The sequence below is a fragment of the Lagenorhynchus albirostris genome, chromosome 14 (assembly GCF_949774975.1).
Source record: "Lagenorhynchus albirostris chromosome 14, mLagAlb1.1, whole genome shotgun sequence".
Taxonomy (NCBI): Eukaryota; Metazoa; Chordata; class Mammalia; order Artiodactyla; family Delphinidae; genus Lagenorhynchus; species Lagenorhynchus albirostris.
Genome location: NC_083108.1, coordinates 67,428,609 through 67,534,346, shown reverse-complemented (window position 1 = coordinate 67,534,346; position 105,738 = coordinate 67,428,609). Strand labels below are relative to the sequence as shown.

The window sequence follows — 105,738 nt, the reverse complement described above, 5'->3', positions numbered from 1 at the left end:
ATCCTGGACTCACCGCGGAAAGTCGCTAAGTGTCGACTGCGCTTCAGCTGGAGCGAACCCTCGGCTCTCCACCGCTGTCTGATTACTTGTCGCACCCAAGTTAGCCGGACCTCGGATTTCCCTGGAGGTGAAAGCAGACGGGGAACCCCGAAGTTAGGGATCGCCTCCCTCACTAGGGCGCGCACAATTGTTTCCTATCCCCACTGTCTAGGGTTCCCGGTTCTCAATGGCCGGCTTCCGCCCGGAGGAACCATAACCACTGGGCCACTTTATGGGGGGCATATCGGAGCAGCCCAGCGCCAGAGCGGCCAGGCAGTTAGGAGCCCCGAGAAGACCAGCGCGCAGAGGGCCACACTGGCCGGCCGGAGCACCCTAGTTCAGGCACCCCGGTCAAGGCCCAGGCCCTCTTGGGGCGCGAGGTTGGCCTCCTTAAGAGATCAATTAAACTGAAGAGCCCAAAGAACGGAATTGGGTTGTGATACTAAAATCAATAGGAGTAATTTAATATCTGCCCTGCTCTTTATGAAATATTTATCCCAATAATCTTAGTTAAAATGTTTAGATCTTCCTGATCCCCACTGAGTCTGCAATCTATCTTGCAATTAGAAGTTGGGAGTTAGAGGTGATGGAGGGTAGAGGAAGTATTTATTCTCTGTGCCTGCCTGTGTGTATTTTCCTCCCTAAAGCGTCTGTACGGGAGGAAGGGGGAGCAGGCTTTTAATTTTCCTTGCCATAAAATAGCACGAGGCGATTTTGCTAGCAGACCAGCATTCTTAGGAGAAGGGGAGAAAAGGGAACTTTCTTTGAAGTGCCCCTGATATCGCTATTAAATCTAAATAAAATTAAGCATGGTGTATAAAAATGCCTTTTCCCCCCAACAAAAGAAAGTGTTTATCGCCCAAGACTGTCTAGCGTTTGCTAAATTGCGCATGAAATCTGAAATGAAATAAACGTTATAATAAAACCAACCCCTGAGCCCTTTTTATTTTAAAACCTCAGATTGCACTTCACCGTCGCGGGGCGGGGAGTTAAAAAGTTACCAGGACGAGCGTGCGGATTCATCGCTCCCCAGAGTTACTGCTGGGAAGGCAGACGCTAGGTGTTCCAGAACCGAAAATGCCAGGAAAATGGGCTCAATTTAGACGGAGGGGAGGAAGAAGCAGGGTCTTCAGGGACTCCGGGAGAAAATAACACCCCCCCTTCGATAAGAATAAAAATAAAAGCAAACAATAAAAACCTGCAACTTTAAAACTCAGAGAGCAGAAGCAAGCTCAGATCCAAGGCCCTTCGTGGGACCTCCCTGTTGTGGATGTCTACAGATATTTTTTTCCTTTTTGAAATTAAAAATGAAAATTACCCCCACCAAAAATTATGTCCATAAATAAGCATCCGGGAAGAAGTATTTGTACAGGGAGGTGGAGTTTTAAAAGGATTTTTCTGCAGGATCAGGTTGTTGGTCTGTGATTAAATATTGATTTTGTGTAATTAGTTTTCATGTGAACTATCCTCTTGCTGATAGCTTAGAGGTTTCAGAACTAGAAAAGAAATGGAATTGGACATGGAAATTATTACTTAGCAAAGTGACAGGGAAGTGAGAGCCGAAGAAAAGACTGAGGCTTGGCTGATTTCGGCACAAAGAAATAAAGGGCGTGGGTAAGCCTCCAGTGACCTCCCCACCCCCACCCTGGGGCCCCAGGCCAGAGCTGGGGAGACCCAGAGCCTCCTGGGCAGGAAGGAGACCAGTAGAAGGAATGGCTGCCAGAAGGAGGACCCTGCATGGGCAAAGACCTATGCAAAACCCATGACATCTGGTCACATACCTGGTCCAGAGTGGTGGGTTCTGGGTTCTGGGTGCCTCAGGAGGCACCGTTTAAGGGCTTTATGTCTCTGTGTGTCTGGAGAGAACAGGGACAGTTGGGGCCTGTCTGGAGCCCTGGGTGGGCCAGGGCGGTGGGAAAAATGACCCGCAGACCTGCAGGTCTGAGGAGACCCCGGTTGGGGTGTGCTGTTGGCTGAGGCATGACTTCACACAGGGCTGGGAGAGGGTCCCCTGAACACCTGGGCAGGTTTCCTGTGGAATAATTCTGTGCGTTCCAGGGAGGGGTGGTGTGGGAGTATTTTTCTGGGACTGTTTCCAAGAGTTAAGTCTACAAGGTGTGTGAGTGTCTGAAAGCAGAGTGTGTTTGGGCCCGGCTGTGTTTCTGTTCAGAATGTGTGTCTGGGTCACCTTTCCTTAACACTAAAGAATGTTGTGCGGGTGTGTGGCTTGTGCCTGCATTTGTGTCTTGGCCCGTGTGTGCCGGTGCAGGGCACCTGCGCATGTTTGTGTCCATGCCTGTGTGTGCCCACGCTCCTGTGTCTCTGGGTGTCTCCGTGAGCGTCCCTGTCTGCCCCCCAGACCCATGCTTCTCTCTGTGGATGCCTCTGTGTTTGTACCTCTGTGTGTGTGGCTGCCTCACACCTTGCGTGCCTGCATCTCCGCTCACGTGTGTCTGTTTTCTCTGCGCGTGTGAGAGGCCGTGCCCCTGCCTGTGCCCATCTGTGCCGGTGGACGTGCTGGCGTGTGCGCCTCCACGGTGTGGGCGCCCCTGCGTGTGCCTGTGTGTGCGTTCTGCCTGCACCGGCCCGCAGCTTCTTTGAAACAGACACATTGCCCCCTAGTGCTCAGACACATTCAAAGTTCCCGCCCGCCGGTGCAGAGCCTGGAGCAACAGGAGCAGCAAGGGTTCCAACCCCGGGGCCTTTCCCTCCTCTTCCCCTTCCTTCGGCCTTTCGCTCGAGGGGCGCTGAGTGTGCTGGCACCAGTCAGAAGGGGTCTCCCGGGCAAGGAAAGGAGGAGACACAGCTGGACTGGGGCCCCAGAGCTGAAGAGGGATGCTCCCAGCTGGTGACAGTGGGGAGCTGCCCCGAATGGCCCCAGGAGCCCCAGTCCCAAAGGGGACTGCAACTAGTGAGCCCCCCACTCCACAAAAAAGCACAAAACACCCCACACTCAACACCCTTTCCTCGGTAGGCACACAGCCTTCACCCTTGCCCATCAGGCCCCCAAAACCAATGCAGCCACACGCACTCACAGACACACTCACACATACCTCCATAGTGGACCGATCAGCACACTGGCTGCTGGCTATTGAAGCCTCCCTGCTTTGCATCCAGGGTCCCATTTCATCCTTGTAGCAACCCTTCAAGGTTGGGACTCTGAACCTGTTTTACAGATGAGGACATAGAACCTCAGACTGGGCAAATGGCTTTCCCAAAGTCAAAGAGTGGCAGAGCTGGGATTCCAAACCAATCTGCCAGACCCTGACCCCTGGCTCTTAACCACCACCTGTTCTACCTGAATGTACTAGTTCAGGTAAAGCGATTAGCACAGTACGGGGAACGTGGTAAGTGCCAAGAAATGTTGGCTACTTTTATCACTACTGCCATTACGATCATCATTAATATTATTGTGATGATGATTAGCACTATTCTCTGGGTGTCTCTCTACCACACCAATGTGAGAAATTAGTGCACGTGCACGTGTGTGCAAGCGCGCGCACACACACACTTTTGTTCTCAGCCCACTCCCCACTAACCCCCATCCCCTTTAGAGCTTGGAAACTCACAGAAATCACAGCAGACCTAGTCTCTCTTGCAGGCAAAGTCCCCAGGAGGCCTGGAGGGGAACCTGCTTCCACTGACACCTCTCTCTCCTGAGTCGGCGGTGGAAAGCATGTGAGCTTTGGCATTGCACACCCAGATTCAGATCTTGGCTTCACCACTTCTCATCTGTGTGACCTTGGACACAATACTTCCTCTTCTGAGCCTCAGTTTCCCCTGCTGGGAAGGGGACTCATAGCCAGTTCATATGGAGCATAAGGATTGGCTCATAAGGAGACAAGGTTTTAAAAGTGGCACAGAGCATGGCAGATGGCGGGCATTCATTAGATGGTAGCCTCTTATTACCATTAGTATCATTATTATTTCTTCTGTGTTTGGATCCAGGGAGGTGAAAAGCAGAACAAGGATGCCAGAGAAATTGGGTTTATTTAACAAATCAGCCTTGCCTCACCAGCCAGTCTTTGAGAGAAAGAATGACTCTCTTAGGTGGTCACCTCAAACTCTCTCACCCCCGACTGTGCTGGCGTAAGCAGGTGCAGGCTCAGCATCTGTTCAGGGAGCATCCAGGGCTGAAGCCTTTGGGGAAGGTCCAGCTATGGCCAGGATAGAGGATATGGTAGCTGGCTAGAGGTTAGAAGGCATGAGACCTTCATGTAGCCACGGGCTGCCAGTTGCTAAGCAACAGTATCCCCTCCCTCTCTCTATGCATGATGCCTGATATCTTTTGGGGTCTCTTCTCCATTGAATAAATACATATTGAATGCCTACTGAATGTCAGGGTTCAGCCTAGGAACTTGGGGAAAAAGTAGAAGATCCAGTCCCAGCCAGATCAAAGGAAACCTCGTATTCTATGCAAAAGAGACTACATTACACACTATAAGGGATAAAATAACTGTCTTAGGAGAGATGGATAATTGAGAAGTGTTCCCAGAGGTGGGTTTTGAAGGTAGAATAGGAGTTTAACAACCCAACCAGGGTCAAAAGACTTCCCAAGCAAGGGAATCAGATTAGAAGGAGTGTGGGAAGTTTTAGGCAGCACTTCGTTTAGAGTAGGACAAGGGAGGGGCAGGGTCTGAAGCCCAAGAGGTCAACAGGAACCAAGATCAGGAGGACCACAAAGGCAGATGGGACATTTTGGACATGGTTCTGGGGAGCCAGCCATGAAAGGGTTTTAAGCAAAGCCAAGTGACATAATCAGAGGCGAGTTTCAAAAGGACCTCAGGATCTCCCTTTTCTTTGCCTTCAGGGTAACCCCAGAAGCCATCTTCACTGGTTTCCCAGAAAACAAGGCCTGGGAGAGGGAAAGTCCCAAGTTTGTCCCCAAGCAGCCAGCACAGATCAAGGCAATACCTGCTGGCTCTCCCACCCCAGGGCTGCTTGCACAGACAAGGGTCCCCTCCTGCCTCAGGGATGACAGATGCTGCTTCCTGCTGAGTAGGACTTCCCACCCTCAGCTGGGGGAGGCCAAGGGGCATTTCCAAGAGAGACATTCTAGGTTCAAAGCCCAGTTCTGCCACACACACAGTTCTGACCACATGACCCTGGGCAAGCCCTGGACTGGAGCTCCATTTTCTGGATCTATAGTAATACCTGTGTCCCAGGGTGTCCGGAAGGCTAAAAGTGTGGGAAAGCACCCAGCCTACACTCTGTAACATGTACCATATACAATAGATATTCTCACAGTGTATTATATATTCTATTATTATATTATATAGCTACCCTGTGAGGTGGGGTTTGTTAGTTTTCCCATTTTACAAAGGAGGAAGCTGAAGCACAGAGAGGTGAAGGGATTTGGCCCAGGTCATCCAGCAAGTGAAAGGCAGAGTGGGACTCACACCAGCCCCAGTGTGACCCCACCATCAGCCTGCAAACCAGTCCACAGTCTAAACAACTTGGGCCCAGGTCTGAGTCCCAGAGTTTGGGGCTAGGGAGGGGCATGGGAAGGGCCTAAGAAACGCCCCCTCCTCTGCCCCAGGAGTGCCCAGCCTGGGGAGGGATACCCCTCCTCTGCTTCTTCCTGTACCTCCCTGCTTCCCAGAGGCCCCCGGGGCCTGACACAGTGTTTCAATACAAGGGAGCCACTGACCTTCCCCTTGAACAAATAGCTGGACAAGAAGTGGCTGTTTCCCAGCTCACCTGGCCGAGTAGGGTCACCTGCACAGGACGAGAGCTCTGGCCACCATAAGGCATTTCGACTTCCCAGGGAACCAGACACACAGGGGCCTGCTTCCAGCATCAAACCCTCCCTGACAACCTAGCCTTCCCTCAGACACACTCCCTTTCCAGGATCTAGCTCAGAGCCAGCATGGACATCCAAACTGCAGGGCAACATGCCTAGCTGTGACCTGGAGGATCAGAAACAGGGCCACTGCCTGGAAGTATGAATAGCAACCTTGATAAGAGCTGCCCCTTATCTGAGCACAGAAGCTCTCCCAGACCTCGTTTAATCTTGAAAGCACTTCCAGGAGGACAGAATCTCCGTTATCCTTGGGAACTTTCTGGAGGCCACGAGGCTTGTCCATGGCAGGGCCCAGTCTCAAGCCCGGCCCATAGGATCCTGAGGCGATTCAGCGGACCTCCCCATCTATGAGGATTTCTCTTCCCCAGATGGCATCCAGCTATGAGCTTCTATTTTCCATTCTCTAAGCGGAGTGCACTGAACCCAGGCCCTGGTCCCAAAATAACTCAAACCAGCCCCACGAGCTGGAACTGAGGCCCCTGGCGACTCCAGAGCCCAGTCCAGCCTCCCCTTGAAAAAGTTCCCATTCAGCAAAAAAAAAAAAAAAAACAAACAGGCATCGTACATAAAGTATCACGCACCACACAATTAGTCAGAAAATGGGAAGTTCGGGAGGGTTCATAATTATCCAACAAACCTATTTAGCTTGATCCCCCCACCCCTACGTTTTCTCTCCCTGCAGCAATCAGCAATGTGGGCTCATTACTACCGAGAATCTAGCTGGCAAACCAGCTTCATAAACGGAACCAAACAAGCATACACGATGGGAAAACTTTGGACCAGCCAGTCATTAGCCAAAGCTTTTCAAGTCACGTCTCTGTTGCTCCCCCATCCCCACCCCTCCCCTGCTGGGGAAGGCTGCTGCACGCGGTGTCTTCATGGGGCTGGGACGGGGGCTGGGAGAATCACCCCCAAGGCAAGGGGAAGGTCACCCAGACTTGGTCCCGCAGTGCCCAGGGCCAAGGACTTGTCTCCCAGAAGGGACCCGCTCTGTGTAGCAGCAGCCGCAGCTGCCAGGGTGGCCCGGTAGGTCCCTATTTGCTCAGCACTGTCCCATCCCTCTTTGCTTTCCGTCACCGAGGGGCAGGCTGGTGTGGCTCACGGCATCACACAGATCTGAGATCTGTGACCTGAAACAGGTCATTCCCTTCCCTGTGCCTCAGTTTCCTCATCTGGAAAAGCAGTTGTCAAAGGGCACTTGTGAGGATAGATTAAGTGTCACAGTCTCGCATTCCCCCTAGGAGGTAAGTGGAGGGGTTATAAGGACACGGAGGTGTCCTCTATAGGGCTTCCTGGAAGTGTGAACCCCCGTGTAGGAAATGCACCCCCTCCTCCAATGACTCACAGTAAGAGGGAAGTGGTCTCCAGTCTTGACGGTGTGCTGCGTTCCATGCTGAGTCCTTGCCATAAGGTTATTTCTAATTCCCACAGCAACCTTACAACAGGGTCCTTTGTGTGTGCCCATTTTGCAGAAGGGAATGTAGAGGAATGCACACCGCTTTGGGAAGGAGCGTGGGGAGAGTTCCTCCGAAAACAAAGCCCACACCTGTCACCCAAAGGGCCCCAGCAGGAATCAAACAGAACTCCCCAGGGAAGCCTCAGATTTCCCCCCCACCCAACCCCCAACCTGGCACTGAGGCTGTGAAGCGGACCCGGGACCAGCGGGCTTTGAATGCCCTTCCCACTCTGACGAGGAAATAGAGTCCAGAGAGAGTAAGTAATGTGCTTATTTGAGTCAGATCCTTGGAAAAGTTCACAAATTCTCACTGTTTGGTCCGTGACAGTACGAACAGATCTTCTTCTGAACGTTGTTTTGCGTGTAACCAGGAGGACAGTGCCGCCTAGGAGTGAATGGGGTCAACCTCAAGCTCGGCCGCTTATAGTGGCTTATAGTGGCTTTCCCTCTCAGAGCCTCAGTTTCCCCATTTGTCCAATGGGGAGAACGATAGCTCCTAGGGTTGTCAGGGAGAGGGGATCCAGCAGAGAGAGCACTTAGCACACAGTTAACACTCAATAAACAGCAGTGCTACTGCACGGAGCGAGGCCCCTGCCGGGCGGGCCGGCTCCCACAGGGCGGCCCTGCGATGGATTGATGAGGTGCCGGTGTCACACTTTTGCTCCCTCTCAGACCCTGGCTGTGCGGTCCCAAGGCTCCCAGCTTGCATCCAGAGGCCTCGCAATGCCAACACGCTGCCAGCTCTGAGGAGGGGCGGCGTTCCGGTGACTCCACCCTGGGTTCTCCAGACTAGGCCGCAGCTGTGCGAGGCCCACCCTCCCCTGGCTGCCGCCTCCCCAGCTGAGGCCCAGCAGCCTCTGACTTTGCCACCGGGCCACCTGGTAAGCTCCGGGTGGGTTCCAGGCGCCAGCTGCCCCCCCACCCCGATCTCTGGCTCGGATGAGCTCATCTGGGTTTGGTAACTTCCAAAGCAGCCAGGAATGTTTGCTCAAATGTTCCAGGCCCAGCGAGCAAAAGAGCAAAACTCTGCCCTCCACCCCCCTCGAACGCGCAGAAAGCAATCTGCTATAACTCAGACAGGCTGGCTTCACCAGGCCCGGGAGATGAATGCGGCATTATGGAATCTATATCACCCCAAAGGAAAATGCCTCTTAAATCACAGGGAGCCGGGAGAGTACAGGGGCAGGAGGAGCAGTGATTCTCCAAATGTGGGTCCGTGAGGGAGAGACTGTTACCGGGCACCAGACCTCCTCCCACCATTGGTCACGGCCGCCCCTCCTTCGGAGGAGTCTCAGGTGGAGGGACGAGGGCCTGGAGGTGCTTGTCCAACGTGGACGCTCACCGGGGGTGTGTGGACCTGCACATACACACACAAACACACACACACATGCACGTGCATGGGCACACTAATCCTATCCCTCCCCCACCTGGACAAGAGCCAGGATCTAAATCTGATCAAATCCAGTCACACCTGTCCCTCCTCCGGCTCCACCTACATCGTTAAAACAGCCAATGGATCCCATCGTTTGGGAATAAAGATCAAATTCCTTGCCACAGTCTGCCCAGCCCTGGAGACCTCACTGTGCCCACCCCAGTCTCCCCAGTGGAGTCACACTGGCTCTTACTCTGTCCTTCTTTCTTTCCCCCTTCACAGGACTTTGCAGGTGCTGTGCCCAAGGCTGGAGAGCTCCTTCCTGCCCACCCCCTTTGCCCAGGTAAGAAGGCACAGCCATCCCTCTGCTTAGCTGCCACATCCTTCGGGAAATCTTCCCAGCCACTTCTGCCAATCAGCCGACTTCGGGATGCTCTCCCAGCCTGAGGAGCAGGGGGTGTGACATCCAGTAAGTAGCATTACCGCTTGGGATCCTTTAATGAATCTCTGTCCACCCCACTCAGTAGCCGGCGCCCGGTGGGCAGGGACTCTGCCTGTTTCTGGGTCCCTGCTGTTTGCTGGTACCATATAGGTACTCCATAGGCATTTGCTGAATGAATGAATGAATGAAATGAGACACTTTCTCTGGGCCAGACAGAGAAAGTGACAAGGTTAGGTCCAGAGCAGCATATCTAAGACTTATTAGGTCAAACCCAACAGATTTGCCGGCCAAGAAGGGCCCTTACATTCCGGTTTTCCCTGTTCAGCCCCATCCCCTCTGTGGCCTTTTTCTCTGGTCTCACTGTTACTTTCCCTTCCAGGCCCAATAAACTCCTATTCACCCTGCAAGGGTCCACTCAGTGCTTGTCAAACTGCAGGTTGTGAACTGTCCATAGATTAAAAATCATTTAGGGATTGTGGTATATACATACAATGGAATATTAACCATAGAAAGAAGTGAAATTCTGGGGGCTTCCCTGGTGGCACAGTGGTTGAGAGTCCGCCTGCTGATGCAGGGGACACGGGTTCGTGCCCCGGTCTGGGAAGATCCCACATGCCGCGGAGCGGCTGGGCCCGTGAGCCATAGCCGCTGAGCCTGCGCAACCGGAGCCTGTGCTCCGCAATGGGAGAGGCCTCAGCGGTGAGAGGCCCACGTACCGCAAAAAAAAAAAAAAAAAAAAATAGAAGTGAAATTCTGGTACATGCTACAACATGGAAATACCTTGAAAACATTATGCTAAGTGAAATAAGCCAGACACAAAAGGACAAATATTGTGTGATTCTGCTTACATGAGGTAATTAGAATCAGCAAACTTGTAGACAGAAAGCAGAACAGAGATTACCAGGGGCTGGAGGAAGGGGGCAATGGAGAGTTATTGTTTAATGGGGACAGAGTTTCTGTTTGGAATAATGAAAAAGTTCTAGAAATGGACAGTGGTGATAGCTGCACAACATCGTGAATGTACTTAATGCCACTGAACTGCACGCTTGAAAATGGTTAAAGTAGTAAATTTTATGTTATATATATTTTACCACAATAAAAAAAAAACCCATTAAGCTAGCCAAGTAAGTACACAAGTAAGAATTATCTGGTGAAACTTTTGTTTCATGTGTGTGTTTGTGTAAAATATATTTACAACGTAGGGTCAAGGTCAAATAATTTTGAAAAACATTGCACTCAGGGGTCACGGATCCTCAGAAGCCTGCCCTGACCTCGGGCAGAGTGACGTTCTGCCCCGTCTGTTCCCAGTCCCCTTTGTGCTGGCTCTCAGCTCTCAGCAAGCTTCCCCTTGTGGTCTAATCTCACGTTTATCTGTTGGTCACAAGAACTGGACCACAAGCTCATCAGGGCCAAGGACTATGTCTTATTCCTCTCTGTGCCCTCGAGATACCAAGTTCAGTGCCTGGCACGTAGTAGGTACTCAGCATTTTTTAGAAATGATCAGGGTGTAGGTGAGTACAGCAGTCCCAGCTTCGGATTCACTGTGATGCCAAGTCCCAGCTCTGCCACTGATATGCTGTGTGAGCTCAGATGAGTCGCTTCACCTCTCTGGGCCTCCATTTCCCATTAATAATAATAATATTACCTACTATATTTTATTGAGCACTTACTATATGCAAGGCTAAGTGTTTTATAAACATTGACTCATTCATTCAACAGATGCTCGAGCATCTACTACAGGCAGCCCTGGAGATTAAAAGGTGAGCAAGACAAGCAGGTCTTGGATCTTTATCTTTATGGAACTTTATCTTAGCAAATCCTCCCAGCATCCATTATACAGACAAGAAAACTGAGGCCAGGAATTTTTGTCTGACTCTGAGCCTGGCCTCTTTGCTGCCTCCATCTCCCTACGAGGGTCATGTGGTCACAGCCCCAGGACTAGAGAAGAATCAATTTCTTCCTCGTCCCACAAAGGCTTCATGAGCCCTACTGTGTGTCAGACCAGCCCTGCACTGGCTGGAGAGATAAACACATGAATGATCACTGATGCCTTTATGGGGGAAGCTCTGGGCCTGCAGGAGCACGGAGGAGACCCTGGAGGGGAAAGGGGGTCAGGGCAAGCCCCCTGGAGGAGGTGACACCCAAGCAGAGTGCTGTAGAAGCAGGAAGGGCATTCCAGGCAGTGGAACAGCAAGCCAACTGGGAGGAGCCCCAGATAGCTCCCTGTTTCCTGCTTGGAGGGCTGGATGGCAAAGCTGTTCCTCGCTCTAGTTTGCGTGTGTGTGTGTGTGTGTGTGTGTATGTGTGAGTGTGTATATGTGTGTGTGTGTGTGTGTGTGTGTGTGTGTGTGTCCTGGATGCACTGGCTGGTGGGGAGGCAGGAAGAAGCAGAGAAGAGGTAAGGGGAGGGATGGCGGCAGAGTGGAGGAGTGGAGGGAACTCAGCTAGAGGGGAGGCAGGAAGGCACCAGCCCTGCCTGGCCCCAGGGAACCCAGAATCTTCATTCAAGACACCCCCTGGCTGAATGAAAGAGCAGGAGAGATCCCTTCCATAGCCACGGCTTCTTTCCCTTGGGAGACAAGGTTAGGACTCCTACAAGAGGCAGTTCACTTCAGCGGACTTTAATTGAATACCTACTATGTGCCGGGCACAAGGAATATGATGGATTCAAACAGGCATGGTTCCAGCCTTCAAGGGGCCCACGGTCCAGACGGAAACAGGTATTAATGTGACAATGAGAAGAACAGCAGAGCATTACAGAGAGGTCAGAGCCCTGAAGGCTCTGGAGGGAAACTGGACAATAAGAGCCCACAGCAAAAGACACTGACTAAACCTAGGGCACAGGGTGAACAAATAAGAGTTAACCAGGTTAGAGAGAGACAGAGACAGAAAGAGAAAGGGAAACAGTGCTCCTGGCAGAGAAAATGGCATACACAAAGGTCCTGAGGCAGGAAGCAGCATGCAAAGTTCAAGAAATGATCAGAGGGGCCAGAGACGATGACAGGGTCCAGGCCTGCAGGACTCGTTGACCAAAGGCAGCCTTTGAAGATTAAGGGGCAGTGATACCTATTCATTTATTCATTCATTCATTCAACAAATCAATATGCATTCAGCATCTTCTGTGGACCCCTCTTTGCTCAGCTCAGTTCTAGGCTCTGGAGATACAATGCTGAATAAAATTGACGAGGACCCAACACTCACAGAGCTGACCCTCTCGAGACCAGATCTGTGATATCACATAAGCCTTTCTTTCCCTCCTTCCTTCCCTTCCTTGCTTTTCTCTCCCTCCTTCCTCCCTCCCTCCCTTCCTTCCTTCCTTCCTTCCCTCCTTCCTTCCTTCCCTTTTCTTAACTTAAGCCATCCTTTCCCACCAATCTCAATGTTCTTATGTCATATCACCAGCTGGAGAAAAATCATCTTTAAGCAGCTGAACAAGATGGGTGGTTACCCCATGTGTTAGTGTCCTAGACCTGCCATAACAGAGTACCACAAACCAAGTGGCTTCAAACAGCAGAAAGTTATTCTCTCACAGTTCTAGAGGAAAGCAGTCCAAAATCAAGGTGTTGGCAGGGCCATGCTCTCTCCGAATGTTCTAGGGGAGGCCCCTTCCCTCCCTTGTCCAGCTTCTGGTGGCTCCCAGAAACCCTTGACATTCCTGGACTTGTAGACACAGCACTTCAGTCTCTGCCTCTATCTTCATGTGGCATTCTCCTTGCGTGTCTCTGTATTCAAATTTCCCTCTCCTTATTAGGATGTCACTCATATTGGCTGCAGGGCCCAGCCTATTCTAGTATGACTACATTTTAACTTGATGACATCTGCAAAGACCCTGTTTCCAAATAAGGTCACATTCACAGGCTCTGGGTGGACATGAATTTGGGGGGTACACTATTCAAATCAGTACACTCTGGTTCTTTTAAATCAACTAGAACGTTTTCCAGCGACACCAGCTTTTTTTCTGATACACACTGGAAAAAATTCATGGATAAATATTTCATGCAATTGTGTCCAGATTCAGCATGTGTTATTCAATTAGGTGTTAAAATATCTTTTGTCGAGTAGCATCACAAAGCATTTCATTTCAGTCACAGTTGATCTGCATTTCACCTCATACAACATTTAATAGGTTTCACCCCCAATTAACAATTTTTTTTTTTTAAATCTAACTGCAGACTGGTTAGTTTTGAGCAGCCTACACATTTATCATTCACTCAAGGCAGAGGAAAAGTCTGATCGTGATTCACCTCGTTATGGGATACAGTTCGCAAAATATATAGTTACAAACTATTTCATAAATAATTGTTTTATACTTATAATCTTATAGTATTATAGGAAATGTTTTATAATATTTACTATAATATGTATAATCCATTTGTTATTTTGATCAATTGTATGCTAATAATTACTAAAATAACTACAATGATAACTCAAGACAGAAAAAAGTACTGTAACTCTTAGAGCTTTACAGTCACAGAAAACGAGACAAATATTAAAACTTAAAAAAAAATCTGTGTGCAATACTTTGACCTGGAGAGGACGAGGGCTGGGTCTGAGTGGTGACAATAATATTTCTATAGCACGTGGCATGGGCTAAAAGAGCCGGCTGAGACCCCACTCACCTTTCTGGATCCTTCTCATGCTTGGGCCAAGACATGGCACAGTGAGAAAGATGCAGGACTTCCAGGGATCACCAGCAACTCAGAAACCACTCCCCACCTGGGCAAGAACCAGCTCTCCTGACCCCTGATTGTGAAATTCTTTAGACCCAGAAAATCAGAACCCCCTTCCTGCAACCCCCAGAAGGAGAAATGTCAACACAACTCCTCCAACCAAAGACAACTGCCCAAGAAGTACTTGAAGTCCTGCAGAATCTAATTTTGACCTGGAGGTGACCAGAGCTCGGGGATTAGTTCTGCACACACGTGGAGAAGCCAGGGTTGGAAGAGTCAGAAGGGGCTGCTCTCTCTTGCACATCTCACTGCAGACGTGTCTCCACTGCACCCTGGACATCTGGAGAAACATGAATTCCCCAGGCACAGACGTTTGGGTATCTCCTGGCGGCCTGAGGCATAGTGAAGGCAGCTGATGAGTATGGTTCACCTTGCCCCATGGACATATATTTCAGTAACAGCAGACCCTTCACCTTGGTTTGATGGGCTCCCTCCAGACCTCTCTGGGGTCCTCGTTGTTAAGACAGGTTCCTGACAGGACCCCACGCTCACCCTGACCTTGCACCATCGGGGGAACCATGTAGAGGGCTTGACACAAGCCCGGGGGGTGGGGAGGGGACACAATGCAAACCCCTTTCCAAGGCCACTGTAGGGAGCATGTGGAAGACAGGCCAGGACTGCCAGAAAACCACAGGCCAGCCCCTGTACATGCAGCAAGCCTGGAATCCTCCCAGGACCTCTACTTTCTCACCTGTAAAATGGAGCTGCAGAAATCCTATCCTTCCAGAGTCACTGTGAGAGTCACATTTTTAAAAATGGGGGTGAAATTCCCATAACATGAAATTAACCATTTTAAAGAAAACAATTCAGTAGCAATTAGTACATTCACAATGTTGTGCAGCCATCACCTCTATCAAGTTCCAAATGTTTCTATCACCTCAAAAGGAAATCCTGTATCCATATTACTCCTCATTCCTTCTCCCCCCACCCTTCCCCAGCCTCTGGCAACCACTAGTCTTCATTCTATCTCTCTGAATTTGCCTATTCTGGGCGTTTCTTGTAAATGGAATCATTCAATATATGACCTTTGTGCCAGGCTTCTTTCCCTTCGTATAATGTTTTTGAGGGTCATCCATGTTGTAGCCTGGGTCAGTACTTCTTTCCTTTTCATGGCTGAATAGTAGTCCATTGCACAGATAGACCACTTTTGTATAGCCATTCCTCCACTGACGGACACTTGGATTATTTCTGCCTTTTGGTTATTGTGAAGGGTGCTGCTATGAACACAAATGTACGTAATGTTGCTGCTTTTTGAAGCAATCTACTACGTGCCAGGCATGGTACTGGGCTCTGGAAAAGCAACAGGGAATAAGCTGGAAACATATCTGCTCCCTTGAGCTCTTTGCAACACAGCATGGGATGAAGTGTGTGAATTATAAAGTGGATTACCTGCTGGGCAGTTCCTCTTTTGGTTCTCCAGCTCCTGGCACAAAGTAGGAGCTCAATAAATATTAGTTGAATGAATGAGTGAATGAATGGATGGATGGATGAACCAATGTCTTTGTCTTGTTCATTACTGGATCGCCAGTGCCTGGAACCCGGGCTACGTGTAGTAGGTACTCAACATACAATTGCTAAATGATTGGATCTGAAACCCAATGCCTGGTCCCACAGAGGCACTCAGAGCTTTGTGTTCAGAACTAAACACAAATTCCAGCTGTGCCATTCACATGTTGGGTGACCTTGGCCAAGTCCTTCGCCAGCTCCTCATCTAGAAAGCAGGGATGAAGCTAGTGCTCCTTTCCCAGGCTACTGATGGATCACCAAGGCCGGGACACACCAGGGAAGGGGGTTGTCAAGCCTGGCAAGTTTAAGGCCTTGCTGTGTCACGTGGCTGGTTGCCCTTCTTACCCCGACAAAAGGCCCAATTTAATCCAGCCGCCATCACTGCTGTGGCAGCTGGGGCACAATGCAGCAGGTTTGTGGCCAGCATCTGCCGATCAGGTTTCGAGTAATATCCCCGCCAGCCTGCCCAGCCCAGCAGACAAAGGTCTCTTTGTTGCAAATATATATTTTTTAAATCCCTAAAGATATTAGCAGTGCTGGGGAGCTCACACTGCAAGCTGGTTCAGAAATTGTTTAAGGAACATGTTTCAAATTTGGGGGTGATTGTTTAAATGGAATCTGCCCTGTGCTTTCTTATCAGGAACAAGATTAGCTCAGGGCAGACTTGGCCCTTGGACCTGGGCTGGGAAATCTCAGTGGCGAAATAATCCTAACAGCCATCATAACAACAAAGCCAGTTGTGATTTACAGAGCCCTGGACAGGTGCCAACCCGCCTATGCTTGTTACTTCCAATCCTCAGAAGTTCCTCAGTTACTTCCAATCTTCAGATTTAGACTTATGCTACCATTCTGTGGATGGGAAAACTGAGGTTTAGGGAAGTCTTGGCCCAAGTGACAGAGCCAGGCTTGAACTGGGTCTGTTGGATCTTCTAAACTGCTGCCCGTGTTCTTTCTTCATGCTGTTGATGGTCACAGACGTAAAGTACATCCCCACCTCTGAGCTTTGTCTCACTGGTCACCCAGGAGGACATATGATGGCCACTTGACCCCATACGCACCTTATTCCTTCAAGTTCACACAGGAGTACCTCCCTCAAACCTCTCCTGCCAACTGGTCTCACCTCCTCTGAAGCAACTCCACTGGTTCCAGACCATGCCTACCATTGAGTTTTTAATAAATGACAGTGACAGTTCTTCAGGGCTGTGTGGTAGGCTAAAGCATGCAGACGTTTCCATACCCCTCAGCATCGGGAGAGCACTTGGGTGAAGTACTTGGACCTGGATCAGAAACACCAGCTCTACCTAGATTTTCACAAGCTGTGTGACTGGGGGCAAATTAAAAGTGAATTCAGTTCCTCTATAGTTAAACTTAGAATCACCTTATGACCCAGCAATTCCACTCTTAGGTAGACACCCAAGAGAATTGAAAACAAGTGTTTCAACAAAACTTGGACATGAATGTTCACAGCAGCATTATTCATAATAGCCAAAAGGTAGAAACAATGTAATGCCCATCAATAGAAGAATGGATAAGCAAAATGTGGTCCATTCATATAATGGAATATTATCCAGCAATAAAAAAGAATGAAATACTGATACAAGCTACAATATAGATGAACTTTGAAAACATAATGCTAAGTGAAAAAGCCAGACACAAAATGTCACAAATTATATGATTCCATCCATATGAAATGTTCGGAACAGGCAAATCCATAGAAACAGAAAACAGATTAATGATGGGCTCGTGCTAGGAGGAGAGGGGGATAGGGAGGGATTGCTCATGGGTACGGGGTTCCCTTTTGGGGTGATGAAGACATTTTGGAAATAAATAGAGGTGGTGTTTGTACACCATTGTGAATGTGCTACACGCCACTGAATCATTCACTTTAAAACAGTTTAAATGGTGAATTTTATATGTGAATTTTACTATTTCTTAAAAATTTACTTACTGTCTCTGTGCCTGTTTCCCTTACTTTCACACACTATCGTGAGGATCCAGGAAGATCACATATTTAAAGAACTTGACACCAAGCGAGGGGCAGCAGCTCTTTTATTTTACTTGAATTCTCAGAACTGCTCTTTGGTTCCCTTTGTAGAGCAGGGAGCTAGTACTCAGGGGTGAGGTGCGGCAGACCCCGAACGCTGCTCTGTCTGGACCTCAGCAGTGTCCGCCCTGTCATGGTTACGACTCTGGAAAAGAGGACGTTCCGATTAAAAGATGCCATCAACTCCCCACTCATCGCTGGGTACGTTACCACTGACTGATCTTTTCAGAGCAAAGTCAAACCAGGACTTGAGACCCTGTGCCCAGTCTGGCCCTTGCTTCTGACTTTTCTCATCGAATCAGGGCTCTGTGCTTCGCAAGCATGTGAGAAGATTCTCCACGTTTATGTACTGAGAGATTACTCTGTGCCTGTATCAGCTGGGGTCCAGCAGGAGCTGAGAGTGGTGGGGGGATGTGATAGGTTTGATAGGAGGTCATTTGTAGGAGCAAGGGCCAGGGAACATGCCTGCAGAGGAAGTGTGTGCACCAAGCACTTCACACACACAGGTGCATGCACACGCACGTGTGCGCACACACACACACACGCTCACCAGGAGGACCCAGGGGACAACACATGGAGGCCCCTCTCATTCTCTTAAAACTGGCCAGGATCCTCTCACTCAGACTACGATCAGTAGCTGGTGTGGACACAGGCCATAATTTAAACTTTACCCATGATAAGCTTTGGACCAGTCCCTTCCCTTCTCAGAGCTTCGGTCTCTCCCTCTTTATAAAAGGGGGTGAGTTTGGGTGACAGAAAGCTCTCTCCAGCTTACAGGTCATTGCAATGCTGTCCCCTCTGCCTGGAATTCTCCTGCCATTCCTCTTCCCCAGCTGATGCCTCTCCCTCACCCGTCCCAGCTCACCTGGATGCCACCTCCTAGTTGAAGGCCCAATATCACACAGCTTAGTGCTTCCTCAGGGTACGCATCATATTCACGTGCTTCCCAGATGGTCCATGAGGATGAAGGACCCATCTGCCTAGGGAGCTGCTGCAGCCTCAGCCCCAACCGCAGTGGCTGGAATTTAACAGACGTCTGCAAACATTTATTGACCTTCAGTGGTGCACCCAACCTCTGGTGGCTCAACTTGAACCTGTAGGTTTCTTGATAAGTTTAACATAGTTACCCATATGACCCAGCAATTCCATGCCTAGGAATATACCCAAAAGAATTGAAAACAGGTGTTCCAACAAAAATGTGTACATGAATGTTCATAGCAGCGTTATTCACAATCGCCAAAAGTGGAAACTACCAATGTCCATCAACAGATGAATGCATAAACAAAACATGGTCTGTCCATCCAGTGGCATATTATTCAGCCATGAAAGGAATGGAATACTAATACATGCATGCTACAACAAGGATGAGCTTGAAATCATGCTATTGAAAGAAGTCAGTCACAAAGACCACATATTGTATGACTCCATTTATATGAAAAGTCCAGAAGAAGCAAATCTATAGAAACAGAAATAGATTAGTGGTTGCCAGGAGCTGGGAGAAGGGGAATAGGGAGTGGCTGTTAGTGGGTATAGGATTTCCTTTTGATGTGAAAATGTTCTAGAACTAGTTAGAGGTGATGGTTGCATAACATTGTAAATGTAATTAATGCCAATGAATCATTCACTTTAAAATGATTATTTTATGTTATGTATATTTTACCATTCACACACACACACCTGTATGTCAGTCCCCTTTCAGGAAAGAGGTGACCTGAGAGAACAAGGAAAAGAGCATCAGAAGACATAGGTCCCAGCTAAGCTCTGTCCAACATGCTGGGCGTCCTTGGGCAAGTCAGTGCACCTCTCTGAGCATCTTTGTTCTCCTCTGTGCATCAGGCCTGTTGCCCTTGGCCCTGCAGATCTCACAGGCTCAGGGCAAGCTCATGCAGGAGACCATATTGTTCAAAAAATTCATATCATGACGATGAGAGCAAACAGGAATAGAACCCTTGGGCTCCACGCTAACATTGCTCAAGCTTCCCTCCTTTTTCCAAAGGGCCCTACTTCACTTTGTTCTCACAAAATCCCTGGAAAGAAGGCAGGCCAGGGCTGAGGGGTGTTCTCCAAGCACAACCTACCAGCGCATCCACCCTGGCCAGCTTTCCAGAGCACACCCCATGGGTGTACCGAGGGGGGCCTTCAGATGCCTGTCTGTGCTGGTAGCTGCCCACCCATCTCACTGGCAATATGTCTTGGCAAGTAAGGGCACGAAGTAGCAGCAGGCACACCAGCCTCAGGCCCCCTGATGGCTCTGCATGTTCGTTCCCACCCCCAGGCCTTTGCATATGCTGTTGCCTCTGCCTGGAGCTCTCTTCCACAGTATTAGTTTCCTGTTGCTGCTGTAATGAATTACTACGAACTTCATGGCTTAAACCAATACAAATTTATTATTTCAGTTCTGGTGGTTAGAAGTCTTTCCAGTTCTGGAGGTTAGGGTCTCCCTGGGCTAAAATTAAGGCGTATCCTTCTGGAGGCTCTAGGAGAGATTCCGGTTTACTGCCTCTTTGAGCTTCTAGAAGCTGCTGCATTCCTTGGCTCACGGCCTTCTTCTTCCATCTTCAAAGCCAGCAGGATTGTACCTCTCCAAGCATTCTTCCATAGTAACATCTCCCTCTGAACAGAGTCCAGAAGGATTCCCCTTTTTGAAGGGCTCATACGATTACATTGCCCCAGATAATCCAGGATAATTCCCCCCATCTACAGATCCCGAATCTTAATCCCATCTGCAAAGACCCTTTTGCCATGCAAGGAAATGTAGTCCCGGGGTATAGGGATTAGGATGTGGGCTTCTTGGGAGGCTGTTATTCTGTCTGCCACAAGCACCTCCTCTTACCTTAACTAACTCCTACTTATTCAGTGATTCAATGCATACATTTTGTGTGCCTACAATGTCCCAGGCACCGTGCTGGGGAAACAGCAGTGACTAGGACAAATGCAACCTCTGCCGTCATGGATCTCTTAGACTGGCAGGTCTCAGCATAGACAATCACCGCCTCCAAGAAGCCTTCCCTGACTGTCCCAACTTCTCCTTTGGGCTCTCCTGGCCCCCTGTGTCACCCCCATCTCAATACCATCATCTTGTAAAGTGACTGGCCCCTCTCCTCAACTAGGTTCCTTAAGGCCAGGGAGTGTGTTTCATTCACCTGCATCTCATCAGGGCCCCCATCTAGCTCATAGTGAACACTCGGGAAACATTGGTTGAATGGGTGAACTTGGGTTCCATCCCAACTCCACTGCTTCTGGCCACGTGACCATGGGCAATCCCTTTCCTTCTCTGAGCCCAGTGTCACCAGCTCTAAAGTGGGTATATTCAGCAGCACCTGGCTTCAGAGCTTCTTGCAAGAATTAAGCCAGACAAAGTCCATAATGCACATAGTAGGTGTTCAACCAAACAGCAATTCTTTCATCTCTTTGACCTATTTCATGGAGGCAGATTCTGAGTTAAGCAAGCCTTTGGGGTTGATTCCAGGCCTCAGATTTCTCCATCAAAGATGTAGGTTATAGGAGCATTCTTCATAGGCCCAGCTGTCCAAGCCGCACAGTGTGGCTACAGGTGTCACCTTCCCGAACACAGCTTCCTCCGACGGAAACACCACATGCCACCTTGGGAGGACTGGTTAGAAACCTGGAGCTGTCTTGGTTGGATATTCAGCAAGAAAGCAACATGAAAGATGAGAACGTATCTATTTGCACACAGTAGGTGCTTCCATCCAGGATCAGGCAGTGGTGAAAGTCTGGACTTTGGAGTCAGGTAGAACTGGATTCAAATCACCGCTCTCCAGTAATCAATATACTGACCTTGGATAAGTCCCTTCCACTTATCTGAACTTGATTTTTCTCCAGCAAGATGGGGATAAGAAGAGGACCTGTGTGTGTGGAAGAAATAAGATAAGGGAGCACGGGGCACACAGTAAGGACCAGATCATTGTGAGTACAATGGTCAGAGAAAAAACCCATCACCGTTGAGGAACCGGCCAGGAGACAGGGCCCCTGGAAATTACACAAGGTTGGTCTCTGATTTCCTGTAACTTGGAGACTTCTACTCAACTCCTAACTTTGGAAAATATTCTCTTAGCGTTTGCAATTCTTGATCTGGGACCAACACTGAAATTATTGCAGCCCTTTTTTTTCTTCTTCTTCTTCTTCTTCTCTTCTCCTTTTGACAGCTTGAGCAAAAGGAGTTGTTTTTGTATTTCAGAGGGGAAACACACACACACACACACACACACACACACACACACACACACACACACACACACACACACACACACACACACACACACACACACCCCAAACAGCATCATTTTGCAGGACAAAATACCCCCTGTGCTCCAGAGCGGGCAGCCCAGGCCCCTCTCCACTGGCCTCACAAACACTTACTGTCACTGGTGGTTATGTAAGCGCGGTTTGGGCCTGCGAGGTTGGACGTGGCCTTGGGTTTTAAAAGGAGGCAGAGGAGTTTGGGTGAGGAGACGTTTGGCTCAAGATAAGTCCAGGAACTCAACGCAGAAAAAAAAATCCCCAAGACTCTAATGGAGGGAATATTTAGATGTATAGAACTCAGAAAAATCAAGCCAGAGTTTGGCCAATGTGACTTTCTCAGCCCCATCACGCACGTGGGTGAGGCTCAGAGGCCAAGGGAATGAGGGGTCGGGGGGAGGTTATAATGTGACCCCCTCAGGGGGATAAAGGGCAACATGCAGACCACATCACTCCTGGAAGGAAAACACCAATTCTTAATATTTTCAAAAACTGTGCTTTTGTTCACTAGTTTCCAGCCCTTTCATTGGGGCCCCAGATTCAATGATTCCTACTGGCCAGTGGGACCAATGCAGGCAAGCAAGATATTTGATCTGGGGAGAAGAAAGCAAGAGATGCAGGGCGCCCAAATCCTCCAGATTTGCCCAAAACCTTCCCAGTTTTAAAACTAAAAGCCTCACATTCAAGGAAACCCCTCAGTCCAGGGTAGATGGGGGCAGTTGGTCAGTCTACAAAATAGAGTAATAATGACAACCATCGTAACCATTATAGAGCATCTGCTAAGTGTCCCTTGTCATACTAGGGTTTATATAAATACTGTCACATTTCATTTCCCCAGCTACATTTTCATGTCGATTATGCTCATTCTACAGACCAGGCAACTGGGACTCAGAGGGGGAAGTCAAACAGCAGGGGAGCAGAGGACCACTGGGGGCCCCAACTCGGTAGTTGGGGACCTGCACTTATAACACACACTCCCAGTGATTCTATGAGCAAGTAATTTCAATGTGCAAAACTCAACCAAGCTCTGCTGGGAATGGCCTCGGAACTGAGCATGGAAAGGCAAGTTCAGTGGGGACAGGCATTTGAGCTGGGGGAATAGCATGAGGACGGGCACAGAGCTGGTGGAGGCTGGTGAGTGTGCAGCTGAATATAATCCCCTCGAGGGACAGAGCAGAAGAGGAGGCTGCTGTTGACAAAGCCAGGTCTGGAGGGCTTGAACACCAGGCTAAGGAACTTTTAATTCATCCTGAGGGCAACTGGGGAGCTGTGGGAGGGTTTAAAGAGTAATGACAAGGTCAAATTTGTACTTTTGTAACCCACCCTCCCAAGTGGGTCCCCAACAAGGGTCTTTCTGCCCAGTGTCGTTTGAGCCAATAGAATGTGACGGAGTTCGGTTCAGAAGCAAAGGAAAGCTCTATTCTCCGATCAAAGAATGGAGAGATGTGAGCTTGAGCTCTACACTCCAGGGTCTCCCCAGCAGGCTCCCCGCCCCCGTGGGCGGGGCCGCTTTATAGGGTCAGCGGCGAGGGGGCGGAGCTCTGCACAGCTGTGCTGCTCACGGCTCCAGATCGCCGTGCTGGGTGCAGCGTCTCTGAGCACAGCCGGCCGCCGCCATCTTGAATTGAGTGTCGCGTGCAGCGCTTCGGCGCACTGTCCGCCGAGCTGACGTGTCTGCGCAGCCGTTTTGCAACAGGAATTCTGGTCTGAAGTGCCTGGTGCGAGGCCTCTGCACGCAGTCCCCTATGAGCGCGCGAAACTAGACTGACCACAGAGGAAAAGGAGAAAAAAGGTTAGACTTTATTATACCCGGATTCTATTTTTATTTCCCAGGAACTGTTAGTGGGCTTTGCCGGTGACTAACGCCTCCTCTGCCTTTTTCCTGCTACTCATTTTCCAGGGGCGCTGAGGGTGCAGTTCTGTCTTCTGTGACTGCTTCCTGCCGAGCGCGGGCCTCGTGGTGACCGGGTGGAGGAGCAGAACTGCTTCTCTGGCCGCCTTTAGATGTGTTTGGTGTTCACCCGTCCTCGGCCCTGACTGTCCGCATCCCTCAGCAACCCAAGGTGGCTAGAGTGTTACTGAAAGGCATGAGCGCCAGTTTGGGGCCTGTGGGGTGGCAAGTGCATCCCGGGAGTCTGTGTAAACATTTATGATCTTCCGTGTCCTGAGCTGGGGGGAGGGCTGTCAGCTCAGCCTTTTTGGGCAGAAGTCCCTGGGGGAGGCTTCATGCCTCTGTGACTTGGGTCTGGGCGGTCACTGCGTGTCCCACCAGCCTTTTCCCTTCTCTCCGTCTGTGCATCCTTCCCCTTCTTTCTTGAATGTAAAGGTCAAAGGGTTTAGCTAAATCTGGAAGGGTCAGGGTGGGCCTGAAGTACAGTCATTGCTTTTTTGACTCTTGAAAGGCCCCTTTGCATTCCGAATTCATTCAAAAGGGTCATCATCCTTTCCACGTTTCATTTGGAGGCCTAGGTATTAGATCATAGTTAGGGATCCAGATGTGGCAAAACCCAGCCATCCCCAGGAGCCCCCTAAGCTGCAAATTACTTCTTTCCTGGGCTAGGCTTCTCTGACCTTCTGTGAGAAGGAAACCTAGGCAGGTCACCCTAGTTTGTGACACTTGAGCCTTGCGCTTGGACACCTTATATCCTTTATCAGCCAGGTGGCTCAGGGTGGTTACCGTATTTTATCAGAGGCCTCCTTGGTGGGACTGGTGATCAGAATGTTGTCTACGTGTTGGAGGAGGGTTCCCTCCTCCAGCTGTAGATCTTTTAGGTCTTTAGCTGAAGTTTCCCCAAAGATAGTGGGGAAGTTTTTGAGCCATTGGGGAAAGGCTGTCCAGCAGTATTGTTGTTTGTGTTGTGTGTTTGGGTCCTGCCACTCAAAAGCAAAAATGTCTTGTGACTCAGGGGCTAACAGAATACAGAAGAAGGCATCTTTTAAATCTAACACAGAACATCAGGTCCTGGCGGATGGTAGAGTGACTGGCAAGGTGTAGGGATTAGAGAGCACCAGATGTATATCAGTGGTGGCTTCATTGGCTGCCCTGAGGTCCTGTGCCATCCAGTATTCCCCACTGGATTTTTTTTTTTTTTCTTTTGGTCGCACTGCACGTCATGCGGGACTTAGTTCACCGACCAGGGATCAAACCCACGCCCCCTGCAGTGGAAGCATGAGTCTTAACCACCGGACTGCCAGGGAAGTCCACCCACTGGGTTTCTTTACGGGGAGAATGGGAGTAAAGGCTGATTCTCCTGGTCTAATAAGACCCTGGTCTATTAAGGTCTAATAAGGTCAATTAAGCCCTGTATGACGGGGCAATGCCCAAGAAGGCCTCCTGACAGAGAAGGTACTGTTTTCTATTGGCTGTGTACGTTCCGGTTTTAGACGGAGTATCAACAGGACTGGCTCCTGCAACTCGTCCCACCGGTCCCTGAGCCCAGCCTTCGGGATTTACTCCAGGGAGGTCGACTTGCCCTGTCCGGGGAGGTTTGTCCTCAGCTATTAACGTTGTCATCTCTGCCCACTGTCTAGGGGACGCCAGTCTCCAGTTTGCCTCGCAATAGGTGGACGGCCACTCCCTGTTTATGTAACATATCCCTTCCTAGCAGGGGTATAGGGCATTCGGGGACGGATAGGGAGGAATGGAGTGTGTTCATCCAGTTTGCATTCTAATGGCTCTGTGAATGCTTGTTTTTGGGCCTTCCCACATATCCCCATAATTTTACAACTCTTGTGACCGAGTTTGCCTGATCTGGTGTTCAGAACCAAGAATAGACCATGAAGGGAAGGAGCGAAGTAGCCCAGCCTTGGGCTGGAACCCACCGGATTACCATTCCCCTTTGCCTGAAGTGGAAACAGAGAGGTGAAGTGACTGATGAAAGGTCACACAGCAACCCAAGGGCTCCAGACTTTGTTCAGACAACTGTTAAGGCCAGCAGTCCACCTTGTGGGCCCTGCAGGGTAAGAGTTATGCACACTCCTTGAAAACAGCCTAGAGAAGCTGCCCATGGACTCTCAGAAGTTTAAGAAGTTTCTCTAAAAGCTGCCCTCCTGCACACCCAGTCTCAATATCCAATCATTCTGCAGGCATATGTTAAAAGGGCGGGAGCCTCAAGAAATCTCTGGTCTAGAGTCAGGATTGAACGGGTCCTGGAAGCCCCCAGGACAAATCACTTCCTGTGTGAGCCATGAAGAAAGGGCTGCAGGTCATGGAGCTGGGGTCCATGAAGCATGTGATACCACAGTGAACCGTCGCCAGGGCACAATTCATTCCGACATGCAGAGCTGTGTCTGCCTGGAGCGGGGGCTTCACCGTGTGAGCAGGGGAATAAATAGCCCTGAGCAACACAGCACAGCGCACGCTGCGAGGTCTCTGTCCTTTACCTCTCTGTCTCCTTCCCAGGCTGTGAGTTCCAGGAAGGCGGGGGCCATGTTGCCTGTGTCCTCAGCACCTAACACAGGCCTAGCACACTGTGAGGCCTGACAAATAGTTGTTAGATCAATGAATGGCTGCCTCAGTTGTCTTGCACACCCCCAGGCACTGGAGGCTCACTGCCACCAAGATGGTCTGTCCCTTTGTTGAACAGCCCTGCTGGAAATGCTGTCCTTAATACCACCCCCCTCCAAATGGCAAAATGACAGAGCAGGACCCAGGGATCTCCCAATTTGAAATTCATCCTCAGGAGAGAATTTAAAAGTGGCAAAAACAAATTATCTATATGAAGATGTTCATTCTAGTGTTGTCTACCATGGTGGAAATCTAGGAGCAGTCTGAACACCTCACAGGTGGCAAAGGTTGTATGTATGTGTATATTTGTGTATACATTGTGTGGATGTGTATATGTGAGTGTTCGTGCTTTAGTTACTCCTGAGTCAACTATAATGGACAATTAAGCAACCATTAAAAATGCAAACCGTAAGAACCATGTAGAAATGTGGGGAATTGTGATCTAACAGAAGGTTAGGAAAAGCGAAATGCATGCCATGCCTGCAGCCACATAAGCCAAGTGTGTGCAGACAGGACGGAGTGGGAACTTGCAAGGAAGCAAATAGCTGTGGGGTCAGAATGGCAGCACCTTGGGTTGTTTTTAAAGTTTCTTTCCAGTTTTATTCCCTCATCCTACAGATACTATTATTCCCATTTTAGGGATGAGGAAACTGAGGCTCAGGGAGGTGAAACCATTTGCATGTGGTGGCTGCTGGGACGAACCAGGCAGTTGGCTCTGAGCCCCCTTGTGATCCTATCCGCTGTCTCCACCTGGCCTGCAACTTCCGCAGCCCTCCTGGGACCTGAAGACAAAACTCTTGCCTCCAGGGCCTTCTCTCCTCCTCCTAGACTGTTCCTGCACCCTCACTGTCCCTGCTAAGACTTGGCCTCAAGTCCCCCATCGCAGACCAAGAGGGAGCAAAGGCCGGAGAAGCCCCCACGACAGATAAGAATTGCCTGAAAAACATCCACATGGCCACAGCCTGACTTTTGTGTGAGTCTCAGAACAAAGGCCCCTGTGCCCACCGGAGCGGCACTGCCAGTCGGGCAAACAGAGCGATGTGTCACAGCCGCCCGGCGTGGCCATCTGCTCTTTAGAGCGCAATTAAATCTGACCCAGCAATTATGACTTCCCAGTAGGCGACGGCCTCAATAACCACAGCGCGTGCATCCCCAGGCTTCAGGCTCCAGGCTCTGCAGAGAATTCTAGAGCATCACACGCTGGGTGAAAAGCCCCTTCTTTTAAGGCAAGTGGAAGAAGTAACTTGTGTCTACAGACAGAGCTGGCTGTGCTAGGCCAGGCTCTCATGTTAACTTATTTACTCTTCCTGAGATCTCATTAAGGTACACGTCTTCCTCCCTGTTTCACAGACAAGAAGCATGAAGGATGCTTGTCTGGCTCTGAATATGCCCCTGTCCTCCAGCCCAGGCAAGCAAATACAACTGTCTTCCCTCCCCTACCCCAGCCGCAGATTCTTTGCTTCTGAGTCACTCCTTCAGGAGTTTTCTTTAGACACAAGCCCCGTTTTCAGACATTCACTTGACAAACATTTATTGAGCATTGACTATATGCCAGAATCTGTTCCTGGAGGAAGGGAAGGTGTCATGAGCAAAAAAGACACAGCGCCTGCCCTCATGGAGCTTATAGACGAAAGAGAGAGGCTACATTCAACAGCGCAGGCAGCTATACAGTCTGAACAATGAAAGGAGGGGTACACGATACCATGAGAATGTGGGGGCCATGAAGGGCTTCTCCAAGGAAGTGCCACACAGGCTAAGAGCTGAAGGCAGGTAACAAAGCAAAGAAGTGGGAGGGGAGGGAACAGTAGTCCATGCAGCAGAAACAGCACGTGCAAAGGCCCTGTGGTGAGACCCAAAAAGGTCAATGTGACAGGAGCACAGATGTGTCCGGGGAATAAGATAAATGTTGATAAACTCCTGACGCAAGTGATTCCAGCTAACATTTGCCCTGTGTTCAACACATGCTGACTCTGAGCTTCTTGCACAAAATCTCTAAATCCAGTGCTTCCACGGTGAGGGTATTTCCTTAAAATGGTAGTTGACTGAGGGAGTGTCACACTGTGCCTGGCTCTGTGTGAAGCACTTTGCACACATTATTTCAGTGAGTCTGTGATCTGTGAAACAGGGACCTTTATTACACCCATCGTAGAGATGACCAAAAGTGAGGCTCAGGCAGGGCGTGTGACCCCTCCAAGGTCACAGAGCTTGGAAGCTGCAGAGCTGGGGTCTGAATCCCGGTGGGCTTGGCTCCAAGTCCAGGGCGGTTTCTACAGTATGAAAGTTGCACCAGCTTCAAAATGTTTGTTGGCTGAAGCCAGCCCCGCCCCTGTGCACAGACATGGGTGAGGGATTCGTGTTTGGCTCCACGTCTCTTTGCTGCTGCGGCTTTACAGCTTCTGCAGATCCATGGGCTGAGCAACCTCCAGCTGATGAACTAGGTGCTCTCTCGGTGGCCAGTGCCATCTCGCTGTTGGTATCTCAGGGCCTGGCCCCCCCCTCACATTATCACTTGATTCCTTCGACACTACCCCCCAAACCTTAGCAGGCATCTAGGCACACTCATTCTGGGTTCCCCTAAAAGCAGGCCCCAAGGAAAGGACTTGGAGGCAAGCACTTTGATTAGAAGATGATACAGGAAGTAGAATGGAGAGCGAGGAAGTGAGACGGGGAGAGCCATTGAGGATGCATTCAGGAGTGGGTTTCCACTGTGGGCAAGTGGGGCACATTCCTGTTGGGACCTCTGGGAGAATGCGTTGCCCCCACCCACCTAAGTTGCCCCACCCACCTGAGGGGTGAGGGGATTGGGGTATTTATCCCCCAAAGCCCATCCTGCTATGGCTGAAGGCTGTTTCTGGGGTGGGTGTTTACTCTCCAGGGCTTCTAGCCAGCCTGCCCACTCATATGGCCAGAGAGCACAGAGGCTGTCTGCAGGTGACCTCCAGGGTGGGCCGGGAGACATGGCTGGGGCATCGATTACAGGAAGTTTGTCCATCCATGCAGTCTGGCAGGCAGCAAACCTTTCTTGAGGCCCCAGGTACCTGGTGGTGCTAAGCTCTGAACAGAGACAGCCTGGAAGGGTAGAACAAATGAGCACCTACTGTGCATCAGCTGAAAACTTAAATCCATAGTCTTTTTAAAAACCATGTCACCAGACTTTGCATCCTCTACTCACTGGCTGTGGAACCTAGGGCATGGGAATCACCCTTGAAACCTCGGTCTTTCCATGGGCGTGACATCAGTATTCGTTTCAGAAAGTTGTTGAGAGGATTAAACTGCAAAGTTCTTAGAAATGGTACCTGGCATGGAGTAAGCATTCTATAGACGGTAGTGATTCTTGTATTTTTCTCTTCTTATCACCATATGTCACAAATCTAAGACACCACATCCCAATTTTAGAGAGATTAAAATGCGAGAGAGAAAAACATAACTTTTTAGAATTGATGGAATACAGCATAATTCCTGTTGCCCAGATTGAGGCGTGGAGGCTTGGGGCAGGATTATAATTTGCCTGTTTTTTCCCCCTATGTTCCCTGCTTCTTGCCCCCGGACAGGGTCTTCACCAGGTCATTCTGGTGTCAGGTTCAGTCAGACTTTGCTGTTAATGCCATGTTGCAAGAGGAGATTCAGCCCTTTTTGAGCCATGGATTAATTTATTTTACTGCGTGTCAAAGAGAAGCAGAAGTCGGGAGCAATTATGCTGATGGAGGCCCCACCCACCCAACACCCTCCTCCCGGCCTCTGCCAAGATGACTCAGCCCAAATTATCCTGCTAATTGTATCAACCTGTGTGGACTCCCAGCTGAGGCCCTCCTTCCCCCAAACAAGTATTACTGGATCCTGGAGGGCTGCAGGCAGGTGGAGAGAGCCCCTCTCTCTGAAATGGACTTTGGACTTTCAGGCCCTTCCACCATTCCTCATAAACCCAGTTCCCACTGCCCGCCCTCCTCTGCACGCGTGCCCTGTTGTTGATGACATTTTTGAAAGTTCCTGCTTGGAACAGAGAATCTCTTTCTTTGGGCATCCCTGTTTCTCTCTCTACCCCTGGCCTTGCCCTGTGCTTGTTGACCTGCCTGGGGAAGGAGAGGTATTGAATTTGAAGTCCCATGAGAAAAGGAACTATCTTGCTTTGACATCTGAATCCCACCCAGCCGAGTTTATGGCACAGAGAAGCTCTTTAAGACAAGTGGGTTGAATAAAAGAGAAGAAAGGAAAAAGAACCAAAGAAGAACTTTGGTTATGGAAGAGAAAAGAAGGCCGCCAAGGAAGGGGATGCTATGGCTGAATCAAACTCCTGTAGTGAGAATAAGCAGACAGCAAAACAAAATGGATACAACAGCAAGAACAAGCAGACATACCAATGTTCCATGCAAATCAGGGGATCAATAGAATCTCACAGGGAGAGAGGAGACTGCACTAAGTGGTGGATTTTCACGTTTAGGGTTCAATAAAGGATCTTTTGTTGGCTGAGAAAATGCTCCTAGTATATCGGTTTTATGAAGGCAGGAGTCCCATGAATTGAACAGATATTTATTAAAGACCCACTGAGAAGGCAGACTGAGGCTCCAGGGACCCAGGCCCAGGCTGTGCCACCATAGGCTGGGAGATGCTGGGAGCCTGATTTACTTACTTTTAATTGGCAGATGCACAGGGATGAACTGATTCCCTCAAGGACACTCATCTGTGAGCAGCTCAATATCATCATCAGTCTAGACAGACCCTCCCCCCCCCAGTCTGTTCCCTCCTTGCTACCATAGACATGGGCATAACGTATTTAATGTAATTTCAAACTTCCAGGATGCTTGCCACCCCTTTACGGCCATTGCCTTGGGTAGGTGGTTTTAAAATGAATGTAAGTGATAACGTCCTCTGTGGTTCATTTGCAATTTTCTTTTCTTTGTCAGTATAAATTTTCAAGGTTCATCCTTGCCCACTCCTTTTAGCTACTATATAATACTCCATTTTATGAACATCCCTTATTTTATCTGTCCGTTCCCCCACAATGTAAGTTATTTCTAACCCTACCCTACCAGACACCTCATTTCCTTTTATGAAAATGAGGTGCCACAGATGACTTCCAGGTTTCCACAAGCTGGCTGCCTAAAATGCAGAACTCACCCCCAGGAAGCTCACAGTCCGGTTGGAAAAGTCACGATTTGTACAAACGAGGGATTTCACTACTTGGCTGAACTGGGCGCCAAATACATGTCTCAATTTTCGTCTCTGTTTTTGGCCCCTCTCACCCTGAGGATGCTTTGCAGAGTGCCTGGCACTCCTGAGTGAGGCCAGTGAGTGACCTGGCATGCGGGATGGGGGTGGCGGGGGAGGGGGGAGGGGGTGCAGCTCCACTGATTCCGTAAGGGGGCCCAGTCTCGTCCATCAATAGCAGCCCGAGCTGGGCAGCTTCCTGCCCCAGACCAGCAGGACGCACCTCACGTCACGCAGCAGGAATCCTCTCGCTGTTATTTATGTTGGCTGCAAAATCCAGGAAATCGCCACTGGATATATAGCCCAGTGTCTCAGGATTAAATCTTGTTAGCATGAATCTCATTCCCCAGTATTCCCCTGTGATCCAGACCATGGGGCCCACCCGATGGTGCATCCAGGTTGTTGTTACGGGGAAAAAGAAAGAAACCAGAGCCCACTTCGGGGAAGCTCAGCATCAGATCTATGGGCTGGTGGAAACACTGCCATATGCTTAATTGTACTCCAATTACACAGATTCCTCCAGAATCGCTGCTCTGGGGTGGAGAGACGCTAATGGCCATCATTACATTTGGACAGCCCTGTTCGGTTATGCTGTGATCTTTGTATCTACCATGTGGTTCACTGAGAGTCACCAGCCTCCTCTCACATGGGAGAAACGCCAGAGTTACTCATTTGCAAATGCTTACTGAGCACCTAGTACAGATCACACAGGGTTCCAGGCACGGAGGGCAGCGCGAAATTGGCTGTCATGGAACTTCTAGTCCAGTGGGAAGAGACAAGCAATATACACACACACACACAACACACACCATGCAGGTAGTGATAAGTGCTATGAAGGATAAAGAGCTATGACAGATGCAGGGAGGCCTGTTTTGTATAAGGTGGCCTGGGAAGGCCCTCCTGGACATTAGAGCATCTGAGTGAGGCAGGAGAGGGAACTGGGAGGGGCTCTGGTGGACGTGTTCCAGACAGTGGGAGCAGCCAGTGCAAAGGCCCTGGAGGGGACTCGCCTGTTGTTTTGGAGAACTGGCCCGCAGGAGGCCAGTGTGGCTGGAGTGGAGCGAGGGAGAGGAGGAGCAGGGGCCGGTAGGGACAGAGAGGCGTCTAGCGGGTCACTGTCAGCTACGCAGGGGCACTCTGAGCAGAGGGGGGCACAACTTGTTTGATACTTAAAAGAACCACTCTGGCTTCTCTATGGGAAGAGAAGGGGCCAGTTAGGAAGGTCTTGAGCAACAGTCCAGGGAGAGAAGATGGTGGCTGGGCTGGGTTACGGTCATTGTGGGTGTGGTGAGAAGGGTCGGAGTCTGGATGCGTGTTCAAGGTGGAGCCCATAGGAACCAATGCAGGGATGTGGGGTGGGAGAGGTGCACTTGACCCAGTCGGCGGGGACGTGGGGGGCTGGGAGGGGGGAGATGGGGGGGGTGTGGAGGCACATCTGCTCAGCTGTGCCCCGGGCTCCCTCCACTGCAGCCTGTCACTGGGCTTTGCTTTATCCACTTGAACAAGCATGCTGACAGCCACCAAGCCCAGTGGGTTCAAGCCAGCAGGCGTGACCCCTGTTAAGGTGATCCCTGGGCTCCCTTTTACCTTCGCAGACTCTACTCCTCTTGTGCACTCCCTCTTACCAACGGGATTATCGTGAACAGGGTTTGGGACTAGGACCCTGGGTCAACCTCAGTGTTTTCACAGACACGTAAAACCCATACAAATAATCCTTTATGTTGCACCCACTTTAAAGCCATAACCAGCGAAGAGTCTTTCCATCTTTATTGAAAAGACAAGGAAACTACATTAGGAAGCAGCAGGATCTGCTGCCTGAGGCAACTCAGTTAAGCTGGGGGTTGCACGCCGGTGATGGGGAGACCGCCATGACCTGGCTGAGCCCTGTCCAGGCTGAGGGGTGAAGGATTGTGATGCTGGGATCCTGCCAGGGCCAGACACTGGCTCCTACTCCTTCCCCTCAGCTTAGCATGTTTTCTGGGCTCCCTGATCCCCACTGCTCAGCCTGGAGACCTCACACTTGAGTCCGTCTTCGTGCACAGCTGTGATTATTTGAGGAGCTGCAGACTTTAAACATTTGAAAGCACTAAGGGATGCTAGGCTTTGATAATCAGGTACAAGGCATATGGCCTCTTGTTCTCTCTTGCCTGCAGAAGCTCCCATGACGATTAAGGAAGAAAACAATTCTGTCTTAGGACGTTCACGGTTCCAGTCCATTCCATTTTAGAATTTCTTAGATCTAATTGCTTATTTGTTCCATCTTGGAACGTTCAAGGTTTTCACTCCCTTAAAAAAATATCCTAGATCCAATTCCTGCTCTACTAGAATTTCCTTGATCTAATTTCTAATCGAGTCCACCCTAGAACTTTGGAAAAGTACGTGGGAAACAGGTCTGGGTCACTTTCCCCGGCATGGATATTTGCTTGTATCCAGTTATTTCTTCCGTCGGTCTGTTCTGAGTGTCGACTGTGGGCCAGACACAGAGCTGGGAACTGAAGGCAAAAGCGAACTGGGCTGATCCCTTCCCTTGAGGATCTCACAGTGAGGGAATCAAACACTCTACCAAAGAAAGTGATGAGGGTATCGTGTGCTACATTCATGCAAAGTGAGAGAACACGGGCCCTGAGGGTACCTGTGGTTCCAAGCTTCTCAGAATCACCCATGGGAACTGATCAAAACTAGATCCCTAGGCCTGAGCCCTCAGAGGTTCTCATTCTGGGGTCTGGGGTAGGGCCCAAGTAGGGTGACCAACCGTCCTGGTTTGCCCAGATCTGGTGGGGTTTTCCAGGACACAGGACTCTCAGTGCTAAAACTAGGATAGTACTGAGCAAACTGGGACAGTTTCTCTCCCTCAATCCAGGCGTGTGCATTTTTAACATCCTCTGGTAATTCAAATGTAGGTGGTTCCCAGGGACCTGGGCGGGTACAGAGAGGAGGCCCTGAGTCCCAGTCTTCCCCAGGGTAGATGGGGAAACATGGCTGGGCTGGGAAGTCCAGGGTGAGTTTGCAAGGGCAAGGTGGCTGGTGGGGGTGCGTAATCTCGGCAGATCAGGCAGTCAAGACTCCCGGGAGTGGAAACACAATTGAGACTTAAGCCCCCGAATCTGCTGACCTAGATCTCTTTCAGAGCATCCCATCCCCCGGCGTGGCGGGCCAGTGTGGGCAGAAATAAAAGTAAAAACGGATTGATTAACCCAACTGGGTGGAGATGTCCAAGCTTGTTGATACCACTGGGCCAAACTTCCCAGCAGCCCCCAGCTGGGCACAGCTGAGCTACGGCTTCCGTGAGCGGCAGGATATTTGGAATCAAGGCTCAACCTTGAAGAAGTATTAATGAAAATGTCACAGGCACTAAAGTCAAAGCAGATGTGAAGCCGGCTACATGGGCAGACATAGCTGATAAGAAACAGCCCAGGAGAGAACAAAATCTCTTGAGATTAGGTCACGGGCAGACCAGAAAAAAAAAAAAAATGACATCAGGGGTCCCCCATGAAAACTCAGAGGAACACTGTCGCTCCTGTGGACAAGCCAACATTTTTTGTGCTGCTGCGTTATATACTGACATCCCGACGGGGCAGCATTTGGAGGCTTCCACATCAGCAAATAAATATTACGTCTCCATCTTCAGCTAAGCAGAGCTGTGGTGCATTCCTATTACTTCATGTGGATTAACCATCTGGAAGTTGAATCAAGCCACAGAGTAAAGAATGGGATCCAATTTTGCATTCACCAAAATAAGCCGTACTAGTCTCAATTTATGGCAGATGGTTATGCAGTCTCAGCGGGCCAAAAAATCTCTCTGCAAAAGAATAAAGTTTATGCCAATTACTGTAATAGGAACCAGCACAACAACTGTGTGGGTTGACTAAGATCGCAGATATCGCTGTACAGCTCATAAACCGCAGGGGGCCGCGGGAACGATGGGGACCCAGTTAATTCATTAAGATAACGCGAGAGAAATGAGGAGCAGAGTTAGTCATAAAACAGAAATATTTCCTCGCAAATGATGGGAGGGGAGCGAGGTGGGGTGGCTGTTACTGGGATGTGGCCTCGGTTGGGCTGCAGGCAGGGTCAGGGGAATGGTTAACAGGTAATGATGGAGAGAGACTGCCTGCTGCTCGGTGGGAAAGGCGTGGGAGGAGAGGGGTTAAATTTGGGGCTTCTCGGCTCCATTCATTCAAAACAGATCTGTGGAGTGTGGATGACTCCGAGGCAGGCCCTGAGCCTACGCTGGCGAGTGCCGCTAGTGCTCCTGGTACCCGCCTTTATGGCGCTCCCGGCTTGGCTGAGATGGCAGCACCCAGTAGGGATGCTGGCCTATTCGGGAGGTCAGGGGAGGCATCTTGGAGGATGGGGCCCCTGGGCTGAGGTTGAAGGATGAACAGGGGAGGGAAGGGGGCTCCAGGCCTAGAGGGCACCGTGGGCTTTGGTCTCAGAACCTGGAATGAGGCACATGTGGCTGAAGCCTGGAGGTGAGGGTGAGGATGGAGAGGGTTCCGGGCCAACACACAGCGAGGAGGTTGGTCTCTGTCCTGGAAGCAAAGATGGAATGACCTGACCCACCTGCTTTGGGAGAGAGGCCTTGACTGCAGGAAGTACAGCCTCTTTTTAGCCGAGGACAGCTTCTTGACCTATGGGAAGTATGAGAACTTCCTGTTCCCCAGGATGGTGTCAGGGTGAACCTGTGAGCTGGAGCAGAGGAGGCCTGGGTGGAGAAGGGATTTGCTCCGTCCTTGATGAGTCACCCCACCTGAGGAAAGCACTTCCAGGCCCTCCTGGCCAGCACCTCCTCGGGCTGGAGAGAGAGAGGCAGTTAGTTAGTTTGGGGCACATCAGGCTACAAAACAAGTCTGTTTCCTATACAATCTGGGTTCAGTTTATTTATTTGTTTCTAAGTGAAAGCTGTTCGCTTCAAGAATCTTGACATTTGGGGCTAAAAATAAGGTGACCAATGGTCTTAATTTGCCCAGGACTGTCTTGGTTGTAGCACCCAAAGTTCCATCCTGGGCGAACCAGGATGGCTGGTCACCCTAGCTGATTAGTAGAGCAACCCAGGGGCGAATCCAGTGCTGGAGAGATTTTCACACACTACTTACACATTTGTGTCTCCTGGCCACGTTCCATGTTGGTATTGTTACCCCAACCTTCACTGGCAGGACAGTGAGGCTCAGAGGGGCCAAGACTTATTTGCTGGCCCATTGCTCAGTAAGTGGACGTGGCAGGCTTGGAATGCAGGCGGTGGATGGCAAAGCCCCCATGTCCAGCGGGGCCTCTCCGGGAGAGTCAGCGGCAGTGACCATTAGTAAACCCCATGGCAGTGGTCATGGTTGCCGACCTCCACATTCTCTCGTGGGTTGACAAGGAAGGGATGGAGCTCTTTGCAAGCAACAGTAATCCCACTGTTCCTCTCCTGGCTAGAGGACTCTTCCGTACTCACTCTCAGGCCTGAGCAAACGCAGGGGCTGCATCTCAGCCTGGTGGCCCAGAGCCAGAGCTGGGTCAGGCTGTCCCCAGTCTCCGATGGAGCCTCCCCACCCCATGGGTGGCAAGCAGGATGGAGAGGGCCAACTAGGGGAGTGAATTCCAGGGCAAATGAGAGAAGCCCCTGCCTAAGGCCTGGCACTAGCATATGTGGGGAGCTTGCCAGCCAGAATGCAGGCACTGACCTCAGTCACACAAGTGGAAAATCTGAGGCTGTTGGGTTGGGAGGTGCCAGGAGGAATCGTGAAATCCCCCCCGACGGCTTTCTGGCACGCACCTAGGAAGAGGAGTGAGCTCATGGGCCACCAGATGCTGAACTGAAAATTCTTATCCCCAGTGATACAAGGCACGACTGGGCATTCACATATGGGGAAGTGCTCTCAAGGTCTCGTGCGTTACAAAAATAGTTTCAAGGAAGAGTCTCTTGTAAAGTGAAATACTGAGGACAATTCTTGGAGGAAAAAACTACCCACAAGCCCGCAAAGCTAACAAAACAACCCTGGTGGCTCCCCTCCAGGTAGTCACAGGCCTCGAGATTTCCTGCAGCTGAAGAGTGATTGCAGTTCTTCTGATTTCTCACCTCAATGGAACAGACGTTGTGTTTCTACATACATCAGAATCATCACTAAACCTTTCCCCCCAAGGAGTTTGAGGGAACTTACCTAGCAGTCGTGGACACAGGAGAACCACAAACCCTCAAATTTCACAGCACCGTCACAGAATTCAAGTATGAGGGGTGGCAAGGGGGACTGGGTGGGTGGGGGTGGAGTGATGCCAGGAAGCCTGCCTAAAGAGGTTGCCTCAGTTGCACATAAAATGCAACATGGGAGTTTCCTGACGCGAAGACTGAGGGGGAAATTCAACACTGTTGAGGAAGTTTTCTTGGCTCTGAGCTCTGGGAAGAATCGGTCATGGAATTTTGCTCCTAAGTGGTGGTTAAGAACACAGAGTGTCCTCAGTAGAATTTTTATCGTGATGGCTGCTCCTTATGTTGGCCTTAGTATATGCCACAGGCATGGAAACTTGCAGCTGTCAGACACAGGGAGACGGGACGATGGGCAGTGGTTGTGCGTGACTCCGGAAAGGTCCCTGGATTATATCCCTGGCTCCCCTGCTTTCTGTAATAATACCTAGCAAAACTACACTTACCTGGGTCTCAGTTTCCTCATCTGTAAAAAGGGGTGATAACAGCATCTACTTCATAGCGTGGTAGTGAAGATTAAAGGCGGCCATTTACATGTTGTGCTTATTAGAACAATGCCTGACATACACTACTAAGTGTTGGCTGCTTTGGCCGGAAAGAATCTAAAGTAGAGCTCGGAAAACTAGGGCCCTGGGGCTAAATCCAGCCCACCACCTGTTTGTGTAAATGAAGTCTTATTGGAACACAACCCCACCCATTCACTTACACAACATCTGAGGCTGCTTTTAAGCTGCAAAGGCAGAGTTGAGTAGCTGCAACAGGAACTGTATGGCCCACAAAGCCCCAAATATTTACTATATGGCCCTTTATAGAAAAAGTTTGCCACCCTCTGATCTAAATGAACGAATGGCTGTTCTGGGCTTGGTCCTAAGCCTCCCTCCAGACTTACTTGAGAGAAGTCTCAGCCTACACAGTGTCTCTCTGGGAACATTTCTGGAGTGACGGCTACGGAACACCCTGGATGGGAAGCACTCACAGCACCTCTTGGCAAGCTGAGTCGTTTCAGGCCTTCCAGGGCCATGGGAAAGTCGAGGCGGCTCTGAGAGAACATGCCATCAGTATTCCAGGCTGCAGGGAGCCGGCGTGCAACGGGATGCCCAGAGGCGAGGCTTTTGTTTAGCACATACATTAATAAACACCGTAAGCCACTCCTCCGTTCCACTTCATGAAGCTCCCTCAGTCTGGAGTGCAAGGCAATTCTGCTATCGGCTGATTAGCAGGTGGTGTCAGAATATATAAGGGATCAACGAGGCGGAGACGTGTCACAGTGCTTTACTGCTTCTCAGAAATCCAAGGAGTAAACAGATCCGACCCAAAGTTGAGTGTCACTGACTCAGGGAAACTCCGGGCTGCTTTTCTAGGCAAAGGCCTAACCTTACCATGCCCAGTCAGGAGCCACGGAGCCAAGCTCAGGTTAACGCGTTGGCAGTGGTATCTAAGGAGGCAGATTTTAATTGTGGAAAATGTATAGGGCATCTGTGAGCTTTCCCATGAGAATAGCATTTTAGTTTAACAGCCACAGATGGTATTTTCTGGACAACAGACATACAGCGATATAAAATATGCCAATCGAGAAGAGTTTAGCTAACCAGCATTATCTTCATTGTATTTTATACATCAACAGCTTTTGTTAGCACACCACAGCTCTACCCTTCAACTTCCGGTTGGGTATTGGCTGGGAATCAGATGGCAAACAGCAGCAACTGTCTTCCTCAGCTTAGAGCTTTTCTAGGGACAGCATCCATGCCGGGGCAGCGGAAATCTGCTCAGTCCCTTTCACCCATCCAACGGCCATGAGGTGGATGAACGTCACTGGTCCACTTTACAGACAGCAGAGTGAGGCTCTCGCTGGTCACTGGCCTTGACTGCACTGGTCTCTTGGGCCTCACGGAGCCATGCAGGTGTTCAAGCAGGGGTGTAGCACCATCAGCGGCGTTCCAGAAAGTCACCTCTGGCAGAGACTGATTAAGGCTTTCCATGCTCTAGACCAGGTCTTGGCAGCTACGGCCTCACCAGCCAAATCTGGCCCACTGCCTGTTTGTGTAAATAAAGTTTTATCGGAACAGACACACTTACTTTACATATTGTCTACAGCCGTTTTTGCATTGCAAGGGCAGAGTTGAAAAGCTGTGACAGACCATGTGGTCTGTAAAGCCTAACATATTTACTGTGTTTGCAGACCCCTGCCCTAGATGAGAGGAGAACCCATCGGAGCATGGCTTGGACCAGGATATTCAAGAGGAGCAGGATTTCACAAGCGTTTGGGGGCCCTTTTAAGACTCGGTGACCAGCTAGGATTTCTAGCTTGGGCAGCACAGCCAGTGACACAGTTAACTGATGGGAGAAAGAAGTACATTTAGGGGAAAGAGGAAAGACTTAAGAGTTTGGTCTTAGACTTCTTCAGTTTGAAGAGTCTACCAAAGCTCCTGTTAATGTCTGGAAAAGTGAGGAGGGAATGTGGACCTGGAGCTCCCTCGTCTGTTCTCTCAACGTACTTAGTAGTACCCCTGAGCTACCAGAACTGCTACCTCCTGCTGCAGCTGGCTGTCAGGATTTGATTCTCTGAGGGCAGAAATCTGATCTTACTGAATTTTTCATCATACTCCCCTCCACTCTAACCCCAGGACTCAAAGGGGGCCTTGCACAGCATAGGCAGGAATCTGTTGTGGACAAAAGGATCAGTTTCAGAGTCAAACTTTCCATCGGGAGAGGTGATTCTGGGGTACAACTGTGACTCCTGCCCATGAGGAGTTCCTGAGCTCACTTGGGAAGCAAAACATACAGATGTATTAACCAAGGCGGCAGTCTGTTAAGAGCCAAGGGAGGGGTGTAGACTGCTAGAGGTCACTCCAGGTTAAGAAAGGCTGCCCTGGGCTTTGAAGAATGGGCAGGAGTCTGATTACTTGGAGAGAAGGTCTTCTCGATGATCTTCCAGGAGCAGGAATTCTCTAAGCTCTCTCCCTGGCCTTTGAAAACGGGGCACACTGAACCCAAGCCATAGAAAGGCAACTGGTGGGCAACGGTATTTTTAAAGGCTCCCCCCATGATTCTAAGTGGAGGCAATGTTGAGAACCTCTGATTGACACATGCTGAATTTTTTTTGAACCAGTAGCCCTAGCATAACAGAACACTCAAAATTTTCTACTTTCCCTAATCCAATCTGGTTTAAGAACTGGTTTTGAAGGGATCGCTGTTGTTTAATATTTCCAAGTCAGAAGACATAACCCCAAGTGATGCTGGCAGGGTTCCTAGGAAGCACACCCTGTAGATGCTCCAGGGTCAGTAGGACGACCTTTAACCTATCCCCCAGCACCTTCCCTCCCTCCCTCCAATCACGTGCAGTCCCAAACTCTAAAGCTGACAGTGAGGGCAGCATTGAAAAAAATCAAATTTTGGACTCACTGAACTCTACCTCCTAACATTCAGTGGCTCTCAGTGGTATCAGGTGTGAGGGTCTAACAACAGTCAGAACATTCTCCTTCCAAATCGTCAGGAACAGGGAATTCTATGCCGACCTCTTGTCAACTCGACTGCTGAGGGGAAATGGACAAAACAACTGTTAATAAATGTCTCTTACTTCCTCAGAGACAAGATCTGAGCGGGAGGTGGGGCTGTGAAACCTTACAGCTTAGCGAGTTGAAAAGGGGAGAGAAAAGTGAGCTATTTAAAAGCCAGGTGTTAGGTCCACAGTGATTTTTAGATCAACCAGGAGGCAGTTTGGTAAATGGATAGAACAGGAGGGGAGAAATCACACTGAAGAGGACACAACACATGCTAGAGGATACAGTGCCTCAGCCGACCCTGAACACTACAGGGTACCAGGGCCCCAGTGACAGAAAAGGAGTCCAAGACTCGGCGAGGGGCGAGGAGGGGGGCTCCAAGGGTCCCCACTGCCAAGCTGCCTTTGGCCTGGACTTTTGCTTTCTCATCTGTACGATGTGGATGACATCTTAAGATCTCTCTCCACCAATTCTCTACTGTCAAACGACTACTTAATCAGACTGAGCTGTCATCTACCTCTTAACACGCCTGTCTCCCACCCTGGACTCTGCACTGCTGCTCACTCTGGCACCTCCAGGGGACCCGAGTACTGGGCGTGGAAGAGCTCAGCTCACACTGCTGAACACACGAATGACGGTCCACGTGAATGCAAACACCCTCTGAAATAAAACACTAAGAAAATCACTTCAGAAAGCAAACACAAGAACACCCTGGAAATAAAACATTTTATTAAATCTATCCAGATACCTGGCCACCTCTCTGAAGGTTGAACCGCTCTAGAATGTAAGTTGGCACCACAAGAAAATAGTTGTTACGTGTCCAAAACTGGAAGATTTGAAGTGACCAAGTCCTAAAAGAGGAGATGTAAAACATGGCCCCAAACCAAAAAGCCACGATCTTGAAATTAGCAGAATCTAACAGCAAAATGCTTACTGAGTACTTTAAAAAATACTGTGGATTTTCCTTATTTTTCCCCTTTAAGAATAGTTTTTAAAACCCCCTGAGACTAATATATAATCCTTCTTTACTGCTCAGATTTTAAGGACAAATTAAAAAAAATTTTTTTCCCAGAGTGGTAGTGCTGCAAATTAGAGAATTCTTGAAAAAACAGCAGAGAAGTCGTCCACAGTGTTCTAAACCAGACGTGGCATCAGGGAAACAACCACTCAGGCACACAAGTGGCATTTTGTGATCAAATTTATTTTTTGTTTAAATTTCATTTACTTTGTTTTACTGTAATTTACACAAGAGACTGCCAAGTAAACTAGATATTTTACATTCACCACACATTCCCTCAAATCTCCACAGTTGTTAGAAAAACATTGAAATCCATGCGCTGGGCTCTCATTTCCGTGTGCGTCTAAGCTCCCAATGATGCTACAGACGCCAGCGAGAGTTAAGTTCATTAAAAGGAGAAGGCTAGACTCTTTATTTCACAAAATTAGCAATAATCTTCCTGGCATCACTTTGCAGACAATGATTATGCTTTGACAAAACCTATCCTACAACGGTGCCCAGAGAGTAAACATCAGTCTTGATCCTGAGTACACAGAGGACATGTGCGACGTGGGGTCTGCAGCTGAGGATAAAGGGTATCACAGCGCAGGAGTGATCCTAAACATCCTTGTCTAAGTCACTGTGATCACTTCAGTGGGGACACAGGTCGTGGGAAAACAAGGAGCAGGGAGGGCAGGACTGTCAGCAAATCAGATTACTAATGTGATATGACCACGTAGGGGCTTGTGTGCTGTAGGAGGGACGGGAGGTTAAAGAAGATGGTTTGTGACTTGAAGGCTTCAACAATACCACTCTATTCAAGCTCCCAGGACTGACAGGAGAAAAACTGGATTTGGACAGAGAAAGATAATAAAAATCTTACCTAGCTATTGTTCCTTTCTTTAAAAAACAAGGAAAAAAGAAAGAAAAAAGGGGCAGCAGCTTCTAACCGTCATTTTCATGATGCTTTTTCAGGATACGTTCTAATGACATCCTACTTGAGAGCACATCCCAACGGGTGGAACTGCGCTGGCCCCTGGCAGGGCCTCCTAACCATGTGCAGACAAGCCTCATGCTGCCTCTGAACCTCTTCTTATCTCAAAGGCAGCATCTCCCCCTTAAAGTATATTTCAACATGAAAAGAGCAAAATGTCATCACTATCTATATTCTACCGTGTAAGCTGTGAGGAATCTAGATCCTTTGCATAGTTTCCAAGCTGTAATTTCAGAAAGCAGTCATTTCAGAAACAAGACTCCATGGAAGTGCTGTACGTCCAATTTTTCTAAACAGCCTACAATCCTATTAATTTCTTTATCAATTTCTTTCTTTGCCTAACAGAAGCCTGAAAATTGTATAGTGTTTGTTATAAATCACAGACTGTCATTTCCATTTTTGCTAGACTTGATGTAGAAAAATACTTGAAATTCAACATACAAAAATCCAATAAAAAATGGAATTTTTTTAAAAGGATCTTTTCCTTGGGGCAAACAAGTAAAAATTGGTCTGTAACTCTACTACTTACTAATAGATACTATCCAGTTTGGCTGTATGATAATGAAAATCCAGAAATAAATGATTATAAATACATTCAGAGTTACATTCCAAATTCCTTGGAATACCAAAAGATTTCTAATAAATTTTTCTGTGGGAGTCTGTTGATTATGGCACTAAAATTAAAATTTATAAGAGACTGATTTAAAAGAACAGAAAATTAATAAAAGGCTACATATATATATATTGGTCCACAACTTGCCATTTATGAAACATACCAGCTAGTATTACATTGCAGTCAATTTGTCCATTAATGGTATTACTCTGATAATTATTAAAATCTGTTCCAGGTATATATATTGAAAATATTTTCTTTTGCATTCTTGCTGAAGATAGGTACAGTACTTTGGAGAAATTGTACTAATCCCTTCAGTATGTATGTACATATATACACTAGTGTGTGTATTTTGATCTGCAGCTCTACATGCATTTTATATACAGCTACAGATAGACACACATATATACACACGTGGTTGGGACCTGTGCCTGTGGGCACATAACCACAAGCACACGTCTGGGAAACGTCAACACTGCGAGACATGGTCAGATTCTTCTTCACTCATCACTGGCTGCACTTGTTCCCCTTACTTGACCTTGATTACGTAACTGTAAGGAAAGCGAGACAGTGCAATGTGTTAAAATACAGAGAGACGCAAAAAATGTTAGACCGCAGCTTGTCACAAACATTCTCTTGGAAAAAAATCCTCAGTGTAACAAAACTTCTGGCAGACAATGCACCCCAACTACTGCATTTTTAACGTTTAATCTCTCGATTCTGGTCTTACTAAGGGCATAATATTTTGTTTCATCAGAGGGAAAATAAATTAGAAGCAGAAATAAATCATAGAAACTCAGAAGACCTTAGTGAAAGTAATAATAAATTTTTAAAAAAATTGTAAATGAACACTAAATTTTAAGAAAAGGGCTTTGGAGGAATCCTGGCAGAGTTCATCCATTCTTATTTGGTATTTTTCTTCAGGACTGAACATTTCGTTTCTCCGGTGTTCAATAATTAAAGAGCAGGTAGCATACGTCAGGGGGCAGCCAAGAAACAGTGGGGTAAGAAGTGTGTTCTGTCTTGTCATTTGTCTCAATAAACATCATAGCTCAATATTAACAAATGACGACAGTGTACTGCCGATTTTTGTTTTTCATCCTGGTTTCAATATGTGGGGTAGATTTTGAGGCTCTTTTTTTCCCCTCTAGGAAAATCTCTTATCTAGGCATGTAAATCTGTGTGAAAGAAATAAGACCATAGAAATATTTTACACTGTAAACAAAAAACAGTGCATTTACACATATTAAAGCTAAATATAAAGACTGAACAGTCAACATGAAGGAAGACTTCCTGATATTCAAAAATTGTCAACTAAAATGAATGATTGAGATTGGCCCTTATGGCATGGGATGAAGGATCTTTGACTTTAAATGCTTTTACATATTTCCTTACTAACCACAAATGGTCCTAGTGAGAAATAGGTCGATTAACTGGCTATGGATGAAAACTCAGCTGGTTTCTAGGACAGTGCTGCATGATGAGTAAGCGTACTTGGCAGCTGGATTCCAACCCATAACACTAAGAACTAACTTAGATTACTAAATTCAACCTCTTCCACAGATAAAATTCTTACAGAATAACTCAGATGTTCACTGTCGATGTCTGAAATATATACCTCTTACATTCTAAAAATTAAACCATACTTAATATGTTGTCTCCACTCAGCAAGTTAACTACCCATTACCAAAAAGGTATTGGTTTTTAAACATTCTTTTTACCCAGGTCTTCACTTACACAGTTTGATATTGTCTCTGACCCTACAGGGGACTCATCTAGACATCAGCAGCCGACGTGCCTCGGACGGAACCCTTCTTACGCATCTAAACGTAAAATAAAATCATGAGCTGCTGAAATCACAGACTCTAAATTGGGTTAGTAAGCAAGGGGAGAAAAAAGATCTAGAAGAGATTGTGAAGTGACCGCTGCCTATTTACAAGCATATCCACATTAAAAATGAAGTTCCAGGGCTTCCCTGGTGGCGCAGTGATTGAGAGTCCACCTGCCGATGCAGGGGACACGGGTTCGTGCCCCGGTCCGGGAAGATCCCACATGCCGCGGAGTGGCTAGGCCCGTGCCTGCGCGTCCGGAGCCTGTGCTCCGCAACGGGAGAGGCCACAACATTGAGAGGCCTGCGTACCGCAAAAAAAAAAAAAAAAAAAGTTCCGAGGCCCTTCTGTAGTTACCTTGATCTAAAGTAAATCTTGCAAAAGGCTTTTCTTACCACAGCACAAAAAATGTATCTATTCTCTAATCTAGGAAACAAAAGCCTGCAGACTGATGATGTGAAATTATCAAAGATAGCCAGGGTAAATGAACTGTTCACTAATACAGTGTGAGAAAATGCCCCGATGGTCTGGTTCACCTTTTCATAGTCCCTGGACCAGACAGGAAGCCATGAGGTGTGGCCACCTCTGGCTTCTGAGACCAGTGTCCCTCAAAGGAGTTCTTTACAGGAAGTTTATTAAAAAGAGGGAGGACAAAAGGAAGAACAAGCGAACACAGGAACAATGTATGAGAAACAATGGACACAAGGACAGGCATCAGAAAAGACAGGCATTCACAACAACGGCCTAGAGACAATTCAATGAGAAAATTAGAAAAGAATGGACAGAAAAGGAACACATGTAATAAACACATTTCTGAAGCTCAACCCTTCCCCCCTCTCCCGATCCCTCCTGAAGGTCCAGTTGAGAACATGCATAACGTTGCCCTAAGTACTCCTTCCGTTGCTGGGCCTAACCCCAGTATTCCTCTTCAGGATTACAGGCAGGGGCATTCCTCTCATGCCTAACCTCTTGAGATGCTACGCCTTCTCTCCAGGGCCAAAACCCATTTGAAAGAAATCCAATTCTTCAGATATTTGTGAGTTAAGAAGAGAATTATAACACATCACATTCTATCATCAGGTGTCAGGGAAACAGGACCTCAAGAAAAGGGGAAATTCCTCCGTGGTGAAGAGGACTTGAAAATGTTACGCCTCTTCAGGAGGCAGGTGTTTTCTGGGTAGGCATTTTGGCCTGTGGGCATGATGCTGCCCAGACTGAGATGCTCACTAACCAACTGTTAGGACTCAGAGCAGCAGCAACGGGCTGTGGAATAAAGCACTCCCCAGTGACCTAGAACAAAATAAATGGGCTTTAACATTAAGATGATCAGCATTTAACCCTGCAATCTGACTTGAAGTATTTTTGAAATATTTAACAAAGATACTGCCATGGATTCCCAGCCTTGAACCAATGACAGATTTCTACCAACTTCATGAGGGAATTTGTCAGTTTAAGCCATGTGGATACAATAATGATGCTTTCTAATAAACTGGGCTTCTGTGTAACACTTCTTACACCTTCTTTTCGAGTGCGATTCCCAACTCACAAGTAACAGATGTGCATGGAGAAGCAGCTGAGCCTGCAGGCCCTCTGCCACAGGTGGCAGCCACAGTCACCACCTCCTGTCAGGGCTCTCCCGTTGGCGCTGTGTTCAGGCACCTTGAGACTAAAAACTTGTGAGGGAAGTAAGCACTCCCCTGGGGGAAGACAAGGCCTCGGCCAAGTTCCGTCCGAGGGGTCCAGAGCCCAAACCAGGGAGGGCTCCATTCGTTACCCCTTCAGCCATCACCACTCTTCCTCATGCTATGGACGGGCCTTCAGCATAGAAATCAAAACCAAATGAAAACCTCCTTCCTGAGAGTTCGAATCAATAAATATAAGTCCATTTTCTGTTTCTTCTTCGTGTTGGCAAATCGTTTTTTGGAGATGCCAAGGCTGTACCATAAGCTTAGTGGGAATGAATGTGTAATCCTGCTGCTTTCTTCTTGATGTTCAGCTGACACCGGAGGCAGAGGTGGCAGCTATTACTGGAGCCTGGAGCACCTGGAAGGAGCAAAACCAGGCAAGGCAGGAGGAAAGGACTAAGACTGGGTGGTGGTGAGGGGTGCTGCTCAGAGAAGGGAACCTGACTCTTGAGAAAGGGAAGACAAAAGTGGGAGAGAGGCATTGGAAGGAAGGTAGCAAGTACCCACGACTTACTCTTGTCCGTTTAAATATTTTGCCTGGGGCCAGCCTAAAAATAAGGGTGTAAGGGATGGTCTTCCATGCTTGCCATCCTATCACCTTACTCCCAAGATCTAGAACTCAGAGCCATACTATTAGTATGAGAAATTGAGGTCAGAGAGGCCTCTATTGTCTGGCCTGCAAACCAAACCCCAATTTATAATGTTGTCACTATGGGAAAACATGTTCCAAATCTCAAAAACTGAACTTAAAAACGTTTGGAACAAAATCCATTCATAAGCTGGAGGCTGCTTAACGTTTACTTTATGTATAAGATAAGGTTAAAACATTTTATTGCCTTATAAAGAAAATATGTCCTGGTCCTCTCAGAAGGTTTGTATAAAGCTAATTAGAAGCAGATCTGCTGTAATCACCAAAAGTAAGCAATTTTAAACACAGATTCTTTACAATGCTATGTGCCAGACAAATAGATTTCCTTCTGTGCCAAAGAACCTGATTTGTTGCCATTCTCCTGTGATTAAATGGAGTTCCTGCCTCACACACAGGCGTTCGTCAAACACTCCCGCCCGCCCACGGGGCTTCCCAAACTGGGACTGCTGGCAGGACTCTGGATGCCTGCATGGAAACCACAGCCTACCCTGGACATTCCTCGGGTTTACTTCCCCCGTGGGGCCTTACTTCCAACAGAAAAGAAGCGCAGCCCAGAGCAAAAGCAAAACCAGACGCATGCAAGAGTAAGTCGGGGAAGAAACCACTCTGGGAGAAAGGGGGTGCTCTTGAGCTGCAGGGCCGGCTCTCTGGTGCGGGAGGAGCTGGGGTGGGCTTAACTTTGAGAAACGGCATGCAGACCTCCAGCCCAAGGATCACCTGAATTTCTGCCTAAAGCTTGTAAGAAATAAGGAGACACTGCTAGTTGTGGGATGGGAGGAGGCACTTCTGCGATCAATGACAATACTACTAGCCTTATCTTATCTACAGAATAGCGAACTAGGACTTACTGTGCTAGCATTAATAACTTACTGCGATAACAAAATGACAAAGGCAACTTGGCCTGATAAAGTGAATGCCTAAAAGGACTGCGAACCAGGCACCAGCATGGACAACCAATGCATGAAAAAGAATACAAGACCACTGAACATTTTACACGTAACGAATTCTGGATCAACAAAGTTCTAATTTACTTTCACGAAAGATGCTCAACAAAAGAGAAATCAGAATAAAAGGATATTAGTGTCTAAGAAACTGGGTTTTGAGGATATAGAGATTAAGAAATGGCTTTCAATAACACGTTTCCTAATTTTAAGTCTATACTTACTAAGCACACAGTTTTAGAAAGGGGAAAGTGGAGAATTTCCCCAGAATGGGAAGTCTTACTGTTTCTAGTTCTTTCTGAGTTTCATCTTCCATTCTCCTAATATCTTCCATTGTCAGATCAATCCACTTGTCAATCCAACAAAAAAGCTGGCGATGAAAGTTTGTAAATATCCTTTTTTCTTGCTTTTAAAACAAAGAAGAAAATGATTATAAGACGGCAAAACTCTAACATAACATATTAACTTTATGTGCCCCAATTAACCCATGAAATCTACATATTCTTGGTTTGAAAAGACCACTATTTCAATTAGTGAAAATCTTAATTCCGTCCTATTAACATTTTGTAAAACAAAAAGAAAAATCTCCCTTTGAAATGTGAAACAATCCTCCTTGCAAAAGCAGAATGATTTACCAGAAACTGAAAACAAATGTGGTGGGCATTCTGATCCAACACGAACTCCTGCTAGACCCGACTTAGTTTTACCTTTTTCTAATGTCAGTGACTAAAGGTCAACTTGATTTCTTCTGCTATAAAATCATACACTGTCATTCTTAACTTCTCTGCAATTCAAAGAAATATTGTGATGTAGAATACAACATGTACTTAAAGAAGAGAGTTCTGGGTTCTTTAGAATAATGTTTTATTAAATTAAGAATTCTTATATACTCTCCATTAATTTTTCTGCTCTACTGTTATTAGGTACATACACACACACACACACACACACACACACACACATATATTTAGTGGCTTTAACATATATAATTAGTGGCTTTAATTGCTGGATTATTTAAGTTTTACTACACTTTCCCAAGAAGCGAGAAAAGTGCAATAAACAGTGAATACTTTAGTACGTTTGGACAATCGACTTAAATTTTTTTTTCCATGAACAGGATGGACTTTATCAATTACATGTGTACCTTCTATTTATCAGAACTGGATTGTTAATCTATTATTGTGATCCAAGAGGAAGAAAAGAAGCCAGTATTTACAGAGTGCCTACTGTGGCCAACAGCAAGCAGGCCCAAGAATAATGAAAGTTTCCAGCACTTTAAGATCCTTTTTTTTTTTAAACATCTTTATTGGAGTATAACTGCTTTACAATGTTGTGTTAGTTTCTGCTGTATAACAAAGTGAATCAGCTATATGTGTAACATCCTTTTTTAAAAAAAATGTTAGAGCAGTTACAGTTTAAAAGTAGAAAAGTTACAGTGAAACTCAGATGCACCTAGTTGTGGGAAGTTCAGAGATATAACAGGGGCCTCTATATAATGATAATGGAATGAACTATTCACCCTATAGGAAAATTAAATACCAAAGAAACTTTCCATGTTCCTCACATGTTTACAACCATGTGTTTCTATGCAACTGCAATTCTCCCCTCTTTCTACATCAAAATACTTGTGTTACTTTCAGTTGAATAAAGAAGACATAAAAAAGAGGTAATTAGAATCTGGATCCTCAGATTATGTTACCCTAGGTTCAGCGTAACTATTCTCAGTGAGGATCTCTGAAGAAGACATCCCACCAGAAGGTGGAAAGTGCACAGGGCACAGAAAGTGTGTGTCAGGAGAGACCTGTGTGCAGGGGCTATCAGCCGAGCTGGGACAGAGGAGCCTCAACATCAAGGCATGGCCTCTCCCTCCAGCCAGTGCCAGGACCCTGGGTACCCTTGGAGACATGCTGGACGTGGAAAGGGCGCTCTACAGAAGAGCTGGGCAAACCATCAGAAAAGCACTTTGCACCAAAAACCGCTATGCTTTTCTCCAAAGAAAGCCCCTTAAAACCTCTGCTGGCATCTGTTTTTGCTGTTTGTAGGCAGAAAAAGGAGGGCAGAGAGGAATTACACAGAGGGGCAATAATTTCATCTAAACGAGATGGAAAAAGTGGCAAAAGAGAAAATATACCATTAATAGCTTCTTCAACTCTTAACCTAAATTTAAGTCACCATCCTCTGAACAGACTTTACCTTCTGAATGAAGTTTTCTACTTTGCTTTGCAGTCCCCACCACTTGAATTTGATGGTCACCAGCTTATAGGCACACATCTGAGGACAGTCAGGGTTGCTTGCCAACTCCTTCTGCATGAGGAAAATTGAAAATGGGCAATCGTGACTTAAAATTGACTGTTGTGTAACAACATCACAGACGTACATGAAGAAAATTACAATCTCATATGTGTTTAATTCAGGTATTTGGAAATTTGAAATCATTTTAGCAAAAGCAGCAGTATTCCCCTGCTGCAATCCCTCCTTCCACAGACCAAGTTACTTCCTGGCTCTACAATTTAATAGGCACAGTGCTCCGCCTCAAATTACACTATTCATATTTCAGATTAAACACCAAATTCAATTCACATCATATCAATAGTGAGCCTTTACTACGTAAAGGTTCTCATAACACCATTATCGCACTCCCACCGTGGATGTGGTGAGGTCTCATCCATTTTATTGAGCCTCAATAAAAAAACCATGAGGAAGATTAGTCGTCTTCTTGTCTTCAAACACTGGCAAGTGGAGGGGCACTGTTTTTTGTGTTTTTTTAAAAATTTATTTATTTTTATTTTTGGCTGTGTTGGGTCATCATTGCTGCGGGCCTTCTCTAGTTGCAGTGAGCAGGGGCTACTCTTCATTGCGGTGCACAGGCTTCTCATTGCGGTGGCTTCTCTTGTTGCAGAGCACGGGCTCTAGGTGCGTGGGCTTCAGTAGTTGTGGCTCGCGGGCTCTAGAGCGCAGGCGCGCAGGCTCAGTAGTTGTGGTGCACAGGCTTAGTTGCTCCGCAGCATGTGGGATCTTCCCGGACCAGGGCTCGAACCCGTGTCCCCTGCATTGGCAGGCAGATTCTTAACCACTGCACCACCAGGGAAGTCTGGGGCACTGTTTATTAACTGAGGTATTTTTCAACCGAAAGCGGGGACATTTAAAGGGATGTAGCAGCAAAAGTGATCTATAATTATCAAGTATTTGAAGGCAAATCCCATACATCCGGACTTTAACTTCCATAAATCATTACAACTCATAGTTTAAATGTAGTAGGGAATCAAATCAAGAGTTAGGGTAAAAAAGGAAAAATATTAAAAAAAAAGAGCAAGGGAGAGAGAGGGGGGACTATGTGGACAGAAAAAAACAAAATAAAATGTTCGCAATTTACTTTCATAAGAAAACCTGAAAAAGCAATTAGAATTTGGATGCTTAAAACATGTCACCCTAGGCCCAGAGTATAAAAACTTACTCTGGATTTTTAGGTTCAGCATAAATAAATAAATAAGTAAATAAACAGGTAGAGAGAAGGAGAGAGAGGAGGCAGAAAAGGGAGAAGAGGAGGGAAAAAACAAATATGGCAAAGTGCTAACAACTGTCCAGTCTAGATGGAGGTGTTTACTGTTCTATTCTTTCGGTTTTTATGGCTGCTTCTGAAAATTTTCATTATAAAAACTGGGTGGGGGGGGATTGCAAGCTATAGTATTGCTGATGATTTCTGTGAAACTTAGTGCAGGCTACTGTCCTAATAAGCACAATATACTAGCATGTTTACTTGGGGGAGAGGGGTGAGTGGTGGGGGAGGGGTGAACCAGGAGCTTACCGCACACATCAGTGTCTTCACCATGGACCCACTTAGCACCACTGTTCTCCCAAGGTGGTATATGTGGGAGACCGATCCGCTCCCGAGCTGACCGAGGAGGGAGCCTGGGACGGGCCCAGAGCAAAGGCAGCCACCAACCTGCCTCTGGAGCTCCCAGTCTAGCATGGAAGGCAGGTATGGTTCAAAGAATCCCAGGTGGCAGAGGCGGACTGCAGGTATGGTCTAGGGGAAGGGCCATCCAGTAAACTCTCAGCCCCAGTTCTGGTGTAATTCCAAGAAGAAAGCTATGTCTCAGGACTGTTACAAAGACTAAATAAGGCAGAGTATGCTCCGTGCTTAGTTGGTGGGACTCGGAGCTTAAAACAGATTAGTTCTCCCTCCCTTATTCTTTCACAGAGTTGTACCTACCACCTTGAATTTGCAAAACAATTTTAAAATAAAGTTTCTCAAAAGAGTAGAAAGTTACGGGGACCCTTTTTATAAAAACTAGAGTGAAAAGATTAAGCAGCCTTTTACAAGCGTTCTTCCCTTTTTCACCACTGTTCTTAGCTTCACACAGCACTCAAATTGCAGAGCTGGCGTCAGTCACACTGTGTGCCACTATCACTTCTTGTCAGCTTGCACTCATACACACCCCCCACTTTCAGTAAGTTCGTTGTGTGTGAACAAATATTACTTCCATTCAGCCACACGTACATAAAATTTTAAAATGATGAACTTCTAGGTCTTATTCTAAAACCTCAAGATTATTCTTCATTTACACAATCATAGCAACCAGACCACATTTCCCCCCGAAACTCTCAATAATGTTCCAGTGTCAAGTGAATTCTATGATACAATATATGAAAAGATTCTATTTTGGTATTATTAATAGGACTCAAAGCCTGTAGAGTCCTGCATGACTGATCAACTTTTCTCAGAAAATGTCTTCTGTAATAACATTTCATCTTCTGAATAATGACCTGGTACATGGATTAAATCAATGAGGCAACATCACAAGCATTTAAATACAAACATTACATACAGTAGACAGTCCTTCTGTAGGTGAGTTCTATGTCAACAGAAGGACTTGGCTAGCTCAGCTCTAGTTTTCCAGTTTCCTTCCCATTAAACAGAGTACCAATGTGAAAATTCAGCATGGATGTGTATGTGTGCACATGCGTGCACACACACATACCCATACTTTATGAACAAGTTTAATTCAGCAAGTATTAAGTGGGCACCATTTACAATCCCATTTGTGCTAGGTGGTATTAGAGGACACACATGTGGCTGGTAGAGAGGAGAGTGACTATGTATAAAAATAATGATGAAACCACTATCCTTGTACGAACAATCCCTATCAGAAGGGACACACCTCTGTTGTGGACACTGTGACCCCAGACTAAAATCACATATTTGTAACTCCCCATCCCGTCCCTGACCTGCAGACCCAGCTCTTAAGCTGGGCTCTGGTGTCTCTAAGAGCAGTCCACAGCCTTCCCCAGGATGTAGCGAGCTTCTCAGTACCCAGCCTTGTTGAAATAATGACAAGGTTGGCCTTTTACAGATCATTTTTTCAATAAGCAGTGAGGCAGAGTGGAGGTACTCTCTAATCCAATAAGTGTCACTGACATGAAAATTTCACATGAAATACAATTTGGGTGTATGTAGAATAAGGCACTTAAAACTGTGAGGTACACCTGCCAAACGGTAGTGCTAGACTCGGAGTAAGGGGACTTGGGTTGCAGTTCCCATTATGCAAAGTAACTTCCCATGTAACGTGGGCAGGATCCTTTACCTCCCCAGGCCTTAACTTCTCTGTCAGTAAAAGCAAAGGCTGGGCTCCACTAGAGCTTTTCATCTTCCACTGACGTGCCACTAAAAGCAGGGGTGAAGGAGTTGAGTGTGAGGGTTGGGGTTGGCCCAGGGCTGCAGTGGGTAAGCTCATGTCCCTGACATTCAATGGCTTGTCTTACAACTTCCTATAATTTTGCATTTTATTCTGTAATATGCTTAGGCTTAACAAAATATCCTCCTGCCCACCTACTCAGGCTGAAATTTCCTCTTGACTGAGAACCTCTGATGCACTACTGATTAGTCCTAAGATACCTTCCAGATGGAACATTCCAAGGTCCTATTAATTACGGGCTACTGAGAGCTTCGTTCTCAAACTCCAAATCATTGGACACCTTGTGCTAAATGAAAACCCTGGGTGTTTCTAAAACACCAACTCTTCAGAATTTCCCCACCATTTTATAAAAACAGCAGGATGAAGCATGGCTCTAATTAAAGAGTAAGCTAAATTTAATACACACATGCCTATACCAAACTGGGGCTCCAAGAACAAAGCACACACGCGTGACTTCAATAATTACCCAAGTTTGTTTCTCACATTCTTTCTAGTGACTTTGGCAAGCTGCTCAAACTAATTAAAGTACTACTGGTAATTTACAAAGTAACACTGGTCTATAGCATTTAGTTTAAAAACTGTAAGTGATGGGACAACAAGAACCAGTTCTCTGAGCTATCTTCCATGGATCTAAAATGTACACTCAGTCTCAATTTGATTTTTCTTTTCCATCCAATTTACAATTATTAAAAAAAAAACTGCAGCGAAGAATATGTAAACCAATTAAAAAAATAAACCAGTGAACAAACAGCCTGCTGCCTTTATTTCTTGGCCTAATTCTCCACAGTATCAATACTCTAGTGTGAGGTACAGAAGGTGACTTACAGAAACACAATCTCAAAGATCCCCGGGAGAAAGATGAGAACATAGAAGCTATATATTTTCATCAGCTATCATTATTAATATGTATGTGATATTTAAGGTCTCACCCCAATTCTAAAAATGACTTATGCAATTCACCTCTTAATCTGTGCTGTGGTCTTAAAACTAGTGATTAAATTAAGAAAACAGCTTTAAAAGTCTCTTTTGGGACTTCCCTGGTGGTGCAGTGGTTGAGAGTCAGCCTGCCAAAGCAGGAGACGCCGGATCGATTCCCTGGTCCAGGAGGATCCCACATGCCGCAGAGCAACTGAGCGCATGCGCCACAACTACTAGGCCTGCGCTCTAGGGCCCACGAACCACAACTACTGAGCCCGTGCGCCTAGAGCCCATGCTCCGCAACAAGAAAAGCCATTGCACTGAGAAGCCCATGCACCGCAACAAAGAGTAGCCCCCACTCGCCACAACTGGAGAAAGCCCGGGCACATCAACGAAGACCCGACACAGCCATAAATAAATAAACAAACAGACAAATAAATAAAAGTCTCTTTAATGATGACACAGAAAATAGTAAACTTGACTACATGTGGCAAATAAAAGGTAAAAGAATCCTTTTGGCATAATCTTTCTGGGGTGGGGTCTGACACTACGTAGTTAAAAAGTTTTAAAGCTGCTCGTATCCTATATATACCATATACCCTTTAACTTGATAATTCCACTTTCAGAAATGCATCCCAATTCATCAGGTAAGAAAATAACACTAGATTTTTTCAGAACAGCGAAACCTTGGACTTACTAAACACCCACTGAAAGAGAGTTGGTGAAATACCTCATAGTTCTTCCAAGCAATCGGCTACTATGCATACAGCCATTAAAAACTATCTTTTCAAAGAATGTGAAGAAAAAAAAATCATAATACCAATATAAATAGGTATCTATGTATAATATAAACATCTACAGCAAAATAAACTATGTGAATTAAGAAATATAACAAATAGCGGTAATTAAATGCTGAGACTACAACTTTTATTTTCAAAACTTCATAAATATGTATTATTTTACAATCAGAAAAAAAAAAAATTAACACGCTTGAAAAACAGACTCTAAAAAAGTTTTTGCCTTCAGCTGAGTATTTTAGGACAAAGATTTACTTCGCCCTAAATTATCTGGGTACTATTTTAAATCTTCATTCATCTTTGACTATAAACAATCTAAATATTTTCCTGCTTCTTTTCTTTTTGATGTTTCATAAATCAAAGCTAAATAAAATCAAGCTAAAAGCTGAATTAAGATCTTTAATACGTAACTTTAGTTCAGCCCACATTTAATTTTTCCTCATCTTAAACTTCTAAAGCAAAAACAAGGTATACATGTAAAGTATTATCAGCTTCAGAGTTATCAGAAGTATTCTTGTGAAAAAATGTGTAACCTTTAAAAAAATGTGAAAAATCTCAATGGGACAAGTATTTGCGACCCCACATTCAGAGCAGTGTTTTAGAATCCAGAGAACCCAAAGGAGTTTCAGCCTTCAGGGAGCTTGCTCCTGGCGCAAAGCAAAGTTTCCTCTTTGGCCTTAAACAATACAAATGTTTTCTGATTCTTTCCTCCTCCATCATTTGAAAAAATAACCCCAAAGCAAATAAAGGCAAAATCTGAATTCAGATCATTCACACCTAATTCCAATCCAGCCCAAACCTAACACTTCCTAACCTAATGTAGCAGTAAATAAAATTATTCTGCTAATGAAAATACAAGTTTTATACAGATTATAGCATGAAAATTTAAAAAAACGATCGAAAATAAAAGGTAAAGAATGGTTGGTCACCAAAAGATAAGAAACAGAAGTTCTATAAAAAATAAAGTCATGGGCTAACATAAGAACCCAAAATGATCACCCATCTCTACACGATTTTAAATTTCATCTGTAATACTAGCTCGCTGTGAAATGTTTCCAAAATTGTATTTAAATAGTTTGTGTATTCACTGAATTCCTTACATTTCACTTTTCTAACTATAAATGAAACCCCTAAGCTCAAATCATGTTTTTAATTTAACGACACATATTAGGTTACTCTGAGGTATGTGGATGAGGCCTAAGGGAGAGTAATGTATACTGAAGCCACACAACGTAACTAAACAAAACGCAGGGTGTTTAATTGGAACGGTGAGCAATCAGCCCATGCTCTCCACAAGAACTACTTCCTCGTATCTGTGACAACCAAATACACACAAATGCAAAAGAGGGGGAAAAACACCACCCAAAGGCATTCTGCAAACTCATTTCCTAAAAATGTAGTCCTCTCACAGCTTCATCCTACATGTCAACTGCACATACACTTTTTCCTATTTAAAATGTGTTGGGATAAAGACAGAATAGGTATAAGTTACATCTAACCAGAGTTAATATTTTGCAAGGACACAGCAGTTTTTATAAGGCTCATGCTCCCTTCATATTTCAAATTTTCAATTTTAGGCAATCTGAACGCTCAATTTCAGCTGCTGATTTCGTAATGTTAAGTTTCCAACCCAGAGTTCACTAAGAAAGTTAAAAATAAATGCACTGCTGTGGCTGTTGCCAGCGCCCCCATCAGTAAATATCAACACACGATTACAGAATGTATGTGGAGTATGCGTACCGAAATTTCAAGCAAAGCCTGATGCTACAATTCACAGCCATTCCCTCAATTTAGTTTAGATTTTGGTAGCCATTTGGACAGACCAACACTGGACATTATATTCTCTGTAAGTACATGGCAAGTCCAACACTGATTTTTATTTGGTTTAAGATAGTTAACTTGAATTCAGCAAATACTAAGTATCTGTAAGTATCTACTATGAGCAAACCCCGTGCTCAGCACTGCACATACCAAGTGAGCCGGACACAGAGCCTACGGCTGAGAGTTCAGAGAGTGACGGGGGGACGAGGAGGTGGGGGAAGGAAGGGAGTATGAACCCGTGAACCGCCACCCTGACGCAGGACACACCAAGTTCCATGAGCAGGTCATCAACAAAGGACTCGGAAGGGTTCAGGGCAGGAGATTCCTAACTGGTTGGGCAAGTGCTAACTGTTAAATGGAAGAAGTAAACGTGGGATAAAGTTCAAAAGATTAAACTAATCGTAGGTTAAACTAATTTCACAAAAATTGACAGTAAAGCTTACTGCCTGTGAGAGAATGACCAGTCACATTTTCCATGCCTCCAAACTTAGTATTTTTGTAGCTCGCACCCATTTTACTAATCAGAACTTTACTAAGCATGTGCTTCATGCTTGTGTCCAATTACTCCAGGAGTGACACCAAATACAACTGAAATCACAAATTCACGCTTCAAGTGAAACTCATGAAAACTTTATGGCCCTGACTGTCAGGAAGACACTCCGCAAGAGGCCCATCCTGTCAAATCACTCCTTAAACCTGAGTGAGACATCCCATCCGTCCATGCCTAGTCCTTCGGCTCTGCCTGAGAACAGAGGCATTCGGTACCCGAGATAAAGCTAGAACTAATCATGTACCGCTCCTGGGGCACTTAGCTTCTGGAAGACACAGAACGGCTTTTTTGGTGTCCTCTTAGGAGTTGCATAATTGATACACACTAAGGGCAAAATGCCTATTTTTTATACTGAATTGAAAACCTAGTTGCCAAACCAAGTACTCAAAAACAATGAGCCATGTTCTAAGGTCTGCTTTAGTATACATAAGCCACAGTGTGGTCAACTAGAAACTAATTATTAAGCCTCTTTATACCACCCACTATGGGGTTTCAAATGTGAGATTACAGGGAGGGAGCACGTTTAAAATGCCTTCACATCCCTCCTGGACTCAGAGCCAGGTCTAGATGAAGACATAGGAGAGCGCCCTCAGCCCTCCTCCTCCTCGGGCAGCTCAGCAAGAGACAGTGCTCGTTAGCCTCTAGAGGACGAGGACGGATGATCTGGGCTGCTTTCCTGCCGGTCTCTACCTCAGAGAGATTTCCACTGAGGGGTTTCAAATTCTCCCTCATCCCCTACTTCCATTCTTCCCATCCCCAGCCAACAGAACCTTGTGGTATCTCTACTTTAGGCCACAGACAACCAAAACTGCCTTCTTTTCACAGGTGTGGGGGGAGAAGAGAAAGGAGTCTTGGCAGGACAGCAGGAAACAAATCAGCATCCCCATAACCCAGAGATGGCTGCCCTCCACCGGCTTGGAGAATCCAGAACGGCCTCCGCCATAAGTCCAAAAGGAATCTAAAGCGTGACCGCGCAGGTGAACTGTACAACAAACTGCTCTGCAAGGCCAAGCTCCAACTGCCAGAGCTTTTACATAAAATTGAATTAACTGACATAGAAGACAAACTGCACGTGTCTTTATGATTAGAAAGAGAATATTTATATAAAGATATATAAAAAGATAATACAAAAGCCACCACAATTTCTGCATCAACTTCTTTACTCGACCTGATCCCCTAATACCCCAATGTTCAGACACATGTCAAGCACTGTAAGGGCTCTGCAGATGCTTCGGCAAAGCCTCTTACAAAGACCTTTATAGGCCCAATTATTAACTATCATATGTATGTAGACATAGAGGCTGAAGTCTTCATGAGGCATCTGGATTAAATGATGAAAAAAATGAGACCTTGCCATAATCTTCAAAAGTGTTGTTTCAGTTGGTTAAAATGACAACTCCTCACCTCATCAGAGAAGGCAAACTGGAGAGCTAAAGGAATCCACATGCAAATGGGTAAACCATTGGTACCGGTAGTCATACCAACATCACAACCCCTGAAACATAAAATGAACCAAAACATGGACACGTGCGCACGCACACACACACACACACACACACACACACACACACACACACGCATGTGTGGTGCTACACAGAAGACGTTTACATCCATGAGAAATGCACAATTTTGCCTTGAAGCAAAAATCTTTATAGGTCATAAATCACTCTCCTATTACTATGCAGAGTCACTTAATCAAGTGTTGAACCCTAAATAACAAAATGTAATTCACATGCTCAGATTTTAAAAATTCTTTTTTTAGAGGGAAAATGAATACGTATACAACTAAGGTCTGCACCTCTGGGTTTGTAGTTTTAAAAAAATAATGTATCATACCATAAACTAAAAAAAAGTCTGTACTCCTAACACATACAGGTAATATGAAAATCTATTCCCTGGCAATCCCGTGATCCCCTGCTAGCAAAGGCTCTCTAAACTGTGTGGCCTCTGCTTTATGGCTGACCCGAGTCAAGCACTCATGAAGCACTCATAACCATGAGGGGTAAGGACAGGTGAACCAGGACGTGTTCGGCAATCCCCAGACACCAGAACCAAGGGAACCCTGGACACTAGACAAAGAAAAGGAATAACTGTGTCGTAAATAGGGTAGCATATTCACTGACCGCATTAACCCCAGGAGATGATAGAGGATTTTTATTTCCAAAGACAAAAGCATGACAACAATGATAAAAGCTACCATTTATTGTGCACTTCCTCTCTGCTGGGATTATAACATTCATTATTTAGTCCTCACACAAACCTTCTGAGGCAGTTACTAATATCATTCCCATTTTAGAGGTGTGGAAACCGAGGTTCAGAGTTAGGGTTAAGTTATTTAAGTCACAACTTGTGATAGATTCACGATGGGTTTTTAATGGATCTCCCTTAGTGCCACTGTCACCTAACAGATTCCCTGACCACTGGAAACGTATGACAGGTATTAAGAGAAGAATCAAATTCTGGAAAATACCATGAATAAGAGAGCCACACAACTGCCATGATGCAGGAGGGCAAAACAGTGCAGACTGGTGAGCCGGGATCTCTGGATTAAGAGCCAGAATCTGCTATGTCTCCATGCCTTACACATCTCTGTGACTAGCACTGAATCAGGTGCTACAGAAATGGCAGACGCTTCTCCTGTAACTATTATCCATATTTCTCTGGCCAAGTTTCTAATCTATAAAGTGAAGCAGCTGTATTTACCCCACAGGAAGGTTGTGAAGATTGAATACAACCTTGTCTAATGCCTGGCACCAAAAAAAAGCTTCTTTTCCCTCATCCAGTCTGGTGCAGACAAGCATTAAATACTGCAATGATTCAGAAGGAAAATACCACTGTGGGATAAGTAAGGGAAAGTTTCAAAGCGATCACGGGGTGTGCACTTAGCTGTGACTACCCTTTGGAATGTGTGCTGGTAAGGTGAGTCTCTGCTGAGGGGTATGGAGGGCCTCTGGAGCGGCAGAGGAACCACCAGGCAGCACTTGGACTGGAGCATTCTTCTATACGATCCTGGGTGAGTGGGACCAGAACAGGGTTTCTTCTTCCTTTTTGCCTTAAGTACCATGTATTTCTTCCCTATTCTCATATTTCAGAAGTATAGAAACCTTCAACTATTATCCTTCCCTGGTGCTCCCTTTGGTGCCAGGCAAATAGGGCCTGCTGAACAGCTGCAGGAGATGCTGATAAGAGCAAGTCAGTCCACAGGTTCCTGTTTTTCTGTATGTTGTATCATCAGCTAGTCAATCCTTCTTACTCTTTAGTTTCTATCTCAGCAGTAAGTGATGCTTTTAAGGCCAGTGTTAAATCTCAGAGAAAGACTTCTCCTCTGACTTACTCTTGACTCCCTGAGTTATTTCTGAGATCACAGTAACTCACTGAAATTCAGTTAAACAGTAACCCAACTTATGAGAGTAGCTGCACCTACCATCTTTTGGCTCAAGTCAACAACCGACAGGCAAATAGGTAGAATGGTATCACTACCAGCCAGCGCTCTCCCTGAGAAATAAGCTATTGTTTAACCCCCTCACCACACACACACACACACACACAAAATGGGGGCAATAATTTGCTATACTGCAACCTGAAAAAATGCAAAATTTCACAATTTCTAAAAACGAAACCTATTCTAGAATTTTAAGTAACCATTAATGGATAATAAAAGACAAAGCAATGTTAGTTAAAAAGGTAAAAATCTTAAATAAAAAAGCAGTAAAACTCATATTCCAAGTTCCTAAAGGTTGGAAATCAGGTAAAAGTCATAGTGTCAAACTACCCTTGCTGCCTGTTATAAAACTGGTTAGGAGGTGCTACAGGAAAGATGTGCACCCAGACACAATAGCCCACCACATAATATAGCATCACCTTTTCAAGTTTATACCTGAAAAATTGACAATTTGAAAAAAATTCAACATTTAATCCACCTCCAAGTCTCAATTTCATGGCCCTCTATTCCCTGAAAACTATCATCAGCTAAAGAGCTGGTACTTATTGGGGCCAGAAGACCTTTGAGAAGATACGGCAACCTTAGAAGCAGACACCTGTCTGCTCTAGCACAGCACTCTCTTTTAAGGCCCGTGTTAAATCTCAGAGAAAGGCTTCTCCTCTGACTCAGGGTGAGTTCTAAAGTTCACAGTGAGAAATCTTGAAAAGGGGTGGGGAATTTTTTTTTTTTTAAATCCATGAGAGTAAATTTAGAACATGCATACTGAACTTGTTCCTTAATTTTTTTTTTTAAGTGACATATATCACTTTCTGGGTATTAAAAGTCTCTAGTCATGGCCATTGAACTGAGAGAATCTTGAACCAAACTCTATCCAGAGAACAAATGTGAAAATAATTATGAATCATTTCTTATAGAAGAAAGTCTCATTCTTCATTTTAATTGATGTGCAAGACTGTCCAAAATAGTCCAACACCCATGGAGAACCACTCACTGGGTTCTTCCTGTGGGGCTGTTACAGTAATCCCCTATCTGCAAGCAACGACTAACAGTATTTAGTTGTCACTTGCAGATAGGGGACTACTGGAACAGTAATCCTAGACATCATTTATCGATGACCTGTGACTGGCTTCAGCATAAACAGATTGGTTACCAAGTAAAACGCTGTTGGCAGAAAATCTGCTCTGGGCATGTTTAGGTTTTTATGCTCCTCTTCTCCTGTCAAATTAGCTGTAATAACTTGCCATCAACACATTAAGCCTTCTCTAAGGGGCTGTCATTTAGTTTAGCGGATGTCTTTAAAATCCATTATATTTCTATAGCAATTTAAATTATTACCCTAACATTGCTTTTCTTACTTCCATGAATAAAGTAAGGATGTGCTTTTTATTAGAAAACAACTACTTGCCATCAAAATTGTTCTCTGGTGCCCTGCTTTCCGAAATGTAACTATTAAAAGGCCAGGAACATGAGACCGGGGAAGGGGAACTTGTTCAGTTTTTACCAAGACTAAATTTAAACTATCAACCTTCACTTAACATGGATTTTTGTACTGCTTCAAGTCTCAAAAGAGAACATTACAATCCCCAAAGACTAAATCACTTGTCTCTTTTAAGAGTTATCAGAATAGCATTATGCTGAAAGTGACAGCCTGGCTCTGTTCTGTTTGTTAATGCAGCACAGACTTGCTGGCCAACTGCAACTGGCTGTGAGTCCTTATCACAAATAAAACTATTTTTGTGCCATTTCTGTTTTTCACTTAAACGTCACCAGCTCTTCCAGACTCAGGACCTGTCAAGTGTTCTGTTGCCAAGACTCTGCCTGTCAGAAAGGTCAGCATCCAGTACCTTCCAGTTGGGTCCCAAAGGGCCTCTCTTGGTTTTGACTGACTGGAATAACGCTGGGTCTTCATCAGCTTTGTAGTCCTGCAAAGCAAAACAAAGTCAGAAGCAGAGAAGAAAACCAGAGAAAATTCTTTAACCTTGCCAGAACAGTCCTCTGCAGCTACTAAACACATGACAGAAACTGACGGGGCTTACTGTGCTTTGCATAAACGCAGGAAAATGTTTCTATACGATATTAAGTTCTCAGTTTGGTTCTCTTTGCTTTAAGCTTTTACCTTGTAGCAAAACAACTACATAATAAAAAGTAATAAAAGTCCTGACTAACAGTCCACCATGACTGGGTTGCTGGATAGCTATCTCTAAGAAATCTTCCAAAACTTTTCAACAGTTTCAGTACTTTGATATATTATATATTCAGTACTTTGATATACATATAATCACACTCAAGAAATAAAGCCGACCCATACCAGTTTTCACAACACCCCTAGATGAAGACACTGGACTCTAATGCCTGCTGGAGAGCAACCCCCATGACTGCGAACACCGATCAGAACCACGGATGCTGTGGCATCCCTTGAGCTCTGCCACGGCTGGGTCTGTGGCGGATGCCTCAGTTAGGAGGCCAGCCACTCCAAAGCCTTGTTCGTGGAGAGCCATGGGTACGCAGGCAAACCTCAGGGACTACACTCATGTCAGCCCTGCAATGCCAAGTGAGGTGAGTGAGGGCTTTACGACTCCATGTGGGACTCAGTTATATCATGCCATAGGGAACAGCCCTAAAATCTAGGTTTTATAGGAGGTTTTGGTGTGTAAATACTGTTTCCCTTAATATCCTCTTTCTGATAGAATGGAAAACATGAAAGGAGTAAACCTTTTTAATCCTATCTGCTTTACAAAAGTTCTTTGGTCATTACACACATACATACACACAATCTACAGATAGAAATTAAAAAACTACTTTTGAAGAGCTACCATCCAGATTTTAAAAAAGAAATGAGTTGTAACAGTAACAGTGAACAGAGGTCAGTTGAAAATACAAAAGGAGAGCCCCTTTCTTCTTGAGCATAATTTTTAAACCAGGGGTCCTTCACAGCATTTATGTAGGGACCACATACTTTGAGAAAAATGCCCAGACAAGTCAATATAAAAAAAATCATTGTTTTAGAGATAGGGGCAGTGCAAGCACTGAACACATGCCAAAGCATAATACAAACTTTCAAAATCAAAGAAAACATGCTGAGAAGCAGCCAATCAAGACTCAACAGTTATTCAGTAAATGCATATGACATGTTAATAATTCCTAAAGAGAAAGTTATAAATAGATTACGTGAGGAAGGAGAAGAGTGAGGTTCGGGTAGACAACAAAACTTTAAAGAAAGATAACTGGGCAAATGTGTGACCTTGAACTCCTAACCGCTGTCTTCTAAGAAGCTACAAAAAGGTCCCCCAGAGGGTTAAGACGATTACGCAGGCAAACTCGGCTGGCCATGCTGAGCCTTACTGCTAAAATACGCAACATGGCGCAGCTACAGGCACGAGGTCAGTCAGCACTGTCCAGGAATGACAAACTGGGATGAGCCAACTGCAAGGAGTCAGACAACTGGAGTTAGCTGGTGTGTCTGGGCACATCAGCAGAAAGTTCAATTACTGTCAGCTAACATGAATTCTTAAATTCCAATTTAGAACCGCACCCTAAAAATTAACAACTTCACTGCTGACTGAGAAAAGAATCAACTGTACAGGTGGTCTCAAGACCTGGATTCACAGTGAGAAATCAGCTGTCCTACTAACAAATACTTGTAACCCCATTTTCTTCTAGGTCAGAGGCTTGGAAACCCAGAGATAAGCTCAGTTTCCTCCAAAACTGAAAATATTTAACATTATATCAAATAATCACTTTTGACATCCTCTCCCTCGATTCAAGGTCTATTTATTGAACAGCCATCACAGAAAAGGTGCATTACATATGCACCATGCAGTGCACAGGATGCTAAGCTAAGAGGCAGTCTAAGGGATCTAAGGACACAAGGAGAGCCAACACCTGGTTCTGGCTCCTAGAAAATCAGTCTAGCTGGGAGCAAAGCAAGAGAGACAAAGAAACGGTAATCGAAACCCCAGGGGCTACATGTTGACTGCCAACAGAGAATGGAGAGGAGAGTTATAGAAAGAATTGAAACCAACCGACACCAGCCAAGGAAATGTATTTTTAAAATGAGTTTTAACATCATGTTTAAAAGTAGAAAAATCTTACTGCTAAAGAACACTGTGTTAAATTTTTTTATGATAAAATTTTAATTATCTGTATAATGCCCAGAGGTCTGACCAGTGTTTAACATTTAACAGTTCATCCCATTTGAACGAAAAATACTTCCTTTTTTCTTTTTTACTAACTGGGGTGTGACCTTACTGGGGGCATGATGCTCAAGTTTTTGCTTTTTACAAAATCGAAGATATTATGGAGCCTGGCATGAGTTGAATAGTAAACACCACATTTCCTGAATCTAAGAGGCTGCCAGTTACAGGATGCTCCATTATTTTATGTACCATTAAGAAGGAAAACACTAAGCCAATAAAACATGCCACAACTGGAAGACAAATCTGACGAAACAGAGACTGCAGAACTATCTCTGAGGATGCTAAACTCACCAGCTCCAAGAGAAAGAAAAAGCAAAATCCACAAAACAAAGTGTACACAAGTATCAGTAGGGCTGACAGTATACAATAAGGGTAGTACGTAAACCAAGGCAGAACTAATTTAAGAAAAGCGAGCTTGGTCTAAAAATTGTACCAGCATAAATTATTTTCATGTAGAGGTAAACTAATTAAGGGGTGACTCACCCCAGGAGCTGGGTCTAAGCATGATTACAGCACCAGTGAATGTGAAAATGTAAGCCGTTGGATTAGATGGACTTTTGGACAACACTCCTTTCTCCTTCCTAACCCCACCCAGCTCCGCTCCATACCACGGCGACACCTTAAGGGATTTTCAATGCCTATATGACATAGATTCATTAACTGAAGAACATGGAATAACACTTTAAAAGTTCTCCACTCTGGACCTAATATACTGATCCTGAAAGTTTATTTCCGAGCCTTCATTATTAGTGCTGTTCACTGGATAACTTTTCTGAACTACGGATTCACAAAATTATAGAGGTGAACTGCACCTTGAAGACCACCCAAGTCGCTTCAATTCACAAATGAGGAAACCACAGTCCAACAAGAAGGTGGCAATGGCTCACCTACCTGAGGACTTGAACACAAGCCTTCTTACCCTCTGTCCTGGGCTCATTCTAGTCCAGCACACAGGAGGACAGCAGAAGGGTGTCCACAAAAGCCAGATAAGCAAAACACATTTCAAAAACACCAAGAAGCAGCAGCACCAGAGATACCAAAGTGGATTTTCCTATAAGGCATCAGTGTGTGCATATAAAATATCACACATACACATATATACATATATCTCCAAAGCTAAGTCTTCCCTCTCCACTTTTTTCTCTTGAATACAAAGCAGCAAACATTAAGGATATACTGAAAATGCAACAAAACCCAATTATTAACAATAGCACCTTAACCTTGACAGATGAGGATAATGCATCTTGTCAAAACCTAGGAATTTTTTGGTGCTTTTTAATGTTAGTTTGAATACGTAAATGTTTAATCAGTTGAATTAAGTAGCAAGATATTAAAAAGCAGGAAGCAGGTGTGGTTTTAACAACCTCAGTTTTGTATCTCTATAACAAACATTTAATTTTTTGAACAGTATCTTTTTTGCTACAATTTTATTGTTGGGTAGCTAGTTTGGTCTTTCTGTATATGAAAACTGGCCGATTTATATCCGTATCACAATGAACAAATATATTCCTTCATGTATGACAGTTTCAGCATACAGAATGCAACCTCCGCTACCAATTATAGCTGCAAATGAGCAATAGTGTGGAATGAGACAGCCTGCTGGCTTTGTTAGTATTCTGTCTCCTTTGGGATCCCGTGGGGAAAGGGGAAGCTCTGATGAAGAGAAGCCCTTGGCTCATGGTTTATTGTGCTTGCCACCAGCTGCAGACTTCTCATCTCATTAGTTCTTTTAGAATACTGTGGGTGAAGACAGCTGTAGCCTACTTGAGTCTTCAGCTCCTGGGTATTCTGAAGGCTGAATTTGCTATGCACTTTCTGTAATCCTTGGGAAAAAAAAGAAAGCAAATTCACTAGGCCAAGGAAATGTATTTTTAAAATGAGTTTTAAAATCATGTTTAAAAGTAGAAAAATCTTATTGCTAAGGTGCACTGTGTTTAAAAATTTTTATGATCAAATTTTAATTGTCTGTATAATGCCCAGACGCCTGGCCAGGATAAGGAAGGGTTTAGTAAAACCATCATTATCAAGTTAGGTGTAATGTCCCCAGACACTGCTTGCTCCACCAATGCTAGCGCCTGAACAACAGAAAAACACAATGGTATCAGCATAAGGTAGATTCAGATAAGTGTTAATACAGCTCTATTTAATTGAAAACTCTTATTTAAGTAAAAAAGGCAAGTCAAGACACCCTTTGGAGAACAAATAAAATAAAATATGGTAAATAAATGGGTTACTGAGACTCCATGCTAGAGCCACAGAATACATTAATTAAATTCTTATAAATAACTGTTTTCTGTCACTGGAATACAAAAGTTGGGCTACCTCTTGGGTGTACATCTGTTACTCACTACAGTTCTCAATAGAAACTCTCAACAGAAACCAGATTCATTTTGAAGACAAAGAATATTAGTTTTACGGGGCTTCCCTGGTGGCTCAGTGGTTGAGAGTCCGCCTGCCGATGCAGGGGACACAGGTTTGTGCCCCGGTCCGGGAAGAGCCCACATGCCGCGGAGCGGCTGGGCCCCGTGAGCCATGGCCGCTGAGCCTGCGCGTCTGGAGCCTGTGCTCCGCGACGGGAGAGGCCACAACAGTGAGAGGCCCGCGTACCGCAAAAAAAAAAAAAAAAAAAAATTAGTTTTATGAATCTTTTAGCATAGTGGCTGTCCCCCAAAATGCAAGTAAAAAATCTGTGCTGAGCCAACCCAATGTCCTAGAGCCAGACTGAACTCATGATTATAAATGGGGGAGTGAGGAGGTGATGGGGGTAGGCTGGTAAGAGCTTCTTAACAGCTTGTGGAAAAATTGAGATGAGCTCCAGATACCAGAAACTGCTTAAAGAACCATGCCTGGTTACCACAGGTGAGGTTACAGTAAACTAAGGAAAGGAAAAGAGTGCCCAATCCACATGCACTAGCAACTCCTTGACACCTGCTCTCCCCAAAGAGAAACAATTCTACAGGGTAAACAAAAACTTGAGAAAGATATTAGGATCCTGCAGCCTGCTGTAAAATGCCTTCCTTTAGCACAAGATGATTAATTAGGTGTCTATTCAAATAGCTCAAAGATAATCATTAAGTTTAAAATGCACAGGTATTGCTGCTCAACTTAGCAAAGCTCATTTCTTCTAATCACATCCTAAAAGTAAAGACCAGGATGGGGGAAAGAGCTGAATTAAACATGTAGATAAACAAACATCATCATTTATTAGCACTGCCCTGTATTTTCCAGTACTGTGGCACTTAGAAAAATGGAGTTCCCAGATTCTATCACCATTGACCCAGTGCATAGCTAACTGGAGCTGAGAAAACTCAAGCCAGACTCTAAAAGGGAAGTCCATTTAAAAAAAAAAAAAAAAAAAAAGTTTGCATTAAATTTTGCAAGTAACAGAGGTGTAAAGAGAAAACATTTACTAACTTGTTTAAGAAACTCATTTCAACAGTTATTTTCAAATAAGCAATTTTCTTTCCTATTTTTAATCACATCTCCCCAGTGACTCCTCACCCTTTCAGGTTCCCATAGAGTACCATTAATGTAGTATAAGTAAATCTCATTAATTCAGGTCCTACCACCTTGGAATTCATAATAATTCGGACAGGGGCTAGACTGAAGTTTATCTTTGTATGATCTATGAAAAAAAGATTTGCTACACAAATTAATAGAGTAACAAGATCTCAGGAGGGCTGTTTAAACAGTTCAGAAGTGTTTTAGAGCAATTCAGAAGCATTCATTTGCATATAATTATTATGCTAATTACAAATTATTCTTATCTATTCATTAAAGCAGATTCCCAAAGGACCACTAATTGTCAATAACTTGTTGGCCTAGTTTCTGTTACTGAATGTACCTCAGAGGAACAAAACTGCATTAAAAAATATTCTCTAATTCAACACTCTCATTAATCCTTACTGGCTTTCCACCAATGAATCTTTAAAGCTGAATTTTTAAACAACTGCCCTGAGAACTGAGAAATGCAGTCAAACCTACACACCCAAACAGAACACTTTCTTGTAATCTTTTCAATCTCATAGAGACGCTGCACAGAGACCTGGGGTGGGCGAGCTTGGCGGACAGGGGAGGAGGACAGACGCTGTCAGCAGAGCTCTGTGCTGAAAGGTGGCCACAGCCTAGAGCACTGCTGGGCTAGAGCACAGCTAGAGTAATCACCTCCTCCATTCCTTCTCATCTTGTCCGAATCACAGCCAGAGCCTGCCAACACTGTCATGTTTATGAAGGCAGACCCCCAAAGCCTTTGGAAGGTTGCAAATTGATAGAGAAAGAGAAAAAAACTCAGAATTTCGGTTACGAAAAGAAGTTACAACCAAAAGCCTGATGTGACAGTCTCCATCTCCTACAACCTGGCAGGGAAACTAAATAGTTGGGCTCCAGAGGCTGGGTTCCTGGAGAGCCCAGGGCTGGAGGGTACTCCCCAGCCCTCCTCTCAGGGGTCAGTAGGCTACTGGTTTGGATAAGCCTGTGTTTCATACACAAATATACAATATATTTGTTACTGTTACATTATATTTATTATTATATGTTTATATAGTATAGCATTTAAAAATGAAGACATTTTAAACTCTTAAAACCAATGAAATAAGTTTCAACATACCAACAAGTCAGTTTTATTAAAGATGATTGTTAAATATATATTTTAAAATTAAACTGCGTATGCCTAAAACATAAACAATATGTTTAGGAAAGTTTTGCTTAACATAAATGCATTTATTTCCTTAAATGACAGTAGATCACAGAACGTATTACATCAAATTCCTTACACTAAAATGGGAATGTCCTCTTGAAAATTCGCAGGGTGAGCCCTCTCCAGTAAAATGTCCATTTTGGTTCATGATTTGGGCTTCAGGCACAGCTGCATCTAAATCCCAGGACCCCCTTAATTCCATTAGCACCAATTTAACAAACACTAAATGGGAAATAATTGCAGAAAAAATTTTAACTTTTTTTTTTTAACAGCAAGAGCAAAATCTGATCAGCAGCATCATTCTTGCTACCATTTTAGGAAAACTTACTTATGTTCCAGGCACACACTTCCTCCTAGTTAACCCTCACAACCTTGGAACAAAGTTACTAACATTGCCACTGGGGGTGAGGAAGTGAAGTTCCTTGCCCAAGTTCACGGTGGCTGAGCAGAGCCGGGACTCAGATGCTGCTCTGTGGACACCCAGGCACCACGAAACTTTACTGCAAAAATGTGATGTGATTACACTTCATCACTTGATAAGACTCAAGTACCCTAAGGGATGTTTACTCCCACTCGGTCTAGAGAACCTCTCCTTGAGGGCTTTACACTGCTGAAAAGGGCTTTTATAAGGAACAGACTTTAAAAACTTGATTTGGAGCTGTTTATGCTCATTTCTTTAAAAATATCTGCCGTTAGCTGCTCAAAAAAAACCCATTTTCTAACTCTTACCAGACAATTTCTCCCCCCTAGGAACTACTTCACACCTGACCACCTCCACCACCCTCCCTTTTTTTACTTTGAAATCATGGAAGAGATTAGAAGTAAATACCAATAACAGGTTCTAGTGGAAAAAGTATTTTCCGCAACATAAGCTTGTACACACAGAGTTTTCAGAGAAATTTTAAAATTCTTGCTAAGATTTAAGCAAGCATGAAATAAGCAATGTGCTCTTTTCCCACAAGAGGGCACTGCCATCCAACTATGCCTTCAAATACACAGGACATTCTCTAAATCCACCACTGGATGCAAATCTAAGTGTTCCAGAGTACTTGACCATGTAAGGCAGCAGAATAAAGTGGGAAACATTTTCACATTTCTTTTTAATAAGAACCATGCTTACACTTATTTATATCTTCTTTGAGAATGGAGAAAAGAAAACACCCTCTGTAACTCACTACGAAAAGGATCTTGACAATGATTTGCTTCACAGCACAGCGAAGGGAGACGAGATAAGCCTTTGACAAGTGAAGTTTCTTAAGCAAAAGCAAAACCACCACTACCTCAAAACCTGTACTTGAGTTGTTCTGTTTTAGTTTCCAGAGGTCAAGGAGGCTACTACTACAAGTCAGGAGCTGGATCACAGCTCTCACCTCTTTTTTTTTTTTTTTTTTTTCTCTCTCACCTCTTTATGATGCACACACTTTAATAAAGAGCTTTTGGAGCTCTTGCACATATACCGGGGATAAGTTACACCCTTTCAAGATAGAAATGAGTGTCTAGGTTCATTCTAGTGGCAGAAGGGAGAGGTACTCTACTGGGTTGAGTGTCTGCTCATGCCAAGGAGACCTGAAGCATCTGGCAACCACAGGCTCCTCGCACTTGCTGGAGCCCGGCCACAGACTTCCAATAAACAAAGGCTCTCTTCACGGCTGAAGAATGGGGCAGCCACAGCTCTGGGAGGCAGAAAGCCCTTCTTAGGAAGTGAGAGGCAACAGCTGGAACAAAAGTAACATCTAAGATGCAGGCGCTCTGTGAAAGCTGTGGGCAACAATGGAGTGACGGTCAGCGCTGACCATTTAGGGTTATCAGCTACCAATGGTTAATTCTGAAGTCTATTAGATTGACCCCAAAAGTGTCACTTTTGTGGCTCAAAAGCTGACAAATATTAACAATTTCATATGGTCTGATCAAATATTTAACTTTTTCCAGTCGAATTTCATGTTTCTGATTTTAAAGAGAAAAAATTTTAATCTTATAAAGATTATTTAGAAAGCATATTTTGTGATTCTTACATTTCTTTAAAATTATGAAGTTTTTTTTTAAAGGCAGTGCAATAAAGCATATGTTGCCAAGACTATCTACTCAAATGTGTAACATCTGGGTACTGTCTCACAGAATGTCTGATCAAAAGAAAAGATATGCCCGAATCCTTCCTAGAGCGCAAGAAACAAGCACTGCTTAAAAGTGTGACCAAAACTTACATGCCTAAATAAATGAAACCAAGTTTCATCAGCTTTCCATGGCTGACATTTAGGAAAAAAGTATGTTTAAAACGAGCAGTAACTTTAAAACAATACATACTCATGGTTTAAAACAATTATGAAGTGCCAGATTGTTCAATACTCAAATAATGGAATGGTGTTCAAAGTGACAACAGCTAAGTGGGTGGAAAAGGCAAGTCTTACATGTTCATTTCCAAAGGCAACCAAGATTTCAGAAAATCAGATACAGCTTAGCGTACTTCTGCTCTCAACTAAAACGGGCCCACCAAAACACATTCGCCAAACAAATGGATCATAACCGGAGAACAAATGGTCAGTGCTGGAAAGAACAAGCAAAAAGCACAAACTTTAAAAGCCAATTCATTTTCCTGGAGACCACCATCACCACGGGACTCCTACAAGTGGATTGGATGAGCCCAGCAATCCCATTACTGCCTTTGGATACGCAATTAAACGGTGGGGGCTCTTCATTTAGTAAAGTACTACACTCCAAATCTACCATCTTGTCAGCCTTTGAACCCGGACTTTGCAGGCACCCTGGAGCCCAGCACTGGTCTCTACCAGTTGTGAGAAAAAAAGCTCTTTGGTAGAGGGCACTCGACACCACCAGACTACACAATCAGAAAAAACGAACTCCAAGTCACTTAGAAACACTTTTAACATGTTCACTGATTAAGAATCTTGCAGGCTCTTCAGACAGATACAATTATTAGTTTATCTGGAAAAATATTTACCACGCCAACACAGAGCAAATAGCAAGTTCCAATAAATGTTTGCTAAATGAACATGAAAATATATGAGTGGTGCTCACTGTAAGTACGCACACCAAAAGACATCTTAGGGTCTCCAATCCTTCTATTCTGTTGTATGTACGCAAATTTCCAAATATGCCCGAGTTTAGCAGTTATGGATGGAGGTAACAAAGGCCACGACGAAAGCTGCTATTTCGGGGGGCAAGAGAAGATGGATGGAAGAGCCAGCACTTGCTTGTTTTAAATAAATTGAGAATGCTCTTAATCAACATAATGCAAAGGAAGGAACAGCATACAGTGAGATGTTCTAGAAAAATAAGTCAGCAGCCCTGCTTTTGAGTCCATTGGTAACGTGGCTTGCGGGAAAGTTATAGCACTTCCCTGAGCTGAAACTCCTGAACAGTAAAATTAGCGACTGGTGTGAATGTTTTGGGACCATGGCCTCCAGTTGAGGTTCCTTCTGCTTCCAAAATCCTAGAAGGAGAGTGCCCCCTCTACAATGTTGACCAGTAACAGCATACTAGAGCACTTCCCAAGAGTGAGCAGAAATCACCTAAAGAGCTGGACAGAGACAGCCCAGGGCCTGGAAGGCTCTGACCTGGGAGGAGGAGAATTTTCATCTCTAACAAGCTGCCCACGGGCAGACCTTGCTTAAAAGGAAAGCGTTTTGGCCAAAGTCCTAGCTTAGGACTTAGCCACAACGTTCCCCAGAGGGCCTCAGGGGCCCTAAAAAGAAGCTTGTAACCTCTAAAGAACGTTCAGAGAACTGGACCAGTGGGCAGATCCAGCCACAACTGAGATCCACACATGTACAGCCTTGTGGCCGTGGTGGGGGTATTCTCCAAAGGAGCCCAAACAAGTGGGGAAACTACATAGGCTGGAACGGAGCAGAGGGGTTCCAGGCCCCGCGAGGGAGTGAACTTTATGAGCAGCCCTGGCCTCTCACCTGGGAGTTCCCGTGTCCCTTGGGGTAGCAAGGAAAGAAGCGGGACTAGTGAGGGGAGCCACACTTTGCTCCAGGAGCTCCTGTTGAAAAAGCTGCTCAGGAGAAGTTTTCTACTGGAAGGAGATGGCACAGAGCCGTCTGGAGTCCAACAGTGGCGACCCAAGGAGCACAGCCCAGGGAGGGAGGTTTGGCTACTGGGGGCAGGCATCAGGGCTGAAGGCATAGAGCTCTGAGTCCAGAGTGTGAGATACCTCCTCTCCACCACTTCCCGGGGCGGGGACAATCGCAAATGTGGAGGAAAAAAAAAGGACTTGGGGTAAACACAACACGGCAACCAAGGCAATTATACTCATGAGCATGTAAGGATAAGGACCTGAAAGTAACAAATGGGGCAGAGGGGGGTTAAAAAGGACAGAAGAAGGAAGAGATACGTAGGAAATCTGAGATTTATCTTAAGAGCACGAGCTTTCTGGGTCACTCACAATGAAAGTGCCCCTCTGAGCTCTTTGAGGAGTCTCCACTAAGGATCTGATCAATCAGACCACACCTTGCACATCCTTTCTGTGACCCAGAAACAATATGGCATGTGAGTTTCTAGCTTGTGTGTCTCTTCCTTTTAGGAATACCATCTTCAGTGAAACAACACTAAGGTTAAAAACTGGGCAACTCTTGGCTTTGAAATGCCTCATTTGGGAAAAATCTTTCACCTTTAATTAATACACCCTAAGATGATGAAAAAGGGAAAAAAATTATTCTCTCTTTAAACCTGATGCATTTTAATTTGGCATAGATCTATATTTTTCAACTATATCTCCCAAACTTTTATGCCATTAATATTTGCTTATTACTGACATCTAAAAAGCAGATGTTCAGCTTTATCAATTTTAGACCTGTGAGCCTTAAAAATTTGAATTGAACATTTATTTCCACGAAAAAAAATTATAAATTATAAAAATAAAGTCCCATAGCATGTACTTCAGAGGAAGCATAGACTACAGAGGAAGGCTGATACAATCCTTTCCCGGTTACACATAAATACCTAAAATGTGGTTCCAATTTCTTTTTCTTTTCTTTTCTTTTTTTAAATTGTGCTCATTTTCTTTCAAATTACTTCCAAAAACGAAGGTCTCTCTGATGTTAATCATGTGTACACTTCGGCTTACACTTTAAAGACTCTTCCTCTCCTGGGAAGTGACTTTTGTATACAAATCATGGAAAGCTACTTAGACAAAGTGCTGGAGATGATTAAAAGGGGCCAGATTCAAATTCATACCTTAAAAAAAAGCAGAAGCAGATGTCAACTGACTCATTTGTGTATATTTTGGAAATGAGTTGAAGATATGCATGTGCATTTCATCAGGACATTTAAAGAATTCTCAACTTTTTATTGTGGTTATGTATCAACAGCGACTTTAGAAATTAAAAATACTTTAAAACTTGTATTCTGGTGTTTTACGCTGGACACCTTGACTCCTCCTTACAATCTGATCTAACTGAAACACTTTTTAATCTGACAGAAAGGCATCTGCTCATTCAGAAAGGACACAGTTTTTAGAACTGAAGGCACATCACATATACTTCATGATCCAGAATTAGTACAGAAGGAGCTAAAGTAGCATTTGTCCATTTAATATTTGAACAATAAAAACTTCATTTCCTCCAAACTGTCTCCCCATTGCCCTGCTTTTTTTTTCACACCACAGAGGAAAAAATCTGCAAATTCTCTTTGACTGATCAAACCTTTACTGAAGAGCTCTCTGCATGTCAGGCGTTGAGCATCTTGTTAGGTCCTAGAAACACAGACATGATCAGTACAGTCCAGGCCCCCAAGGGGCACCCAATTTACTGAGGAAGGCTTTTCAAGAGTGATAGCTGGGTTATATTTGAAATGGGGGAGGGGCAAGAAGCTGAGGGGATGGAGGAGATGTGGGGGCAGGGTGTGTGTTCTGATGGAACGTGATTGTGCTCAGTGGCTGCTGCAATTACAAGCAGAAGGAGCCTTCCCTCTAAAAGGATATAACATCTTAATACTTCACTCCAATGCCTCTTTCCACTAAAACAAGAAATCCGTTTTGCATGGTAGCCAAAAGAAATTGGGTGGGGACATTTAAGCAGAAATCTCAGACTGCTCAGCTTGTTTCATTAGGCAGTGCTGTTATCTTCTAGAAAATACCAGAGAATGGTGGCTATAGTAACAGTCCTATGCAGACTTCCCATAAGTCATCAAGGAAAAAACCAAATAACCCATAAATTTAAATGTGTATATGATTTCTGTAGCAAATTACTCTGTGACTCTGCATCACAGTGACAGTTTTTACAACTCCTTGTTCCTAGAGTTAGTTTGACAATGTCATCCTTCGATTATGTAAATATGTCAAAGCATCCACCCAAGTATTCAGTTACACTGTGGGTCTAATCACATCCCTTCTATGCATGGTGAAGTACAGTGCATAAGCATGACCAAAACCCAGCAAGTCTACAAGGAGTGCAACACAGCAGAGAGAGTTAAACGCTAAAAGCAGTCAACAGTTACTCTCAACTAGAATAACGTTCAGGGCTGTGTTTGTATTAAATCCAGCTGCAGTGACAGAAACCCGCCACCAGGTGGAGTAAAAAGATTCAAGCTTCACTTCCAACTTCCTGGTTTCTTAACTCCCAACCATTTCACATTTGTCCTGATTTGGGAGAGTTGACTACTTATCCTCTCAAAATACTGTTTTTACTTCTTTTACTGTTTTTACTTCTTCTTCGACTGTTTTTACTTCTTTTAAAGCAAGTAATATGCAGGACAGAAATTCAACCATTTCAGACGTTTTAAGAAAATTTAGCTCATTCAAGTAAAACCAGAGTTCATTAAAAACAAAATAAAAACCAAGGAATTAGACTGAGACTAAAACCTCCAGGAGTTAAGGTGCCAGGCTGAGCATGGAGAGGTGACTACACCTTCAGGTCTCCCTACTGAAAATCCACCTCGTTGGCCCATGCACAGTTAACCAAGCTCCCAATTCTAGCATCACTTTAATCCTTAAAGAGCAAACTTTAGGTACTAAAAATTGGCCGCTGGTATGGCAGACGTATCCTAAGATGACCCTTTTCCCCCAGTGAGTCACAATCTTGTGTAATCTCCCCTGAGAACAGGTGGAAGCTGTGACTTGCTTCTAACCAAGAGACTGTGGCAAAGGTGATGGGCTGTCATTTCTTTGATTAGGTTACATTACACGGCAACTCAGCTTGTGGTGATCTGTCACGTAGCAACAGAAAACTGAACACTGAGTGAGAACATCCCCCCCCCCAGTCCACTGGGCATGTCTCTGCCAGACCCTGACTCTTCTACCCCATCCCCCTGCCATCTAATCTAGCTGTTCCCGTTTGCTGAAGAATCACTGTCACCACCATCTTATACACACTTCTTGACCTCTATACGTAAGCAAGGAAATACATGCATATAGATATTATCTTTTTCCCTCCACATTTATTGGAAAGGATACCCTATCAGTACAAAAGATTCACTCCCTTCTGGTGACTACACTGAACTCCACCATACGGGTGGAACCACGTTTTTCATCAGCTCCCCATCGATGGAGAAACATTTAAGACTTCAGACTGTTTCCTTATAAAAATCTTATGCTTATACATTTGGTACTTCACATTGAGTAGGACCAATTCCTAGAAGTGGAATTTTGCTGGGGCAAAAGGCACGTGCATTTGCAATTCTGCAACAGAGGTTGTGCGACTTACACGCCCACAGGGAATGTATGTGAGTGCCTGATTCCTCACCCCCGGCCAACCCAGGTGTTACAGGTTAGTTTCTTCATTGCCCTCAAGCTCATCAGGTTCATCTGACACCTATTCACAAGTCACCACTCTGTGAAGAGGGGATGGGTTCCTGAACACAGAACAAGACACAGCAAAGAAATGAACAAGAGCTGAAACTCAGCACAGGGGAAGACTGATGCCAACGAAAGTGAAATCCCCCGGAGGCAGATCCTGCAGGACACACAGGCTTTGGACAGAGAGGAAGGTTCCCAGAAGGGAGGCCAGAACAAGAAGTGTGACGTGGCCAGTGGCAGACCAGCTTGAGGAGAGGAAGACAGTGCTCAAGCGGCAGCTTGAAAAGAGACAAAGCAGACAGGGCCTCTGCTCGGAAGGAGTCAAGTCAGTGGAAAGAATACTGGACTGAGTTAGAATTTCCACTTCAGGCATCAGCTCAACGACCTTGAGAAAAACGCAGTTTATCTGGCCTTAGTTTCCTTACTTGTACAATAGGACCTCCCTGTTTAGCGCTGAAACCAAACTATGTGTAGCTGCAGAACTGTGTTCAAAGTAAATCGTATGGTGAAGACTAGTATAAGACATGCAGAACTGTGCTGGGAGAGGGGCAGAGGGAACTTCCCAGCCCCATGCTCTAGGCACTCGTCCTAACAACCAGAGTGGTTTCCAAGAAACTTAGGGTTCTGCAAAGCACAGTTTGAAAGCACTGAGGCCTAGGTAGCTAAGGTTCCCCCTTCAACTCTATTATTCCAACCTCTCCCTCAGCGTTGGATAACGCACCTGTACCTCTGCTTATATTCTGCTTGCCTGCAATTCACTCATTCATTCAACATACATTCACTGAGTACCTATTACAGCCCAGGCACTGTTCTAGGAGCTGGGGAAGCAAGGGTTAACAGTACAAAGATTCTTCCCTCTGGGGTTCAATTTCTATTTAGAAGGGAGAGAAAAAAACAAACAAACATACATCAGAGCAACGCCTGTAAGAGGGAAAACTGCAGTGAGAGTGGGGGTGGACCGCTCCACCCATCAAAACGCTACTCGTCGTCATATTATGACTCTTCCTCAGTCTTTTCAGACCTCTGTCCTCACAGATCATTTCTTTTCTCTGAAATCCTGATGCACTCTGGACCAAGCACACACCCCCACCATTTGTTAACTATTTCACTGTACGGGGTTTGTCTCACCCAGAGTGTAAGCCTCTTGAGGGTACTGTACCATCTTGAGGAGCTACCGGGGGCTATGCCAGCAGCACAGACTGAGCCCCACGATATGAGTTGACTGCTATGACAACATGGCCATTTCAGAAATGCAAGTGCGTCCTTAAAGCTTCCTTTGACACAGTGGGCTATAATTTCCAAGGAACATGAAAGTGCAGAATCAAAGGAACAAATTAATTCAACAGAAAACCAAACTGGATCTGGCAAGAAGTAAGGAGAGCCAGGTGGTCCAGGTGTTTGCAATAGGAGCTAATCCTAATGCAAACATTAACTAGTGGAGGCCAAGCAGATGGGGGTGGAACCTGAAGGGAGAGAGTGGGGCAACCATCTGTGCCAGCAGAGGGGAAGGAGGAGGCTGTGCAGAAGGCAGAGGCAGAGCCCGAGCCCCATGACTCCCCGTGCTCCACCCACCTCAGCCTTCACATGCCCCCAGGCAGCTCAGTGCTCTGCCCCTCACTCCAAGCCCCAAACTTGCAAGGGCACCCTCACCTCCCACCACACAGAGTTCCCCTCTCTCCTTTTATAGCAGAAAATATGCATGTTAAGGTTCTTTCTTTCTTTTTTTAATGTCAAAAGGTTTTGAGAATCCCTACACGATATCATTTGTACTTGTAGTTTCCACAACTGAGAAAACACACAAACAAAAAGCTACTGTGCCACACATGTTCACAGTAGCACTATTTACAATCGCCAAAAGGTGGAAACAACCCAAATGTCCACCAACAGAATAATGCATAAACAGAACATGGTATTCATACACTGGACTATTCTTCATGCATGAAAAAGAATGACAAAATGATACATGCTACAAGGTGGATGAACCTTGAAAACATTATACCAAAGTAAAAGAAGCCACAAACAGAATGCCAGATATTGCTATGATTCCATCTATATAAAATATCCCAAACAGGTAAAACCATAGGGGCAGAAAACACTTAGTGGTAGCCAAAGGTTGGGGGGAGGGAGCAGTGATGGGTAGAGGGTGTCCTTTCGGGGAGGTGAGAATGTTCTAGAACTAGATGGTGATGATGGTTGTACAACACTGTGAATGTATTAAACGCCACTGAGCTGCACGTTTAAAATGTTTGAAGTGGTAAATCTAATGTGTATTTTATTACAATAAAAAAAGGTACTGTGAATTCAGTAAACCTTAAACTAATCTTTAAGGTGTAACTTGGAAAACAGGAGCTATGAACGGTGAAAAACAAAACCACACATACATATGTGAACACTTATTCACTCCCCAAACAATGCTTGGTGTACAGATTCTCAGAACTCCTGCTAAGAATAATGACAATAATGGCGAACATTTATTAAAGCAGGCACTGCTCTAAGTGCTCAAATTTAATCCTGTGAGATAATCAGCCCCATTTTTCACAACATAAATCAGGAAGAGAGGTTAAATAACTAAATAGCCAGTAGGTAGCAAGACCTCAGAATTTGAATCTGAAGCCCATCTAGTTTCAAAGTGTATGTTCTCAGTGACAGCGCCATGGACTCAACAATGCAGACCCCTCTCATCTGGGCCCAATCCATTCTCTCTCACTATCTATCCCCCTCACCCCACACACACATCCTTCCAAAAAGAGAGCCACCTGCTGAGCCTCTGCACTGTGGTGCCTTCCAGCCAGAGCCCCTGTGGCAATGCTGCTATCGTGCATCCCGGGCCAGCAGTGCCTTCCCTCCTCTCTGGAGGTGAGGCTGCGGTGGAAGGAAGGGAATGAGGGCCTCCAGGGCTCTTGCACAATCAGCCTGAACTGTTCTTTCCCCTTGCACTGTTGCCTGCAAACATTGTTTGGGAGCCCATTTTAGCCTGAGGACAGGAACAAAGAACTACTCTTGTGCCCCCGGCAAAATCAAAGGTGCCTTGTGCTCTGCTGGAGAACAAGGTGGAATGCAAACCTCTGAGCCACAAGACTGGACCGTTTTGCTTGGCCAGCACAACTTAGTCAAACACCCGCAATACGATCCGAGTGCCTTCACCCAATCCCGATGGGCAGCACTGCTGCTCCAGGCATCTGAGCTACCCTGACCTAGCCATCAGTGACCCACTCCCAGTGATCTTTCACCCTATCACCACACTCTTTAACACACACGAACTCATGGCTGGAAGAGATACCAAGAGAGATAAAGAGAGATAAAGGGGCCAAACACACACCTGAATGTTGTTTTTAAAACAGAACATACATTCATTTCTAAGGATAAAAAAGTCCAATATAACTTCAGAGGTGGAAATATCACTGAAACAGAATAACTTCAAATCACAGCATGACTAAAATTTAAGAATTTCTATGACAAGAGTCCCTTATCCGTGCTCACACTTCTTATCGGGGAGGGGGCCCTAAACAGAACAGGACCTGGCCTAGCAGAGGGTCACTGCTGGCAGTCCCAACCCCAGTGATTTCTGAAAAAAGGTCGAACCTTTGTTTTTGAAAGCTTACCTTTCAATTTCAATGGCAAAACCAGACATTTACTATCTGGGTTATTTCTGTTCAGCTTACAACACTGGCAAGTTCAGGGAATAAGCACAAAAATGAAATGGAAAGGGATCCTAACTGAATGTGCCATGCTTTGCCATGACAAACCAAGGGCTGCCACTCTTATTGCAAAGTTTTAGTTCTCCAGACTAGCAGGAAGAGGGCCACCGGTTATTTTAGCACGTAAAAAATCCACAACTGTATCCCACACACTACAAGAACTGAGTTCACATTTATAAACTGGGGCAAAGTAATAACAAGGGTCTTAATTGCTGGGGTTGGGGTGAGGACTAAGGGTCCTTACTTTTTGGGAAAAAAATTTTTTTTTAATTAAGTCAAAAGTCTAGAGTACAAATAATTATATCTAGTAAGACTCAAAAGAGAAAGCTACACAACTGTTAGACTGGGATATTCTACCATCAACCATTTCCCACAAATGACAACTTTAGCCCTGAATTACTGAAAATTTGTATGTAAATTAAATTTTTGCTTTCTTAATCAGACTTTAAATGTACAAGGGACCCATAGTATTTAAAGAAGCTCAAGAGAAAATTCTTTTGTAAAATAATGTTATTTTTTCCCCCCCAATGAAAACAAACTCCTATGTATATCCTGGGTATACTGGGATTTCTCAGAGGGATCACTTGTACAAAGGTGAAATCCACACGAAAAAACAAATCACCTTCTCTCTTATTCTCTGATCTCTTTTGCTGCTCTGATCTCTTTTTGGACCCAGACCTAAGTTCCAGGCTTATTTCAGTGTAGAAAGGTAGGTCATACCAGAAAAAAAAATAAAACAATTTTTAGATGTAAAAGGCAACAGGTTAAAATGTCATCAAGTTGTACATCATACTTACTGCTGGTTCAACTTGACTTCGATCTGCAATATCTATGTGGACAACTTCAACAGTTTTCCATGTGTTCGGATCTAAACCGTGTACCTATATATGACAAAGAGAAAGGAAACAAAGCAAACTGTTAGGCAAAACTACTACACTAACATACATAATCTTTTATCTTTAGACTCTCGGAGTACATTATGAGGAATAAAAAAATCCAAATTGCTATTTCATTAAATTAGTTGTCTGAAGGCTGGAGGGATCTCAAAATCTTTTACCCCTGTAACCCCAAATAATAAGTGGGGGTGGGGGAGGGGGAGAGGGAAGGGGATAATGCCAAATTAACAGAAATCTGTCACCATTATTTTCTGGTAGCCCTTAGAGATGATTTATACAAAAAATGTACCTGACCTATGTTTAACCCAAATGGTACATGACAAAGTCCTTGTAACCTCTAAGTCCTAGACAAACAGAAGGTGACATTATAATTACATTTTAAGAGGCTGCACTGTATGGTCTAAATCCTCTCCTGTATTTGATTATCCTAAAGCTATTCAGTTTCAGTAGGATGTCAATTCCTCTATACCTCATGTTGTTCAATCATTTATTTCTGAAACTCCATCTATGAACCCATAAAGAACTGTTTAAAAACTGCCAAAGATACGCCCATTTGAAAACTAAAAATGGCAAATTAAATCATACAGACTAAAGCATACCAAAATATCTCATTTTGACTAAATTTTAGAGCTACTGTAAAAAAAAAACGTGAAAAGTCAAATGATCATCTCGAAGAAAAACTCAAGTCAAATACTACAAATTATCATTAAAGTTCTACTGATTGGCACCAATAACATTAAACCACAGGGAGAAAAGAATCTACAACAATTACCATAAACTTACTTTCCCATAACAGCATATCATAAGGTTAGAACGGTAGTTCTCAAACTGGAATGCCCACCAGAAAATAGACTGCTGGACCCCATTTCCAGAGATTCTGATTCAGTGGGTATACAGTGAGGCCTGAGCCGTCTGCATTTCTAACAAGTTCCCAGATGCTGCTGCTGGTCCAGAGATCACACCTTTGAGAACCACTGGGCCAGGGCATCAACCTATACCAGATGCCCTCCAAGTTCCCTGCCAAACCTTACAAGTTAATGACTACACTGAGTCTTAACTGAGTTTTTGGTAATTTACTTTAGGGATAAATGTGCACCAATTTGTAAAAGGCAGGAGCTTGTCAACATTTCTGTAAATCAGTCAAAGTACCTTCTCCCTCCTGCCTTTTGGCCATTTCTCTGAAATCAACCCATATTCCAGCAAAATGGAATGGAGGTGAAAATTAAAGCAATCAATTTTGCTATGCAGAGCAGCTCTGGCAAATACACAGATGAAAAGATGAAAAAAATTATCTGTGAATTTTTATCTATGCTCTCCCTGTCCCAGGAAAAGAGAAGTGATGATAAAAACAGCAACCTCACCAAAGTCCACTCACACACCAGGGCAAGGGACTGACAAGGAAGGCCCGTTTGTTTCTGGCTGTGTGCTTGCCTCACCGCAATCTGACACACACCCCGGTGTGGCCAGGTGCTCATCTAAGGCAGGTGGCATCACTTTGGTGATGACAAAATGACTACAGTATTCCCATTTCCAGGGCCTTCTACACTGAAAGCCCAGAGTCAAAACTTACATTTTCTAATGTTCCCAAGTCTGGTTTGTGCCATGTTTCAATTTTAATGAAGAAATCATCTTTCATATATTCATTCTGCAGAAAACACAACAGTAAAATGATAGTGATCTTCCACTGGTTCTTGGGGCTCATGTCTGCAGGAGCTTTCCCCAGCACAAGTATCCATGCTTTGACTCTATAGGAAGACTGACATAGGAACACTGGTCCTCAAGTGACAAAGAACCATTAGCTGCCTACTTTTACAGACTTGTCAGGCCAACCAATTGCTGCATGCTTTTAAATAATGTAAACAACCCTGCTTGTCATACAGCACACAGGGCTAATAGTAAAGAAGCTGTGAGGTTTGGCGAGTGAATCTGGCATTCAAAGGAAGTAGCAGAAGCAAAATAAAGTGAATAGGGAGAGTTTTGAGGCAAGGCTGGAAAGAGCCCCTTGACAATGGAGCACGAGGTGGAGCGCGAGCTGCTGCCAGGAGCACCGAGGAGCAGCCATGCAGCAGTGGGCAGTTTTAAGAAAAGAGCAAGAAATAGTTGAAAATATTACTATGTAAAGCAAAGTTTATAGATGAAGAGTATGTGACACAAAAAGAGTTTTACTCACCGTTACAACTGAGGCATAACGAACAGGTAGGCGACAAAAGGGGAAAAATGTCAGAATATTAATTGGAGCCAAAATTGTCACAATATTTAATGTCACAAAGATTAAACTACCTGCCAACACAGAACATTTGGTTTATATCTGCAAAACACAACTTCTAAACAGTGACACTATAGGATACTTTAGATTGTGGAATCAATAATCTAATTTTAAAACAATGGTAAAAGAATAATGTCACAAAAGCAAAACATCGTTTATAAGGCTAACTTAGCAAACAACAGGAAACTGAGGAGTCTGTCCGTCATATTCTTCCTCTACTATGTGGCAATACAAGTAAAATACTGTTGAAACTACATCAAATGACACTTGTGCATGAGAATGACCTTTAAGGTTTCTGTATTCCTTTTATTTGCTCCCCGTGGAGCCTGCTTGGTCAACGGAGGACCTCAAGGTGCCTGTCATCTGGGAATGAACACGTGTCCCTCACTAGGGCCTGGGGGCGGGACCCAGCCCAGCTGCCTCTCTGCCAGTGCGTGCAGTGACTCCCCGACAACCCAAAGAAGGCCTTGCTTCGTGTTACCTTTCTCTAAGGCGCGGGCACCGCAGTCCCTTTCCTCATTAGCCGCAGGGTAGAAGGGTGAAACGGTTTCTGGGAACCAGACTTACTTGTTCTACAGTAGGGGTATGCGTTCCAGGCTTTCTCGTGAAACACCAAGGAGCCCTCGGGAGCAATCATCCTCACGAATGCAGGGACTTTGCTTTGAGGAGAGAAATACTGGATATATTTTCAACAGCACCATTAATTCTTCGTTGGCTGCTATCAGACTGCTTCAAAGAGTACTCAAATATAAAATTATTGTTTTTTAAAATAGAAGCAATTCTTTCTTATGGCTTTTGACCTACTCCCCTAATATGAGATCTAAGGGTTAACTGAAGCTATTCAACCTGCACATAATACAACACAGAAGTTCTCTCCTGCAGTTTAGACTACACCACATTGTTTCTTAATGCAGTATATAGTTGCCAAAATAAGATAACGACTCTGAATAAAAGTCCTTTAATACATTTTACAGAATAAACTTAAAGAAAAATGATAATGTGAAGGATCCATGTACAGAGTAAGATATTCAAATATGTTCAAGTATAACATTTTGTAGACTTGGAAAATGAATGTTAATTGCTGCCTCAAGTATGGTCAGAGTAGATGGGTTAAATATGTAATTAATACATGATGAGTTTCTGCAAATTCATGAGATAATCAGGAAAGATTCCAACAGATAAATGGGCAAAGGACATCCACAGACACACCACAAACAGAAAACACAACTGGTTAACAAACATGGAAAATCAGTTTTATCAGTCTTCAAAGCAGTACAAATGAAATGACCATTTTACTGATCGGTACCTACAGTACAGAAAGCAGTTTTACATGCACAGGCTTTCCACAGGTTGGATTCAAATCCCAACGTCACCGCTTAGAAGCTGTGTGACCTAGGGCATATTACTTGGCGCTCTTAACTTCCTCCTGTGTTGAACGGACTTCATACTACCTACTCCGCAGGGTTATTGAGAGGATTCCATCAGACAGAATCTGTAATGTGTTTAGCAATGGTGCAGTGCAGTGAGAGCCCACTAAACAGTGGTTACTGCTTTTTAATTATAATTTGACATGCAGCTGGGTGCTTTCACGTGCCTTTCTTCACTTTAATCCCTCAATAACACTATGAGTTAAGCACTAATTCATTATTTCATGTAACCAGCATTTAAGTGGCTGAATAACTGTATGTCAAAATGATATCCTCCAACTTGAAGCCCTGCGTATATTTTTTCCATCAGAGCTGCTTTCTGACAACTTTCAAGCACAACTTAATTTCCTAAACTAAGAGAAAGAACTAAAGATACATGAGACCCAGAGAGGACTGCTAGCCCCATAGTAAGATTGAGCAGTTGACCAAAGATATTCCTATGTTGAATATTGGAGACTAAGCAAGGTAGATGGAATGAACTCCACACCAGCCAGAGAGCTGCACAGCTACAGTAGTGTGGACAGTCCTTTCCTTGCCTCTGCAGTACCAAGAACGGTACAGTTTAGGAATTCCCTACAGTTTAACTCACCTGATTTAATATGTATTTTAAAAAATGCCGTAACTCTTAAATGCCTTGTTTACAGACAGATGAAATAAATGTATTCCAACCAAAACAAAAAACAAAAAAAGACAGAATACATGAAAATAATATCACATTAAAAGTCAAGGAATCTCTAAGCAGTCCAAATTATTTCTTCCATTGCTAAAAAACTGGAACCAAAACTCCTTTAAATGTAGGAGAGGTCTAATCAGGGTATAACATAATACATATGGGGAATGTTTTATAATACTAGCTACAAGATTACCTGTCATCTGAGAGAATGACGAACAGATTATATCAGTGGTTCACTTGGTCAACTTAGAAAAAGGCAGGAGAAAAGTAGCTGTGTACCAGCTCAGAAACATACTCTGAACTATTCTATTTATTCCTATAGTGCCCAATATTCTAAAAACCTTAATATTCATCAAGTTTTAAAATTTGCTGACACAAACAAGAAAATTGGCAGTCAGTTACTGACGGCCAGCATGAGCCAAATCTGTAAGGAAGTTTTAGTGTTTCATCGTCTTGCTTCCAAATGCCTATTGTCTTATTTCCAACATGCTTTTTCTACCATGCGAATTCCAATTCATTTTATGTTTTGACTTAGTTAAAAACGACCAAACCTTTGAGCTAGTTTTGTTTCAAATTTACTGGGTTTTTACGTTTAACATGAGAACATTAACATACATCTCTCCTCAATGAATCTGACTAAATTTAGGGAAAATGTATAAATGGAGAAAATAAAATGGAATTTCACTTCTACTTTAAAGGAGAGGAATTTTCATTAATGGCAACTTTAATATATTCCTAACAAGGCAGGTCAAGTGTGCCATTCGTACACAACTGAAAGCACGTACCTTGTTTTCCACCTCAGTATCACTTAGGAAGTCACTTTAGTTAACATGCAGGAAACTCTGTTTTGGAAGCTTAGAGTCTCAGAAAAGGGACAAATATTAACCAAATTAACAAAATAGAGCTAGACCTTCAAAAACAAACAAATTAAAAAGGACATTCCTCCTCTTATTCCCCCAAACTAGTCACAAAATGTTGTCCTCATGATAAACCAACATGCATGACAGTGCTTACCTCAAGGTAAACACATCTCGATTTCAGAGTTTAAGAGTCAGCCATAGTATAACGTCCAGATGCACAAAGGTACTTTGCCAATACACAGCCCTTCCCCTACCCCACCTCTGAATACAAAATAAGAATACTTAACTTCAGGGTAAAATTCAGCTGAAGTGTTTTATCAGTTGTGTTATCAATATTAAGATCTAACCTCAATATACCAATGGTTGTGAACCTATCTGTTGTGCAGTAAGACAACTTCGTCATAGTTGCAGAAGAAAACAAAGGGCTTATGTGATTTAAAAGATACATAATAAATGACCATTGTGTACACTGAACTTCTGATGTAGGAGCTTTTTAAAAAAATCTTGTTCCTGAGATAAATAATACCTTGGCAAATCATTTCAAACTGCACTTTTTCCAATGAAATGTTTACATCTTCTTGTAGACAAAACAAACAAAACCATTCAAAGTTCCATTTTTCCATCCTTCTCCATCCTACTGTGGATAAACATCAAAATGTAGAAAAACATGGGGAAGAATTTGAAGACTACATTAATTTGTCATAAATAATCTTTCATTTTATAATCAACTAAAATATACCTTAAAGACACTGGAGATCTCATTCATTCATCCACTAAAGTATTTACTGCCTGTCCATTTTGCCAGGCACCATGTACATAATGGTGTACAAACAGGGACAATTCTTACCCAGAGCTCACCTTCCAGGGAGGGAAACAGAAAACAGGCCAGCAAACAACAAATGACAATGAAAATTACCTTTCCTGAAGGCTATGAGTTTTAAGGAACATAGCAGTGGGCAAGTGAGTACCTGCGGCAAGGGTACTCAGAAAGGCCTCCCTGAGGAAGTGACACTACAGTGGCGACTGGAGGGTGCAGAGGGCCAGCTACATGAAGAGACAGCGAACACCAGAGCAGGCAGAGGGACCAGCATGACCAAAGGTCCTAAGATAGCAAAAGATCTGGTCTGCTTGGGCTGCTCGGGAGGCCTCCAGCATGGTGAGACTGTAGTGAACAAAGAACAGAGGAATACAAGACAAGGATGATGAGGTGGGCAGGGTGCAGACAGATCACATGGGGCTCCTCTCACAGGCCTAAGAGTTTGGATTTTATTCTTTGTATGATGGGAAGCTACTGAAGGCTCTAAGGAGGGGAATGACACAATGTGATTTAAGTTTTAATATCATTCTGGCTTTGTGTGGAAAATTAAATGGAGTGGGTAAGAATGGACGGCAGGAAAAGTTAACTAAAAATGGATTAAAGAGCTAAATGAAAGAGCTGAACGTATAAAATTCTTAGAAAAAAACATAAATTGAATGTCAAAATTAGAAGCTTTTTAAGCCTCAAAGGATATAAGAAAATGAAAAAGACAACTCACAAATGGGGGAAAAATACTGCAAATCATGTATCTGATAGGAGACTAGTATCCGGAATATATGAAGAACTCTTACAATAAAAAGCCAACCCAGTTTAAAAATGGGTAAAAGATTTGAACAGATATTTCTCCAAGGATCTACAAATGATCAACAAGCATATGAGAAGATTCTCAGCAGGGAAATGCAAATCAAAACTACAATGAGATACTACCTCACGCCCATTACTATGGCCGCCATTAAAAAAAAAATTCCAAAAATAACAAGTGTTGGCAGTGACGTGGAGAAAATGGAGCTTTCATACACTGTTGTTGGGAATGTAAGATGGTACAATCACTTCGGAAAAGTCTGGCACTTCTTCAAAAAGTGAGGAGTTACCGTATGTAATTCCAATTGTAGGTACATGTACATGTGTATGTACATACCCAAGAGAAATGAAAACATATGTTCACAGAGAAACTTGTAGACAAATGTTTATAGCAGCATTATTTATAACAGTCAAAAGAATGAACAGCAAGAGATGAATGCAGGGAGGCAACCGGAGAAGTCTGAGAGACATGGAGCTTGCATTAACGCAGTGGTGCTAGAGATGGAAGAAAGGGAGAGATATAAAGGGAAAAAAATTAAAAACTGACTTAAAATTCCCCAATTTGTGGGAAAGGAATAAAATCGCCAGACACAAACTGAATAACTTCTGGAAGGTATAACAAGACTCTAAAATTCAAGAGAATTATAAAAAACAAAAGGAGAAAGAAGTATTTTTCACAGAACAAAAGGAAAGTAGGAATGAGAAATGAAATATACCATAAAGAAGAAACTACATTGGAAAATGTCTGACATTCTTCTGAAATAGGATCACTCCTGATGTAGAAAACTTTGAACTATTCAAATCTTAAGACTCAGGCCTATATACAGAGAAAAAAATTATGTGTTGACAGCTAATTCTCGACTAAAGAACGAATTACTCTACTTGGCTGATATTTATTAATTTCTTACTTACTATATTTACTCAGTGATGCTCATATCTCTGTGAAACATCATATGTAATCAACCTTTGCATTCTCAGATGATTTAAACTTCTCATTTTTAAACACGAACATAACTTAAGTTCCTGGCAAATGACTCTTGTTGCTTACAAAAATGAGCTCTTAACTTGAACCACATGAAACTTTTAAACAATGATTTTCAATAAAACCTCTGCTTCGACCTTTGAGGAACGAGGCCATTTTGGAGCTGATAAAGCTTTATGAATTCTCCATCATCCAGGACTGAATGAAGTTGACTAGATTATAATGCTTATGGGGAATAAAAAACAGTAATGCTGATTTTCCCCAAGAAGGAAGAGAAAACAATAGCAAAAGGATTGGTCAGTGTGTCTGTATGAGGTCTCAGGACAGCTGCAAGTTTTTCTCTGAAATACCATCTTAAAAGCTGCACCACATTTCCTTGACCAGCTTCAAAATTCTTCAACCAATAAATTCTGTCTCACCTCCCCACCATCCAATATTAAGTGTATATTAAACAACCTTAGGAAACGTCCTCAAACTTTTTTGGCAAATGGGGTATACAACAAGACAAATATGTATGCATACAGAAATACCTGATTAGGTGTCAAATGGAGAAGTGACAAAAAGTGATGGTGTTTAAGGAAGAAGGATCAATATGAATGAAAGTAGTCAAGGAATGCACGGGACAGATCTGAGCTGTGCTCAGGAAACCAAGCAGGTTATGAGCAACCTGACAGGGGCGGAACAGGTCACTTCTCGAGGACAATAAAGAGATGGGCTTGCTTAGAGCCAAGGGTTTTTACTTTGGACAGAGTTATAACAATTGGAGATACATGGGTAATCTTGAGTAAGTACCTTGTTAAGTTCAACTTTATTTTGGATAAAGACTGGCGACTTTAAAGACTTAGGAGAAAATGGGATGTGGTGAAATCCATGGTCTTGGAAGAAATTTCTCTGTAAACTCTTTTGGACTTCACTTTAGGAAATGGAAAATTTCCTCCCACAGGGCTCAGCAGTAAAGAGAGCGATAAAGAGGAGCCACAACGCCTCCTGGGTTCCTGGGCTATCTCTGCTACCAAACAGCAGTGACATATCAGCCAGCTACTGAAATCTTAGTTACTGGACCTAGTTTCCTCACTAGCAAAGGTTGACATGGGGAATGAATGAGCTCCCACCTAGAGCACTTACAGTGACCAGTACACAGGAAGTACTAGATCCTCTGCTTAGAATCACAATGGGTGAACACTCACTATAAGTTATCAAAGGAAATGGAAAGAATATCATCCCATAAGAGGACTATTACCTGAGACTCAGGGAAACCAGACATTTGAAATGTCCCTTGCGATGATCACTAAATTTTGTATTTATTTTATTTTTATGTAGGAAAAATATACTACTCAACCTCTACTGTAAGGCTGGTAGCCCTGAGAACTCCTTCTTTAACGTAGCATGTTATGGATGTATTAAATTTTGAATTTTTTAATACTTCACCAACATTGTTTCTCAATCTTCTGGCTGAGATTAAGTGTGTATATCTTACCATGAAGTGTTTTTTGCTGAAATGGGAAAGCATACTAACCAGGGAATTCAGAGACCTCGATAGCACTTGGTAAAGCAGACCTCAGAATTCAAGTGTCCCAAATGTAAAGTAAGGTGCTGGCAGCCTCAGCCAACCAACTTACCCAGCAAGGTTTGCCAAGTCTGCAAGGCTGTCTATCAATGCTATACAGTGACAGTGCACAGAGCACTATAGGTTTCCCAATGGAATAAGTCCTGGAAAAGGGAACATATATTTCTGGACACAAATTTAACTTCCTCAGGGAGAGAGAGCTCTAAAACTCTCTAGGGACTGTGGGTATGTCTTCAGCATGCTGAATGGATGCCCTTGCAGGACACTGAAGTCTGATGGGGCTGTACTGCCATCCCTGGGCCATGCCTGTGGTCTTTCCTCCACAGGAAGGCCTGAGCACTTGCTGCTAAACGATTCTTTACCCTTCCATAACAGTTATCCTGGGGCTACTGTGCCTTCAGTATGACACTGATGACTTTGAGCGTGGACATCTGATTGCCCTTGCTCCATGACCTCCCCTACGGGACCACAGCGACAGTGGGTCCCTGTTTTGTCTTTATTAACAGACAGCTTTTTTATTGTTTTTCATTACCACCAGAGTGGCTATTATCTGCCACACTGCCTGAGATCCATTACTGCCACCTTCTTTCCTTCTTCCCTTTCCTGTCTCATGCCTCTCCACGCTTCCATCCAGAACTGCCATCTCAGTGTGACAAGGCCAGCCTTCTATGAGCATCAAATAGTCCTCACCATCCGATCAGACCCCATCTCGCCCTTCTCATGGGACACCTGTGCTCATCAGTGCAGGCCCTTGAGACTGTGACTTGTGACCAAAAGAGCATGGGATTAGAAATCACAGAATCCAGGCTCAGTCTCCATCCCACCACTTACTACCTGTGTGACTTCGAGTAAATATGAAACTTAGTGCCTTCTTATGTATAATGTGTATACTGCCCATGTCTCAGGACTGCAATGAGGATTAAAGGAGTGCATGAAAGGGTGAAACCAAAGGGTACTGTGGAATGATTTCAGCTCCTTCTAGGAATGAAGCAGCAGCTCCAGAAGCCAGACTGTGCTGGGAGGGTGGCCTCCACAGCCAAGGTTTTCCTTTATTTAATTGCCTGAAAGGAATTCCGAACCTCATCCCAATAATCCCTCCATAATAATAATATCTCTTGCACTAATCATATTTATACAGCCCTCTTGAACTTAACAGATCCATTATGTATGGCTGGAGTGTCACCTAAATCGGATATTTCAAAATTAATATTTATCATTCTTTACTTTCTCATTAAACAAAAATACAGAAGAGTAAAATAAATTTAAATCACCCATAACTCCACCACCAAGGGAAAAACATTCTTAACATTTTAATGAATCTCTTTCTAGGCATTTTTCTGATTAACTTTTAAAATTATATACAACATATTATTTATGTACAAATTTAGCAACTGGTCTTTTCCATGTAATAATATATCAAACATTTTCTCAATATTCCAACTCTTAGTTTTCAAACGAAGGATATTTTGAATCTATTTCAAGTGTATATGGACATCACAGACCAACAGAAAATTTTACATATCAAACTTTTTGGTTTATTTTAGATGCTCCAGAGAGTTGAATGTTTATAATAAAGGGAGTTTTTATATATTGGTAAAATTCAATTAATGAGTAAATATAAAATGCTAGAAAAGTAAGCTGAGTAAGCTGAGTAAACATAAGTAAATTCAATACTATAAATATTATAGGTTATACCATCTAGAATGCTAAAATTCTCTCAAATGGCACATTTTTAGATATGCTTAAGGTGCTAACAAATTAACAGAAACCATGAATAACACAGTCTTTATGGATAACTGATTAATCAAAGTTATTGCCTTCATTCAAACCTGCATCAGAAACAAAGAAATGCTGTGTTCTAAGCGAAAATAAAAGTAAAATTTAAGGTTCTACAAAATGATGACCCACTTTATATTCATGTGTCATTATAAATGAAGCAATAGCCTCAAACAGAGAAAATACGAAAAATACTAATAATCACAACTTATCTGCAATTTTAAAAACCTCTATAAAACCCTGGCATTAATCAACATGAAGAGAAGAAAGCCAAGAGCAGAGCAGATTCCCTCTTCCTTTGATAAACTGGGGACACTACTGACAAAAAAAGACGCTTAAAAACCATTACTGATCTTCCACCCTTGGATAAATATTGCTATGCATTTTCTATTTTAAAATATTTATGCCAAAGACAGAGATTAGACTGCCAAATTTAGGAGAATGTGCAAAAGAACCTCTGCAAACAAAAGAGATAAAAACAATGAACAAAGGATTTGAAGGGTCAAGTCACACAGGAAATTCAAAAGGCCAAATTAATATGAAAAGACATTCAACTTCACTAATAAAGAAATGCAAATTTAAACAAGGGGCTATTTTTTTGTGTATCAAATTGGCAAAAATTAAAAAGATAGAAAAATATGGGAAAACAAATGTTCTCAAACTCTTGGAAGGCAATCTGGCAATAATATCAAAATTTTAAAGGAGCATGGACTTCCAGCAATCCTACTGTAATGAATTTCTCCTAGAGAAATAGTAACCTAAGGCATAAAGACTTAAAGAAATACTACCTGTAACAGACAAAAAGAAAAATACCTAAAACACCTAAATCAACCTACCATTCAGAGAATGGTTAAGTAAACTATGCTTATGTCCACACCAAAAAATTTTACTCAGCTTTAAAAAGAATGGAAAGGGCATTAAATAATAACAACATGAAAGGATGCTCATGATATATCACTGCATGAAAATTAATGCAAAGTGCATAACCATATGTATGGTATGATCCCATTTGCTGTGGGAAACAATAAATGATACAAGTGACATATTTCTATGTTTTTTATTAATTAATTAATTTATTTTTGGCTGTGTTGGGTTTCTTCGTTTCTGTGCGAGGGCTTTCTCTAGTTGTGGCAAGCGGGGGCCACTCTTCATTGCGGTGCGCGGGCCTCTCACTATCACGGCCTCTCTTGTTGCAGAGCACAGGCTCCAGACGCACAGGCTCAGTAGTTGTGGCTCACGGGCCTAGTTGCTCCGCAGCCTGTGGGATCTTCCCAGACCAGGGCTTGAACCCGTGTCCCCTGCATTGGCAGGCAGATTCTCAACCACTGCGCCACCAGGGAAGCCCTCTATGTTTTTTAAAAACTTATTTGAATACGTATAGAAAATGATCTGTAAGGATAAACTCTAGGCTGTTTCTAGTTTCTCTCTGGAGTTATGGGTGTGTGATGATGTGAGATGGGGACTAAGTTTTTAATTTATAATCTTCTGTTTGAATTTTTTAATAAGCAGACAGATCACTGTATAATTTAAAAATAACTAATAAAGGGCTTCCCTGGTGGCACAGTGGTTGAGAGTCCGCCTGCCGATGCAGGGGACACGGGTTCGTGCCCCAGTCCAGGAAGATCCCACATGCCGTGGAGTGGCTGGGCCCGTGAGCCATGGCCGCTGAGCCTGCGCGTCCGAAGCCTGTGCTCCGCAACGAGAGAGGCCACAACAGTGAGAGGCCCGCGTACCGCAAAAAAAAAACTAATAAAGGGGGAGAAACACTCTCAAAAAATTAAAATGCAACATATTAGCACAATGAAAAAAAAATTCTTTGGGGGGGGTCACATTACAATTTTTTAAAGCACCTCAGCACATCTACTAGTGAGTTAGGTAGTTACATACTGAATAAGTAGGCTGGGTAGTCAAAGCGTGATTGTTTAATATGATGACTAAGCACCAAATGTGAACACCCTGCTTACCTCTTCAGGTGATAAATTTTGTGTGTATACTGTCCCTTTTCTCCATCCTTTTCATAAGGTTCATTCTTTAAGACTTCAATTCCTTCTCCACCACCAGTCTCATTCTTACTGGCTTCTGCAACAGAGTAAAGCTGCCCAACCTGATACTGAAATATCAAAGAGTACAGAATTTCAGTAAGTCAGCATAAATGCAGGAACTTCCTGTGCTAAAATCTTATTGTAGATATAGAAAAGCACATCCAAACCATTTAGCACATGTGTTCTATATGAAAACATGACTCAAATCAGAAATCAATATGTTTAGAGAGACAAACACCAGATGATCATACAGCTTCAAGAAACTATAATATTTTACAAGATTTCCATTATTTAAGAAAACTGTTGGTTACAAATATTCTGGTGCTTTAACATATACTATCCACTTATCAAGACATCTTGACACTTGTTTCAGTTTTTTGAATAATAAATATACATTTGTATTTTCCAAAGCATTTTCATATCTATTATACCTCATTTAGTTTCACAAACTTCTAAAGAAGGTATGGAAGGAACATAATTGTTACTTCGCCAAATAAGAAAGCAGAGCAATCAGAATACCGTTCTCAATAATGAGGAGGAATATACAGTGTAACAATAAAAGCCTGCAAGTACAAAGAACCATTACAGTCTAAATTTTAGTACACCTCTGGGGTGTTCTTTTCCATGCTTATGTATATGACATGGCTGATTTGGCCCTTGCCCACCTAAACACAAACAGTACTGGGTATCCAGGGTCAGAACAGTTAATTGTGAAGTTCTCTAGTAAACAGAAACTGTTTTTAAAGTATTTATAAATATCCAAGTATTACCATAAAAGGCAAGAAATTGCTGATAGTGGTTTCTATTTCATTTTAAAGTGAATGAGAATTCTCAGTGGACTTCACCCATACCTGTAGGTGGGCAGTATTGTTCTATGCCAATCTGGAGTTTCTAACAGTTCCAACAAATGATAAAAAGCAAAGTTCTTGTGTTCTAATTTGTTCTAGTGACTCAATCATGGCATTATCTCCAGTCTCTACAAATTTGGCTAAATTTCTTCCTTCCAATGAAGACAGCCTTGAAGAAAGGTTTTTTTCTTTTTTAAGCATATTTTCAAAGAAAAGATACCTCTCAAAAGTAATAATTCAAAACTAACATTTTATTTGAGGAATAAAAAAACAGGGGTGGTTGTAAGCTTAGTAAATATTCATATCTAAAAAGCCCATGGGAGTATGATGCTATCTTGCAGGTTAATTTACACACACACACACACACACACACACACACACACACACACACACACACACACACACTCTCTCTCTCTCTCAATTTGGAAAGATTTCTTAAACGCATCAAAAAAGTTTTTGTAGAGATTTTAGACTGCAGAAAGGGCTTTTTTCTTTTGGTTTTCATGATACAACACCAGGGTTAGTCCAGTAATACTACAATCCTTACGTCCTTCAAAATATACTTCTCAACACTGTGATATTTTGAAAACATGATTAAAATGTCTCTAAGCCAGAGGGTAAATTTGATCTTGGTCAGGAACAGAGTAACAAAAACTTACACAGGAAGGACAACAGTATCCAAAAATATGCTATTAATGGACTGATATTTTGCCACATGCTACTAGGCTCTCATTCTCATTTTTAAGGATAACTTAAAGACAAGAGGCATGTTTTATTAAGTCCAAATATAACAAAAAGCTGAGATTATTCTGGGTGACAATACTAAGACTCAGAAACTAGCTGAAACCAAAAGAAAAATTTAACAGAAACAAATGTCAATTTCCACATTCAAGTTCAAACAATTGTACAAGTAAAGAACAGGGGTGCCTGGCTTGTCTCCAGTGTTCTAATTCACTTTAATACAGAAACCTCAGGCACTACTGAGGTACATGCGGCTATGTTCAAGTCTACATGAAACAGTGACACACAGCTACTCCTTTTAAGTTCCTGCATTTTATTTTTTTTCTGTCTGCCTTCTGTCAGCTGTCACGTCTTAGGTTATCAGTTTGTTTTGTCCCACTTCCAATTCACTGCTTCTAATCGAGTGTCAGCTCTAGGAAAACCAGATAACCTAAGAGTGCAAGCTGTGCGCAAGTTACAGAAGGACCCAAAGGCCTTTATGGGTTTTCCTACACGTATCTTGATTTCTCAGAAGCTGTCTCTGCTTTTATCCTCATTCCTGGCTATACTACAGAGAGCTACAACTGCAGGACATGCAAGTTCTGAATAGGTGATGCATTTCTGTACCGTGCAGATCAAGGGAGACAATGATCTCTCACGGTTCTGTGGTCAGACTGTGTTGGGAACACTTTTTCAGTTGGGAGCAACAACTACAGCACGTGCAGTGAGCGGTGAGACGAGCTTGTGAGTAAGTCTGGAGATCACATTATATTAGGCCAAATGAATGTGCTGGGAATGTTTAACCTTGTGACCTCACGCAGAAAAGATGGAACAAAAGGGCCAGGAGGAGGAGAGAGAATTGTCCAAAAAATACCCTGAAAGGTCACCATGTGCAAGACAGAACAGGCTTACTTCTCTTTGCTCACGTGGAAGGAACTGTAAACAACAGGCAAACTTTATAGGAAAGCAGATTTTGGTTTAAAGTAATGACAAATGTTTAAAATATTTAACAGTAAAGTAGGCTGCTTCTCCAAGCAGCAAGTGACTTAACCCTAAAGTGCCTAAGTTGAGGCTGGAACCTTCTTTCTCTGGGATACTGTAGATAGAACTCCTGCACCAGACAGGAAGTTAATCTACATTCTGAGATCCTTCCAAAACAAGGCAGTGTTAACAGAAATTCATTTACAATTAATTATCTCTAACACATCATAATTCACTCTGTCACATAAACTGCAAAGTAAAGGTAAATGAATACAATGAAAATATGTCTTTAGATTAGCGTACCAAAATAAACTATGTAAGCAAGACTTACCTCCTGAACTGAACATGGCAAAACCACACGGCTAAAAAGACAAAAGAATAACAAATATGTTAAACATGAAATAGTTGGCTTTAAAACACAGATCTCCACGATTAAAGAGGTTTCGTTTTAAATCCAATGATAGCTTAGTACAAGATGTTGTTTATGGAAGAGGGTCTTTGCAATGACTACAGCTCTAAATAAGAGTTTTTAAATGGGGGAAATAAAACTACCCATTCCTGGCTCTCAACAATCACTTGCATTTAGCATCCTCATTATACCAGGACCCCAAAAACGCAGTTGTAGAAATTCTTGTGAGGAGTAAAGGAACAAGAGAAAACTCATCACTGAACATTGCAGGGTACAGGATATATTATTTGTAGACTGCCTGGTCAGGTTGTCCTTGTGAAACTTTAAGTATGGTTTCATTCTCCATCTATGTATTATGCATTTTGTTTTTATGATACTTTCTCCCAGAATACATGTCTTGAATCTCACGAATGAATGCCTCCAAAAATTGTTCCCCACTACCCAATTATTCCTCAATTTTATTAGAAAAACAAGTAAAAGGTCCTTTAGACTTAGTAAGAAAAAACTTTACCATGGAAAATACATTGAACTTTATAAATATAACCCCTTTTCAATATAAGGTTTCTGTGTTTGATCTTGTCCAAGAGTTTGTTACTGTACATACAAAAGGACCAGTATAGAGGCATAATGCTCCTAAAGATGAATTCGAAAAAAGAATTCTATGATGTATTATTTTATATATCAGGATATTGCATTTTATCTCCAGATTTTTATAGGGAAGTACCCTCACACTTATTTCCACAATAAGCTCTGAAAACCAAGGCCATCCCTGAATATCAAATGTCTCATGATAATAGCTGGTGTCCAAGATAGCAACTTTTTCTTTTTTGGCCTGGTCATTCTTAGACTTTTCCCTCCTAACCATCAAGCTACCATAGCAGTGCCATTTAAAATCTTATTTAACTCTTTCTACTATGAGGAGAGAAAAAAAATATCATGGCATTCACCTCAATTTTCATTTTACAGAAAATTCCCAGTAGTTTTCCTCATTCCAACTTCTCTTCAGCTCACTTTTCACCTGTTTCTCTCTCCTTAGTCTCCTCAAACGATGCTTGAAAGCCCACATCACCTTAATCTCCAACACGTGTAAAACACGTCTCCTGTTACTCCCTCCTCCTTGACTACTGGGGGGTCACTCATCACTCTGTCTTTCTGATAATGGTCATCTAAAGACAACGAACATTCTCAAAGTCACAATGGTTACTAATTTTTATTCTCATCAAGAATAAACTTGTTATACAAAATCCTTCCAAACCTAATCATTTTAGCTGTCTCCTCAGGGTACACACTAACTTGCTCACTGTCTCAGTAACAGAAAATGAACTAGGGCGGAGGCAGGGGGAAGACTATGATACAGGCTGGGAGCATATTTTGGGAGATACAGACAAAGATACAGTTTGGGAGCATATTATCAGGGTCTGGAATACAATGGTAAGAAAGCTATTAAATTTATTAGACAACAAGGAATCCTGGAAGGTTGTTCCAAAAGGTAAGTGACATAACTACAGCTAACCTGAAGGCGTCATCTGTAGGTAGGTAAAAACATTGAGAAGCAGGAAGGTGAGAAAAAGCCATCTTTTGGGAGGCAGGGCAAGGATGTACAAAGGTCCAAATGAGGATGCTGGGATGCAGAGGAAATGGAAGGAAAGAACAGAAAGGAAACAGTTAAAGACTTCCCTAAAGTTTCACAAAACCAAATAATCACTGCTGAGTAATTTTAACAACTACTCACTAGTAGGAAGATCCCTATTTTTATATACTAACACTTTCAGGGAAACTTACTTCACAAAATGAAAATGACTGATAAAGACATTATGAATGAATGATGAGTCAAGTAACTTCTTCAAGATTTGCTTAAGAAAAAGTAAAAGAGAAAAGAAACAGGCTTTTATTTTGTATTATTATTCTAAAAGCAGTATTCAACTTTTAGAGCAATTTGAAATTTTTCAAACTTCTCTGAAAATCCTTCTAAAATAATTTTCCAGATCGAACTACAAATAGTTCTTTAAAACCAGGACTTTTACACTAATGGCAATTTCATCTATTGCTTAAGCAACAACCTGAAGGGAACTCCCCAACCTGAGAAAGTTATTTCTAACCTTTTAATTCATGTCAAAAATAGATGGCATTTTTTAAGACAGCAAACATTTGCCAAAGTATATTACAGTTTACCAACATCTGCACATAGGAATGACCTATTCATTGCTCCTGACCAAAAACAATTTTAGAAAGTTGACGTGTGAGTAGGAAGAATCATTTTTTTTGTTAAAAAACACTGAGTTCTTACAGTGTGCTAGACTAGATGCTGTGCGGTACCGGGAATACTTAAATAAAATAAGAAACAGCCTCTGACCTCAAAAAGTCTAGGAGGAAAATGGGAATTCCCTAGCGGCCCAGTGGTTAGGACTCCATGCTTTTACTGCCAAGGGACCAGGTTCAATTCCTGGTTGGGGAACTAAGATCCCACAAGCCACGCCTCAGCCAAAAAAAAAAAAAAAAACTCTAGGAGGAAAAAAAAAGTCTAGGGGAGACATACATGAGGAGTGAACATTAAGAAATGTAATTGTATAACTCCTCCAGAAAAAGTATTACACCTTGAACACATTTCAACACTTGTTACCTCGGCACATTAAAATTTTTATAAAGAAAGTAATGATTCACAAAAAGCACAGCATGCAAATTCCCAATGAGAATTTCTTTCCATGATTTAGCCTGATACTATTCACATAACTGTCAAAGGGATCTACTGAACACTTAATTCACATTTTAGGAGGGAGGAAATAACTAAGAAAAATGACTAGATCTATGACCTAAAATCAGTTCTGCAATGCACTTGCTATGTGACTTGGGCCAAGTCAATTTCCTCCTGTCTTATTTCCTCCAGAAGTCTTAATATCTGCCACTTATCAGTTACAAAAACTTCAGAGTAATAAATGAGATAACACTTGCATGATACATTGTACAAACGACTTGGAAGAAAAATTTTTATAAATCCAAAGTTCAATACTATAAATAAGCTTTAACTGAAAATGTGTCTTTTCTCAGGATCCCTGTCACTGAATAAAGTTATAATTTTTCATTAATTTATTTAACAAATATTTATTGAACACTTACTATGTGCTGGAGACTATTCTATGAGCTGAGGATGTGAGAGTGAGCAAAACAGACAGATTCGTGGAGTTTACATGCAATGAGAACACATCTAGTAAAATAAAAAAAATAATCATTGTGCTGCATGTTAGTGGTGATAACTGCTATGGAGAACAATAAAGCAGGGAAGGCAAACACCAAATGGGGGGGGTGCAATTAGATCTTCAGAGAGGGATTCCCTAAGGTGATATTTAAGCAAAGACCCGAAAGGAGGTGAGTTAGTGAGATGAGGGAAGAGCTCTTCATGCAGAGGGAACAGCAAGCAGAAAGGCCCCGAACTGAACTTTTCCTGGAGTAGTGGAGGAACAGCAAGAAAACTTGTGAGCTTGGAAGGAACAAGGGAAGGGACGTAACTGAAATCACAGCACAAAAGTGTTAAGACCTCCTAGGCTATAGTAAAGGCATTGGCTTTTATTCTCAGTGAGATAAGGAGTCTGAAGGATTTTAAGCAAAGAAGCGACAGGAGTGACTTTTTAAAAGAAGTTTGAGAACTAACACTAAAAATAAGCTGTCCGGAGTTAGCTAAATTAAGCCAAGAATTTTAAGAGTTTAAAATCAAAAGAGCATTTGAAAAACCCAAGAACGGGCCACACTCGAAATCCCTAGTTGCCCAAGGGATGCTGACAACACGAACCAGCTGTGACAGCTGAACATTCCCTACCAACCAGATTTCCTGTGATATTCACAATCCCTGCCGGTAGGAAATGCCATAATTTTTCAACAAAACCACTTCGCCGGTCTGATGCACCTGGAAACCCTTTTATCTGACCAACCACATGTTAACGCCTCATCTAAACCCCGGGAAGTACACGGAGCCCAGAGTGTCACCCCATCTTAAAGATGTAGAAACTGAGACTCAGAGCAGAAAGATGGCTCTCCCGTGAAGGGAGAGCTTCACTGCCCAGTGAAGAGCATGTTTTCCGGACTCCCGACTCCAGCATGAACTTCAGGGCACCTACGTCCCACCTCCAGCCCCGACACCAGGGCTACCTTTACCTGGCAAGCCCACCTCCCGCGGGTTACAGACAGGCTCCACCCCGGACGAAAACCCACAGACCCATCGCGTCTCCCCCACCCTTGGGCTTCGGCTGGGTCCCACCCGAGAGCCTGGGGATGGGCCCAGGTTCAGACTAGGGTGAGGGGATTAGGGAGAGAAGGCGGGTCCCAGCGGAAACTCCCGGCCGCGCCTTCCTGAGCCACGCGCTGCAACTGAGACCCTGCCGCCTCCGCCCCTGGGTGGGGAGAGGGCAGCACTGTTACCACGACAACGCCAGGGGGGCCTGGGGGCGCGCCGCGGAGGGGCCTAGAGCGGGCCGGGGGCGCGGGCCGGGGGAGGGGGTGCGCGCAGGGAGCGGCCGGCCCGAGGCTCGCTCCTTCTTAGGAATATTCCGCCACTTCTCAATCAATGATTCTCCCACCACAGCCGTCCCGGAACCTCGCTCACGCCCACCGATTCTACTCACAATTCTTTAATCAGCACCATCTTCCCGGAACCCCTTCACAGCTGCCGCCACTACCTCTACCACCGCCGCCACCGCCGCTACCGCCTCTCACGGCGCCTGCGCGGCCCCGCCCCCTGCCTCCCGGGCCGCTGCGGCGCCTGCGCGTCCACACCCTTCCGCCACAACCCGTCACGTCAGCGCGCGAGAGGAGCTGCTTGGCCCCGCCCCAGTTCCGCGCCCCGCCCTGGGCGCGCGAGGTTTCTACTGCGGCTGTGCGGCTCAGCGCGCGATAAGCGCGCGCTCGGTTGTCTCGCGTCGGCGATTCCGACCTTCAGTCAAGTTGTCTCGAGGTGGCTGTGCAGCCTACGCTCTCTGGTGAGTTTTCCAGTCGGTTCCCTCGAAGTCGTTTTCTGGTGACCAGAGCTAAACTTTCTCTCACTGCTCTTGAGAAGGAGGCCCGCCTTCTTCACACACCCCTCACTTCAGAAGTCCGTGTTAAAGACGAGACGGGTCGGAGAGGGGTTGGACGGGTGGGCGGCTCGCGCGCCGGTTCCACGAGCCCAGAACCAAGCCGCGTACAGCTGTGGCTGCACGAGTTCCCAACGCCCACACCCCCTGCCCCCGAATCCAGAATCCCGCCGTGGCTGTGACCCGACCGCAGGGGCGTCCGACCCTCCCGACCAGCCCCCCGGGGGGAAAGGGGGTGCGCGCCCTTAGGTCCCGGAAAGGGGGGCCTGTTGTGGGGAGACGCTAGCGGGTCCCGGTTAAGGCCCCACACGACTCGGGCGCCAGCCTGAAAGCCAGGAGGTGGCCTTAGGAGGAGTTGTAGCGCAGGGTCACTCGCTTGCTCTGTGCTAGTCTCAGGTCTAGGCCCTGGGATACACCTGGAAGCAAAATAGACACTGTCCGTGCCCTCACTTGGAAACAGATAAGAGAGAATTTGGCGTAGTGGTGAGTGCTCTTCCATGAATACGGTAACAGGGTAGAGGCGAAGGCAGAGTAATCAGGGGGAAGGACTCTCCGGAGGCCACGGTTGAGCCTGATGTTAGCCCAGCCTGTGAAGATGGGGGAGGCATCCCAATTAGAGGAAAATAGACCGGGAGGCTGAAATACGCTTAGAGTAGTAGTTGAGGAGCAGGTGGAGGCCAGGTGTGGCTAGGACGTCTTAAGTGTGTGGGGCAGGGGGGGAATAAGCAGGGACTAAGCAACTAGGCCATAGTAAAGAGTTTGTGTTGTATGCTAAGAACCATGAGAAGTTGTTGAAAGGTTATTAAAGGAATTTTAAAAATCATTAAAACACTTCTACATAAATTTATATGGAATACACCCAGGGGAGTTAGGGCTGCCTCCAGAAAAAGTAATAGTAGTGAAATATTTGCCTAAAGCTGGAAACTTCTCCTAAGGCAGTCGCTGGGATCCACTGAGTTTCTTTGATGTGTGAAGCACTATGCTAGTTATTGTGATGGTGAAGATTCAAGGAAACACATGCTCTTACTTTCAGGGAGCTTAGAAACTAGGAGCAGCTTCTGTTGATTGGGAATCTGTTGTATGCCTTCTGTCAGTATGCTTACTGACTTTTTTCTAGATAAAAGTAGATTAAAAAGTTGAGGCATGTAGACAATATTTAGGACAAATAATTGTTCTTAGTTATGGGAAGAAGGAGGTTATGGTCAAAACATAGAAGGTACTTAAAGGTAAGAATAGACAATCTACAGATTTGAATACTATACCAATGAATATGAGCACTGGTAGATTTTTTTT

The 105,738-nt window shown here is 44.3% G+C and overlaps 1 protein-coding gene and 1 non-coding gene across 2 annotated transcripts; both read right to left on the bottom strand.

Annotated features, from left to right (window-relative positions):
* Window positions 1–42,228: 42,228 nt before the first annotated feature.
* On the bottom strand, window positions 42,229–104,093 carry PITPNB (phosphatidylinositol transfer protein beta). Its single transcript, XM_060120916.1, has 12 exons — window positions 103,999–104,093; window positions 99,308–99,338; window positions 96,350–96,495; window positions 86,050–86,141; window positions 85,387–85,394; window positions 84,787–84,861; window positions 83,118–83,201; window positions 63,825–63,902; window positions 50,950–51,060; window positions 49,040–49,162; window positions 45,390–45,475; window positions 42,229–44,203 (listed from the first exon to the last, which is right to left on the bottom strand). Exons 1-11 carry the CDS (start codon window positions 104,016–104,018, stop codon window positions 45,428–45,430), a joined length of 816 nt encoding a protein of 271 aa, XP_059976899.1. The 5' UTR covers window positions 104,019–104,093; the 3' UTR covers window positions 42,229–44,203; window positions 45,390–45,427.
* LOC132504568 (small nucleolar RNA U109) lies at window positions 92,355–92,473 on the bottom strand. The gene has a single exon (XR_009534956.1). It is a non-coding gene; the product is annotated as a small nucleolar RNA U109 (small nucleolar RNA).
* Window positions 104,094–105,738: the final 1,645 nt, after the last annotated feature.

Excerpts from the sequence above, each read along its gene's own strand:
- PITPNB (XM_060120916.1), bottom strand. The coding sequence starts at position 104,018 with ATGGTGCTGATTAAAGAATT. Across the intron at positions 49,163-50,949 it reads TAGAAAACTTCATTCAGAAG|CAAGAAAAAAGGATATTTAC; the intron begins GTAAAGTCTGTT and ends TTGTTTTAAAAG. Across the intron at positions 45,476-49,039 it reads CTCAGAAAGAACTAGAAACA|ATGCGTAAGAAGGGTTCCGT; the intron begins GTAAGACTTCCC and ends TTTTACGTTTAG.